At 39.8% G+C, this 144,179-nt stretch overlaps 3 protein-coding genes and 2 long non-coding RNA genes across 9 annotated transcripts; 3 read left to right on the forward strand and 2 right to left on the reverse strand.

The window, feature by feature from the left end:
- The first annotated feature begins 32,367 nt into the window (after window positions 1-32,367).
- Window positions 32,368-76,423, forward strand: PPP2R5A (protein phosphatase 2 regulatory subunit B'alpha). Its single transcript, XM_027890747.1, has 13 exons — window positions 32,368-33,147; window positions 50,964-51,160; window positions 55,705-55,806; window positions 60,797-60,889; window positions 62,840-62,970; window positions 63,161-63,220; window positions 64,443-64,551; window positions 66,939-66,992; window positions 70,969-71,019; window positions 71,937-72,056; window positions 72,148-72,275; window positions 74,370-74,471; window positions 75,213-76,423. Exons 1-13 carry the CDS (start codon window positions 32,997-32,999, stop codon window positions 75,337-75,339), a joined length of 1,425 nt encoding a protein of 474 aa, XP_027746548.1. The 5' UTR covers window positions 32,368-32,996; the 3' UTR covers window positions 75,340-76,423.
- A 2,347-nt stretch (window positions 76,424-78,770) lies between these two features.
- On the reverse strand, window positions 78,771-99,363 carry TMEM206 (transmembrane protein 206). 4 transcript variants are annotated; one of them, XM_027890750.1, is made up of 8 exons: window positions 99,259-99,363; window positions 95,387-95,483; window positions 93,621-93,722; window positions 91,442-91,596; window positions 89,976-90,118; window positions 83,997-84,141; window positions 81,139-81,243; window positions 78,771-79,465 (listed from the first exon to the last, which is right to left on the reverse strand). In XM_027890750.1, exons 1-8 carry the CDS (start codon window positions 99,292-99,294, stop codon window positions 79,304-79,306), a joined length of 945 nt encoding a protein of 314 aa, XP_027746551.1. In that variant the 5' UTR covers window positions 99,295-99,363; the 3' UTR covers window positions 78,771-79,303. The 4 variants fall into 4 exon arrangements, with proteins under 4 accessions (XP_027746551.1, XP_027746549.1, XP_027746552.1 ...); XM_027890748.1 differs by having other exon boundaries at window positions 93,621-93,830; XM_027890751.1 differs by having other exon boundaries at window positions 95,387-95,546; window positions 99,259-99,354.
- A 2,753-nt stretch (window positions 99,364-102,116) lies between these two features.
- On the forward strand, window positions 102,117-107,171 carry NENF (neudesin neurotrophic factor). Its single transcript, XM_027890754.1, has 4 exons — window positions 102,117-102,269; window positions 103,574-103,634; window positions 104,728-104,831; window positions 105,471-107,171. The coding sequence occupies exons 1-4, from the start codon at window positions 102,117-102,119 to the stop codon at window positions 105,645-105,647; spliced, it is 495 nt and encodes a 164-aa protein (XP_027746555.1). The 3' UTR covers window positions 105,648-107,171.
- A 1,959-nt stretch (window positions 107,172-109,130) lies between these two features.
- LOC114060888 lies at window positions 109,131-119,703 on the reverse strand. Its single transcript, XR_003571997.1, has 2 exons — window positions 119,623-119,703; window positions 109,131-109,255 (listed from the first exon to the last, which is right to left on the reverse strand). It is a non-coding gene; the product is annotated as an uncharacterized LOC114060888 (long non-coding RNA).
- An 11,192-nt stretch (window positions 119,704-130,895) lies between these two features.
- LOC114060889 lies at window positions 130,896-132,705 on the forward strand. Of its 2 annotated transcripts, none has more exons than XR_003571998.1 (3): window positions 130,896-130,945; window positions 132,401-132,485; window positions 132,591-132,705. It is a non-coding gene; the product is annotated as an uncharacterized LOC114060889 (long non-coding RNA). The 2 variants fall into 2 exon arrangements; XR_003571999.1 differs by lacking the exon at window positions 130,896-130,945 and adding an exon at window positions 131,855-132,008.
- Window positions 132,706-144,179: the final 11,474 nt, after the last annotated feature.

Below are 144,179 nucleotides of genomic sequence, written 5' to 3' on the forward strand. Positions count from 1 at the left end.
TGATGCACTGGCACGTTGCTCATTTTCCACCACTGAAGTCATGCTGTGCTGTATCAAACATTCATATGTAAGCCTGGTGCAGCATCCTTTCATGGCAAAATAATGATACCTTAGAAGCATATTTTTCTGGCTCAGTTCTAAGTACCGATGTGTTTTTTATACATCTACAATCAATATTCATCTTTAAATATGAGAGACCTGCAGCGCTTCTTATGAAAGCATTTTGAAGGGCCAGAACACAGCATAAGTGGAGGGGCCGTAATTATGCAGAAGGGAATTGATACCAAGAGGAGTGATGAACTCAATGTTATGTGAAGCCAATGGACAGGCAGAAAAGCAGTAGATAAATAATCACATACTATTCTTCTTCAATTTAAGCCTCAAATCATCGTTAGCAAAAAAACGCTGCTGGTAGAATTACGAACACCTTCTCTGGTATTTTACATGACCGTATTTATGTGTGTTTCTAAATTAGATCTCCTCTGCAGCAGACAGCAACAGTCAGCTTCACACTTTTTCAAGGCAAAAAGCTTCACCTTTGCTCTTTCTTGCCAGTATGCCTCACTTAAATTGAGCCTGGGTTTTTGATGACTGCCTGAGGTGGTTTCTCTGTGTGCTAGAAGAATCATTTCAAAAGGCTTACTTGTTCTAAAATGCACCAGAGGAATTCAGGGAAGTGCACTGGCAAGGGAAAAGATAAACAGTACAAACAAAAAGAGCAGTTTAATCTTGCTCAGCTGTATCTCAGCTGCAATTCGACTTTCTCTGGGCAGCTTTGACACAACCACGATGCAAGCGGATGGCTAGGAAGTGCAATCTGCAGTAGCACCCAGCCCCACCTTGAAACAAGACTGAAACACCCACAGAAAAAGGAAAGGCTTGCTCACCAAGCTGTAGTACACAACAAAATTTTCCTCTATCATGGCTGCAATTTTTTGGTAGTCCCTTACATTTCTCTGTCTATCATGTGTAGCAGGAAGCCATCATCTGCATTCAGCCTTATCACAGATAATGATTTTTGCTCAGCAAGCCTGTGGATGAGTCACTAGATCCACCAGCACAACACTATGTACTGCTTCATGCCAGGCGCACCCTGAGGAGCCAAGGTAGCAGGGTGGCCATGCACCTGTGGATGCCCACAGGAAAAGATGCTGGAGTTGAAGCCTGTTCTGGCCATCAGCAAGTTGTTTGACATTTTTGTCTTTGTTTCTCCTCCTTTATAAAGTCATTCCTCTCTATTTCATCTATTGCTAATGGCATCTCCCACTTGCAAAATGCTTAAAAGCATTGCATAAAAAGACATCTACGGAGAGGCACTTCACCTCTCCAGGGTAACTGGTGGAATGAGAAGAAAGCATAGTGCCCCCCAAATCTGAAAAGTTAATGTAATTAGAGGCTTTCTGGCTCAGAGCTGGGGAAGCCAAAAAAAATGCTTCATGGGGAACTCTCCTTTATTCTGGCATCTCACTGTGGGTAAGGGGATGGCAAACCCAGGGAAGGGTCACTACAGTTTGCTTCACAGGATGACTTCTTTATGGTGGATGTTTTATTATACTGGCTCAGGTTTGCTGAAGCTCTCTAAAAGAAGTCATATTGACTGAATGAACAAGTACCTAATCACCAAAAAAACCCTCTCACTCTTTGCATATTGTTGCAGTACTGCCACAAGCCACACAGAAAAGCAGGCTTGGACCAGGGAATCCCTCTCCACAGTCCTCATCCACAGCAAGTTGTGTCCTGGTGTTCCCAGAAGGTCACCTAACTCCAGCAGGGCTCTCGAGAGCTGCCAAGCAGCAGTGTCAGCTCTGCTGTGCCTGCATGTTGGGCTTTGCTTTTAGTCTCACTGCTATTACCAGAACCTATACTTGGACCAAAACAGGTTTCCTTCCTCCATTGCAAGGGCTTGGAAAAACATAGACTTATTTTAGATAAAGCCCAAAGAGGTGAATGATTTGAGGTGCATCACATCTGATTAACAAAAATTCTTCAGAAAGAATAAGCCTTCCCTCTGAGCTACTTAAAAATAACCTTTAGCACAGATGTCTCTCCAGGCTCAGGACAGGCGAATGCAAAGCAGACAGGGCCCGAGAGTGCTTTCCCCTGCTCTCTTATACTTCCTCTGTATCTTTTTGCCATGATGTATTTGCATTTAAAAGTAACAAGTAGAGAAAAATTACACCTTGTGGGAAGTTCAGCTCTGCTCACGTGATCTGCTTTCTTTTTTTAGCACGATGCTTCCTGTATGCTCAGGGAGGTCAGTCACTGTTTCTGGTAAAGTAAATTCCCAGAAGAGAGGGGCACGAGAGGAGAGAAGGGAGTGAAGGGTAGGCAGTTTCTATGTGAGTAGCTAAGCAGTCCCTGACAGCACAGGTAACTCAGAGGGAAAATTTTTTTTCTTGCAGAAATGTCCCTTCCTTCAGGCCTCCTGAGAAGCTGGCACAGCATCTCTCATTGCAAACCAGTGCCTCAGAGATGCAGCTGCTGATTTCAAGTGTGAGGGTGACAGGAAGGTTGCAATCACCTCGTCCTGCTGCTTTCAAGGGCAATAGCACCTCTATGGAGGGAGACGCTTTGGGCCCATTCTCCTCTCCCTTTTCTGGAGACAAAGCTCCTGGTAGTGCCCTCCTGCACCCAGAGGCATCCAGGGGAGGGGTAAGAGAGCTCCTTGAGGAGCAGCAAAGCCCAGCGCATCTCTGTGTCCCATGTGCCATTTGGGCTCAGCAGCCTTTTGTGACAACATCCCCAGATTCAGGCAGGGGAGCAGAGGACATCCCTCCTCCCTCCCTCCACCAGCACCACTGTGTCATTTGGCTCCTCTGTGTCCAGAACCTGGCTGAGGAGACCTCTTGCCCACAGTGCCGGCAGAGGCCATGGTCATTCTTTCCATGTGATAAAAATGGCAACAGAGTTTGCACAAGGTCAGAGCTGGGAATAAATTCCATCGCTCAAATAGGAGAGAGCTAAGTTTCATTCGCTTGCCACCGTTCCAGCTCTGTGTCAACACTGTTTGTTAAGGGTGACCTATTACAGGTGACCTAGAGGCTGGAAACCAAATTCATTTATTACCACTCCTCCAAGCTTGCGAAAGCACCTCGGCACAGCCGGTGACCGAGCATGCGTTTGCTCCCAGCCGGGCTGGTGGTGCTTGCACAGGCTTCGTGCGTTTGGGCAGGCACAGCGCGCTTGGGAGCTACAGGATCACTGTGCTGTGGACCCAACCCAGATGGCAGGGCACTGGACTTGGCTGCCTTTACTGCATGCAGAGGTCAACCGCTTGCTGATGGCGCTGCTTTCCCAGGCCAAGAGAGGCCGCAAGCCCAGCATCTTCACACGGCAGTTGTGCAGGCCAGCGGTACATGCCCTGTTCCCAGGAGGCTCATCTTTGACTCAAGAGGGAAAATCCCTTTTGTGCATCTGGATGTTGCAAATAGGTCCACACTTACCACACTGGCATTTGTGCTAATAGATGCACAGAGACAGAATTATGCTTTACAGTCAGTTTAAAAAAAAATTAAAAATCTGTCATTTCGACAGCCCCGAGCACTTGCTCTTGCAACTTACAAAATGGAGAAAAAAGATATTAAACATTCAATATCTGGTGTATACTAAATATTCCAATTGCATATTGAAGACCATTAATCTCTCTCTGCCACCCATTTTTCCCAGATCCCACCGAAAAGACTTATTTTGGAATACCTGAAATATGCAAGTGTTTTCCAGGTTATTAAATAATGGGCAAATCAACTGTCCTTGTGCATAAAAACTGCTTGGTAAACATGAGAGAGGAAAAGTTCTCATCTGAACATAGCTGATAGCCTTAACACTGTTCTGAGTAGGAAGTGACCTAACAAATGCACATTTTATTTGAATGATGAATCTGTCTCACATCTGTGCACCAGTGTTTGAGATCTGCTCAGATTCACCCTGCAGTTGAAGTTAAATTAATATTTATACACTGGTTCTCTGGTTGAACAGCCAAAGTGTCATTTCAAGTAATGATGTTTTGACTAGGGGGAATACACCCTGGAATAATAAAACAGCATTCTGAGCTATCAGACAATAGATCATATTGGACAATGTGAATTCAAAATCTTAGAGCTGTATCAAGTGAAGGTGCTTCTTCCTCATGCTGGCTCGAATACTCAAGAAAACCATCTCTGGTTTTGCTATCAAGAAGGTGGACTGAATGAATCTGCTCCTTCCTAAACCATTCCCGTTTGTTACTTTAATTTTGAAAATTCAGAGAATAGTGTCTTTTTTATGCTTTGATATGGGGATGGAGAGGGAAAATGTGTTTTCAGAGTGGAAAGTTGTGTAATTTACATGAGGAAACTCTAACACTGAAAACCTGCCTCTGAAATCTGAGAGCTCACTACCATACAAACATGGAGCTGCTGTGGTCTCAGTGTGCAGAAGCAAGTTTTAAGACTCTTCAGAAAAACAAAGCAAATTATAATAATTTCCAGGTTTCCTCATATACATTACTAACTTTTTAATTGTCAGCCATGTGTGCTCCATAACCAAGGATAATTCCTGCCTTAGGGAATTATCAAATCTATTTAAAGACTGATGAAAGTACAATATATTGCAGGTAAGCCACTTCCGTATTTTAAAAGTATCCAATTATACTTGAAAACATACCTGTGGAATCAGCTGGTACCCTGTATTTAAACAGATAGGACTTCTCTAATTAAGTTAGGTGAGAATATGTACACCCAGTACACATCAGCTATGCCTGCTGATAGGTTTGCATTATGTTCCTTCAATATTTCTCTAGGGACCCTCAGGCCAATCTGAAATCTGTACACTATTTACTTTCATTTTAGGCTCCCTCAAAGACCACAACATTTGTTCACTGACAACACACTTGAAAGCCTCTATGGCTCTACTTGTTTCTATGTACAGGTTGTTCAAGATCTTTTCCCATGCCAAGGCGATAAGCATCACAGCAGGTCTGTAAAGCAGGCTAGCAGGGCTCACCTCTGATGAAGGCGATAAGAGGGGAGATGCTAAGGCTAGCTTGGGAGAGCATAAACAAAGTTTTCTTCATGAGGAGTAAACAGATCCATCACTTGGCATGGAAGAAGGGTGGGAATTACAGCTGAATTAGAATTAACTTTCTCTGTTTGCATTGCAACAGGTTTAATGTGTTTGTTGAATTCATTTAAAGGGACATTCAGATGTTTACAAAGATCTTCCTTCTGTTTTCTATTCTAAATATTCCTTTGAAATATTGAGCCTTGAGCCAAATGTTTAAATCTTTAATAAGAACTTTGCCTAAGTAATAAAATTAATAGTGACTTCAGGTTTTGGCCATGCATAAAAACAAACCCTTGAAAAAGGGGTAAGGTTATGACCTATGGCATAAGGGCTGTCTTCTGGGCAGCTGTGCTGAAAATGCAAAGGGCACTTCTGACACATCTGTCCAGAGGCAGCAGCAGTTTAGCTCTCCTCTCTGGTTAATAGCACCAAAATATTACATCAATAAATCATCCTCTCCCTCATGACGTAATAGCTGATATTACTGTGTTTATGTAAAGCTAAATCAATGCCACTGACTCAAACAACTCCCAGTTTGGTGTAGCAGAAGGGTACCCTTACATTTACCAGGACCTGGCCCATGCATGTTATTGAAAGTTAAACACCAGTAAACCAGAGAACATTGCAAATTCTGACAGTGACTGCCCGGAGTGATTTCTCTTGTCTGATGTTATATTTCAGAAATCTCATCAGTGGAGAGTTTTTTCTTCTCCTGGGTGTTGTATACCCACACAAATATAAGTGACTCAACAGAGGAGATTCCAGTAGAAAAAAAATCCCAGACAATCTGCTGAATTTGTTTACTTTATTGCAGGTGATACTCCTTTCTCAAGTTGCCTTAGCATTTCTGCACTGTTCCAGCATTGCTTACTCCTGGGTGGGTGAGATGGAACAAGCACTTACAGGTTTCCTAAAGGACATGGACTGAGATACATCCTCAAAATGCATGGTAAGAGATGAGTCCATGAATCTCCTGGAAAGCTTTGTGTTTGTCATCTGGCCAAGAGTGTGTGTTTTTTCAGGAACATCTGTGAACTGATGTGAGATGCATACAGGACAACACATTGGGACTGGCTAAGTTAAGGAATATACTTCCCTCACTCAGATACTCAGACAGGTGTTATCAAGGAAAAAAATAAAACATTTCAAGTCTAAAAATCTACTAATTTTTTCACATAATTGAAAGAAAAGACAGATTAGAGTACATTTCCCTAAGACAGGCTTGGGTCAGTAAACTTGATATATTCTTAAGGATGAGTTTTTAAAGATCACTACCTTCTTCCTGTAAATTAGCCCGTTATCTCAGTGCAAGGTCTAAAATTTTAGTAACGAGGCACTTTTCTGTTCAGGACAACAAACCTGATTTTTAAACAAAACTGAAAGAATTTATTTCTCAAATGCACTGGAGGAAAAAAAGGTGGATAGCCGCATTTGTGTAAAATCGTGCCCTCCCTCCCACTATTTTGTAGAGGAACAAAGCACTTATCTTGGATGTTTAAATTCCACAAACCCAACAACAATGGAGTGCTCAGCCCTGTGACGTCTAGATTTCCTGTGTGGCTCAACCCCCTCATTAGTGAGATACCCTTTATCATGGGCCAGCCACTTTTGAAGCTGCAAGGAATCCCTCTAAGATGATGGGACACTTTTTTACATCACTGCTGAAATCTGCTGTTCTCACCTGCAACCCAAGGCAAGCTGTGAGAGGTACGTATGGGATGGCTATACCTTCCCTTGTGAGGTGCAGTACTTTGCACCACCTTCTGCAATGTCCATGCAACCATGAGGGTCCCTCCAGCAAACTTGAGGCTAATCCTATCACATCAGGCAAAAAGCCTCATAAAGCCTTGAAAGAGGGACCAAAAAAAGCGTGCATTATTTTTTCTCCTCTGCTGGTGACCACAAGCTTACACAAAAGTGTAAGGAAGGAAGTGAAGAAAGTGGGCTGTTGTGCCAGCAACTTTCTGCAGCTCCTCAGGCCACAGGGAAGGGGACCTCAAATGTGCTACAATAGGTAAACACAGCTCTGGGTGTATCAAGGATATTGTGGGCTGTATTAATCATATCCCAGGGTATCACTTTGCCTTTCTAGTTCAGACTCTATATGCAAACACCAGACACACCAACAGATAAATATGTTACATATCAGTGCCACAACTATGCTTCCAAATGGGATGAAGCAGGATAGGACTTTGCTGAGTGACTACCCAAAGTTATGTTTGTTTTCTGAGCCAGACTTAGCTGTGCACAACTCTCACTGGTATAAGAATTACCTACTGTACGCCAGAGCTAAATTAATTGCTTGTCCTTATCAGCTACCTAGTTCTCAGCTCTGTTTCTCCTGACCTAAGATACATTTATTGTCAGAGCAGGGCTGATGCACAGATGGTATTGTCTTCAGCAGTGTATCTGTTCTTTGAAGGGAAAGTAGTTTGTTGAATTTTCACAAAAACAATTCTAGTGATAGCTGTTTTTCCACAGTAATGGAGTATGTCTCTCTTCAGCCTTTCCACACAGTTTTATGGCTCTGAGACAGGTATCGCTTCATCACACCCTGCACAGCTAAACACCTCTTGTGGGCAAGTGCCTCCCTTTCCACAAAGAGATATAATTTCATCCTAAAAACTAACCAGGCACTGGCATACGATTAAATATCCAAGACTCCATCTTCAAAAGTTTTCACCTTGGGTTGCAAACCCCGTTTTTCTCACTGTCAGCAGTGCTAATCCCAGGATAATGACTGCCAACTTCCTGGTGGTCCTGATGGGGAATAAAGAAATGAAGTGAAGTTTGTGAGGGTCCCCCCAGCACTGGGTGCATTTTGGTTTTTCCCATTTTAAGTTCAAAGCCTTCTACATGGCAGCTGAATGGGAGACTTTCCAAAATCTACAGGAGGCTGGGAAGGAATCCAGCATCACAAAGACTATCCTAATGGAAACAGAAGAACTGGCAAATAACCATATGTGAAACGTACCCCTTTTTGTCACAACCAGAGGCACTGTTTTCCCAACAAACACCCTATCCATCTGGAAAAGAACAGTTGCTACCTGTCTCTGAGGTTATGATCCTTGTTGCCCAGCCAAAGAGAGCTTTAAGTACTCAATCCCTCCTCCCTATACATTGCCCTCTTCTCACCTCTTGTTTCGTTTCAGTGTTGCCATCCTTTCATAACAGATGATATTTTTCTGAAACTCTAGACCTATAAAATTATAGTAGTGTCATGCAGTTGGGTGCATTTGCAGATTAAAGATTCATCACAAGCACGGTTTTATAGGACTGGGCCTTATATTTCTCATTGAAGTTCCTGCAGCAATTTCTCTCCTGCCAAATCCCTTTCTGTCTAGATTCTACTCTTACATTCAGACTCCATTTCCTGTGGCTTTGGTTTGGCTGCAATTTGTGCTCTCTTTTCCTTCTAAATCCCCCAACTTTCTTTCGCTGTGTTTTTGGTTTTTGGTTTGGTGTTTTGTTTCTTTTTTGCTTCTCGAGTTCGTAATTAGACTTCTTCTGCACAGCACTGAAAAGGCAACACTGCAGGTCTGTCTCAGAGCATTAGTTTGCAAGCATGGGAAGAGGCAAAGAAAAACTCTCTGTGTCTAAATCCTGCCATTTAAACTATTATAATGGATGGTGTTTGCAGAAAGTCCTTTCCTTTCAATATTTTTTCTTTAAGAATATCTCAAATGTCAGTCACACTGCAGGCACAGACTTTGTAAGTCGGCATCTCCTTATTCTCTTCATAAGCAGTGAGCACAACTCTTTCCTGCTATGTCCTTGCCTTTCTCCAGTGGCTGTAATAATACCAGTAGCAATTCAGAGGAGAGAGAGAGAGGCTCCTGTTTGGTGTATATCGGTGAAAAGCCCAAGGACAGACCCAGCCAGTGCTTCTGGCAGCGCAGCACATGATAATTAGACAGCCCTGGTTACATATCCGTCAGTGCAGGAATGGCATACTTTCCTGGTGAGTTGGCAGGAGCAGGTAATAAAGCTTGCATGCTTACACGTCCATTATGAACAGACTTATTAAGAGCCTCTCCTCCCAGAGGAATGCTGTAGTATACATGGAAATGAGTCTGTGGTCACCCAGCATTTCACAGGTATCCAGCTGTGCACTCAGCAGACACGGAGCATGCAAAGCCGTGCCATGCCTCCCAGGCAGAATCCAAATATTCTCACTTAGAGAAGCAGGATCCTTTTAGTTGGAGCAAAGACAAGGTCCATTTGCTTAAGCACTGTTTGGACCATAGAAAAAAACCCATTTCTCATTCCCTTCAGAGAAAAATGGCTGCACGCACACATGCAGACCCCCAAGGATATTTTTTTCTCCTTCTAAAATCCTCTAGATTACTCACAAGTTTTTTAGCCTATATCTCATCAATTACTGTTGCTATAACTCCTCCTAAACAGACAAAATATGTCAAACGTTTCAGAGAAATGTCCCTTCTCTGCACTGACGTGCGTAGAAATGCCTCTCATACTTTCTGAATCTAGCTTATCTTTCCCAAGGGCTGAGGCATGACAATCCTTTGCTATTCTTTTCCCTGGTATTTAGAATGGTGCTTCTGCCCTTCTCAAAGGATGAGGGAGATCAGAATCCTCCCCCACACATTTTGTTGAAGACAAAATGTGTATTCGAGACATGTTATTACTGTTGATGTTATTAATTGGTTTAGAATATATTTTTACTTATAATATTTACAGACTTTATTGTGAATACTACTACTTACTTTTAACTACTAACTACTCCCTTCAGGCATATTTCATTTGAAGCAGCAGGTACAGTGTAAATGCTTCAAAACTCAGGAGCTGCTAGGTTTAGGATGCATGTGATGATGATTAGTATTTCCTTCAGGAACTTCATGTTTCTGAGATATTCTTAACATTGAACTCTTGCATCTCTCAGACACTCAAAACTCCCAGGGGATCTAGGGAAGTTACAGTCCAGCCAAGTCCACTTATTCCCACAGTTTGCTTTCCACACTTCATTAAAAAAGTGATTCAGGATTTCTCTTCAAAGCTTCAGCAGCCCTGCACATTAAAAAAGAAACCTTTCAGAAACAAACCCGCACATGCTCTTAAGTACATACAGTACTCTCGGTGGGATTATACGGCAGTAAGGAAATATTTCTGGGTAAAAAACCAAAACAGAAAAATATTTTTAAAAAGCAATTTAATACAAATGAGGCCAGCAGCTCCACCTGACTCCAAACAATATTCCAAGGTCTTCAAGGATTCATCTCTGCTTACCAGTTCTGCTACTATAATTATGCTAACAAAGAGCAGCATAATGCCTTTCTGGCACAGTAGCGATTACACTGGTACAGTTTAGTTCAGTTACATACGGTGAAACAGGGTATATTGGCATAATTTTTTTTTTTTTTATAGCTCTCTATGCAGAGTGCAGTTTTTACTGGCTATATATAGATACATATATATCAACAGAAAAATCATATGATTGTTAATAAAATCTTTATGTCAACTAGGTATAAGTTCCAACTAAATTCACCTCTACTTGGACTTGCTTATTTCTCTATTACTTCTTCCAAGATTTTTCTTTGAGGATCTCTTTATCATGATCCCCCTTTGCCTTCCCTGCTGCACTTCTGTGTGTGCTGCTGCAGCTGCCAAACCTCTATCCAGGTTTGATTTCAGGATGGACTCCTCCCAGACCTCTTGCAACATTTTTAGATCAAACCTACAGGTATGATCATCTAAATTCCTTTTTTCCTGACAACATTCACTTCCTCTTCTTTCCTGTCAGATGGGTTAACAAACCAGCTGGAGCAGAAGGCCAACATGAGCCCAGTTATTCCAGCAGGACAGGTGGATGTTAAGTAACACTGTTACCTGTTTATTCCTGCATTTTCATATAGAAAGGTAGGGAATGAATACAGTTTGAGACAAGTAGTTTTCTTCCTACCATCAGACAGCCTCACCGGCCTGTTTTCCATTGCAAAGAGGTTTTTCTAAGTACAGACCTTGTTTTTCCCCACATAAGTTCCCTCTGAGGCTTTTGCACATTCAGATTCATCAGACATTTGAATCAGAAATTAACAGCCACCCCACAAAACTGGATAAGGTACCTACATATGTACATTTATCTTCCCTTCTGCTTCTCTAGTTGCAGCAACATAATTTCCCCTGACCACAGGAGCTCACTACTGGAATAACTCCTCCACACCTCCTGAAGGGAGTCAGCATCACCTCGGCCTCTGTGGACACACTAACACATCCTTCTCTGAGGCAGTCACAAGCTGGAGGCAGAAGTGTGGAGAATCTTCCATCTGAAGAGAAGACAGCCACCACATGTGCCTTCATGCCACAGTTAGCAATGTTAGTTTCTTCTTAGTTTGAAGAGGGGTCTGAGAGCCCAGGATCATCTTTTACAAATTAGTATGGAGAACTGTCTATGTTAATTACAGCCTCACTGTCCTGCAACACTTTGGCCTTGTAAACTTCAGGATGATGCCTCTGCTGGTCATGTTAGCTGCAGGAACATTTATATTTTCAGAAGGGAAGCATAAGGAGGAGATTGGAAAGCTGTCTGCACTTCGTGATGTCCTCCTTGCAGATGGGGTAGGTACCATTCTTCTGTAAAACATCTCTCAGGGGACTAACCTGCAACTCCAGACAAGAAAACTTACTTTCACCTGAAACACTTTCAAGCTTTTATCTGTAGAAGCTGAGAAAGAAAAGGGCTTCACAGTGCTGAGTATGGTGGGATTCTGATTCCTGATAACTTCGTGCCAGTCATTTAAACAACCTAGTGACTAAACAAGGAAAAAACTTAACTGATGTTACTATTAAAGAAAAAACCAGCCAGGCTTCAAAATCTGATTTTCTTCATATTTACTTGACTTGAGTGAGAACAAACAGACTGCAAAACACACAGTGGTAGCAGCAGGAAACAGAAGCCCTGTATTGGCTCAGACATCAGCCTGAATCCTGGGATGACCCAGATCACAAAGATTAAAAGCAACACAATCCCTGAACTAATGAAGTAGGTAAGTGGATAGGACTTAATGACGGTGTGATACTTGGATTACAGTTTGTGTACATTTTGCAATAAAGAGCAACCCTTTGGCTACCTAATGAATGTATTTTTTCCCCTTTTTCTCAGCTTCTCTGGAACCAGCACTCACACTCTCATAGCTTCTTGATCTTGCCAACAGTTCTGAGAGGGATGTTAAATGCTAGTAGCATCAGAAATGTAGCAATACAGAAATGGCTTAACTTTCTCTGATAGTTATTTATTTACACTTTAAGCTGTTTAAGTAGGGCAGGGACAACTAAATTTTATGGATTTGCATGCTGGATTCAAACTGCAGCTCTTAGATTTCACTGGGACAATTAGGTGCTGCTATAAAAAAAAGTAGAATGAAAAATTATACGGGGATGTGGAGTGAGAAAGTCTAATGGTTACTGAAAAACCCCACATATAGAAAGGGCAGTAGTCCAATGATAGGTGACATCCAGTACAGTTAAGTGACGGTGACAGAGATAGCAAGCAATGCACTAACAGCACTTGTTACCAAAGGAACAATTACAGCACCAGCAGTTGTGGGTGAATGTGAAACCTCTGTAGAAAAGCATGTACTTCTACCACACTGCTTTGACAGTGAAAGCAAACAAGACACTGAGCTACTAAATTGCTGCATCAAGAAGGAAGATGACACAAGCAAGTCAGAGATTGTTGTGGGTCACTTCAAACTGCAGATAGCCCCAAAATATACCACACTTCTTAAACCTATGTCTAGGCAAGCACCTGCAGTTAGGGCTTGTGGCAAGGTTTTGTGAGGTGTTTAGATACCACAGCGATGGCTGCTACTTACTCAGGCTTACTCAGGCTTACTCACGTTTAGAAAGTGTTTCATAGATAGTTGCCACTATGAAACTTCTTCCATTTTCATGTGAGTCGATCTAGACCGCAAGGGATGTCATGCACAGAGAGACTCTGCTTGTCAAAATCAGAGACTAGTAAAGGACCAGAAAAGTGGATTTTTTTTTTTTTTTTTTTTTTTTTTTTTTTTTTTTTTTTTTTTTTTTTTTTTTTTTTTTTTTTTTTTTTTTTTTTTTTTTTTTTTTTTTTTAATGTATCACAGCAGGGCTGTCTAAGCCTTGGGAGACAGAATGGCAGTTTCGGAGCACTTCTGTGTACCAGGTCTGACACAACTGACCCCATGAGCTTTGCAGGTGTCAAGTCTTGAGGTCCATCCAGGCACAGGGGCACTAGAAGGCCTTGGGTTATGGCTTTGTAGCTGGATAACCCCGTATTACTGACTGCATCTCTTCTAAATCTCCTTACAGGGCAATTACTTGGGGGATCTCTCTAAACGTTGCAGGAAAGCATTTCATCCTAGACATTAATATGGTTGCCAGCCCTGTACATACTGCTGTTTTACAGTCAAAGGAGTGAAGACAGTAATTAGTTGCTCATCTTTCAAGGCTTTATTTTGAAGAAGGTAACACTCCAAGCCACAACCAAAATGATTAAGACACCAGAAACTGAAGAGCTGATGAGTAAATAATAACCATATGACTCATTTCCTAACTCAGAGGTGTCTAAAAACTGAAATTAGCAAGTCACAGAGCAAAAGACTTCATATTTCAGCAATTTCATCCTTTCTTTTTATTGTACATACAGAGAGAAAACTGTGCAGTGCTTGGGCCTTGCCATGACTGTTTACAGAGGAACCTGCACTTTGTCACATTTAAAGGCCATGCCTTAAAGCACAGTGCATGGCTGGGGGTCTGCAATGCACCTTCCTGCGCTGCTGGCACCACGGGGCTCGCTACTTCTGAGCTCTTCTTACTTTCCCAGCTGCAGGTCACCTGTGGTTTGGGCTGCTATTTACGATAACGGTCAGATGGATCAGGACTGACCTTAAACCAAAATTTCCTTGCTGAAAGGAAAACTGAGCTTTAAAAGGTAACTAGAGTCTGAATTAGAGGAAACCACAAATGAAGAGATGTTCATGAGTGAACTTACTGGCTGGTCTTTGCCAGCTACTGCTGACACCAGCCTGCTTTTCCTTGCAAATATGTCAATTCCCAAATGGGCCTCAAGGATTTAGGAACTAAATCCACCATGCTTTGTGAATCTTTTGTATCATTAAGCTGCAAAAACCCACAAATTCTTAGAGTGTGAGTAGCGTGTAAGTGCTATGCATGGTTTGTGTTCATCCCTGAGCAGGGGAAATTATATTAGAATATTTAACCTAACCTGGCATTCCAGAGGTGCCTTGGTTGTACCCTTAGAAATTCATTACGAGAGTAGATACATGATACAGGAATGGTTCATCTCACCTTAGCAACTTGCAGTCTGTATTGAGGAGGTTAAGAGGTAAAATATTAAAACAGATAAGAAATCTATTTTCATTTGAACGTAATTTGAATGTCCAACAGAATGTCATCGTAGTCCCAAGTCACCCAAATAAAAAACTGATCAGAAATGAGACACAGGGAACATTATTCAGAGTTTCAAATTAAGGAATATAAAAAATGGAGATAGCCTACATTATTGATAAAGGCTGGTGCAGTGAAAGACACAAAGAGCCTGATCTTTCAGAAAAGTTCAGCCAGTGATGATCCTCTGTGCAGAGCCATTGGACCCCATAAATCACTCAGCTGCAGTGGACTTCAACACACACAGCAGAGAAGCCCCGCAAAAAACAGTAAATATTTAAGAATACAAAAAATCAATAACAGACCTGAGCAGCAGAAGATTACTTCCAAACCTATGAATCATTTCCTTCATTCTTATGTTCACATAGTGCTCATTTGTTCTCAAGAGTTTATTAAAAATAGCATCCTTTTAAATTTGACCAGAACAAACCATAACAAAACTATAACCAAAAAATAGGGTTTAACTAAAATTTTGGCAATTATCAAATGTGCTATTTTTTGTTAATACAATTAGCAATGGCTTTGCAAACATTTTGAATACTCTGGTAGTTCAAAACAGGCATGATATGTATTTCCCTGTATTTGCAGCAGAAACAAACACCTGCCAAGTTCCTTTTGGTCTCTCTGATAGTGCTCTAAAGCTGCTCACCTGTCCCAAGAACCTCACAGGTGGGCTGAGGTGCACTGCCTGTACAACAAGTTTCAGACTCCCCAGCTGCCCTGGTTGTGCCAGCACAAGCAGAAATGGGAGGCTTCCCATCCTCATGTCCTCACCCCGCCTTCAGAACTGAGACCTGCTTTTTATCTTTCTACATTGTCCCAGACTGTCTATCCCCCATTGGTCCTTCCACAGACTGTCTTCCCCTCCTCATTACTCAGTCGGCCTCCAACCATTTTCCAGTTCTCACCTCTCAAACCCAGTAGACAGCAGCAACAAACCCTCTCTTTTTACCTCAAGCATGATGTTGGCTGAACAATCCAGACCACATCTTTCTCTGACACTTTTTCTTTGCCTTCATCTGACCATGACTCTAGGAGGCCTGTTATACAATCGTTGCCCATTTGTCCCTCCTGTATTGCTTCTCTCCTAGTTTTCCAGTGAAATTCCCAGTTTACACTAGCATGACTGTGCATACACAGCCTGCACCATGCAAGCAAATTAGCCTGTCATCCAAGGCGACACAGTTACCTTTATCCCTCTCTTTTTACTGCATATTTCAGAGGAGGAAACTTTAGCTCAATTTGACTCCAAACTTTTAGTTGAGCCTCTTAAGCATCAGCACTTAATCATCCCCACACTGAGAGGCTGCAAGAATGCAACTTCAGCACATCTATCAATTGCCTCTCCACTGACTGTAGAGGGAGCATAGACCCATACTTCAGGCACCTTTTGTGCCCAGGATTAGTTTGTATGAATCCATGCAGATGTGTACTAATTGATACAAGCATTGAGGTCTGACATATATATCTTATTTAATAATTGCTGTATTTTTGTGGGTTTATCCAGCACCCAGGGGAATAGGCCTGCACCTGTTCTGGAATATAGATGAAAACAACCACATGAAGAAATTGCATGACTAGTGTACAAGTGCTGAGTCTACATCCTGTGTAGAAACCCCCTGGGCAAGGGGTTCTTGGCATGCTGAGATGAGTTCTGCATCTCAGAACCCCACCATCAGACTCAGGCTGCATGGAAAACAAAGCTACCAGGTCTTTAAAAGGGGATCCTGAATTCTCCTACCTGAGCAAACATGTAAGTGAGCACTTGATAAGGACTGTTCCCTATACACCATTATCAATAGTGAGAAGATTACAATATTCATTCAATATGATGGAGCCTTTTCACCACTGTGGGTAGGTGCACTACCTTCATCTACATTTCTGGTCCCTGGAGTCACATCTGCTCTTTTTTTCCTGTACAGTTATTGTACACTAAGACAGCCAGCACAGCACAAGGGTTTTCTTTTGTCTGTTTAAAACCTGCTTTGCAGCCATGAGGTGTTGAAATTCACACTTCTTTTCAACTGCTGAAGCAACATTCTGGAATGATATATCACAAAAGTGAGGTCAACTGATTATCAGAAGGAGATATATCATAAAATAAAAAAAAAAAAAGAAGAAGAAAAACAGGCCACTGTAAAAGCAAAATAAAAATAGTGCAGGGTGGTAACACAAGTAAACAAACAAAAAAGCAAAAAAAAATTACAAGAACTCATATCACTCTTCCAAACCCAAAAATACTCTAATAAGGGCAGCAGTATTCAGTGGAAACTACAGAACAGCACTACTGTCCAGCTGCTTTATTCTTCTCTAATAAAAAAGGATCCAATATTAAACATTGCAGCTCCTTGTTAGAACATGAGGAACTAATGCTGGCCGCACACCATGAATCATAGTGAGTTTCTATCTGCATTTGAATTTTCTGGAGTTTGAACAAACTGACCTAAGAGCAAAAAATATGATCTAGCTCCCATTTCTAAAATCCTGTTTCTGCCCATCCTTGCAGTTCACAGATGGTGATGGTTTGCTGTGAAGGTACCAGTACCTTCTCTTTTCAAAAGAGATGTGATGCAACCTCTTACTGATTGATGTGGACATATATTTGAGCAGACAGTTTCTCTGAGCTATCAGTTCTTAACTTCTGCCTTGCCCAGACATGATGACAGGAATCTAAAAGTTAATTACCTTGCAATTTTCTTTCCTTGAATATATTTTGTAAGACTGACTTCTGGCTCCTGCTACAAGACTGTGGGAAGACTACTACTGCCTGTGTTTGGTCCTGAATGACAGTGGCAGTAGCAAGCACTTAAAGATGTTATCTTCCTGCTGCCTGTAGAGATAAAGGAAAATAAAGAAAAAAAGGGTGGATTTTAACATGAAAATTGCCACATATATTATGGCTTCTCTAAAAGATATAAACTTCCACTCTCAAGTCCACACTGATTTAACAGAAATATCACTCAAATATGAACTGAAAATTATGAATATGTGACTGCATCTAATTTAGTGTAGGCAACTGTATAATACTATGCAGATGAGGCTATTAAGATTGAAGAATTTTCTATGGGACACGTAGACCAACTCCTTAGTACATGGAATTGTGGGTTTCTGTCATGCATAAAAGCAAAGTCAAGCCTCCAGATTCAATAAGTCAAGCATAGAAATCTCCAGTGATTCTTACCTAGTCATTATAGCTGTGTTATTTAGAAACTTCACCAAATACTGCTAAACTTAGAACACATTTCATGATGCATGTGGAAAATAAAGCAACTCCATAAACTAGGAATATCTCCGGTATCCAGAGTATGTATCTTCCTAAATGAGCTGCATTTGTTTAAAATAACTAGCAGGTCTGACTTAAGAGCATGCATTCCTTGAAAGTGAAACAAGTCTTTTCAGAGCAGTGGTGGTGCCTCTTAACTTGTGTGAAAGATACAATTCCATCTGGCTGGCAGTTTCATCTTGATAAGAAACATGTACAATTATATTTTTAAAATTCTTTGTCCATGAGAAGAAGTAGCTCATTAAAAGTAAATCATGTTAGAGAAGACTTCTGGAAAACTCGTGGTGGCAATAAAATGATGTTCACTACAAAGTGAACACTTTACCTGATAAAGAGCCACAGGAATTTGTAACAAGCAGAAGTGCTGTAGCAGCAAATATGAAAAACCTATTTGTTAACTTCATAAACTAGATTACCTATTTAAGCAGAGCAGTGAGTTTTGTAAGCTTATTTTCCAAAAAACCACTATGTTTCTCCCCATACATCATGCATTGTTTGTATCTCATGCTCATTTTCTTCTGTTCTCAGATCAGAAGCAACGCTACAGTAAAGCAGATGAATTGTGACCATCACTGGTAATACCTTTTCATTTCGCAAACCATGTCCCTACCCTGTCTTGGAGCAGAGGGAAATTGTGCTCCACAGAGGGGGTGACACAATCTGGGACAAATCTGAGAGTCAGGGTATTATCAGTGTTGAAAAGTCAGTATTTCTTGGGTAGGCAGCAAGGATTAACCACAGACTAATGACCTTTCCTGGCTCCCACAGAGGAGTCTGGGGGGTAGACAAGATGGGTTACTGAAGCCAGCAGAGCTGGGATCTGCCTTGTATGTGACTCTGGAATTGCAAGGGAACCATGGGGCAGACCCTGCACAAGCTGAGGGATGGGCCCCGTGGTGTTCCTTGGCTCCAGGTCAGTCATGGTGTCAAGGGTGGGCAGAGTGAGGCAGAGCTCACGCCAGGGCTGAGCGTACAGGACGGTCAGGCTGGAGGTCTAGGGCTTTGTGGGCTTCAACGGGGCAGTGATGTTCAGCTGTGCCCCAGCACGGCATTTCCCAAGGTCTCTGTGGCTTCCACCCCCAGTGCCACAGGGACTGATGCATTACTATGGAAAATGCAGGTCACATTGTTACTCACAGCAAAACCTGATGACAGTTAATCTTCTCCTGCTTTCTCAAGGAAGTGAGACTTATGCAATCACACCATTTGTTGTCCTGTCTGTTAGATGTGCCCCTACAACAAATCCTGAGTCTGTTGGCCGATTTTAACCACAGGGTCCTAAAGATAAAAGCTCTACTGAATGTCGTGTAAATCTGCACGAGGGTTGTTGTGGGGACACCATAGTGTGAGAAGAAATAACTATGAGAGCTCAACAGCCATGGGGGGTTTGGCTGGTCAACATGCAGCACATCTCAGACCCAGCCACGGCACCGTCTGTGTGCTGCCCACAGAGCACTGAGGCACGGGGGAGGTCATAAGGACGCACAGGGGACATCTGTGGTTAGTGAGGTACTGCAGGACGTCGGACACCTACCACAGTAAATCAGGCCCCATTCGTTTTGCTGCACAGCTTGTAGTTCCCTTCCTAAAATTAATCTCCAGAAGAAAAATCCCTGTTAAGGGTCACAGCAACAGAGATAAGTTTGCAAGAAAGTGTTGTCAAGAAGCCAATAATTTAACATCTGAAAGTTTCAAGTGCATCACGCTGACATTATAGCATGGAAACATTATACTACTCTTACACAACTTCTGATGCTCATATAATCTGGAGATTACCATTCTGAAACACATTTTTAAAAAGAATCTTACTGCCTTATAATTATTTGGAATTTTATGTTGAACTAGACCTTTACAAGCCTCTAACTCACACACAGCAGTAAATGAAAACATAAAAGCATAAGCAGTTTTCCAGTGTTTTCTCTTGTGGAGATGAACATGCATCTTGGGAAGCCATTAATCCTTAGCACTGAAGGGAGCAGTAAGAGAAATCTGGTAAGCATATCAGCACCAGCTTGCAGTCAGTTGACAATAACGTTTTCTGACTTAAAAAGCATCATAAAAATGTGTATTTCCTTGCCTTCCTCCTACCCACCAGTATTTTCTGCAGACAGCTAATCACCAGGAAAGTCTCACACCTTATGGTACCGACTGCAAGAGGATGTGGTTTGTGCCCTTGGCAAAGACCAGAATCACCAATTCCTGTTAGACTGGTTGAGGAAGAAGGGAAGAAGGGAAATGGAAAGATTCTGATTTTGGACAGCAACCATGAGAATAGCATGCTGCTTCTTTTAATAATTTCCTATCTAGAACTGGTAATGTACAATTTACTTTCCATAGAAGAAGAAATTGGAACCAATATTACTTTGTTCCGTTCTGTTTATTTATAAAGAAGGAAAAACATCCTGTGTCCTTGAACACAAAAGGAATCAAGCAGCAGAAGAGAATGGGTTTGCTCTCAAATGCAGTCCCCTTTGTAGCTAGTGATCTGGCCAAAAGTCCTCTTTTTTAATTATTTCTAACACTGACGGACTATGGGTACTTCTGTGGCTGCAGTGATCTCTTTCTTACTGCCCTGTCTCAGTTCCTGTTTTTTTTTTTTTTTCTGTCCCCCCTCAAAGAACCACAAACTTTTACCAAACTGCACTCAACGAAATCTCTACCTGTGTATGCTTGTATATTGGAAAGAAGTTCATTGTTTCCATTAACTGGTCCATAGAAGATCCCTTTTCTTACCAGGTTGTTAAAATGTACCAAAACTTATTAAAACTCTTTACTTCTCAAAATACCTAATTAATGTTCAGATGCAGCAAAACAATGGCAGCATGCAATATGATTAAAGACACCCAGCATGACATGGCCTATGAAAGTATTACAAAGAATTTCAACTCTGGTCTGCAGAGCTAAAAGCCACACTAAATCACTAAATCAATAGTGCTACAGTTCCTACAGTGACAAAGTGTTTGCAGTTAAAAGAGTTCAGTGATCAGTGAAAACAGCAAATGTAAAACACTAAATATATCTTGAGGGGCAAAAGAGACTGAAGAAATCATCAGATCTTCAATTAATGTCAATCAGTATATCTTTGGTGAAGGTGATGAAATTCTGTAATGTAATGGAGCTAAAAAAGTGTCCCAAAGCAATTACTAGAAATTAGGATGGTCACAAATGGGGGCGTGCATATTAATTTGTGAAATACATAAATTATTAAAACACTTTGCATTATTTAGCAAAAGAAACATACTGTAAATAATGTGCTTATTATTAATCAGATGAACAGGACATCATAATATTCTACTTATAAACCAGACAATCCCACTCCTCTAAGTGCTGGTGACAGTCTCTTCTCATCAGCTGTACAGCTTCAGACCCATTATACTACTTCTGAAAAGCATAAGGTGGCTAGGTTGTTGCAAACACTTAATAAAGTGTGAGAAACAAAGAGCCAGTGTCTGGGAAGCATTCCTTCCTAAAGGGAGAGCAGTCAGACACAGAGAAGCAAAGCATACACAGGTTTTGAAGTCCAGGATAAGAATTTTTCTTTAATCCTTTGGTGTAGCTCCAGCTTTGTAGGTTTTTTGGCCTTTAGAAGCCTCTTAGCAAGTCACACTCCAGTGTGACCTCAGCACCTCAGATGCTGGTCATGGCAAGCTGCATCTCCAGCAGTGTAGAGGGACAGTCTCCAGAGAGCAATTCAGCTCACCTGAGATGTGACTTTCCACTACAGCGAGAGAGCCTTGGTTATCAGGTTTAACATTTATGTGCTTCAGGAAGTGCCTGGGTAGGATCGGGCTCTGTGTAAGTCTGGGTGTCTGTGCAGAGCAGGGTTCACAGCCATGCAGATCGTGTGGAACTCTAAACCAAGAGATTCTGCACTCAGCTCATAAAAGAAGTATACAATTGTGCACAGAATAATAAACTTCAGCCATATTTTCCCAGCCTTGATTTCCACGGTATTGTTTGGCAATAGGTCAGACATCCTGTAGAGTATTTACAAGCTGCTTTCATCTCACCTCGTCTCCTCAAAATCAGAGTGACTTTCTTTGTCAGAGTAGTGCCTCATAATTACATCCTCTTTTCTCCTGCTTCAAAAAATTGTCTTTCTTTCAAATTCAAAACCTCTGAAGAACTCATAAATCTTCTCCTTTGTTCCCTCTGTGAGACCCTCTGGAAGTGTCACTCTTTTAATTTCTGTTCCTTCTTCCTGTTCGAGGACTTTCCACTTTATCTGGTACAGCCATTAAAGTTAATGGCCCTTCATCACTCTGACAAGTATGTGGTATAGACCCAGTCAGCAAGCAGCCTGTCCCACATTAAAAATATGACATTTATAATAACATTGTCCAAAATTCATCAGATGTGTAGAACTTGCAGGTTACCCCATATATCTGGGATCAAATAGAGTTTAAATGGTGTTTCAAAGAATGGTTCTAGGTTTTTTTCTAAGACAGAGTGCAGGACTGAGCCTTCTTTAACCTCACAAACAGCAGCTGACCAGGCAAGTCAATTAACATGGATATTTAAGTAAGACTTTGGTAACAATGACTCCTAAATTTCATCCTTTTTTTCCCCCTACAAAAAGTAATAAAGCTGCAGAAACAAAAGTGTTTGAAATCCCCACTGCTCTGTTGGGCAGACAAAACAAATACTAAAGACATTTAAATCACCATAGTTTTGTAGTGTTTAGTAATTATATGTGTAGACAGCAGTACGTTCAACAGTGGACTACAGCAAAGACACTTCTATCTTAAAAAGTCGAGAACTTATACACTCTGAAACCTCTAGAGTAAAAACTGGGGAAGACAGAAAACAATTTTTGATCTAGGACATATTCAGAGGTATGAATGGGTCATTTCCAACCACAGAAATCAAATATATATGGTTAGTATATCAATTTGTCCTCAGTATTTTGGAAATGCGGTGAATATTAATAAAAGATATAAGAAGAGATCCCTTCTTCTATCCATTAGAGTGACCTAGAAAAAATAGTTGACTATGTCTGTATTGAATAAAACTGGAAGACATCTTTTAACTACACCTCCCTCTTTTTCTGAACACTTTAATTTGCATGGTGGAAAAGCAGACATGGGTTTCACAGGGCACTGCCTGACACAGGGCCCACTACAGAACGAAAACATAATACACAAGAAATTCAAGGCACAGAAACAGTTCTTACAGTTCTGTCTGAAAAAAGTGTTCCTCTCACTTGGCTAACTTAGTAGTGACGCTTCTCAACAGCCATAAAAATCAAAAAATAAAAAAATCTTGGGCTAGGAACAAGCAACAGGGTTGTCTGTGCAACAGCATCTACTTTTTTTAGTCATACTGTTGAAATTGTTACAGGACAGAGTATTTTGGGATCGGTGAAGATTCTGCCTTACCAAGTCTTATGTTGAAAGAACACCTGATATCTTTCTGCCTTTTTTTTTACACACTGTATCAGGTATCAGCTTAGGTGCATTGATACTATTTGTGAGAAATAAATGGGAAATGTCTTTAGTCTACAAAGTAATTAATGCAAACCAGTCCAAACCCAATCTTGTTTTCCTTTGATCTTGCATTCATTTATCAGCTATGAAATGCTCTCCTATTTCATAAGTTTCTAAGCATTTGAGGGTTTTAATTTGATTTTTGTTAGGGTTTTTTGTTTGGTTGGTTTTGTTTATTTCTCTCTTTCTTTTTACAGAGCCAGATAACGACAGAACAAAGGGGAATTTCTTTACTGTGAGGGTGGTGAGGTTCTGGAACAGGTTACACAGAGAAGCTGAGGATGTCCCACCCTTGGAAGTGTTCAAGGCCAGGCTGGACAAGATTTTGAGCAACCTGGTCTAGTGGAAGGGGTCCCTGCCAAATTGCAGGGGGTTTGGAACTAGATGCTCTTTAAGATCCCTCCCAATCCAAACCACGCTATGATGATTCTATGATGATGCTGCAATCAGTGAGATATCTAACCCAGGTCAATAGAAAAGTCAATTTTATATTATGATTATTCTGCTTCACCTCAGAGAGTGCTGAGGTCTATTAAGACAGGAAATAGTCTGATTTTTTTCTTTTCTTATACGTTTTCACCTTTTTAACAAAGAGATAGACCGGAGTAGGACATGCAGTCACTGCAATCTGTTCTGATCGGTGTTGGCTAATTAAGGCTTTAGCTAATTTAATTTTGAAAAATGATTTCAGTTAGAATCTTAAAACTCTTGTTTAGTAACACAAGTAAGAACTGAAAACATGTTACAACTGAGAATGAAACAGCACTTGCATGCCTCATCTTAATGGAGGCTGTAGGTGTCACTGACAAAAGTTCATTTCACAGTAACAATTCTGACTCAAGGACGACAAAATCTTTTTAAAGTGTGAAATAACCTACTGGTAAACTCCTATGTTTGAACAGGGGCACTAAAAATTAGAAGACTGAAGAAATAAGTGGTGGGCTTGAGTGGAAAACTTTCAAAAAAGGCTTTATTCTCCATAAAACATCTTTTCCGAGGAATCAGTTTTGTTTCATTTGAAGAAACATCAATACAAATTTCTATTAGCTTGACTAGCTATGCGGAATATTTTTCCCAACACTTTAAAATAATTGTCTTTCCTAAGACGTCAACGGGACAAGAAGATTTGCCATTGTTCCTGGTATTTTCCCAAAGGGTTAAGCAGGACTGGTAGGACTTGTATATATGTGTATATATATATAAATATATATATGTATATATATATAAATAAATATATAATGGCCAGTCTCTTCGCGAACGAAGAACCGGGGAAGGTCTTTCCACCTTCCAGCCTGCGCATTGGATTTTTTAGGTGAGACACAGTGTGCGCGGAACTGAGCCCACCCTTTAATCCTGAGGTTCATCTGCCGGGGCCAAGCACGCTTGGACGGTGGCAGTGAGGTCCTCAGGACGTAGATGGATTGCCTTACAGGGCTAACGAGCTCCATCTGCCCGGGGAGGGGCCCCGACCGGGAATCGAACCCGGGTCTCTGCAGTGACAGTGCAGTGTGTTTATGGCAGCTCGTATAGCATAGCTACTTCATGGAGTAGTGTGGTTCAAAACAGAATAACACTAAAGTTATGCTCATCATCCACATCATCAGAGCACTGAATCATCTAAGTGTTGTCAAGAATGCTTCTTCTCCAGTAAAGATGAAATTTTGAATTACTGCAATCAGGTGTAATGACAGCTTTGGTAGTAAGTCCAGCCTGAGGGAATCCCGTCCCTGTCTACCTGCTCCACCTCTCCAGGGGAGAACTGGGAGAACTTCTGAAGCCAGCTTCGCACTGAAGCCAGCCTTTCAATGACGTGGTAAATACAACAAACTCTAGAACATATATTGGACGGCATTCAGTTAAAAAATTGTACTTTTCATGCTTTTATATGACTGGATAAAGACAAATATGCCTACAGCAAAATTCCAGGTTGACTGATGCCCATTACACTTACTGCTATCAGCTCACTGTATACTGTTAAAAAATTTTATATATTAAAAAATATGGTTGCCTCATCTTCAAAGAATACTCAAACTTATTTAATATTCCTGACATTTGGTTCTCTGTTTTCATTCACAAAGCCATTCTTTGAAAGTGAAAATACAGCGCTACTATCCTGTCAACGTTGAACTTTCTCTTTCTGAAATAGCAAAGGAGTACTGTTATTTAGTTTGCAGGAAGAGCAAGAAGAACAGAAGAATATTTGCCTGTTTAAATATTTCTGAAAATGTTTTGTTCATTTATTGATTCCTAATTTGTGAAAACACAGCTGATAATTGGTTTTGTAAAAATAATAATAAAAGGAACAAACCAGAGTTATGAACTCAAATTACCACAGTAGTATGAAAAGGTTAATATTCAGAGGTTAAAAACATGATGTGTTCTTAGCTGGTAAATCAGGGTGGAAAAATCTCTTCCAAAAATGGCAAAGTCACATACTGTCTGATCACATTCATACTACATGAAGTTTTATTTCACTCAAAATCTTTGTCTTTTTTGTTGGCGTTGATCTAAGATGTTAGAAATGATTGCAGTCTACAGCAACACAGGGAAAAAAAAAATCAGTTGTTAAACATGTCTGACTCTTGGAGATAATTCAAATGGAAAAAAATCCAGGTCATTGGCCTTTTTAAATAGACCCCCGGCAATATTTACTCCTCCATAAATAGCACAGTCACATGAAATAAAACTGTGTTCAGTAAAGCCTGCAAAACAAAAGAACAATTTACAGACTGAAACGCAAACTGTGGCTCATGTGTTCGCTGGGTAGGATTAAGTGAGCTTGCTGCACAGTCTGTGCTTAGTGATTGTGGTGTCAGATCCACTGGAAGGAGAGCAAGTTAGGTCACTAAAGGTGCTCCATCCTTCAGCAGGGAAATGCTGGGATCCTGCTCTAGACTGTGACTTGTGAGAGAAAGCTTTTGCTGTAATGTCACGTTTCACTGGGGCAGAAACAAGCTCCACTGCCTTTACCATCGTGACTAAGAGCACATCTACATAAGGAAAAATCATGGGCATTACTGTGCTGCTTTAATTCAACCACTATGGCTGTGGTGCTGTAGGAAGGGCAGTACATTTCCACAAGGTAGACAAGTCCTAACATGGAGGCACATGCTTCTGAAATCCCAGAAAGACCATTTAGTGCATCTGTTAGCAAAAAGAGTTATATTTGGATGTTACAGACAAAAGGACAAACAATTAAATTAATATAAATATTATTTACATTTCTCTAAAGCTCATGTCAGTCTCTTCCATGTGCTTACTCACACAAATGACTCCATTTCAAGCCTTACTTTTTAATCTTTTTCCCAAAGATCTAGCTCAGTAAATCATGTTATTACATAAAAACCACAGCTGTCTTTTCGAAGTCTCTTTTGCAGCTCTGAAAACAGTTACAAAGGTGAAACAACTGCACACAAAACTTTCTAATCCGTACAACAAGTTAGTAGTAATCAGAAGGGCATGTGACTTCATTTCATTCATTAACCAGGGAGTGGAAGGATTGATTTTAATTAATCAATATTTAGGACGCTTTCTTACTAGCAGCACTCATTCTGGTTTTGCAAAATAAGGTTAAACAATGCTCCTGAAAAGCTACATCTGGAAACTGAGCCTGGTTAGAGAGCGCAGATTTGCAGATGAAGGGAGCCAGCCCACTTGCTAGCAGGCCGTGGAGAACTGGCTGTTCGGCCGACTTGGCTCTTTGTTTCCAGTTGCTAAATCACAGCAGAGACAGTAGATGAAAATGTAAAAATACTTTTCTCCAAGGAGAATAGAATTACAAGTGAACAGAATTACAATGCTAGATTAAGACTCAATTCCTTACACTGTGTATCCTGCACTGTCAAAGGGCTTGGAAATCCTTGTACAGCAACACCTTTCCACATTAGTTTTAGGGATAGATTTTGCCAGTCCTCTTCATTTCTGTTCACTGCAGCCTATATATCTGTTTTGCATCTCTTGGCCACGTTTTGTACTTTTCTGGCCGCCACATTCATTAAGTTTCCAAGAGCAGCTGATTCTTAGCATGCAGTAATTCTTGTTAGCCTGCTGAGAAGCTGACAGAATAAACCTTGCTGTTTGTTTGTTTAATTCCCTTCACTGAGCATTAGGAATTTTTTTCTAAAAGAGCTCAGGCTTCAAGGTGTTCTCTTTTACATGCAAACATTTCATAACAGAAGTAGTTCCTTTTCATTCTCTACATGCTGTGTTCAACAATCTTCATAGAAGACTGTAAAGCTGAAGATAGTTTTTGTTGGCATTTACAAAGGCCTGATTTGTCACAGACAAAAGCATTGAGAAAGTGGAAACGCTACAGTGTTCTTGTTCTTGGCAGTGGTGGTTGGTTGGTGGGGTTTGGTGTCTTTTTTGCGTTTCAGTGAATACAGGTATCATTTGTTACACTTAAAAATATTATGAATCCACTCCTCTTGCTGTAGATTTATATATACGGATTTATCCCCATTTTATATATAAAGTGCAAACAAATCTTCAGCACTGAGAATAGATTAATAAATACATATATGCTCATATTCTGTAGATTCTTGCTAAGGAAATGTCATTATGGCAAAGACGCTAACTGATCCTGAAAGCTTAGTTGTAAACCCATAAGCCTAAGGGATGCTTTGCATCTTACTGAGTCAGAAAGGCTGTTGAGTTCTCAGACAGCACTGTTTCCACCCAAAACGACAGTACAAGACACAGGCAGAATTAAGGAGTTAAACTGGGATACATTTTCATTGGACCGTTGGTTACAATAATCAGTGTACATGTGCCTGTGTGTACAAAATTCGTAAAATACATTTTGTATTTGTAAAAAAATCATGTTGGATTGTCTGACAAAAGATTCAGTTAAAAGGCTTTTAAAATGACAACATAAATCAGAGCTAGTTTTAACAATCCATTGCCTGCACACACCCAAACATATAGTTTTGCCTGGAAATACTCTTAATGACATGTTCATAGGTATGCTGAAGGAAATCAGACTCAGGACCCTTACAAAAAAGGTCTTGCCAACTAACCTCTGAGTTCCAAACCCAGAATTTCAAATTCTGCTCTGGGAGGAAGGTGACAGATGGCTGTGAGATAACTAATGCTGTATTTATTTAAGGATTTATCAAGCAGAAGACTTGGGAACACTTATTATAGATAATAACTAGCCAGTGCAGACCACCAAACACATAAACATACCCTTTAAGCTGAAATAGGTGAATAGCTCACTTGGTTTTACTGGGAGAGTCCAAGTGCTTAAAACTTCATTCCATGCATGCTTGAAAGAGCACAGCCTTAGCCCAGAAAGTATTTTAAGCTAGGACTAGGGCATCTCTCCTTTGCAGACAGGCTGAGTGAGTTGGGGTTGGTCAACCTGGAGAAGAGAGGGGAGACCTCCCTCTCTCTCTCTGAGGAGACCTTATAGCATTTCCAGTATCTCAAGAGGGTCTACAAGAGAGCTGGAGAGGGACTTGCTAGAAGGGCATGTAGTGATAGGACCAGGAGCAATGGCTCTAAACTGAAAAAGGGTAGATTTAGATCATATATTAGGAAGAAGTTCATCACTATGAGGGTAGTGAGGCACTGGAACAGATTGCCCAAAGAAGTTGTGGATGCCCCATTCCTGGAAGAGGGTTGGATGGGGCTTTGAGCAACCTGGTATAGTGAAAGGTATCCCTGCCCATGGCAGGGGATTTGGAACTAGATGCTCTTTAAGGTCCCTTCCAACAAAAAACATTCTATTACTCTATGATTCTATGGAATACCCTGAAGAACTGCTGCAGTGGTGCAGTAGTAAATAAAAGCATGGTTGTAGCCCCAGCAGGGCTTTTCCTTACAAATTTTCATTTTGTGAGGGAAATAAATTATTTTTTCTCCACAAAGCTTCTTGGCTGAGAGTTCATCCACTTAGGGCATTTTCTTTACTAAAATATTCTTCCCACTGTCTCTGAGAAGAGCTAGATCATAGCTTGGCCTCCAAGCATCTGTACAGAAGAATGGAAAAGCAGAGCTGTAGTTAACTCCTCATCTGCTGGCAGCCAGGCAACTCCCTGAAGGAAAAAACAAGTTGCAACATGTTCCTTGAAGCACTGCATTTGCAAGCCAAGTTGGTCAGGATTCTGCAAGATAATGATAAGTCATATTCTTCACCTTTCCAAAGGTTTCTCTCCTGGATAAAAAAAAAAAAGCTAGTTATTTCCTACTCCTCGAAATAATTCTCTGTGATTGCATAAAAAGAACTGCAAATCTTTTAGTAAAATCTGCTCCAGAATGTTGCCTCTCCATTTTGAATAATGATCATGAATGATAATGAGCCTTCTTCCAAGTCAAGTTAGAGACATGCGAGAGGTTTTGTAGAATCAATGCTTCGGTGCATATTGAGGGCTCTGATTTAGGAGTGGGAATAACTTGGCAGAAAATTACTATTCACAAGATTCTTTGTGGACACCTTGGACTTCTATGGATTGGGTTTGGAGCCAGCAGCTTATAACCTGGCATCATCACTGTATGCCTTTAAATACACTCTGAAAACCAGGGGGTTCAGAAGCTGACTCAGAGCAGCTCCGACAGCTGTGTAGGAAGCAGCATGTGCAGAAAGCAGGGAAGGGAAGTCTTCAGCCTTCTCAAACATAGTTGTTTCAGATTGCCAGTCAGAGCTCTCACTTTCTTTTTTTTTTTCTCCAAATACCCCAGTCCTGCAGGCCTGTATGTTCCAATGGTTTCATACATCCATGTAATTCAACTGACTTCCAAGAGTACTTTATTTCAAACATCAGTATTTCCATTTGGGAAACTGTAGCTGGTCTCTAGAGACATTGCCCATTCTTTTCTGAAACAGAACAGTTACATTAAAAATACAAAACAAAATTCAATGGCTAAAAATTCTTTTTGTTTATTTGAGAGAATGAACTAGTTTCTTTTTGTTGGCTGACTCAGATTTCACCAGGGTTTTTAAAATTATTTTTATTAACAATATACATGACAATATGGTCTGAAAATATCTTCCAGTGCAGTTGACATGAAAATCCCATCATTGTAAGTATTTTTTATGGAGGTCTTTGTGTCATGAATTACAACTGCCAACAGGTTTTTACAGCATAGTTTTAAACACCATGGAAGCCGTTCCAAAGTCTATATGCAACCTTGAAGAAAATATTTTAAACCTCAGAAAAATATTTTTACATTACTTAGAATTTAACTTAGAATTTAACTTAAGGCTTTCTTAACAAACTGCAATATTTAATTGATGAAACTTTAAGGTAGACTCTTTTATACTGGGGACTGGCAGCGAGGCTTGAGTTGCCAATAAACAGTAGACGGGACACACTGGGCAGTGTCAGTTTCTAAAAATGGGTGCAGAAGAAAATGACAGCTGCTGGAGGGCAGGCAGGAACAGAGGGACATGCTGATACAGGGGCTGGGCCCTAGTGATCTCTCAACAGGAACTGTGGGCCTTGGAAGTGAAATGCGAATTAACCAGGTAAGGAATGCAAGGATTTTTACTGCAATGAATACAGGAGTTAGCAATTTAAAGGACAAGTGCCTAAAGACTGCCATATTGTGTTTAAAATTGACTTTTCAATATATTTTTTTAAAAAAAGAAATAAAAAGTTACACACCTACATGAAAGATAAGAGTGTATTACGCTGGTACCTATAATTTCTAGATATGTTGTATCCAGAGTTGAATCTAAAGTATTCAAAAAAGAATTCTCTTAAGAGTATTCTCCATCTCTCTATTTCCAAACAGTAAAGATTATGTCACCAAAAGCAAAAAAGACCAGAGGTGTGCAAGTTAAAGTAGAGACTGTGTTGACAGAGGAAGGGAAAAAGAATGACGGAAGGAAACTGAGAAAACAGTTTCTATTGAACGGGCTTACACAGTCTTAGTCTTCTTTTATGTTCACATAAAGCTATAATCTACATTTGGCTTTTGATTTATGGTTTATACATGCAATGATTAAAGTCCAAGTCATGAAGGCATTTGGCAAACATTTATGGTTACCAGACAGTATTTATGTCCTACCACAGCTACTGAAACTTGAGTGTGTATCTAAAACACTACAAACAATTATTTGCTGAATTGGTATCTAAAACTATGTAGTAAGAAGAAATGTGCTGATGTGCACAAAACTTATCTCTAGGTGAATGACTGCAAGCTAAGGCATCCCACATTTGCAGTGCAAAACGGGGCGGGGGGAGCTGTTTGTACGTGGAAATGGGACGGCGCAAGTCAGACTTTAGGGCAACCACGTACTGCACACACAGTCACGATTTTTATACACCACGGCAACCACAACTCTAACTTCTCACGGCCCACCTCCAGCCTGGACCATAAGAACCGTACAAACCAGAAGAATTAGTTACTCCCATACATATTCACCCCTTGGGAGTTCAGCACGTGCTCGTTCCAGGCACCTCTGTGCCTCCAGCCTGCAAAACCAGACGGCGGCTCGGCGAGAGAGAGCCAGCACCGCGCCAGCACCCATCTTCGGAGAGCCAAATTCACGAGGAGGTAAAAGAGAGACCTAAAGCGATGAGGTGTCGGCAGGGTGGGGGAAAAAAACCCCAAACAGCTAAGTCGGAAGCACTTGGAAGATGGCACGAAACGCATCCGCGCCCCGCCGCGACTCCCGGTGCGCGCGACTCCCGCTCCAACACCCCTTTAACGGTGTCGCTGCGCGAAGCATCCCCGGGGTCGGGCTCCACAGGGAGATGATGCCTTCCTCGGGCGCGAGCGCCGAGGAGTAAGGAGCTTCGCTTCCCCGTCCCGCCTGCGGGATTGGCTCAAGCGCGCCCCGCCCGCCATCCCGCCCCTTCCCCTTCCCCTTCCCTGCTCCGGGAGAGCCCCGCCCACTCCGCCCCTCTGCATTTCGGTTGGCCGAGCCGCCTGTCAATCACGTCGCCCCCGCCGCGCGTCCCGGCTCCCGCGTCCTCCTCGAGCCCCCGCGGGGGGGCGGGGGGCGTTCCGTGGGTCTCTCCTCTCATTGGCTGTCCTGCACCGTCAATCACCCAGCTCCGCCAGCCCCGGCAGCTCCTCTCGCCCTGGCCCCGTCCCCTCCCCCCTCCCTCCGCTCAACTCCGCTCGCTCCGCCAAGTTGCGCGGCCGCTGCCCGGCGGCTCCGGGGCTCAGGCGGCGGCACTCACGGCGGCCCGGGACGGGGCGGGATGACGGCGGAGGCGCGGGGGGCGCCCGGCGGCGACTGAAGGGGGAGAAGAAGGGGCGTGTGGGCGCGAGCGGCTGAAGCCCGGGGAAGAGTCCGGCCGATGACAGCGGGCTTGGCTGCAGGGGACGCGGAGCGAACGAGGCGGGAGCGGAGCAGCGGCGCAGCCGAGCCCGTCCCGCGGCGGGTGGCGCCGCGCCTGCCCTGAGGAGAAGCGGAACCCCGGGAGGGAAAGTTTGGCGCCCGCCCCCGCCCCGCCAGCAAAGTTGTCTTTGGATTTGTTTGTTTGTTTTCCCTTTCCTCCTCCTCCTCTTCCCCCCCTTCCGCTCCCCCGCCGGCTCCGCGCGGGGAGGAAACGGCGAGGGAAGCAGGAACTGAGGAGCCACCCGGGAGCCTCCCCAGCGCCCGGCAGAGCCCGCTCCGCGCCTCTCCTCTCCCCGTCGGCGCGGCGTGCGAGGGCAGCCAAGACTTCGGTGTTTTGTTTTTGGTGGTTTTTTTTTTTTTTTTGTGGTGATTTTTTTTTTGTTCGTTTGTTTGTTTTGGTTTTGATTTAAGCCCCTTTCTTTTTTTGCCCGCCCGCTTCTCCTCCGGTCTAATATATGCTCGTGGAGAGCCGCCCCGCCGCCCAGCCATGTCGGCGGCCATCTCTGCGGCGGAGAAGGTGGATGGCTTCACACGGAAATCGGTGCGCAAGGCGCAGAGGCAGAAGCGCTCGCAGGGCTCCTCGCAGTTCCGCAGCCAGGGCAGCCCCGTGGAGCTCTCGCCGCTGCCCCAGCTCAAAGGTACGAGCCCGCCCTCCTTCCTTGCCCTCCGGCTGCAGGTGCCGCTGCCGGCACCGCCTGCCCTGGCTTGGCCCCTTCCCCGCGCCCTCTGCCCTTTAGCCGTGTCCTCCCCTGCCCCCGGTGCTTTTCAGGTAGGGACCCCGCGGCAGGAATTCTGCTTCCTCTGCTCACATAAACCAGCGTCGCACAGGTCGGCTATCGATAGGGCACTTCCCGGGCACTGAGGCCACAAACTCGTTCCCCCTCACCCCCCAACTTTTTTGGCTAATTCTTGTGCTTTTTGAGGTCTTGCCGAAGAAAATAGAGACGGTAAGTTGAGTTCAGGAGGGCAAGGAATTGAGCGCTAAAACCTGGGAGCGATTGGTGGCTCCTCCCACGAGGGATTTTGCCAAGAGGAACTCTTGTGCCCCGTGCCATGGTATCCCGAGTTGCCGGAGAGAGTTTGCGTTTGGCTGCTTGGTTCTTTTGCACCGCTTTTGGGACAGTGTTTGAATGACGTTTTGCTGGTCTTCAGGAGTTGCCTCGGAGACCTTCTCCTGCTCAGTGCTGTATGGAAGCGCTCACAAGTGAATGAAAACTCTGAATGCTGAACTTTAAAATAGCCAGCAAAGTTTTTATCCTCTGTACTGCAGCTAAACTCTGAGAAGGCTCGGTTCATTAGGTTGCAAAAGTGCAACGAAGTTCATTACAACCTTCTGCACCTTTAAAAATCAGAACAGATTTCTGTACGTTTTAAAAATTAGGAAAAGTACTTGTTAGGGAGAGAATACAAACTTGTTATTAAAGTATTTGTCAAGGACCTCAAAAATAAGGGAGAGCGATTACCTTAACGTGACCCAGCATGTAAATTTTGCTCCCACTAGTTTTAAGGCTTTTGAAGCTGCATCATATGATGGTGGGAAAAAAAAATATCTCTGAATTGCAGCAAATATCCAAAATCTGAGATATGCCAAACTTAAAAATATTCCAAGGTATTAAGTAATTTTTCTTTTTCAGTTTGATTTTTATGGCTTTTACAGTCATGTCTGTAGTATTTCAACGCAATCCATTTTTCCTATTCTTTGAGTGGCAGATGTAAATGAATCGTAAATATGGGTCTTAGCAGAAATGTTATTAAATACAGATAAGCTTGGGCAGGGGAGTAATAAGGAGAGGGTTGTTTGTTTGTGTTTTTCACATGTTTGTTGCAGCAGCTTTGAGTGTTAGTTTTAACAACAGCAAGGGGTGTTCTTGCTGCTTGTTTTGGGCTTTCATTTCTGTGTGAAGTTGTCTTGTCATGGTGCACTAGTTTGATTTGAGCGATTTATAACCAAGATAATTTGTTTGAAATCAAGATTCCGTTTCTGCTGTTCACATGCTGTTTAGACAATGTATTTTCCTCAGAGATCACTGTTAGAAAACCACGCTTGAGACCTTGCAAAGGTACTTGGTAAGTATTGCACATAGGTGGCAGACTTCAGAAAGTTTGAGTCCTGACCCGCAAACAGTTAAACATCCATGCTTTATTCAGGGAGTAATTCCAGCTTAAATCAGCAAAATGTCCAAGTTTACATTCTTTGCTGAGCTGGGACTTTAATATTAAATTTTTACCTCTGTGTTATTAAGTCTTGTAGTTTTGTGAGTGTGGTTTTACAGCTTTTTACTTATAACACAGAGAAATTTTGTGTGGCATCAGCAGCTCAGATGTTTGGAAATTTGAGGCCGTAAACCAGCAGAGGAATTTCTTCAGTTATGCGGGATTTTATAGTAGTTTGAATTGCCTTATTGCCTTAAGTTCTTAAAGGAAAATCCCATCTGTGATTCAAATGTAAAGACTTACCCTGTAGATCTGCTTCAGAACAAAAGTTGTGGGCAAAATATACTTTTATGAGCTGTAGTGTCCCCGTTAGGCAGTTTACAGAAAGTCCTCCGCTTAGCAGCACTCCTCTGCATGTTTTTCCTCTTTGCGTAAGTGATGTTAGATTTGTCCTGAACATAGCACATAGCTATGGACATAGGATAATTTCTTTCCATCTGCTTGATTCTCTCTCTCTCTCTCTCTCTCTTAAATCTCCCTGGACCCTGAAACCAAAAAAGCTTCTGGAAGGAGTTTGCTCTCTCTGTAAACGTGTCATTTTATGTAACGTTTTGTTCTAATTACTTACATCTTGGGAAGATGAAGCTTTGCTTTATTCTTTAAAGTTCATATGGGAATCAGTTTCAGTAGTGATGCTGCCAGTGTAGTATCATCTACAGAATCGTCAGCCAGAGTTCCCAGGGAGGGGCTGAAAAAGGAAAGCACAGTCATTATACTGATGCCTACAGGTGCTCAGCATACACTTAAGTATTTACAGTAAGACGTTTTTTTCTTTTACAGATCTCTTCAAATAAATGGCTAAATCCGAGGTGTTTCAAACCTCTACTGGAAGAAAAGTAGTGTTTTTTAGATGAAAAAGTAGTTTGGTATTATACTACTGTAAATATATCAGCTTGTTTATAGCTACTGTTTTGATTCATCAAAAATATTCTAAAATAAGTATAAACAGTGCTCTGAAATTCCCCAGTAGGTTTGTCAAACTGGCCTAAAACACTTGCATCTATTTTACTGGTGGAGGAGAGATGTTTCAGAAGAAAAATAAAAGCTACCCATTCACTTCAGGAAGTACCTTCTTGGGTAGAGAGTGTTGTGGGATTTTTTTTCCTTTTCTTTAGGGACTGTTGTTTTTTTTGCCACTGAAACGGTTAGATCAGATTGTGGAACACACTTTTGGAGTTGTGTTGTTTCAAAGGCTTTAGACAGATAATCTTAAAAGTACCTATTTCTGGAGTTAATTGTACTGCTGCTGTGCATTACCAGAATTCTGTGATTTGGCTGTGTACTCCTTCTAGCAGGGATACAGTAGATTTGTTACTAGTGGGTAACAGTCCCACGTAGTACCCAAATAGTAGGTGGATGTGTTGTTGGGGGAGTGAGATGGAGAGGAGGGGCGGTAACCTTGTGTGTTGTTGTCAACCTTCAGCTTATTTTCGTGTGTGATGATACCTTTCCTTTTTAGATAAAAACTCAGCAAAACCCGACTGATGGCAGGATATTCAAAATAAATTAGTAATGTGTTCTTCAGTTAATTTAGCAGGTTTTTCTCAAGTGTTTGTTGTTCAGGAGAATAACATTTTACTGTATTATTTAAAAACTGAAAAGGAAATACTGGAGACACAGTGACTGTATTTAAAAGGAAAAAAAGGTTGTTAAATCTGTTAGAAGTTGAAGTTGTTTTTTTTCCCCCCATCTCCCTTTTCATTTTGTTACCTTAAAGTTTACATAATATAAATATTTTGAAGAATCTGCAGCTGAAATAACGTGCTGGTTAACAGCAGGATTTTATCACTTCGTGGACAATTCTGAGAATATTGAGTTTAAAGAAGTCTGGCCAAGGAGGTGTTATTTTAAATGTCTTAAGAAGTGGTGATTGTCTCAATAGGAAGCTGTTTTAACAGACTGCAATAGACTATGCAGTTACCTTTGTTTTTGAAAAAGAGATGTAACTTGGCCTTGGAACCTGATCTGACTCTTTACAGTAGATGCAGTGCTTGTCTCTGTCATTTTTGGTTGAAGAAGCTTGTGAAAATACATGTGGAAAGTGGTTTATTTAGTATAGTTAATATGGTCTGTCAGGTTGTAAAGCAAATAGATCTTTTTCTTCCTCCCCCTCCCCGTGTACCAAACATGTCAACTGCAGCTGGGAAGAATAAACATTTTCTGATGCTTTTCTGTGATTTTTCTCTATACTGAATATCCATTTGGGAAGATGCGTATCACTGCAGGTGTTTTTCCTATATCATATTCAGACAATGAAAATAAATTCTTAGTATTCACTTCCAAATTAAGTTGTCTCCCCACAGAGAAAACTCTGGCCCTTACAGCAGAACTGGAAAGTAGTCCAGAAATCTTTCAGCCTTAGGCTAACAGTAGTTAAAATGATCTCTGTGGGGCTGAGAATTGTGGAGGTGAAGTATCCTGGAATAAGGCATTTTTAAGAAGACCTTCCAGTGTGTAGTTTCAGCATTCAAATACAGGGTGTAAAATAGGTGTTAACTGTAGTATTTTCTTTACTTAAACCCTTGAGAGAGAAAAGCTCAAATTTGACTGAAAAGCACTTGCAGTGTTCAAACTAAACTTTTGTGGAAAAGTTACAGGGAGGCCTAATAAGCTTATGGGTAAAACTTTTATGTTAATAAATCTGTCAGGATCAGTTCAGACCTTTAACTCTGAATGTTTTGAGTCCCACAGCCTGTGCTTCAGTGACAAAAGTAAGTGGAATTAAAAACAGCTGAGAGGAATTTTCTTCTTCTATTAAGTTGCCTTTGCTCCATAAAGGAAAATGTGTTTTAAAACTTTAGAACAGTGTACTTCTACTACAGCCGTAATAAATATTTGTAAGTGAAATGAGTTTTCTGTCTCAGACTTGCACTTTTTTTTGTATCACTCATGATTCATTGTTATTTCCTCTTCTGTCCTCCCCCATCCTCTACCTTTTGTGTTCAACATCCCTTGCAACTGCAATCAACTTGGGTGAGGTTTTTTTTCCTTGAGAGTGAATCTGTATTTCAAATGAAGAATGAGGATGCTCTGTGAGGTACTTAGGTTTAACTCTTTTGTATAATCTCAGCGGAGTGTACTATAAAGGAGTCGAAACTTTCTTTATAGTGAAGGTACAATCTTGAGAAATAGCGAACCTATAATAGATGAAAAAGCTCTAGTGGTTCCATGAAAAACGAGCTGTTTAAATTTTTTTCTATATTAAGGAACTGTTCCTAGTTTATGGAGTGGAACATTTTAGTCTTTAATTCTTAACAAATTGACCTTTTTTTATCCATAGACTTGAATTTTTGGTCTTGGAATATACTTCCATCAAGAGCAACTCCTAAATATAGAGCCTATTGACAGTCTTCACATGAACTTTTCTATTTAAATCTTTCACATCTTCTGTGTGCCAGCTTAGTATCAGATTTCTTTTTCCATAATCATTGCTTTCTAGTTTAGTCAGATAGTAGTTTTGCAGGTGCTGAGTTTAATGTTAGCTACTGCAGGAAATACAAATGGAATTAGTTATTGGTCCAGGCTATCTGATCAAAAGACGATTACTTGAATCTACAGATTGTTTTTTTTCTTTTTTTAAAATATCTATCTTAAAATCATTCAGTGCTTTTGAAAAGGTGTCATATCAGCAGTTCTGGACAGATTAATATTCTATTTAAGCATCAAGGGGATATGTATTGTGTTCTGATGAAAAAAGACACCTCCATTGAGAAGGCCATAAAATTCAGGATAACTGTTGTCATCCTGACTCCTGCTTTAATCTAACAGGCTAAAATTACTGTTCCATAGCAGCACGTGGATTTTGAAGGTTGGAACTGCCGATAAATTAGACTAATAAATAGTAAATATCATCTGTTTTATAAGACTCCCTTGGCAAAATGCTCAAAACTGAACAGGGACAGCTGCTTTTTAATGCCTGAACCATTGATTTCATCAGTCACTGAACTAGTTTCTATCATTAGCAGTGAAGTATCTCTACAAGATGCCTATTTCATAGTACACATCTGACTTAAAAGCAGAACTCATCATAGTTAAGGTTGCCTAGTTTTCTTTCACAAGACCTTTTTCTCAGCTGCTGACAACATTGCTGAACTGTTTGTACTGAAGTTTTCCATGCCAAGTATGGACAGTTTTATTTGGAACCATTCCTCAGGCTAATTTTCTTAGTTTCAGCAAAAACAGTTCAAACTGCTTCTAAGGCTAGAGGAAAAATAAATTGCATATTGTCGGTATTAAAAAAGAAAAAGTCTAATTTGGTCCACATTCTTTTTTGGTCCAGTTCTAGCTGTTGCAGCTCAGTAGCAAGACTAATGAGTGTGTATTTACTCTGCTGTTATGTATAGATCCTTCAGGATGTGCTGTGCTGCTCCCATCTGCCGTGCTCTCTGAGGCTGCTGTGTGTGGCTTTCTTTGGGTTTCTTGTCTGCAGCACTGCTTGCTAGACACAGCAGCTCAGCACATGGAAAACCTGTAGTTTTCTGCAAGCACGAGCCTGGGAGTTCATTATAGGTGGGGGGATAGTATGGAACTGGGGGCTGATTAGAGAAGCTTGAGCAGGAAGAGAGGGAAGAAGCCAGCTCCTCTCCAGTGGGTGCAGTGAGCTCAGTGTTTGGAGTCTCAACAATCCTGTTGGCTGTGAAACTTACTGGAAATGTTTCTTGTCATATTCCCTTCTAATTTCTTCATAGCTTTTCGTTGCAACCTTTGGATTTTTTGAACTTCCCATGATCTTCCTGAAAGTTCACAGACTTAGGGGTTTTGTTCTTTACATCAGGAATTGATTGCAGATGAATTGAGTCTTCATCAAATGAGTCTTTTCTTGAGATTTAAAATTGAGGAGAGCATAACTGTAGTGGCTGTGATTAGAGCATGAAATTCACTTTCAATTTTGTGTTTAGTAGTACTGCTTCTGGCTGCTACACTTTCAGGGATGAGGTCGGGAAGTGAAGCTGGGAAAGACTGATGAAATGTGCATGCAGGATACCAGGGCTCAGTGTTTAAGGGTAAGAGGGCTATGGGAAGAAACAGCAGCCTGATGAGAATTGCGCAGACCTGTAGCCTGCTAAAATAGTGGCTTGTATTGCTGCAATGGATATGGTGAAAAAAGGCTATGGGTTAAAAAAATAAAAATTGTGCTGTTATGTTGCCTGGGTACTACGGGGAAAAGGTTGCTATCTCATTCATCTCTTTGCCATTGTTTTTCCTGACCTTACCGAGCAAAGCTGTGGTGAAATTGGTGGGTTTTGTAATCTTTGTTGATGTAACAGGGTTCAGAAGAGAAATACAAATTTTGCTGTGGAGTTGGGAGGCCAAGGTGTGAGTAACAACAAAAACCTGTATTTGCATATGTATATTCAAAACAGTGCTGTGAAAGGAAGATGTTGTAATTTTAGTAAGTGATTTTCAAAACACTGAGAATTTAACAGACATTAAAGTTGCTCCCTATATAACAGGAAAACTTTCTGTATGTTATAGGAGTTTCAAATTACTGATTAAAAGTTTATATCCGAGCCCATCACACACTTGGAGACTTGACAAGCTGTGGGTAGCAGGCATGAAAGCAGCATGGTAGGTTTTCTCAGAACTGAAAGAACAGGTGGGGTGAGCAAGTTTAGAGAGGGACAGTATAGCACAGGCCAGGAAGGCTGACCTGGAGAAGAGCAGGAATAAAAAGTTACAGCAATATGTCTGAGTATGAAGGGGTAAACAGCTTTATTTCTGCTGTAGCTGTATTTGAGAATTATCAGAGTGCATCACTGCATAAATAAATGAACTTTTAGAAGTGATTTAAAGCGTTACTTTATTTCTGTAGATGGTTGGTCCTTTTAAAAATAACAACACAATTTTAATTATATTAATTTCTTCCCAAGTAAAATTTTATAGGAAAGTGTAGGAAAATGGTTTTTCTTAAAAAAAAAAAGTTCTAATTTAGTGTAGTTGTGTAAAACTTTGCAAAAGTGTATTATGTTTTCCATTAAAAATTCTACGCTTACTTAAAATATGACCTATATAAAAGACTGAAGTCTTGCTAGCAGCATAAATTTTGGTTCCACGTCTATGGAACAGCAATAAATGATGAGAATTCAACTTCAGTTTTGAATTATATATGTGAAGTAAACTTGTGTATTTCAGCATCACTGGATTCTGTAGAAAAGCAGGGATTTTATTTTGAGAAGACAAATTAAGGTGTGAATGTCAGAACCCTCTTGAGAGACATAAGCTTGGTCCCACTGTAAAGTCAGGAGGGACAAGATTTGGTAATTCACCTCTCTATGTATAGTTCCTTAAGAGAAGGAAGCAGGATCAAAATAAACCCAGTACATCAAAATGGTGTAGATTGAGTTTAAAAATAGCCAGGAGATTTTGCCGAAAGGGAATATGCGTAAGTGTAGGATCCCTCATTACTAAATACTCAATGTTTACAACTTTTGATAAAACATAGCTGCTAGAGCACGGTTAAAATTGATGAAAAAGTGGCTCAGCCTCTTACTTATGAGGCTAAGTGTTTAATTAAAGTGAAGTAGACAAAGGGATCCTGCCAGTGCTTGAATATTTGCCTGCTCAGGATGATCTGATCTCAGTCAGGTCGGTGGGAGTTTGGTCACTGAATGCAGCAAACCCAGGATTTCACCTGTCTAATTTAATCATAGTTCTTCCTATTATAACATCATTATAAAGTATCTCATATTATTTGTCTGAGAAGACTGAAAAGTAAGAAACATTGGTTCAGCCAATTCATAAACTTTCTATTTATCCAAGGAATTTATCCAATACTTGTAACTTCCACATGGATTTACAAAGGGATTCAAGAAGCAATTTTTCCTTGTCTTTTGAAAAACTAGATTGAATGTTTCCTCTCGCATACATTTCCTATTAAATTACTCCCCTTTACACCTCCACACTTAAAATAGCTAAGTGCTAAATTAAAGGCAAAATGAGTTTCTGTACTTCTGCAAAAGAATGTTTAAGAGCAACCTCTTGATTTCAAATAAAAGCTGTTTTTATATTGCACTGAGCACTAATAGTGCCATGTGAAAACTAGATAGATGTTCCTTCAGTTTCTGGCAAAACATAAACAAACTTGATTTGTAATGTTGACTTGCATGTTCTAGTGTGATGCAAAACTGGAGCAACTTCATCTTACTCAAAATTAATTTTATACTTGCATAAAGTGAGGAAATGATTGGGGAGGAATGCAATTTAATAGATTTTTAATCTTGATAATATCCACTTACGGCCTACTTCATTATTAACACAATAATTATAAACTACTGTAATTTCAGTCATGTGAGTTTTGCAGTTGACTTAATATAAAGGGAATTTACTAAAATTGTAAATACAGTTATTGTGCTTTGAAACTGAAAACGTGCAAATAGATTTGGTTTCATAGCAGAGTGCTCAGGTTCCTATGAATCAAAAATGTTTTTAATGCAGCCCTGTATAATGGGTTTTAAGCTGAGCCTGTGTGGTACACAGCTTTTGTCACCTGCTTTTCATCTCTCTTTATCCCCTGGTAACACAGGTGCAGAGCACTACAGCTAATGGGAGGTAAAACAGACAGCAGAGCTGCTCAGGTTATTCTTTTAATTCTTAGCAGGTTAGTTGTGAAGTGCTACCTTGAGTCCTCCTTGTCACAACCTGAAAGGTGATATTACATCTTCAAAATTACATGCAGCAATCCGAAATTTTGTTGAATGCCTTAGATAGTATTCCTTAAGAGTAAGTGCTTCTATTTGGGGAAAAGTATAATTAACAGTTTGTATGTCAGGAACATGGAGCATCACACTGATTGTCCTTGCTGATCTTTTTTGATTCGGCAGTCTCAGAAGCTTGGTCTGTAGTCTCTTTCCATTTCTGTAGGGTCTCTTGGGTCTTGCTAGTGGTGAATTTTCCTGGCACGGGAGTGAGGTGGCAGGAGGAATAAGTTGCTGTGTGCCAGCTTCTCTCGGTGCTTTCAGCTTGTGGCTAATGCAATGGAACCTGAGTTAGACTTTAAAGAGAGGACCTGTTTACATACTCAGGGCTTTGACCTTTATATGCCCTCCTGTTAGGAGGATTTCTTGAAAGCATCTCTGTTTTACCATAACAAAAACCTTTGTTGCATTTCAGTGTAACAAAAGCTGTTCAGGAGTTGTCTCTTCTGTTTTGGGAAATACTTTTAATAAATACTTTTAATAAATAAAATACTTTTAATAAATACTTTTAATACTTTCTGTCAACTTCTGTAATTTTAAGTTAAAGGTTACCATCCATCTGATATTCACATCTTTTGAGAAACAATTTCCCATTCAAGACATCAATACTCTCCCCTTTTCCCAGTTTAATGACTTGGCTATGTATCTTAGTTCTATGCCAGGATTTATCAACCTTAAATTTAGCAGTATCTTCCTTAAAGAGTCAATATTCCTAATTTAAATTAATTTCAAGATCATTGTTACGTAATAATCATGAGCTATTCCACCTGAAAGGAGGCTATAGCCAGGTGGGAGTCGGTCTCTTGTCCCAGGCAATCAGCAGTAGCATGGGCTTGGGCTTAAGCTCTGCTAGGGGAGGTTTAGGTTGGATATTAGAAAGAAGTTCTTTACAGAGAGAGTGATTAGGCATTGGAATGGCCTGCCCAGAGAAGTGATGGATTCTCTGTCCCTGGAGGTGTTTAAGACGAGGCTGGATGTGGCACTGAGTGCCATGATGATCTGGTAATCACAGTGGGGTTGGATCAAGGGTTGGACTTGATGATCTCGGAGGTCTCTTCCAACTCAGTTAATTCTATGATTCTATGATTTGTCAGGCCAGTGAAATGATTATTTGGGCTAATGTCTTTCATGCAGGACAGAATGCTGAGCTCTTAGAGGCTCTGGATATATTCAAAATAGGCCTACCATGGCATGTGATCAGTCACTGAAACTGCTTGATGGGTTTTAAATGAAGATAGCAAATAAAGTTGCAGTGTATGCCAAAAACATAAGTGAATGCATTGGGGAACATAATAGTGGACTTACTGATGGGAGAAGGCTTGTTTCATATACAAGAGGAGTAGGGGGGTAATTGTTTTGGTAGTAAGGTAATTGTTTTTTGAAAACATACGCTTCAGCTGTGTAAGAAGTGAAACATATTTGCCTGTTCACGTAAATATAGTATCACTCTGAACAAAACTTCATATGGTTAACCATATGCAAATTGCTTAACTTCTCAGTACTTTCAAAAGTGAAAAGTATTGATTCAACTGTGTCAAGTCATTAGACAAATTTTTTTTCTGTTTTTCTTTATAATTGTTGTTGCATGGAGCTGAATTTCAGTCAGATTCTGAACTGGTGGTGTGCTCTTGAGGAAACCTTTGTATTGTGCAAGTTGTACACTTCGTTAAGTGTGACTTCAGGTGGTTTTTGTCCCTGTTTCAATGGTGGGTATGTTTGGTTAGTCTTTTTTTTTGTTTTTTTAAAGAATCAGTGGTGCTTTAATTCTGCTTTTTGAGGAAGTATGGTAGAAATGAGCTGAATTGTGCTAGACCTGATTTCCAGAGTCTTGCTATCTACCATTTTAAGGACCAAGAGGATAATTTCTATTGCTTTTTGCATCTGTCTGCATGTTGTCCTCTGTAATTAGACACTAGGATATAGGGCTATTAATATGAAAGCATTTCAGTGGGATACTTTCTTACTGTCTGAAGTGTCTTGGCTGACTCAAAACTTAATTAAAATCAAGGGATTTAACATGGTAGTAGCTGGAGACTCTTAGCTATATGAGATTGTTTCTACTGTCTTCCAAGCTTTCCTTTAAGTCTAGATAAGACACTTGCAGTTTATTATCATTGCAAGAAGTCCTGTCACAGAATTTGTGACAGATGTTGTTAGATCAGCATGGGCTTTTCAGATTTTCTGGAATGATTTGTTGAGGTCAACTCCTGGCCATGTGGAGCAGCAGATGAGAGACAGAACAAACAGTATCTGCTATTGGGTATGGGAAGTACTTTTATTAAGTGACTTCAAAATTATCTGTAGCCTAGACTTGTAACTAACTCTGTAAACCATAATGCAGTGTGTGAATAAAATTTACTGTTGATTATTATTCTCATCTAATCATATCTAATATGGGATTTTTTTCCTTCCCTGACATGTATCACAAAATTATTCTTAAATCTAGAATATTATAGTAAGCAAAATTTATGATTTTTTTTAAAGCTATTTCAAAAGAAAACAGATATTTACTTGGATGGTGATATGATTTTTAACTGGGTGTTCTTGCCACTTTGAATATGATTTTTCATAATTGGTTGGAGAAGGGTGTACATTAGCTTGGGTGAAACGTGTGCTGTAGAGACAGTTGAGCAAGTAGGGTACCTCTGTGTTTTGAAGTGTTGTTCGTGTGGATGTTTTGCTTGATGACCATCTGCAGAATAGTTCACCTAAACATGGAAGTACAGGAGAAGCTCAGCTTGTTATCTTGATTGCACCTTTACAGACTTTCTGATTTCTGAAATGAAGAGGGTAAGTGTATGAGCCCATGAGTTCTAGACAGGATTTACCAATGTGCCTTCTGTACCTTTAATTCTGTACCAAGTGGGTTTTTTTTAAATCTCCTATAGATAGCATAAATTTCCTTTCAATAGTGATTGAAAATACCATTTTACTTCATTGTCTTCCAAACCTCCTTCTCTAGTGAAAAGACCTACTATTGTATAAGGACTGGTTAGTTCTTAAGATGCATAATGTTGCTCTGACTCCCTTATCTGTCCTGGAAAGTCAGAGCTCTGTTTACTGACAACATGCCGAAGAACTTACTCAACCCCTTCCAGAGTCCCAGCAACAACTGTAGATTTTGGTGTAACAGGTAATTTGAAAATGTGTGCTGTTGAACCCAGAACGGAGGGGGAAGAGGAAAAACCTACAGTCCTGGTCTACTAAAAAATGGTACTTATTCCTTAGAGTGACAGTGTTTTTTTTTTTTTTCTATGTGGAAAATCTGCTGAAAACGTTCCTTGGATGCCTAAGGTGCTGCACGAGTACTCATCTGAGTAGCCCCATCAGTTTCAGTTGGATTGTTGAGCCATCAAAAGCTGGAATTGTGGGAAAATCTGTTACGAGTTTATGAAGTTACTGGGGAATGTTGTACACTGACAGTGTAGCCAACCACACCATGAGATTTTATACAGGGACCAAATTTTTCTTTAAGAAGAAGCTTTAAAGTGATATAAAACAAACCGAAATCCAGAATAAAATAAAACCCACTAAGTGTATTATTCCCCAAAAGTATCTAACTTCACTGAAAAACACTACCTACACGTTATCTCATACTTTATAGTTGACGTGGTTCCACAGGAGATGGTAAACTTAAGCTAGCAGCTCACTACAGAGCTTCTGCTCCCAACTCTCATCCTGTGTGAGAGCTGATGCATATCAGACCCCTCCAGAAGCCATTTAATCTCACTAATATGACCATGTTGTTGAGTTAAAGCAGCTTACGGAAGAGCCTGACAAGTTCCAGAGCCAGGGTTGATGGATGGATGTGACTGGGAACAGAGAAGAGGAAGGGAGGAATAAATGGCAAGGGAGTTGCAGGGAGACACCCCTCTCCTTGATGCCAGCCAACTGCTTTGCTGCTTGTCAGGCTGCAGATGGAGATTTCTGAGAACCTGGAAACATACTCAGTCCCCTGTTGTAACATCAATTACATAAACACTGCATCTCTCTAAGATGCTTTACTGTGCCTGTTAAATCCACATTGGCACTGAGATGCTGAGAGAGATCACAACAATAATGTACACAGGAACTCTTCAGGACAGAAATAAAGTTCAGGTTAAATTGGAGTCCCTGTGCTTGGTTTATGTAGGTTAGGGCAGAGTTTATCGGACCAACTCCTTTCCAGACTAGTGGTGTCTCTGAAGCGATCAGGCTGTGTGACGGTGCTGATAACTTACTGATGTGAAGAAAACCCCAAACCCAAAGATTTGGTGTCTCAAAGTACACGTGCTCCTCTCTCCATGTCAGTGTTAAGGCTTCATTCTGCTCTAGCAGATCCCTCCACCATGGAGTAGGGCTGCACACAGCACAGGAAATGTAAACAGACAACAGGCACTAAATGCTAAACTTTGACAGTGGAATGCCATGTAATTTTGCCATGATCCTTGTCATGTATTCAGTTTGTCAGGGAATTATGTAGAAGTGTAGGATTGTCACCAAGTTCAGTTTACTCTAAGGAGTACAGCATGTGTGGTACTTGATTCCATAGTGTCACTGTCCTCTAAGTGCTTGAAAGGACTGTGTATGAACTGCTTTAGAGGCTGTCAGAAGAAAAACTTACTGGCTGTTTCTCTGGCTTCTGCATCTTCCTGGGTTAGCTTCTTCAAGAAAAAGTAGAAATATTTAATTAGAGATACTTCAAAAAAAAAAAAAATAAAAGGAAAATTGTTGGAAATGATTGAGGTTACTTTGTATTGGCAGGGAAAGTATGATTTTTGAGCTTGCCATTTGTGTAACTGAGAGAGTTTTTGTGGCTTTGGAGTCTGGTTTCTGCTGCTGAAGCAAGGATTATGTTAGGTTCTCTGGCTTTGTACTGAAGGTCTTGGGTAAACAATTGATGAGAAAGGAGAAGTATCTGTCTTTTCCTTCTGGCCTGTAAACACAGGAGATGAATATCCTGTAGGAAGACATAACTGTAGTCCCTGGGCTGGTGATCCAGTGCTGTTTGTAGCTCCAGTTTGTAGCTATCAGTGAGGCGGCTCTGTGACTGTGAGCTCTTTCCCTATCTATATTTTGTTTGGGCCTTTCCTGGAAAGATTAATCTCTTAAATCAGTATTTCATGCTTAGGTTTGCATTGATGACCTTATAAATTTGAAAGCATTCAGTTTAGAGACAAATCTGTGCGATCATGCAGTTTTGATGTTTAATAACTTCTGCTCAGGATGCACTGCCAAGTCAACTTCCTTGGAAATTTTATTCCTTGATACTGTGGCTGATATGTGTGTCTGTGATGGTGGATTTTTGTGAACAGTAGAAATAGTCTGTTGAGAATTTCAGTATTATGAAGTGCAGCAATCAAATTAACATTTTTAATCAGGTACAAACACTTTACTATCCATCATGGAAATGACTAGAGGCAAGAAAGAGTCATGGTTAAAGTGGATCGTAATTTGCAATAATTCTTCTGGTGCTGGATGTTAAATTTTTTGTCTTTAGGATTTCCCACCATCATACTTGATTTGGGGTTGTTTCATTGAGGCATCCACTGTCTACTTTGAACTTAATTTATCTTCTATGGTCCTTATGGTATTTAGGGCATTTGAAGAATAGCAATTATCTTGAATTTCACATATATGATGTAAATCTTGATAGATGTTAGATGGAAACTGGCTTAAAAATCATGTCACGGATTGTTAAACTACTAAAGATAAAGGGTGCAATGTTGATGCGATTGTGGTGGCACAGTTTATTTTATTCAAAGAACTGTAATAAACTCTTATGATATGACTTTTATTATGGGTTAGAGTTGTCTAGCTTCCACCGTGCTGGGATACCTAAAGACAAGGCTTTGAGAAGTTAAGAGCACTATCTGACAAACAAATTTTCCCCACTCACTTGGTGGTTCCCATGGTTCCTCTCATAACATTCCTGGGACAAATGTGCAATGTGTCAAGCAGAGATTGAGGACACAGAGCCAGGTTGTGCTGATATAACAGAACTGGCTCTCTTGTTACCTTATTTAATACCATGGTTGCACATAATGTTCATCTCTTTCAGATGACTAAAATAATAAGATGATAAAATAATTATGATTCCCCTTATAAGTAGGAGAAAAGAATGTGTGTGTAGAAGGAAATGCTTCCTTTGGTTTTGCTTTAAATGTTTTAGGAACAAAAAACAGATTAATGGGCTGCTTTTTCATTTGGGTAAATGTGTCTAATTGAGATAGATCAAGTTGCTAATGAAATGGACTGGTGATGCATGGCAGGAGAGAGATTCCCTGATGCTCTGGTGTCTCACTAAAAGTGGCTAATGCAGGAATTTCCTTGCTATTCTAGGGAAGGTAGTGATTTAGTTATTTTACCTGAATTCCTGTTACTGGCTTTTAACCTTAGATCTTTAGTCTATTTTAACCACTGTTAGAAGTATTCAGATGCTGCCTGCTGGTTTTTGAAACCTCTTGGTAAATTTTGCTTAGTGATACTTTTTTTTTTTTTTTTTTTGAACATCACCAAACTACTCTGTATTAGCTGTGTCTCACTGCGAGACCTCTGTAACTTGGAGTACAGTTAAAGTTTGTAGTGAGGAAAAACAAGTAGGCTCGACTCCTGTGTTAGTCTGGGTATCAGCTTGGTGCTAGCGGCAAAAAAAGCTGTCCTCCCTGTGTCGGTTCCTTAAATTAGGCTTTTTTGGATTTTATCCTCAGCATGTCACTGTTATTGCTTTGTTGCTATGATACAATACTTACTCATGCAATCCGCTCTAGAATATTAGAAGATCTGAGCTGAAATGTTATGTAACTTACAAATGTTTTTACAGCTGATGTTCATTATTTTGCAGAGTGTAACAATTCGTGTCTTTGTAGTTATCTGAGCAAAATAAGCATCTTGCAAGGTTTTTTTTTATTCAAAAGAAAAGCGGTTAAAATTGCAGAATTGACATTCAAAAGTGAATTGTTCTTCGTGAGGGAGTAGTAATTGCTGGCTTTTTCAAAAGCTCACTGAAGTTGTTATGCTCAGCTAATAGGATCCTAACTGTCAGGTGGGGAAGGGGAATACAATACAGTGCTCTGGAGTCAGAATTTTCAGGGCAGAGGGAGCAGTTTGAATTACAGTGGAGGTGTGTCAGTCCATTGTAGCAATTACTTCTTGCTTATGGAAATGAAAGAATTCTATCAGATAATTACTCAATACTAAACCCAAGTTTTGACTGTTGTTGTTCCAGCCACTAAATGAAAGGTGTTCTGGTAAGAAACTTGAGAAACTGACATTACCAAAGAGTGTCTGAATTATTAAAGGCACAATCTTAAAATGAAGTTTGTTCAATTAGAATCCTTCTAAAACAAAGAGCTTTTTGTGTTTTGTTCAGGTTTTAAAGTGAGACTTTAAATTTTCAGTACTCAGTGTTCCAATGCAGTTGCCTTCTTCTTGTCTTGATAATTTCTTTGTGATAGAACATCAGTGCTATTAGCATTGTTCACTCACTGCAGTATTGCTAAGGGATGTAGTCTGGCTATAGACCTATCTTGAAAACTCTTCAGTGGGGGAGAGCATTCTTTATTTGGAGATAAAATTGGAAATACAATTTTTTCACAGAAAGAGTGAAGTCCTGACTAACTGATAGATGAGGTGATGCTACATTGCCGAAGCCCCAACAAATAATTAAAACAAGCAAAAGGCACATTAAACCAAATTTTCAATTAAAACCATGGCTGCTTTTGTTATTCTCATGCAACTTTGGAACAGTTACAACATATTAAGGATGTATTAAATTTTTAAGGCGTATAGTGCTTAATAATCCATCCTTTTTAGAGTTAATGTGAAATGCTAATGGAGAAATTTTGCTTATCAGATTATAGAGGTACTGTGCTCTAAAATGAAAATGCCAAGTCATAGCCAAACACGTTGTCTTAATAGGCCAAAAAATCTGGAAAACCCTTACAAGACTAAGATTGTAATAAAATATTTAGACTGAAGCATTAACATTCAGGGTTAATCCTTTAGAAATATTGGAGTTGATTCTTAAGAGAAACATCCCTCACATGATGTCAAAAGTATGTGAAACATTTTGCATTGGGGTAAAAAGACAAGGTTCCTTCAAAGCAGATTTTACAGCTTTTAAGCAGGTTACATAATAGAGGATTAGGGAACAGAATGAGACAAATCGGATGAATGAAAGGTTAGTATGATGCACTGCTTCTGTGTATGACTTTTGGTGGGGAAGAGTTGGGACTTATCAATGTCAGTGCATTTCAAAGGAAGGTAATTCAGGCACTGATTTTCTGTAAACATATTTACTGCCCTGTGTTTGTCCATTATTTCTTGCGTGTACCAAAAGTTATGAATGGTGGGTCTTTCTTTCTAACATACCCAAACACATTTTCAGTTTTGACAATATTGCTTATTGACTTGCTGGCTATAGAGCATCCTATTCCCCATACTAAAAAAACCCCAAACCACTGTACATTATCTATGCAAATCTTTGTCAGCAACATAGATTTGGAAATCCTGTGTTTGCTTCTGCAGACTCAACAGTTGTTTGTTTTTGCGTTTTTTTCTTATAGATGCCACCTTCAATGAGCAGCAAGATCTTTTTTGTCAGAAGCTGCAACAGTGTTGTGTCCTCTTTGACTTCATGGACTCTGTTTCAGACCTGAAAAGCAAAGAAATTAAGAGAGCAACACTGAATGAACTGGTTGAATATGTTTCAACAAATCGTGGAGTGATTGTTGAATCAGCTTATGCTGACATAGTGAAAATGGTAAGTAGAATGCTCATGTTATAGTTTGAATTTTAATAAGATATTTTAATTTAATCAGTTTGATTCTTGTGGCATTTAACTCAGAATTGCTGCTGGTTATTCTGCTTATACAATATAATGTAATTTGTTAATGACAATTTGGCTTAGAAAGGCTTGTAAAAACAAACAACTTAAAAGTTTTAATTATTAGCTGAAACATGATTCATTCAGGTTAATTAAAATGAGAAAAACTGCTACACTGCAGATGCTTGGAGTCTGGGTGAGCTTTCATGTTGTCCTCAATCACAAAATGGCAACCTATTGACGCTTGCCTGTCTCTGTTTATTTACAAGCGACAGGGGAGTGTCAGGCTAAAGTTTTCTGGTAAAGATTCATGCAGGTACTAGTGACAGCAGAAAGGCTTATCCCTGTAAGAAAGCAACTCTGCTTTGTAAATACTTTATATGGCTGTTTGTTACTATTTTGGCCTTGGAGAGCTGTGCTGGAGTAGCCTAAGTGGCTTGCTGAAGTTGTGAGTCATAGGATGATGTGTACCATGCAATGTCTGCGTTTGGTTTGTTGAATGAGCCACAAAATATCTATGGTTGTTATCTGATGGCTTTTCCAGGTGTTTATATGCATTTTCAAATGCTACTTAAGTGAAGTTTTAGGTAGGCCTGTGCTCCATGTACAGGGAACACGGCTGAAGGACACTGGAGAATAATCTGGAATATTTTTAATTTGTTTTTTTTTTCCTAGAAATTTGATATGTAGAAAGAATGGCTTTAGTGCCCGTGCATTTAGGTAAATGGTTTTCTAAACTTTGGTTAAGTTTATGTAGATAAAATGCTGACTTTGAAAGAGCTCTCAGGAACATAAGCAAGACCAGTTCAAATATACAACCTGCAACTTTTGTAGTTCTTCATACAGTACAAGCTATTTTTTTCTTAAGGTTTGTTTTGTTTGTTGTTTGTTTTGGTTTGGGGGTTTTTTGGCAGGCAACTGATAGGGAAGATCAGATCTTTAATATAAATAAGCACAGAAGTTTTGCCATTACACTGAAAGGCTAGGATTATTGAAGGCCTTTCAATCATTTTGGCTGTTTCAGCAGTTGCTTATTAAGTTTTACAAAAGATCTAGGACACTGGGGAGGGTTGTATAGTTTAATTTTTTTAAATGACCTGGGTTTCTGTCCTAAATGTTTTTTTCATAAGAAAATAACAGGACAAAATATGTTCACCTCTTCTTAGTTTGTTTTTTTTTTCTTGATGCTGGTGGCAGCAAGCCTGAATCCTTGCAGTATTTTTATTCTGTGTGCCCTCTATAGCCTCTTGTTAGAAGAAAGAATATACTAACTACCCCATCTGACTTGTTGAAGGGACATTTTCTTTTATATCGGAGTTGTTTTCTTTTCTTGGTGGAAAGGTAGTGTTGAGCTGTTCTTTTGAGGTTATTGTTGTTGTGCAAATGACTGGGCTCTGTGGATGCTTGTTTTTTCTTCCATAACAAATTTTCATCCCCTTTTCTCCCCTAAAATGACAGAAAGTGAAGAAGGCCTTAAATGCTCAGTGAGAGCTTTTTGAGAGCTTGAGACAAAAGATCCCTCCAAGCCTGAATAGTATTTCTAATCTCCCTGGCAACTGGCAGCAGAAAAGGTCTTTGCTGTGAATTAGGACGAAGTACCAGCTTTCAGAAAAAACTCTGGATGGATCTCCCTCCAAATAACATGTGTGTCAGACTTGAGGCCTTTCTTTGTAGCAAAACTTCTATGAGATTTAAAAGTTACTGTTTTGGTTTTTTGTTGATTTTTTTTTTTTTTTAAAGTTTTTAAAGTTTTCAGACTGTTCAGTGTTACTGCATTAAAAGGAAAAAAACATTTGATCTTTTTTGGCAGAATTTGAAGGATAATGTTTTTTTGGATGAAAAAGTAGAAATTTGCCTTAGTGAAATTCAGCTATCATCTGACTGGTAGGAAAGGACTGACAGACGACAGAAACTCCCTGAAAAAAGCCGGAGTGGCATCAGTGGCAGAAGCAGAGCCAGTTTCTTTCTAAAGCCCCTTGGCTTCCCCTAGGCCTGGGACACATTTCCTCCAACTTGAAAAGGAAACAGCCTGCTTTCCTTGGAGTCACCTGAGTCTTGGGAAGGCTAAGTCAACAATCTCTTAAAGATAGCTAAATAAAACGTTGTTCCTGACCATTGCATAGGCAAGGTCTGTGCAGCCTAGGAGGTCTCCCTGCATGCCTTCCCTTCACATGGTGTCTCCATTACTCCTCTATCTCCTTGTGTCTATCGACTTCCCCTCATTCCCCAACAGAATATAAAAATCCAGTGTAGATGAGACTGTCCTAACAGGTTAAATGAGTTGTGAATTCAGAATTTAAAAGAAATCAGGTATACTTAATCTGCACGCTCAGAGATGTGAACTGAACCTAGTATCTCAATGTTTAGATCCTTGTTAAGTGTACAGACAATTAAGGACTCTTCTGAAATTTTGTTTTAATAAAGTGTAATTGCTGTATCTCAATATATTAACTGGTTTGTTTTCCGATATAATTTTTAGAAAACTTAAACCCAATGTCAGCTTTCTAATTATCTGGAAACCTATCCAGGTCTAAAAACCTTTTATGACTTGTATTTCTCATATCACAGTTTTGGGATAAGATGCCACTTAAGAAAGAGAAGGTTTTAAATAATGTAAGAGGATATAGAGAAGAATTTGCCAATAGAAGAACAATGGGGCTTTTAACCCAAACCATATTTTTGATCAATACTATTAGCAAGGCCTTAGAAATAGGTGAATGAGACAGGAAGCAAAAGTATTGCAAACATAAAGGAAACAACCCTTTTTTTTTTTTTTAAGGGAACAGGCTGTTAAATAGAAGGGTGTAAGGTTTATTCTTAATGTTTGTTATATTGTCAGGAGATCAGTAATAGTGGAGGTACTGAATACTCTGCAAAATCATACAGTTATCTCTAGAAAGAGATGCCTTTTCATAAGATGTAACCAGAAGACTTGTAAGCAGAGGTAAAGCATCCTCTGTAGGGGACTGATTCATGTGTTTCAGGGTTTTTTGTTGTCTACCTGGTAGACAAAGCAAATAACAGGACCAGGACTGTAATCTTGGTTTTTGGGCTTTATTAAAATTAACATTTTCTGACTCCTATTTCTCCCTCCTCTCCCCCTCCCTCCAGGCACTTGCTCTTGTGCTCTGGAATCTCAAGTCCTTTATGTTTACAAAATTAAAGGACAACTGTTTGTTTGGTGGTTTTTTTTTTTTTTTTTTTTTTGTCGATTTTAGTTGGGTGTTTGTTTGTTTATTTTTCCTGTGCAGTAAGTTTGGAGACAGCTGTAGTGCCCATCCATACGGAACATCATTGCTCTTCTGCTGTAGAGCAGCTTTGCTGTGTCCCAACAGGAGACAGCAACAGGATGTGGAATGAAGGGCACGGGAGGAAAGGAAAAGTCAGTTTATGCAATAGCTTTGTATCTTGTTTAATGAGGGAGCTGATTCTTCTGTGCAGAGCCAGCTGGGTGACTTCAGGATCTTTTTCTAAAGTCCTTTCTGCAAGATTCTTTGAACACCTTGGAGACTCCATGGAAGATGCGCAGGAGCATTTGCTGCAAACTCAGACGTTTTCTTTTGTGCGTAGTAGGCTTAGGTGATGAGCAGCTATTTGAAACAGATTTGGTCACAAAGACTAAAAGAGTTTTTGAAAGGTGATTGGAAAAGTTGTGCTAAACGTGTTCCTGAAAGAACGGTAGAAAGCGCAGAAACAAAATTATCTTCATGTTCTCTTTTGTTCATGTTAAAGGGTTTTAAATCCACTATGTTATATCTGGTGGAAGAGATGACATTTTTCTTTTGACATCTGAATGGTCTTCTATCCAAACGTTTATATACTTCAAGAATCCCTGAAGAAACATTTTTAAACTTGCCCCTTTGAAATTGATTTGATGTGATTATATCCTACTAAAAGTAATGTGGTAGCTCTTTTTTCTCTTTGTGAAATCAAGAAGTTACAACTGTTACATATTTCTAACTCTGAAAAAATTTCAAGATGTTTCAAGGTTTTGTAAAGGTGAAAGAGTGAAAAATGTAAACAGAAATATCTTGAAGTGAAGAACCCTAAAATAAGGTATATTTTTGGGATTGTCTGTCTTACATATGGAGAGAGCTCTGTTTAAATCATAACTGATTAGTCATACTGTATTTCTTGTCTTGTATAAGACTCCAGCTCTTGATGTTTTTTATATAGGGAAACCAGATTTTAATTTCCGTAGTTTCAGGGAAAACTTTTAAATATGACCATGTCTAGCTAAAAACTTGTAAAGCACTTTTGACAAAAGTTACTTATCATTTTCATTGTCATGTTTTCTGACTTTTGGCTATTTGTATTTTCAAGTTTAGGGGAAAAAAAAGAATGACAAATGTGGTTATTATGTTACTTTTTTTTTAGGCAGTTTTGTTTCATGTGAATTTAGGATAAAAGCAGTACCTTACTGAGTGTGACCTGTGGAAAAATCAACAGTGATACAATTTATTTTTTTTTTTTACTTGCAGATAAGTTCTAATATTTTCAGAACACTTCCACCTAGTGATAACCCGGATTTTGATCCAGAAGAAGATGAACCAACTCTCGAAGCCTCATGGCCCCACATACAGGTGTGTGATTCCTTTATTTTCAAGCCTTCTTGTAAGGCAAGAAATGTGAATACTTGAGTAACTTTATGCCCTGGGTAGGAACATCAAAATTGCTTTTATAACACAATTGAACTTTTATACTTTGGGGGGTGGGGGGGAAGTGGTGCTTTTTTTAGCATGTGTAAATATAGCGGAGTGTAACTCTCTTAAATTGCTTAAATATTCTTTTTTTTAAGACTGCACTGTAAAGTGTTCTGTGTGTATTAAAAATATGGTATTTTAGGTAATTATGTTCTTAAGAGGTTTTTCTGTGACTGAGCCACTTTTTAGTGTGGTTTCAATAAAATATAAGTTAAATGTGAACAGTTCAGTTTCTTGTGACAATGACAAAAAAATGGAGTAATACCCTGATTTGTCTTTTGAACGAGAAATAAATATCCCCTCATTCTTCCCATCCTCTTCCCTCCCTCCATGCAAAAACTTTACAATATCAGCGTTGTTTGGTAACAGTTGGTCAGTCATTCTGTTGTTGCACTTCTGTGCCAATCTCGTGATTTTTATAGCATTGCTGTATCAGTTGTGTGACTGACTTGCAATGCTGCCGAGTTTTATTTTATTTTCAATTAACTGTTAAAAGTTATAGCCATGTAAGTACGTACCTTGGGTAGTTCCTTGCTGATTTTATATAAGTAGTATCGGGTAAAAGTGAAGTAGCAACTCCTAGTAGTGGGTAGAAGATTAATAGCTGCTGCACATCTGCATACCATTTTCTCTTCCCTCTTGAGAGTTAAAATGCTGCTCTGCCCCTCTAATATTACAGTTCTACTGTGCCAACAAATGCTCTTATTTAAAAAGTGGACTTCTAATACTGGCTATAAGAAGTGTGTCTTCAGCATAGTATTTGAGACTTAAACCACATGAGAGTTAAATTATCGTAGAAAAAGAACTTATAGAAAAGGACTTTTGATTTTTGTGGTCAGTTCACTTGTGCTTTAGGCTTTTCTAAGAGAAAGAGGTTCATAGCTTGTGGTATTATTTGAAATTTTATTTTCAGCTTTTCCCATGCCTTTTTTAAAAGAGTATTGGCCAGGCTGTCTGGTCATTATTTGTGGTTTTTCCTCTCCTGCATCAGTTGTTCACGCTGCCCTTGGAATAGATTGCTCACTACAGCACAGTGGAAACAGTTTGTGTTTTCCTCTCCTTCCTTTTACAGTTCATGTGCTACTGGATGGTAGAAGACTGAGTTTGATAACTTAATATTTGCCCTCCAGGAGCACAAAGCTGCTGGAAGTGTCAGATTTTGTGTGTGGAAGAAAAGGGTGTGCACAACCATTCCCCCCCGCCTCCGCCATCAAAAAGCATTATTATTTTTGGCATAGTCTAAAGGACTGTGGGGAACGGGGGTGGATGTTTTTGCTTGCTTCTATTTGTGACTGCTTAGTTACAAACAAATTCAGAATTCTATCCTGATCTCACAGTCAGGGGTCCAGTTTTTTGGGAGGGGAAAGAAAAAGATCTGAATCTCTGCTCTTCTCATATCTTCTGCGCTTGAATCTGTTGTCATTTCTCTTTACAATATCATGAGATAATGGCTTAGTAAGTTACCAGAGTGTGTAGTCACAACAGAAGACTCTGAACCTTGAGTAGAATGAGTACCACTTGGAAGATGTTGCTCTGAGGCAATGCTTAAGATGGTTTGTAACAGCCAAACTAGGTTGAACAGGTTGGCAATAAAGCCCCTGTGTCTTTTGAAGCTCACAGTTGGTGGAATTGGTAGCTTAAAGCAGTAATATTCCAGTGGTCCCTGCAAGAAAGACAATCAAATCACAGAAGTATTAGGATTTGTATTTCATTGCTCTTTGGCCCAAGGAGACCACGTTTAACAACGAAAACTACTAAATCCAACAGCTTTCCCCGGATTTAATGTTTCCCATGGTAATGCTTCAGTTGAAGTTGAGCATACCTGTCTCTTTAGGTAGGATCTCTTGTGGCCAGAATCCCTTCTGGTGTCCCTAGTTTATAGATGTTGTTATACTTTTAAGTTTGCAAGCATTAGGATACAGGAGAAGTGAGAGGCTGGCTTATCCAGCGATGGACTCTGCCACTTGCTTCCTGAAATAACTTGGATAAAGAAAGTTTCATATATTTCCCAAGGCTCCCAAGGATTTCTGAAGTTATTTGATGCACAGTTGATATCTTGAAGGTAATCTTGGACAGCTTGTAAAAAGATGTCACAGCATTATGTTCTAACTTAGTCCTTCTGCTTGATGTTTATTGCAGTCACTGTATCCGTTCATGGAAAGAAGCCACAGTTGTCCTTTCTCCCTCTGTCCTTTAGGGAGAACAAAATATGCCAGTTTAGTGTTCACTTATGAAAGGTGCTCTATCCCATGGCAATTCTTGTGGCCACTTCTCTGTATCCTTTCAGGTTTTAATAACTTTCCTCAATCACTTGAAGGACTGTGCATCTCTGTCTGTATTGTCAGTATCTTCCTGGAACATTCTAGGGTTTCATCTATCACTTCCATGGCTTCACTGTGTAGTTGAATCTTAATCATCCTATTGTTAACCCTTTCTTGGCTTAAGGGCTTGCAAATGCTTATCAGAGCTTTTTCATGGAACCCTGTGACTTTGCAGTCCTTGAGTTTCATCCTGTATTTATTTTTCCAGGCCTTCAGGGTCAACTTGTCCTTTCTCATTGGTAACATGACATACTTTTTTTTTTCCTATCTTTCCTCCTTGTGGTAGCTTCCAGCGTTGTCTAAGTGGTTATCACACAGTGACCACAACAAAGAGCAGTCTTGACAGAGATATTTAATATAGCAATTTATTACAGAAGTCTTTAATTAAATTTAATTCCAAAATTAATCCCCATTAAGCTGTGCTAATAACCTCCCTCTGGCCATATGTTTCCCATTTCTGTATAAAATAACTAATGAATTTATCTAGTTGCTAATTTGAAAAAGGTCAGTAGAATCATAGAATGCTTTGGGTTGGAAGGGACTGTTAAAGATCACCTTAGTCCAAGTCCCTTCCAATGAGAAGAAATGTTTTGCACTAGATCAGGTTGCTCAAAGCACCCCCTCAGCTTGGTGTTGTCTGCAGACTTGCTGGGGGTGCAGTCATTTCCACTATCTGCTTTGATGAAGATATTAAACAGCCTTGGTTGAGCTCTTTTTCTAAGACAGAAGATGGAGTATGGTAATATTTAAAATTATATTATTGGATTGTCTTTTACCAAGCTTTTAAAAATTCTGTCTTATGTTGTCTATTTGGCAACTTTGTGTTATTAAATTAAGGCTGTACAGGGAAGCTTGGGTTTTAATACAGTTCTGTTACATGAAATTCGTAAACGTGAGTCTGTTTATTCTAGAAAAGAGAAGACTGAGAGAGAGGGATCAAAGGCAGGTGTCAAGAGGGTGGTGCTGGATTCTTTTCAATGGGACCCAGTGACAGAACAGGGGGCAGTGGCCATAAACTAAAACACATAAACTTCCACCTCAACATGAGGAAGAACTTCTGTACACTGAGGGTGGGGGAGCACTGGAACAGGCTGCCCAGAGAGGTCATGGAGTCTCCTTCTCTGGAGATGTTCAAAACCCACCTGGATGCGTTCCTGTGTCACCTGCTCAAGATGACCCTTCCTCGACAGGGGGGTTGGACTGGATGATCTCCAGAGGTCCCTTCCAACCAAAACAATTCTGTGATTTTATGTAAACTGTTGATATGAAAAGCTCTTGTTACAGTCTGTCAGAGGAGGAGAAAGTGAAGGGTAACTTGTGTTTCTGAGCTTCTGCTTTGCAGATGCAGCACGCCTTCCTTGAGGCTATGTGTAAGTAACTGTCAGCTCAAATGTTCCAGATAAAAAGTACTCGCTGTCACGCATTTCTCTCAAGTGAACTTGATAATTATAATTATGAATTACTCAGGTGCTGGCTCTTAGTTTAATTAGAGCTCTCGGAGGGATAATAGCTGAAATACATGCCTGTGAGTATGAGCACAGCTCTGTGTGGGTTTTATTTAGAAGTCCAGTCAGTGATGGCATTATGTACTTAAATTGCATTTTGGTATTACTACTAATCAATTGTTTGGCTAACATGGAGTTATGAAATAGGCATTGAGAACATAAACAACTCTGAATGGAATCTAAATGTACAGTATCTTCCCTCTCAATTCCATCTTAGTTAAGAAATGCCTTATATGTATTTTATTAATCTTAACATCATTACAGAAGGACAGTATTTTGTGTCTTGGCCTCTTGATGAACCCCAAAATATGAGACATGTGGTGTGGCCTCTTCATGTCTTCCTCTGCTACCCCAGGCTCTTGCTAACCCTACCTCCTGTCAGATATTTTATCTGAGGGTGTTGTGGGATTGTAGCAAACTGGAACTTGAACTCACAGAAATAATATGCTACAAAATATAACAGATATTGAAGATAAATCTGCAGAGGGTCTTGTTGTTAGAACTGCGTGTCCAGGATATAGAAACCTAATGTTAAGCCCAACTCTTTCAATTTCTCTGTATTCATTCAGCTTTTTCATGTGGCTCTTCATTTTTGGAGTTTGCAGCTGAAATTTAATTTCAGGAATACTTAGCAGCTTTTTCTTCATCTGTTTAAGGAATTATGTGATGTTAGAGCACTTAATTTTAGCCTCATTGCTGCCGAGTGTTTGGTAAGTTATTTCTACATAAAGAATTCTTAACACGGCAGGAAATGTGAACATGTGTAACATTAAGAACTTGTTTTTTGCCCAGTAGTGATATTTTCAGTAGATTATTTATTAAGCTTTGACACTTCAGGGAATTAAAGTGTTTTTGATACTTACTGTAATTCTTTCAGTAAAATTCCGGTAGAGGCTGTGATTAAGCAGTTGTGTTAGGCTTTGATTTCCTTTGGTAGTTTTTAAACATGTGAGTAGTCCCCCTGGCTTTGGTGGTGGTGACAGGTCTGAGATCAGTGTTATGGTGTACTTACTAACTTGAAAATTTTCATTTCAATGTTTGTAGTTGGTGTATGAATTTTTCCTGAGGTTTTTGGAGAGCCCGGATTTTCAGCCTAGCATTGCAAAGCGATATATTGACCAGAAATTTGTACAGCAGGTAAGTGGGGAGTTTTCCCACCCCTAGATTTAAAAATTACCTCTCGAGTGTAATTTTTCAGATGGGCTATTTAAAGTTTTCATGTTGACACAGGGTAAATTTCAGTTGTTTCAGCAGTGGTTTCTGCCAAACAGTAAATAAACAGCACACCATACCACGGGGGGTATATGTAATTAGTAACTTCAGCAACAGTTCATTTTGAGGTATCAACCTCAGCGCTTTGCAGTGCAAGATATTTGTAACTTGTGAATGCAAATTGTGTTTTTAATAATTTTTAACTTAATTTCAGTCAAATCAACAGCGTGCTAATTACATTTTTGTAGTGCTTTTGTTTGTTTCTTTTAATAGATTTATCACAGGAAAACTTGCAGCAAACTGTTTTCCTGTAAAAAGTTTGTGTACTCACTGTACATGAAATGTGTTCCAACATCTGCTAACTTGTGTATAAATAGTGTCAGTCTCTTTACTATCAATGTACTAATCACAGGAGAAAAATCAAATAAGAAAGTACATAGGAAAATCTTCTATGCTTTCATGCTTCACTATGCAAAGTAACAATTTATGAGCAAAAAAATGAAGTGAGATTTCGTATTAAATATAGCTGCTCAAGGAATTATATTGTGGAATACCATAGCAATTTTTGTTCAAGGTGAACGCAGAGGGGATTTTTTTTTCTCACCATGTCAAAATATTTGTTTGCTCACTATCTGAAGAGTGAGTGCTGGCAGGCCATCACAATACAGCAGTGGAAAGTGAAAACATAGATGGACTCTTTCCCTCCCCACCTTCAGTGACTGCATTTAATTTCTACTTATTTGGTTCTACTATTCTTATTTATAGATGTTTCCTTCTTCTCGGTTTTATTCAACTTTCCCATAAAATTTAGGCCTGAAACTGCTGCTAAACTACTGGCTGTGGGTATCCAGTTTACTAATTGACCTGTGGTCTTAAGAGCCCTGTTGTAGAGTTTCAGTTTCTGACATTTCACTTGATTTTTCTCTAGAGTACAAGAAAGACAGACAGTGCAATGAACAGCTAGCTATATATGGGGAAAAAAGGTGGAGTAGTGACCTTGAGAAATTCCTTCTAAATATAAAATTGAAATGAGCCTGAACAAAGCTCCTGAACAGCTGTTTCCAGTCCCTTGTGCTGCTTGGCACAGATATACCCAACCAGAGACACTGGCTGAGCAGGAGATGGTAGTGTCTGCTTGAGTGAAGTTACTAATTTGTTCAAGACATCTAGCGTTTCTGAATATGCTGTTACTTGAACATGCAAGGAAAAAAAATCCGAAATTAATGGTCTGTAATGTGATTGGAGTATTTCTTGATGTTTTCGATTGAGTGTGGTCTTTTCTGTGTCCTTGAAAAAAAATTCTACAAAAAGAATGCATGCAAAGTCTTGTTAGCTTCTTGCAGCATTTAGTCAGTATTAGCAGAGAATCAGGTAATAATTACCTATCTTGTGCTTATTTTGTGAACTCTTCGTTAATTGTAAAATCTTATATATAGGAATGCTTTTGCTTAGCCATCAAGACATAAGTATCTTTTGGAGATAACTAGTAAAGGTTTTTAATTAAGAAATAGTAAATATGACACAGATTTGATTCATTGTGATTTCTTAACAAGTATACCACTTGCCTATGATTTGGTCATTCATTCTTGCAATTTTATTTTTATTTTGATAGTATAATAGTTATTGGAATGGCTTTGGTGTCTTTGTATACAGGCTTTGGAAGGGAATGAAGCTGATGGGTTTATTAAAAAAAACACCTTGATTAAAAATGTAACTTTGAAAATATGCTATTGACATGTAAACAAAATTTACGGTTAAGGTGGTTATATTTTTCCTAATGTAAGCTTGTAAATTAAAGATAACACCTAAATCAGGTAGTAACAAAACAAAGTTCAAGTCTTTCAAAAGTAATACATTTAAATTTAATTTTTAAAGCTGTTGGAGCTCTTTGATAGTGAAGACCCACGAGAACGTGATTTCCTAAAGACAGTTCTTCATAGAATTTATGGAAAATTCCTTGGTTTAAGAGCATTCATCAGGAAACAGATAAACAACATTTTCCTCAGGTACGCTGTGTGTGCGTGTGTGACTGTGCTGAGGAATATTTTATCGTGCCTTTATGGTCTGGGTCTGCAGTGACTTGTTCTTGAAATAAAAGACCTGGTTTTATTTTGTGATCTGGCTTTCAAATATTTGAGGCTTATTAAGGGTTATTTCTTTGGATTCTTTTTTGATGGTTGTCTCTTTTGGCAACAGGTTTATATATGAAACAGAGCACTTCAATGGTGTTGCTGAACTTCTTGAGATATTAGGAAGGTAAGTTTGATCTGACACAGAAGAAATATAACATGTTATTGTGGATGTTTGCTTCAGCTTTTCTGCTTTGGGAATGAAGGGTGGGGAGAGAGTTATTCCAGCAACAAGTGATGAAGTGCAGTCACTGATAATCTAATACTGTCTTGGTTACCACATGAGTATTAAATTAGGATACAGAGTATAAATTACTCACTTTTCAGTGCAAGTTTTAAAGGTGACTGGCAAAATGTTTCTCAAGGGTCCTTGTTTGTCAGACCTATCTACCCTTGCTTATCTTACATCTGATAGATGACTTGTTCTTTGATTCAGAAACCGAATGTTAACTTTTGCCCTCATGCTGAATGAAATGCTTTAGTCCTCAGCAGGCTCGTTTTCTTTAGATTCTATTCAGGAAAACCTTGTAAGTGCTAAGGTTTTTTTAGTTACCTTTTTTTACATTATTTCACTAATTTAATTTTTAACTTTGAAGTTTCTCTGTGGTGGTTTTCCAAAATTGTTTATTGTTTTTCCAAAGTTGTCACAAATTCCACAGTAGAAAATTGTTAAAATATTTCTGGTCTAACTGAAAATACAAACGTTATGAAGCTACTGTGGAAAAAATTTTCATGAAAATCAAGTGAAAGGGATACCATTATTTTCTCAGATTTGCTTAAAATGTAAGGGGGGAAAAAGAAGCCAACCTTTTCCTGAAGGACTTTTATCTGTTCTATATAAGATGACTGGATCAATGATAAACTTTTTTTAGCTTTGTTTTTGAAGGGAAAGGTTATTTGACAATCTCAAAATGACTGTTCAAATTACAGTGTTAAAATAGTTGAAAATCGTATGCCATCTATTCTTCTTTCTCTTCAAGTTGCTATTGATGGTGGGTGAAAAATGGATCAGCTTTCTGATGCATCTATCTAAGCTTAACAATTGAACAGCAAGACTTACCGTAGATGATTTTACTTAATGGAGGTCATGATAAAAATATTTCAGCTCATCAAATGAGTATTATTTGTCTTCTACTGTGGTTTTCTGATATTGCTACCAAGAACCTAAACTCTCATGATACCAAAACTTTAAAGGTTGTGCATATGTAGAGCTGTTTAATGGCTTCAAAATAATCAGGTTTAGAAACTGAACTGGAAATGGAGTGTCTCTTGAACTTAAAGAAATTCTTGACTTGCTAGGAAAAAATATATTTTAATTAAAAATAAATCCTGCTTATTCATGTTTTCAGTATTATCAATGGTTTTGCACTGCCACTGAAAGCAGAACACAAACAGTTCCTTATGAAAGTTCTGATTCCCATGCATACTGCAAAGGGATTAGCTTTGTTTCATGCACAGGTAAGCTTTTGCCTATTTCTAAGCGTGGTGGGGTTTTTTGTATTTACACTTGAAAATAATGAAACTTGAAAACAGTATGTGTTAGAATATCAATATTCCAAAATATTTGCAAATTCAGTCACACAGTCACACTTAAAAAAAACCTCATAGATCTTATATTTAAGTGGTAATTTTGATTTAATATTTAGCATATATTGCAAGTGAAAGAATGTAACAATAAGTCAAAGTCATGTCAACTGAAGTGGGAGGCCTTTTTGCTTGTAGTCTTGTCACACTTTAGGTTTCATTTAATCCCAGGACCTTGTGCTGTTGTCATTTCTTTTATGTAACCTAAATGCTGTTTCTAAAAGAACCTTGAGTATGGTCAGGTACTTATTTCAAAAGTGCTTTTTTATTTCTAAAGCCAAACCAGTGATGGGGTGGGGAGGAGAATGTTTGTTGCCATTTATAAATGGCAGAAATGCATAGTAGCTCTCTGGATCAGCGGGAAATTATGTAGATCCATGACACACTGTCAGAATGCTGCAGCTCTTCATCTGACTTTGATTCTTATACTTGCCACAGACATTCAACATTTTATTTGAGGGATAATCTGTATCCTTTCCAGACGAATGACACTTGAGTATTGAATATATTTGATGCAAACTTGCAAGTAATTCTGCTGTGGCTAATTAAAACTTGTCTTGTAACTTAGCTCACTAATAGAGCTCTTTATAGACTAATGGGTTTTTAATTAAAGTGAAATCATTATGCCTGTGTAGTCTACAAACAGGATCAAGTGAAGAGCTCAGTTAATTCCTAATTCTCATATGAAGTTTTAAATCAATTAAATCACTTGTCTTTGTGGTTTATTGCTATGCAATAGGCTGCTCCCTGGAATGAGTCAAGTGATACAAAAGGGACCAGTCACCTCCCAAAGGTGTTCTCAGTTGACTGATCAGTACAGCAAACTGTCCTTTTTTTATTTTTTTCTGGAATATGTCAAATCCAGTTCATGGGTACCTGAAAGGGGCCCTATTAATTCAGCTGTACTGTGTACCCAAAAGCAGTGTTTGGTCTGTTGACCAGGCCACTCCACTGTCCCTCCATAGAACACTTTGCACACACACCCAGCACCGTGTGTTCCTGGTTTCCCATTATCCCAAGGGTGTAAGCCAGTGTTAAATCTGCTTGTCAATCAGAAGTGGCCTGGTTGCTTTGTTGCTACAGTGCAAACATAGCCAACCCTTGAAAGTGAAAGCCTCAAAGCTGAATTAAGCTTGAGTCTGTGCATCTCTGAACAATAAAGTAATATTGTACTATATATATATCTAATGGGATTTTATGAGATTAATGTGTGACATTACTATTTTTTGAAACTACACAAATACATCCATAGCCTAAGGGTAAAAGAAATAAATTAGACCTGTTGCCATTATAGCACTGTAATTATATGCTTTGGCATAACAGATTAAAAAAAAAAAAAAAAAAAAGGAAGGAAATGTAATGCTTGAATGCAAGCATCCTGAGTAGTGAAATGTAACACATGTATACAATTTTGTCTTTGCTTTATATAGCTAAATGAAAATTACTGTGACTTCTTAAAATCAGTCTTAATGGAATCTAGGATTGTAACTGCTTCAGTAATAGGATTATTGTATGGTTTCTGCATGGGATGGTCATTTAGTTACTCAACTCTGTGCTAATTAACTAAACTCTAAGCAATTATATAACATGAAATATGACACCTTGGCCTGAGAAGATCCTGCACAGAAACCCCTAGAGGCCGGGAGAGCAGTGCTGGTGACTTGATGACATTGTGCTTCCCCACTTCCTACAGCCTTCCACAGGCACTTGTTGGCCATTGCTGCACAGGACATTCATCTGGTCAGCAGCTACCTGATCTCTTGTGGCTGTGGAATGTGTTAAAATTCTTTCACCTGTAATCTTACTGCTGACTGTTGTGTGCTGTAGGTATCGAGTATTTGAGCAGTGTGCAGTGTGGGCTCAGTCAAACCTGTGTTAAAACTTGTTTCTTACTGAAAATATAGCCTTTTCTACTCCAATATAGATGTTTGAAAATGATAGCTTTGTAATGTTAATACTGGTTACTGGATTTGAGTTGAGGAAATACCTGTCAAGCTTAAAAGTAATTTTCTTCTAAGATGGCAAAAAAAATATGATTTTTGGTATGTGGGAAGTTTTTGTCAGATAGAGCAGGCCTGTATATATTGCTGCTTTAATTGCTGTTTTGTTTAGTTTGGACTAATATGAAATGGCTGTGTAGGGATGTTTTGGATTGGGTTTGCCCATGATCCAAAGTGCTTCTATTAGAAGTTGTGATAGTTATGCTGCAATGTCTAAACAGTGTCTGTTTAAACTAAATAATCATATGACTTACGTTCTAGCTCGCCTATTGTGTTGTACAGTTCCTGGAAAAAGATACAACTTTAACAGAGCCTGTAAGTGTTTTTCAGTTGAATGTTTTTCTATTTTTAATTTCAATTACATATTTCAGTGTCACTTGTTAGAATTGTATAGCAGTGCTGTCTGTGCTATCCTGATTAAAGATCCACAGGTGGGGTTTTCCTAGGGGATAAAAATTAAATCCAGAACAGTTGTTAAGAAAATGCTGGGTCTGGAAGGGCAGTTCTCTTAACCTGTGACCAAGATATTAGTGGCTCAAACTTTTATTTAAGTCTATGCTCTATCATGCTTGTCACAACTGTATTCTCTCCTCATAAGAAATAAAATTTCAGTGTTTTTTCTATTGATTCCTTGTGCTTAGCCACTGCATGGCTAAGTTGTAATGTTTTAGGGAATAAACAATCCCAAAACAAGTTGAAAAGAATAACGACACTTTATTTAGACAGAACTCTGAAATTCCAAAGGCGCTGTTCCTGTTCTGTCTCTTCAGTTCCTGGGGTGCCTCTTGGCAGTCAGAATACAGGTGCTTCAGGCATCAGTGGCTTTTGCCAGACAATATCCCATGATACATATTGACAGCTCAGCTAAAAAGGGGTTTTGCAGTGCTTCATGCAAGGGCTTTGGCAGGGCCCATAAAAAAGAAGAGAGGCCCAGGGCAGTGCAGCAGCTCGTGGGAACACAGAATGAATGTCAGACCAGCTACAGCAGAAACTGGTTTTAGTTGGACAATCAGAAATATTTCCAAAACAAGTAAGGTAGTTTTAAGTACTTTATTTTTTTTTTTGTGACAGAAAAATGAAGAGCTTATGCAAATTCTGTTTCTTTTTCTATAGAGAAAAAAAGATAAACAGCTTGGGGAAAGCAACACTGATCTTCACTGGTCTTTCAGTGGAAGCTTGTTTTCTGCACAGGCACTTCAGTACTGATGTTCCCCATCAGCTGACAAGTTATTTTGTAGGTGGTGGAAGGTGTCCAGCAATTTGCTTTGTGTGCTTGAAAACATCTTCTTTCCCCCTGTGCTGCAGTGTTCTCAGCTACACTGGTCAATTAGCTTATTTTGTAGGATAGGGTGAGGAGAAAGGAATTGCATAACCCACATTCCTTAAGCCAAGTGATAAAACAACCCAGGCATTTTGACAGTTAAAGTTGATATGTGAGCAGAAAGTGTGTAGTATTACATAAAAACCTGCAAGAGTGAATGAAGTGACAACGTGACAAAGTCAGAACTTCCTGACATGAATTTACAGAAGTGTGGTGCAAGATCCAAACCCAGACTTGGAAGTGAAGAAGGCAGGGCTTTGAACTAGGACTGCCATTGTGCAATTCTGAGTTTTGTCTGGACTGTAGTATATACAATTCTGGTTGTTTCTTAATCAGTAAAGGAGAATTTAGAATGGAGGAGACAGGAGAATTCACTGCAGAGTCACTGCCTGTGTTTGCTTTGGTCGTTACTCTGAGCGCACAGTAAAACGTGCTTTGTAGAGAAGTTGAAGTTAATAAGATGATCAGCTTTAAGAAACTTTCTGAAATGCTTGAAAAATAAATGTTAAAATTTGGGGCAACTGATGAGATAGCATTGGAAATTTTTCTTGGCTTTAGGTCAAGTAATATTTTAAGAACTCCATCAGAAGGCTGTCTTCACGCATACCTTCCTGTTATTTTTCTGGCAGGAATTGTCACTCAGGGTCAATTTAGAGGACATTCAATCTGAGCTCTTGTAGCTATGGTAGTCTGCCTCAGGTCAGTGCTGATGTTTGCAGAGCTGACAAGAAGAGTTTGTTACCTAACCCTGCTGAGTGCAATGGCCTTTACATTGAAGAAATCAGGCTAAACGTGCAGTCCTTGTATGTGGGACAAGTTTTCTAGCAGGTGCCTACTGTTGTAAGTCACTTTATGGAAATTTTGTAGCTCAAGGAAGAATATTAATCCTAAGCCTTTTGTGTAGTAAGAGCAACAGGATTTCAGATCTCCATTTATATTGACTACTTCTTTGAATAAAATCTATAAACATAGATGTGAATGTATCAGCTTTTTGATATGAAAGCACAGTCAAGCTGGAAACTGATATTCCAGCAAGGAGGAGCAAGAAGTCTTCTTGACGTGTATGCTGTTAAGCTCAAACTTGTTATTTCTTTATCAAGTTGAGAATACAAGTCTCTGTAGCAAAGTATACTCAGACATTCTTGCAGTAACATCTGCTGGAAAGTGGACTCTTCTAGAAAACTCAGTTTTGTGCTCTTGCTCGAGACCAGTAAATTCATGTTCCAGTTAGGTGTGTGTGGTAGGTTCTCGCACTTTTTGTTGGCAAATGTGCTTGTCTGAAGTTGTTTGGCTTACGTGCATTGCTCAGAGGGAAGGGAGGATGTCAGCAGAATGAGCTGTTATACCTGGAAATGTTTGGGTTTGTTCTGTAGAATTATGAAATCTCAACAGAGTCATTCAGTTTTAAGGTAACTAACAGAAAATGGATTTGAAGTATTTTTACATACACAAATTTAAATTACTAATCTAGCGAAACAAATGTAATTAATTCATGCAAGTCTGACTCCTTGGAGGAGAAGCAAGCGAGTGAAGGACTGACTGATCCAGTAACTGCAGTGAAGTGGGGGAACTCAAAACTTCTCCTCCCTCACTGTGCCACCTGCCCCAGCTCTTCTGCTCCAGCAGCAAGGAGGCCAGGTCAGTGCCTGCCTCCAGGCGGGGAGCTCTGCCTCTGGGCCAGAGGGCAAAGGTGTCACCCGTGTGGGCTGACCCCGACCTCCTGCTCCTTCATCGGTGTCAGATGCTGCTGTTAATATTCCAGTAGTCTGCGTCTTCCAGCCAGCTGGGTGGAACTGTATGGTCAAGGCTTTGTGGGGAAACTCTTCTTTCCTTGTAACTTGCTGTGTTTTTGTGGATTTGAGCATAGAACTTTACCAGCTGCCTGAGGCTTCTGTATTTGCTCAGTGTCATTTGAAGCGACAGTCAGTTGTGTAGTAGGGGGATGTGTGAGTATCCTAGGATAAAGACTTGTGGGCACTTAAAGTCATACTGACTCCTTCTTCTGGAAAACCACTTTTGGTAGTACATGTAGTGGTGAGTAAAACAGCCAGCTGGAAAGCCAAAAGAATTCCACATGACAAAAAGCAAATATGGAAGGTATTCAAATAGGCGAATAAGTTTTCCCTTTGGATTTGATCAATTAGGTGCTGTTGTATCATAAAAATAGAGGTCCCTCTCTCGGAATGAAAGCTTATAAGGCTCTGAGAATGTTTTTGCGTCTGAGACATAGCTACAACTTTTTTTTTTTTTTCAAGTCAGCATTAATTTTATAATTTAGATGCCACATGAGATGTTTTCTTTCTAGGAAAAATGCCTCCAGCCTTTCTTTGTTCTCCCCATTCTCTTAGGTGCTGAACTTTCCACCTAATTTTCCTGCCTTTTTTTTTTTTTTTTCTCCAGTCTCGTGTAAAGTAGCATAGATACTGGAATATATTTTCTCTGCAATTTCATGTCTTTCCTACTTTAGTTTCCAGTCTAACATTTCATATTCTAGCAGAGAAAAGGAAGAGTTGGAGGCTGTGGCTCCTCTTAGAACCTTGTTTCTGCAGGCAGCATATAGTGCTTCCTCTCAGGCTCCAAACCTTTGATGCCAAGGTGCCCCCCGAAGTATGGATGAGTAGAAGACAAAAAAATGTTCTGTGAAATTTAGCCACGGGGAGGTCAACTTCATATTGTGATGCTCTGATGTGATCAGTTTCCTATCAGTTAATGTATGCACTGGGATGGGAGCAGAGTGTGAACAGATATATCACAGACATGCAAAGTGATCGGGGTCTGTTATTCTAATAACCCAAACAAGATAAATATTTAAATGAGTGGTTATTTTCAACGGGACTGCATTTAGCTGTATTCAGTTTTCACTGAAACACTCTGGATAAGGAAAAGCAAACTAGTCCTTTTTTTTTTAAATCTTATCAAGTATGTAATAGAAACTTGTTCTGCTTTAACTTGTTTGTATTCTTCATATAGGTAATCAGAGGACTGCTCAAATTTTGGCCCAAAACATGCAGTCAGAAAGAGGTTGGTTTTGTCTCTCATTTCTGGTGTCTGCTGTGAAGTAAAATGTCATGGGGCACGTTCACAAACCTTCCCTCTGCTGTGCTCAAGAGATTTTGCAGAAAACTTGGAGTTCTTGAAGCTTCTTGAGGCACTCCCCTTTGTCATGCGACTCAGTGCAATTGTTTTGTATGTCTCTGTTCTCACTATGTTAAAACCATATTCGAAGTTGCATTCTAATTAAGATATTGTATAAAGAAACAATTTTCTGAGGTGAGAAATATTTTTAGTAGGTATAGACCAGGCTGAAGGTAGTCATCTGCAACGTGACGCTTTTGAGATGCTGAGCAAGTGTCTTGTAAAGCAAACATACTTTTTTTTTGTTTTGTAGTATGCAAATAATTTTAAACAGTCTTGGGAAATTTTTGTTTCGTGGTTTCTCCTGTGTAGTTAAAGGAGTTTAAAAACCAGAAGTTTGATTTATGCGACCAGATCCCATCCATGACAGCTCTTTAAAAGTTAGGATCCCTTAACGTTGTTGTCCTTGTTTCTCCAAGTGGTGTTAAATTTTTCTGTGCCACCCACCCAGTGTTCTGCTGGTTGCAGTTTTATAGGGGAAATAACTATTTATCCCTTCAAAACTTATTTTGGATATCTTGCATAATTGTAATCTCTGCAGCCGTTCTTGAAATAAAATGCAGAAGCAGTTTGAAGTATTCAGAGTGTTTACACAAAAGAAGTCCAAGAGGGGAGCTGTATCCTGGTAGCTGAAATGGACGATTGACTTCTTTTAGGCTGCAAAAGCCCTGTGAATGTCTAATGTATTGTAATTATACACACTGTTCTTTGCAGGATTCATGACTAATGTATAAGCTGTATTTTGTTTCTGTTTACAATGGCGTTTTTAGAACATTCTCATTCCTTTTTTTTTAAACAAACAGGTAATGTTTTTAGGTGAAATTGAAGAAATCTTAGATGTAATAGAACCGACACAATTCAAAAAAATAGAAGAGCCTTTATTTAAGCAAATATCCAAGAGTGTGTCAAGTTCACATTTTCAGGTAAATAAAAAAAAAAAAAAAGGATTAAAAAACCCCCCAACCTTGCAATAGCTTATTTTATAGTTGTTGACCCCTAAACTTTGCGTTTCAGGTTGCAGAAAGAGCTTTGTACTTCTGGAATAATGAATATATTCTTAGCCTGATTGAAGAGAACATTGACAAAATTTTACCAATTATGTTTGGCAGTTTGTACAAGATCTCCAAAGAACACTGGAATCCGTATGTAATGTTTTAACTTTATCTATATTAAATAAATTGTCCACTGTTTCAGGTTTGGATTGTGAGCTTATAAATTGATTTCATTTTTACTTAAATAGACGAATGCCACTGTTAGCTATATTGTGCTTTCACTGTTCTGCATTGTTATGATGGAGACCTGGAATTTATTGGGAAAGTATGAGGAAATCGGATGATGGTCTTTATATTGTAATGACACTTGATCTTATGTGTTAGTTCAAAATGGAGATTAATGCTACTTAGACCAAAACCATTTCCAAGAATTGCTTCTGCTACATTTATGCTTTACTGCTTTAAGATGAATCAGATTCTGTGTCTTAATAAATAGTTATTGCTGCCCAGTGAGATAAGAAAGGAAAAAGATACTCTAAGAGTAATGCCTACCACTATATAGGATTGTAGGACTGAGAAATGAGTGATTACTTCAGATTGTATTTAATGCCACAAGTTAAATATTAGTGTTTTTATATCATGTTTGAAAGATATTGAAATACTAAAAAGCAAAGTGTGCTGGTGCCAGCACCCTCAATTTAGTTACAGGTCAGTGTGCAGAATGTGAAGTTTGTGCAGGCAAAAGCCAGAGTGAGCAGGAGCCTCCCACAGCCCTGGAGTAAATCAGATGCCCTGTTTTTAAGCCCTTGGAGGCTTTGAAATTATTCTGAATTTATCTAGGTGGTGTGTCTAGTTGTAAATCTAGCAGCTGAGACTGAATATGAATTCTGGGGAACTAGTTCTTGGAGCATCAAGATACTTGGGACCTCAGCAATTTGGGAAAGAGAGACATCCTCCAATCTGTAGACAGAAGTTGCTCTTTATGAAGGAAGTAAAAGACACAGAATAATTGCATACCTTGAGGACAAGGAGGTTTGGGGAAGAAAGTCTAAGCCTTTTGTATTAGTCTGTTTTGGAGGGCAGCAAAACATTCATCTTGGCTGTCTGATATGGACTTAATCACATACTCAAAATCAAGCTTTTCCTCTCAGAAAACCAAAACTCTGAATAAGCTTTTGACTTCAAACCACATGAATGCTAGGATGCAAAAAAAAAAAAAAAAAAAAAAGAAAAAGGAAAAAAAGGGTGTAAACAGGCAAAGCATACTGTGTGTTCTGAACGAGTGCAAGGCACTGACAGACAACTGGGAGATTTCCTAGGACAGAGTGTACTGAAAAGGCAAACCTGGTCCTTTGGTTACTTCTTTTAGGTTTTTTTTTTTTACTTATTTTTCAAGGTCACAAGGCTGCAGCCTTGCAGTCAGTGGGGAACTGCTAGTGAGGGAAAAGATGGGGAAGACAGTTTACCTACTTTTTGATTAGTGATAACCTTAATGCCAGGCACCTTTTTGTTTTGTTTTGTTGCTATTTTTGTATTTTTCTGTGTAACTAAGAGAGGGTTTAAAGGAGATAAACAACACAGTGTTTAAAACAGTTCATTGAAATACAAATGTTACCACAAAAAGAAGGATACTTAATGTGGAAATAAGGGCAGCCACATAACACACAGCCTGTGCTGCACAAGCTGTTGAGTTTCTTGAAGAAACTAAGGTACCCAAAACCATTATCTGATGTTCTCGATTCAGTTCTCTAATGGGGCATGTGCAGCAACACTGCCTGCTGCCCAGAAACGCTGCTGGGAGAGCTTTGTGTGGTTGTGCTAAACTATGCTCCTGTGGCTCCACCGTTGCCTTCTTGAAGCTATTTAGCCAGCAGTTTTATTTTTCTAGACTCTCATATTTCATTACTCAAATATTACAAAGTTGTTGTTAAAACTCGGTTTATTAAAGGTTAACATAATTGAATGCCTTTTAAAGTACAGCCACAGCATGAATAATTGTATCCTGTGCATATTACAGAAGTCAGGAATTTAAGGTTAAATAGCTGTTTCAAAAAAATGTTTAACTATACTATAATTTCCTCTGTAAATTAATAAAATGAAAAGGGTTTTGTTTCAGAAACTCACTGACCTTACAGTAGTATCTTGAATAAGAAACTCAGAGTCCAAAATAGAAATCAAATGCTTGTTTAGTGAAGTTAATTTTGTCACTGAGTAACTCTAATGGCTGTGCTGCTTCTGTTTTAGAACCATTGTGGCACTGGTATACAATGTGCTGAAAACCCTGATGGAAATGAATGGCAAGCTTTTTGATGAACTCACAAGCTCATACAAAGCAGAAAGGCAAAGGTACAGGTTCTTTTTTCAAATGCCCGTTGCAGATTGTGCCTCGAAGGTGTAATTTCAGATGTTACTTTGCTGTTGTGCCTGTGGGGTTCTGTAGTGGAACTGCTCACCAGATGTCCCTTGTGTGACGCTCCCATGTGCAGTGATGTGGTGGGAGCTGAAGGCCCAGGAAGTCCCCAGCTCCTCATCCTGCCTGTGCAGGGAGCACGTGCTCTCCTGTGTGGTGAAACTGGGCTCAGCTGCTGCTGGCTCTGCTGCCTCAGGGGTGTCTGAAGAGAGCTTAGCTGGAGAATGCCTTCTAGCTCAGCAAAAACATCTTACCCTACTAACCTACTGAGCAGCACTGCTGGAGTAAGGGAGGCAGGGTGTGTAGGTTATCCTTGGCCAGCTGAGACCACATGCCAAGTATCCTTTCAGTAGCTGTGTTCTTCTCCCCTCCTAATGCTTAGTCCCTTAATTTGTTTGCATGTGATAAAGAGGCTTCTTAGAACTGCAGCTGTCTGTGCAAGGCCACACTACAGCAATTGTCTGCGTTTGGTGGAGCAAAGCTACAGTTTCACCACTAACTATTACTGATTTGTATGCTCACTTTTTAATTGAGGAAACTGTGTGATGATTTCCTCTAAAAATAAGCTTTGGAGAAAAACTTGTAAGAGGAATTAGATGTAAACAACAGTTAAGTTACTGCATTTCCAGATTGTGCTTAAAACACATCTGAAATTGATCCTTCACTCTTTTCTACAGAGAGAAAAAAAAGGAATTGGAACGTGAAGAGTTGTGGAGAAGGCTAGAGGAGTTAAAGCTTAAGAAGGCGATGGCAGAAAAGCAGACTCACAACGTGCTCAATGCACATAATACAAGTGCCAAATAAAAGAAATGACCACCTCTACTCGGCAGACATTCTTTTTTTGTACCCTTTTGAAATATATAAGGATTTGCAAAAGAAACCTCATCAGTATAATAGAAACAGCCAATTTTGTTCTCTGGCAATTGTAAGGATTTGAATTTAAATACAGCAGTTAAGTGATGTCATTACCACAGCATATTGTAAATTTGTCTAATTATTGATAGACTGTCACTTCCAACGTTTCATAGAACTGAATTATCATCCTTAATGAGTGAAATAATTATGGGAGTGGTGAGAATTATGACTTGAATTTTTGATTGTGTTGCACATAGGTGGTATAGTTTGCTATGTACACATTTTTCTTTGTTTTGTATGTGCTTTTCACATTGCTGCATACTTTGGTTAAGATGATAGAAAAGGCTTCTAATTGTGCTGTATTTTCTCAAATAAAACCAAGGTACGTTACCAGTAACTTGAGATACTCAGTATGTGCCCCTTACAGCATTGAAAGGAACTCGGATACAGTGCTGTCCTTGAATTCCTGATTGGAGTCAGATTTAGATTGATGTAACGCTCACATTAGAAGGAGGCAAGGTAGGGAGAGAGTCAGTGGCAACAGATTGGGGTGGCCAGTGCCTCTACCCCATTGTTGCTGTGTCTTGGTCCTGGGCTAGTTAGGGATTTCCTCCTGCTACAGCTGAGGATGGAGCTTCCTCTAGAGAGCCCATCAATGATGCTCCTCATCAGCCCAAGGACCCTGCAGCTTACTGCAGGTCTCTCTCACAGACTATCTTGGATGTTTCTGTGTTAGTTTTAGCATCTCATGGACTGAAGAAGAGACCAAAATTGGCATTATTTTTTTTTTAATAGTAAAGAAGAAAGTGAATGTCAAGAAATAGTTCCTTGTTTTCTTTAAAGAAAATGCAGTCTGTTTCTTAAAGGTGGAAAGCTGACAATAGAAGTCTTGTCTGTTTACTTGATCAAGTATTTTTCACATCTTTTATCAGAGTACCATTCCAATCTCTTAAATTGCAGTTGTGTGGAAAAATTTTGTAATGAAAGATCTTTGGGGAATTGAGCAGCGTTCAATAAAGTCTTTATGTTTGTATTTAGTGCTGTACCTCACATCTTTGTGTTTCTGAAGACCAGGAGAATTAGAATGGCTGTTATGAACAACCTTCTTAAGTGCTCAAGTCTCTGACTAACCTGAGGCTTTTCACCGAGTGGCAGAAGTGTTGGAGGCACAGGCTCCTGGGGATTTGGTTTTGGTGAGTAGGGTGGAAGGCTTGGCTCTGCTCCCTGGTGGTGAGAACAGCTGAGGCAGGTGTCCTGTGTGGCTGGTTTACTGACACTAATCGAGGAGTTTCCGGGGCTGCCAGAGTCTTTGCTACACTGTTTGAGTCGACTTCATGACACTTTTATTGTTGCTTCGTTTTTGCTTCTTAAGTAATTGTTTCACAGAGGGATATGGGACTGGCACTACCTGAAGGGGTTTACACTTCCAGCAGCTGTCAGATCAAAACCAATTAATTGCTACTTTCTGACTGTCAGTTTTATATAGAAGGGTAGACCCTGCCATGGGAGCTGGTTGCCCGAAATTTGAGGGGAAGGGAGAGGAGGAATCCTTTACCTTTCATAGTGCTTTCTTCTTGAAGGGAGAGGACCATCACACAGGCACAGCTCACCTCAGTTTAGTGCTTCAGTGCCTTTTTGTACTTAGAAGAACAAACCCCTAAATTTGTGACACAAAGTATTTTCAGCTGTCCTATGGCCTAAAGGAAAGAACTTACATGAATGTTGGGGAACTGAACACCTTGCAGTGATAGGAGGAAATCACTGACATTTGTAATTGTTACAAGTTGCTCAAAGAGTTACAAATATGGACATCAAGCTTAAGTAATACAAAAACAACACAGTAGCTGTAAGAGGCCTTTCCAAATTGTGCAACCTTTGCAGTTATAATCAGTCCTATAAATAGGTATGTAAAAGAAAGGTTTCTTGGCTGGGACTGTCGGGCCTGCTCTTGTAACAACATTTCCTTATAAAACAAAACATCTTGACAGCTGAGATGTAGTGACTGAAGTGGACTGCTGTGGGAATTTACGGGGGGGCGGGGGGGAGAAGTAGATACTGCAGAAAGGAGTGTATCCTTTATTTAATGACACCTCCTACTCACCCCCCAGATGTGGTTAAGTGTCTTCCACCTTATCTTCTCTGTGCACAGGGGCAAGGAAAGAAGAAAAAACACAGTAGGATCCAGCAGGAGGAGCAGCATCCATCAGTACCTGATCTAATTGTTGTTTCTAAATGCTTTTCTAAAATCCAAGAAAGAGCTGCTATAATATTACTTGTTAAAGAAACACTTGGGTGTTTCTTTCACACTGAGGAATCAAGCTCAGTTGTGTCTCTCTTACAGTGCTGAGGGCCTGGTCCCTGGATATTTGGGAAAGTACAGGGCTATAAGCTGACTGGGGAAGTAAGTGGACTGCTCTCCTACCGGCACAGGCCGGTATGTGGCAAAAGCAATGGGGTATTTCTTGATGTGGATGGTCTAAGGGTGTGTGGGGGGGTTATCCACAGCCCTCGCCTGGTTTCTGTCCTATTCCCCACCATTCAGCAGCGAAGGAGTAGCTCAGTTGGCTTCAACGGTGCAGTTAAATCTCATTCCTTGCTGTGCACTTCGCTGACCTGTCTCAGCTGAAGTCCTGAACAGGAGCTGAGCACCACCTTTCTCACACACAAACATTTTTCTCCCAAGCAGCCAGTGCTGCTGTTTTGTTTATCTCGCTACAATGAGTTGTTGTTCCCTTGTTTAAGGCTGTGTTTGGTCAATGCAGTGCCTTGATTTGCTCGGGGAATCATCTGAAAGTAGTAAACTTTGTTCCAAAAGAATAAAGAAGCCGAAAAAGAAAGGAAAAAAGCTGAGGGGATACTTTTGATACACTAGCTTATTCCTCTGTTAATACTGTTAGAAGAGGAAGGAAGAAGCAAAATATGACTTGCCATCCTTGCAGCAAAGCCTTCAGAGCAAGCACACTGGTGCACTGCTGCCCTGTAGACTCCACAAGTCCAAGTCTGGCATCTCAGCTAACACAGGACTTATAAGGAAGAAAAAGACACCACCACCCCAGCACAGTTAGTTAGCAGTCATTCCCCTTAAAATAGAGAATCACGTTTCAATACCCTGCTGATGAAAGACTGTTTTTCACAACCTTAGCAAAGACTGGAGGGGAAAGAGGGATAAGGAACAGCCTGAGACAGACTTTGAAATCGACCATCCACTCAGCCCCCCAATTTCTTATGTTGCTTGACTTTCCTTTGAGTTGGACTGATCAGGAATAGCTCTTCTTCTTTTTTTACCTTATTGTGCAGTAACACTCCTGCCTGGACTGCCTCCTGTAAAGCTCCAGCTGAATGTGAGAACAGGTAATTTCAAAGAAGGTACACAGTATCTCATTTGAAATTTTTTTTTTAATATTAAAGTCACTATACTTTAAATCAAAAATGACATGTAATAGAATTCCAGTGTGTTTTGTTTTAAAACATACTTTGGAGAAGGGAGGCCAGGCTGTTTTTAGAGTACTTTACCTTCTTCTAAGCACAGTCAGGGCAGTGACTGTGCTGTGGTAGCAGGTGCAGCTCTCAGCTCATGCAGAAGTTAAGTGGTCTGTGTGAGAAGTGCTCAAACTCTGTCCACTTTATCACCATTTACTACAGCACTGAATTTCTGAACGTGGGTGAGTTCTCTCCTTTTCCCCATACCTTGAGGTAAAGTTGTTAAATTGGGAATAGAAAAGCACGAGTTTGTTAGACCTGTCCTAGAGTTAGCTCCTTGCTGAAGTTCAAAGGCCGGTTCACTAGGCTGTTCCTCCAGCCGTTGTCTTTCTGGCAGAAAACATACCCAGTTTGCAGCTTTCATTGCTGATTGAAGTTTATTCCAGTTACTTTCTACTCCTCCTGCTATGAATATTAAAAGGCAGCCTTAGTCTCAGCTTATGTGGTTCATTACTTGACGACTCCTCTTCAGATGTCTTTTTCGGATTTTGATCATCCACTTAACGCTTAACTTAGCAAAGTCTGCTGCCTTAAACAGAGCCAGAAAGATGCCACAAAGAAGAGCAATCATGTTCCAGGGGTTCGCTGTGATAATCTGAAAGAGATGAAAAATACTAGTCCCCTCATCTGATTCATCACATATTACACCTATGAAACAACCAACAGTTCCATTTTCCTAAATAAAGTTAGGTGCTCCACTTTGCAGCATATTCCTTGATGCTGCAAAGGTTGCCTGTAGTGCCCTCTCTCCACATTATGGTTTTCTGATTCCTTCCAGGAGGAAGAAAACACACTATACTAGCTGCTAAATTCCTTTTAGTCTATTTCAAAATATTATTTTTAAACTTAAGGGGTACAGTTAAATTGCTAATTTTAAAATTATAGATTAAACTTACTGTATTATTTAAATATTTACAAAAAGAAGCAGTCACATGGAAGAAGAACTTCCAGAAGACAAAGGTAGGAAAAGCAGCTACTGGAAAGCTTTACCAAGATACCATTATAGTGCTAAACCAGCTTTTGATCTACAGCAACTATTTTGTATTTTTTACTACGTTTGTTCAAGAATAGTTAAATTTATTTATAGTTTGGAATTCTCCTTGCTCCTCTAGACACAAGAAGGGTGTCTAGGGACTTCTAGGGACCCTGATGAAGCAGGCAGAGCTCGGCTGAACCAGCAATGAACAGGCAGGATCCACTTTGGGACCAGCCAGCACAGTGTCAGTAGGTCATGCCCCTCAACCAGGTCTTATGCAGGCTTTCCATATTTGTTAATCTTCCTGAAAGCTGCCAGTGCTTGTGACCTGTGGCCTCCAGCACCAGGAAATGAGTACCCCCCCAAGCCACTAGATCAAGGGCAGCTTTCAGCTGGAAGGTGGCAGAGGTGTGAGGGATGAGAGGTCTGGGAATAAGATTGGGCTCTCAAGGCCAAGGAGGTGTCTGGGTCCAGCACAGACAGGACAGCACAGTCTGCATTCACATGGTTTTTGGGCAGGAAAACAGGAACACTGTGGATTTTGCTGCTGGACCTTGGTTGTCAGGCAGGATAATTTCAAATGCAAAGTGGATTCACTGCACACTTTTGCCACTCCACGTTTTTCTGGGGAGGGCACATGTATCTGATCTTCTCCCCTAGAACACTTGGAAAACAAGCTCTGGATGAAATGCTTACAGCACATGTACCTGCAGAGTTCATCTTTCAAGCGCTCCAGGGATGGATCGTGGTGTAGGCACATCATGTCTGGCATATCCTACACCTCTGGCTGCAGCATATTTAGCTAATTTTTGTACATTTAAATACAGTTTTGTACATTTAAATACAGTTTTGCACATTTAAATACAGTGCCAAATTTTATTCTAATAATGGATAAAAAATATATTAGGCTATTTTTAGTATAGGTTTCTTGTTTGTCAATAATTTAAAAAAGTCATAAATTCATTATTCAAGCACACTTATTTAAGCAAAAAGTTCTGTGTTGAGCTGAAACTACACTTTGCTAGAACACGGGGTACATGGGCTTTTCTGAGCTATGTGTACCTCTACCTGCAAGCAGAATGCTGAGAGTCACCAACCCAAGGGAAGGCATCAGATGGTCCCGACCTCCACAGAGTATGCATTACTGGATATAAGGAAGAGCATAGCCTGAAATTTCAGAAGTAACCTCACTCTTCCTCTGCATTTCTGCTTGGAGTGAGGTAACAGAGGCAAGTGTGTGCACATACAAACCATGAGACAGCAATTCACATGAGGATTAGGGTGTTACTCACGTCCTGAACCGTCTGTATAAAAGGATCTTTCCACTCAAATACCACAAAAAACAGCTGGTCACTTCTTGGTTTAGTTCTCTGGTCAATATAGTTAACCACGCTAGTCTGGGGAGAGGGAAATAAAAGGCGCAGATTACTTTCTTTGTGGTGCAACCAGTCTCCTGTGCAACAGAAAAGGCCTGCAAGAAGGTGAAAATAGCAGACTATTTAGGGACTTCCAATTCAGCCTTTCTCTACCTAGAACAATGGGCTCCTAAAATAGGGAAAGGATAGTTTCCTCTGTCTGTTTCATGTTCACATAATTTTCCTATTTCTCACTCAGTATCACTCCACATACCATTTTTTAATTGCCTTTCAAGGGGGGAGGGGAAATAATTTACAAAATTCATTTACTTAGGAGTAATACAACGTTTGCAAAGTTCTCATGGATGAATGAATGCTAATTTAGTTTTATTTACCAGACAACCACCCAGTGGTGGCAGGAAGATTCCTTTTTGACAAATCGGTTGTAGAATAAACCATCCTAGGGGACAGTACAACTGCTCAAGAGCCAGACAGCGACCTCAAAGAAAGCACAGTGACGGAGAGACTTCTCCCTTCTCCAGCCTTCAAAGGAGTGTTTACATCCTGGTGTGTGCACAAGGCAGTACTGCTGCTCGTCCTACAGTTGTTTAATTCTGAACTGGAAGTAAAGAATTCAGCAGTACTGTAACTTCATTTCAGGGTTGTAAATGGGAAGATGCGATAGATCATGGAAGAACCTACCTTTCCCATATTTTATGAACCCGTTTTCTACAGGCAGAGGAAGGCTGAGCTGGAAGTTCCCTAAACAGACTGCTTATCTTAACCTGCTTACAAGCTTTTCCACTGTATGAGGGATGACCTGCTACAAAAGCCTCCCATTTACCATGGCACAGTTTCTTCACAAACACCTCAAGGTTTTTATTAGTCTTCTCCATAGACCCTGCCCTGTCCGGAGTTTAGGCTGCAAACAAGATGAAGCAGGAGCTAGAACACCATGTGTGTCCATTCAGAGCACATGGGAGCTTCACCACCTCCTGTTTTCTGGTCAAACACCTTTGCTGCAGACTTACCCCATACTTCTACAGCTCATTTCATTCCTGCAGGGTACCAGCACCCCAACTACACTCATCCAAGAAAACTGCACACCGGGAAACAAACAGTACAAACAAAGCTAATGAAGGCAATGGGAAGGAAGAAAATTCAGATTAATGACTACTGGGCTAGTTAGCAGGGTGACTGACTGTGCTATTTGACCTAGTATTTGTATCCATCTTTCTGGTATGCCAGCTCCCAGTTTTAGATTTGAAAGGCTAATGGACTTCCTCATGCAATTTGAGCAGATGTTGTATTGTCAAACAAAGCAAGTGCAATTTATGTCTGAGCTGTTTCAACTTCTGCGGTTTTATTAATGGGGATCTGATTCCTAGTTCCTAGGTTTTATTAAAAACAAACAAACAAATCCACAGAACAAAGAAAAAATCCCCAACACACCTACCCTGATGATCAGAGTCTGTAACTGCTGAACTAAATAGATTTTATGGTCACAAAAAGCTCCTTTTTTAAGCTGAGTTTGAGTCAGCCTTTTGTTTTCACTTTGAGGTACGTTAGACTTGGGCATCCAAAGGAGGACTTTCAAAAATCCTATACCTGGTAGGCACCAAATGTCAAGTGATACAGAGCTGCAGGAGATGGACAGACAGACAACTGCTGCCAGTGCTTACATGGCAGCAGCTGACTGATGGATTCTTTCCTGTCCTCCAAACTAAGGCATCAGTTTGGGACTTGCATGACTCTGGGATTTGCCTCCTGTCCTCTTCCAGTGGAGTAGGAGGGTACCCACCTCACAGTCACAGCTCTGCTCTTCCCTTAAGGCTCTGCCATGTAACTCTGAGAATTAAAGGTGGGAGAACTGAAGACGCTGCTTGATTTTGCTCTCCACAGAATACTCTTTCCAAGCACACCATGGACTAAGAGAAAGTGCAGTCCCTGGAAGAGACACTTCTGGGAAGGACTGCTTTTAAAATCCTCATTTCTCAGCACTGATGAGATATTTCCTTTTCAACCAACACTGGGAGCAAAACAAACTCAAAACACAATTATTTTCCTGTCCATTAGCGTCAACAGATCAGGAATGAAAGTCAAACTCATTTCCTCTCTAGATAAGTTTGCATCTTCCACCTGCATATTTTCTAGTTTTAAATGATGTAAAGTTAAGTCACTCCGTGTTTCTAAGGACACTCAACAGCTAAAAATTCCAAACCCAAACAAAAAGCAGGCATGACAATGCTACAAAGGATACAAGGCTAATGTTTACCTCTTCATCCCAACATCAGCCCCTATGGTAACCTAAACAATACCTCTTTCCAATACTAGCTATTATTTGGACAATTCTTTTGGCAATTGTTCTCCACCTTGAACTACAGGTAGCTGTGTTAATATTTCTATGTCAGTCTCTTTGGACCCTTACCTCAGACTACAGGATTCATCTGAGGCCTGAATTTCTGGTTTGCCTATTAGATGTTTTCCTGAGATGTGTCACTAGGCCAAACCAACAGCTGAGCACATCAAGACATTTACACTTTTACAGAACATTCCACATTAAGAAAGAACATGAGTAACTGCACAGCCAAAACTGTGCAGTAGCAAGTGGCATGGTGGATGCAATTAAAGAGAAACCAACCCCCACCCCCACCCCGCTTCCAACTCAAATTGCTACTTGCCCTAGGAATTAGTTCTGTTGGCCAGTTATTATTTAAGACTATGGCAGTAATTAATTCTTAATAAACTAAGAGATCCCAAAACACTATTTCTTTCCCCCCCCCTTTTTTTTTTACCTCTTGTTTGAATTCAACAGTCTCACTGCCATCTTCTTCTTTTGTTTTGACCAAGGACATCTTGACCCAAGTTCGAAAGCCTCCAGAAAACTTCCAGCTGGAGTATGAACTTTCACAGTCCTTCATGAATTTCTCTTTTTCTGGACTAAAGGGAAAAAGACCATTATTTTACTGACCACCCTCTGAGCACTGTAGGCAGGAGAATGTCAGACCTACAGGCACTTAAAAAAATGGTCACAATTCCTTTTATCTCTCACCTGCTAAATTCAACATATCTAAAACATTGTGAGTAGTGGTGTTCTCATTAATGGTAGCACATCCTTAACCGCAGGAGACTTACCTGGTGCCCTGTGGCCCTGGAGCTCTGCCTGCCCAGGGGAATTGTTCTGCCTCATAGGGGAGTTTAGTTCTGCTCATCTGCCATCTCTGGGACAGAAAGCAGCAGAGCCAGGACCTCAGGAAACAACTCGTCACCATGCTAAGAAGCAAGAGACAGAAGGAAGAGCCTAGAGGCAGGGCAGGCTGCTTCACCTCATTTCTGGGATGCAAATAAACTGGTTGCCAAATAAACCAGTTGCAATGCAGACATACTTAAAATGCTTTGAAATTGACATTCAGTATATTCCTATTATTTTGGAAACAACATACCATTGCTGTAAAGGCTCCCACCTGCAACAACATGGCTGTTTCCCCAGTATGCAATCACAGATATTTGTAACCTCCAGAACAGCAGGATTGCTTTGTATGTTTTTTTTTGGTTTGATTGTTTGGGGATTTTTTTTAATAATTGACTTGTAAGCCATTTTAAGGCTTCTAATACCCCTCATGCTGCAAGTAAAGAGACATATCTGGTCTCCATCTCTTCTCTACCAGCTGCACAGGACACAGTGCATTAACCATGCTATTTACATGGAGCTCCCTCCAAGATATTATTTATCTACTGCTATTTACCTACTGTGATATTAGCCACTTTCATGTCATCCCTGTGAAATAAGCCCAGCCTTGCAGCTGCTTTTCCAACAAGGTTTCATTTGAGAAGGAGGGGTAAACCACTGTGATGAGTCATGAATCATTAAAGCCCATGCTGCCTGTTTTTACTAAAGATAGATTCAGTTTGCAGAGACATGTTCAGGGTATGTCGATCCTTAAAACAAAAGAGAGGATTTTGACCCAAACTTCCTTCTTCCTAGTGAAGAGAAAGTGTACTTTTCTCTGTATGGCAGAGGGTGTACGTGACCGGTTCTGCTGAGAGACTGGGGTGTTTTGGTCTTTCAGGAGAAAGACGCAAAGAAGCAGAGAAGCAGAGCTAAAAAAGCAAGCTCTTGTCCCAGACAACAGTCCAATCATGAAGACTTGGGAAAATCCAGTCAGTATTGGTTCAGGACTTTTCTTGTCTTTTTTTCCTAGTTCAAAATCAGGGCTCCTTTTCTTCCTGGAAACCAAGGTGGCCTTGCCTACAAGGCAGGAAACACACTGATAAAGAGAATATCACACTACTGGCTCCTCTTACTATGCCTCCTGCTCAGGCTTAGTATGTGAATACACACATGCTCATAGGAAGGCAAAACCCAGCAAAGCCATTGCTCTCATCAGGGCTTCAGGTGATGGCTCAGACATGGAATTCCATTGCACACACACAGAAAGGAGAACCTGGAAAGGAAAACTAACACTCTTTGCTACCCATCAAGATACGTGCTATTCCAAGGGTCTTTTAGCAGGTTAGGAATATCTTTACTTGTGACATTAGGTGCTTGTTTAGTGAACCCAACAGGATGCCAGTGCACCTCTCTAACTCCCACAAGAAAAATGTGGGCAGAGCATAAGGACAAAGCCTGACTGCTCCTCACCCTACAAGCCAGGGATACAGGGACACCTAATCCGACACCCTTCAGGATGCGGGTAGAGCAGCAGCTGATGGGACAGAAGAGCACTGGAGTGCTTTGCCACTCAAGAGAAATGTACATAATTAGCACTCTGACAGCCAGTCATATGCCTAATGTCAGACTAAATAGAACATCCTAGGAAAGCTTTCCAAACCAACGTGGAAAATTGAGGCAGGAAGTTATGACACAGAGCTGAACGTTACAGCCACAACTTACAGGGTAGGCAGACAGCAGTAGAATACTTTGCCCTCAACAGTAATTGTAGGTTTGAAGAAGAAGGATTAATAATATCCCAGGAGAAGCTGAGGAGAAGGGATCTGAGAAGGCATCTCCTTGCATCTGCCCATAATTCAGACCACTGCCACAGAGTGAGGGAGGAAAAAAAAAGAAGGGGGAGGATGGCAGGAGTAGGGCAGAGAGGCACAAGCTTTGAGTAAATTAAGGCAGAGGGCAAATAATGCAGCTTTAAAACCACATACAACTAAATGAGCACAAGGCAGGCAAGCGATTTTAAGCGATTTTAATTCTCTCTTCACCCCAAAGACAGACAATGTACAAAAGATGCACCTTTTTTTGTTGTTGGTTGGAGGGTTTTTCCTTTTTTTTGCTGTTGTTTTTCAGTAAGTTCTTTTTTCCTATTACACTGTCCTTTAGAAGTATGGCAAGGTTCCTAGAATAATCTGCACTAGGCTCTCCCAGGACATTAATGGTGCCTGAAGACCATGCAAAAATTGCTACATCACAGCAAAGAAAGAGAACTGCAAGAGGTCTCACTCAGGTGAACTACAAAGCCCTGGTCTCCTCTCAGCCAGTGCTCTCTGGCTGTTCAACCTACTAACAGCCTGTTGTCCAGAGCAGTCAATGTCAGACCATGAGAGATTGTGTTTGTCCCAACTGTGGGAGTCACTGACCTAATTCTGTAAGTGCTGCAGTGGATCCTTCTAACACCAGTCTCTATGGACCAACCTACGTGAGCCAGAGGCAGCTCTTAGGACATCCCACCATCAGATTCCAATGCAACAGCAAGAGCCAAAGCCACACATGGTTCAAACCCAATTTGTGTTTACTGCTTTTTCATTTATCCAGACCAGGAAGCTCTCAGACAGCTATGGGATCTAATAAAGGGTCAGCTGGTGTGGTTCCCAATGTCCTGACACTTCTATGTAATAATCTGTTTCTCTGCTTGCAGCAATCCAGATCAGAGGCATGAACATGGAGCTCTGTTTAGACCCTTTAATAATCTCTGATCTGTTCCGACTGGTACCCATAATTTCACAGGACCATGAGTTATTTTACATGCTACACTAACAATACTTCTGTCAGTAGTATGTTCAGAGGACTTTCTTCTAAAACCCATATATTATACTAATGACAGTTCAGGAAAGGAATTTGTATTTTTAGCCACACTTTTTGCGTAATTTGCAAGGGTTTCATTATTTCCTTCCCTCCAGTTAATATGGTAGAGACAGCAGCTGCCACTGCCTTAAAAAAAACCAAGAAAAGAAGCCAGCAGCAGTATCCCTCCAACTCAGAGGCTAACAACAGCACACAGTGCAGCAGTGTTCTGTGGAGACCAGAACAAAACTTGAGAGCAGTGCCAGTTTCATGTAGTCTGTGATCCAATTTTAACACAAGAGCTGCACAGAATAAAACCCTCGACAGAAACAACTGGACCTTGCTCGAGTCCTCACTACTTGCTATGCCACAAAAAAACCCCTTAAAGATACAAGTCTCTAGATGCCATTTTTATTCCTGCTTGTGGCTGACGCTTTCAGCAGCCCTCCCTTATATAATTATTGCTATTTAAGGCAAAAATGAGCTGCACATAATACGGTCTACACAGAAACTGGGGTGTAGATACAGCAGGCCTCTTCTCACCGGTTTCAAGGGGGTTTGGATCATGATCTGAAATGATGGAATATCCTATTCATTTCACAGTCTCCCTGCCCAGCCCAACACAAGCTATTTTGCAGCCATGGCAAAAAACTGTGAAGGTAATGGTGATATCTCATGAGTTTTAGCATATCTGATAACACTGTACATGAACTGCTGGACGCAGTGCTAATACTGTGCTCTCATAACCTGTAAGTGAGACACTTTGTCAGGACAAGTAGTTGACAGAGGCCACTAACTGAAGTTTTAGAGGCTCTATGGAAGGACACACAACAGTTTCTAGAGATATCTTAGTCCAGACTTCCCATCACCTAAATTTAGCATCTCCTGATGAAGCAGAAATCATTTCTATTTTCTCACCAACTGAAAGTTGGACAGAATGAGTGCACTCCACATATGCAGTGCAGTTTCACATGCACTTCACAGTCAGGAGAAAACAAACTTCCAACCTGCCCTGAGCCCAGTTCATGCCCCGAGACAGAAGGAACAACAAACACAATACTGAGCAAGACAAGCCATACAATTTGTACTAAGGTTTGGAGGATGCTGTACAAGAGACACTACTGGCCTCCTGCCCACAACTGGTTCTCTTCCTGTATTTCATCTAGACGTGCAGATCATTTACTACTAAGGCTTGCCTACATGCCTTTGCCAATTTTATCATTAACCTGGGCTAGTTCAAACCCAGTTTTAACTCCCATTCCTACTACTGGGCCAGCAGCACGCACACCCGCAGCCTCCTTGCAGAAGTACCGCCAATGCAAGTGGGGCACATGTGTTTTAACTTGGGAAGAAACAGCTCTTTAAAAAAATCGCTCATCTGCAAGTCAATACAACGAGCACAGAAATGTGGCTTCCCAGGCCCGGGTATGCACAGACACAGCTCATTCTGGAAAGAGCTGGGCAGCCAGAGGCAACACAAGAGGGGGTCTCAGGCAGTGCCTGGTGTCTGGCAGCGTAGAAGCAGTTGAGCACCTTGCTGGAATCAGGCCCACTGAACGTGTTTCCAACCGCACCACAAGCCACAAAAACTGAGCAAAACCAGCATGTAAGGAACAAGTAGGACCTTCTACATCACTACTGCTAACTGGTATTTTCTCACCCTAAAAATATCAATGCCTAAAAAAAATGGAACATTAGCATTTTATGAGGTGTTTCAGTGTAGTTACAGAAAGTACTTGGTGACTTAAAAATCTCTCCTTCACTGAAGTAGAAAAGCTTTGTAAAAAGGAAATTCGGGTAACTGGCCTTTGGCCACTCAGAGATACTGCAACTGAACACTTCCAGTCTTTGCTGTATCTGAGAGCACCATTATGAGAAGTTCAAACCTCTGAGAATATGTTGCTACAATAAAATCTGTTATTTCCCTTCCCTCACCCAATCTCATTCTGCATATGGCCTTTATCCCCTGTCCCTTTTTCACTGAGCATGTAATACCAAATAAGGCTTTCTATCAGATGTCAATATGAGTAATATCTCTTGTCTAGCTTTTAGTCTGGATCACAGAGAGAACAGAACTTGAACTTAAAGCAAAACTTTAACAGCTTAGTATGAAATTTATTCTCACAAGGTGGGTAAAAGGGTGGGACTTTGAAGAAAGTTCAAGGTTAATTCCACTCTTATTAAAACTAGAAGAAGGTGATCAGTCACTCCAGTGGCACTAATGTTGAACAAATATGAAGCAATTTTGAAAACCCCATATATGAATCATTCTGCAGAATCCTACATAAAGCCAGTAAGACAACAAAATATAGTTAATCTTTCAATGAAATCACAAAAAATCAATCTACAGATGTGATCTTTAGAGTAACTCCTTTAAATAAACCCAAATGGTACAGAAATATTGGTGTTCCCTGTGCACTTCCTGACACACTACCCAGGAGAGCACACTTCCTGATCACCCACAGCAGCAGACAGCAGTAAGCAAGCACAAACTTCAGACTTCCAGAAATTGCAGCAACAAATGGTTTAAGCACAGCTGAGAACAGTTTTTGTCACTGAAAAAGTTCTCAATGCATTTTCTAAAAAGTATGATCAGCAAAGATATGAAAGAGCATCAGCATAATCCAAACATTAAAAAAAACCAAACCAAAACAAAACAAACAAAACATAAAAGCCTGTCTGATTTCTACTAAAAAGCCTTGCTTTCCCAAGTATTGTGGTAGCAAGTTCAATGCAGTTACAGGCTCATCCCTTTACATACCTGTTGACGAACTCTTGGAAAGAAGAAAACAGAAGGTAGTCAATGGCACTAAAATCTTGGTCTGTTTCATTTAAATGAAACTGCAAAAACACCAGTTCCTTCTTCTTCACATCACGAGGGCCTTGAACAACCAAAGCATACTTCTGTAAGCAAACAGAGATGGTGAGAGTGGCAAAGGAATCCTCGTTTCCTGTTCATGAATCTGTCAACTGGCACTAATATTGTATAGAAATCTAATACACACTGAGAGTTTCTTGGCTGCTACTAAGCACACATCTATTAAAATATTTGACAAGAATGCCAACTGAATCCATCTTTTTAGTTTAAAAATGAAGTCTTTACATCAAGATGTACATCAAGTCTTTACATCAAATGTTTTTCTAAGAAACCAGCTTTAATTCTGTCATCATCCTTTGGGATCTCATGGAATTACCAGTCAAGGCCCTGCGTTCTGCAGGAGGACAATCAAAACTGTTTACAGTATTAAAGTCTTGGAACTTTGCTCTTGACATGAAACAAGTTAATGTGGAGTCTGATGTGGAGAGGTCTCTGCCTCAGCGCCTCTCTATTCTACCGCAGGACTAAAGCCTATTGGATCAGCCAGCTTCTAAATGAATCTACAACACAGCATAAAATATAGGTTCTTAGTTTGTTAAAACATGCAAAAAGAGCATATAGGAGCAGAAATTAAATTAGACTTGCACCCAGACTTTTACTTTCAAATGTACTAAGGAGATGCTTCCCAAAAACTAATGGTGACTCGATGAGAAGCAAAATACGGAGAGGAACAAAGCTGACCAAATGGGTACCTAGATAGTTTATTTGTTCATGTTTAGTTTCCTTAAAAACAATCTGAGCAATCACTTTATCTAAAGTATTAAATATGGTCATTTGTGGGGTTTGAGCATTTCTTTATATAGAAGCCAGATTCTCTGCATATTTAAGGGCAGTTTAAGACAATCACTCAATGCACCCATTTTGCTGGCTCACAGCACTTCAGTGTAATGAAATGCTTGGTGGCCATTTAAGATTCTTCCAAGTGTGACAATTACAGCACGTAAATCCCAGCAAACAGACAAAAAGAGATCGGCTATCTTGCTTTAATGGAATAACTGCTACGGCTTTCAATCAAAGCCAGGTTTACAATATCAAGGAGAAAGCGTCTGAGTTCATTTAGGACAAGAATGAAGCAAGAGTTTTGTTGAGAAAAATTACTCATTTTATCCCATTCAAGTTTTTATGCTGCACACACCCACAAGACAGCTGATCTTCCATAACACATACACACACTGACTGAGGTCTTTTACATTTCTGAAAACAAAAGGACAGATGGCTTGGAAAAAAAACCTGGAAGAAAGGATTTTTTTTTTTTTTAATGGCATGTAGTAAATATTTTTTACTTTCAAATACAATTACGAGCAGAAAACCCATACTGAGTAAGCTTTGCTCTATTATATTATTATTACCATAGTTTGATTAGTAAAAGGATCTGTGTAGTTGATTCTCTGAGTGGTGCACTCAATGTGTCCTGGCTGACCTGGATTTATCAGAGGAGGAATGTGATTGTAGTAATCATGCTCGCAGCTAAGCAGCCGAGCCTTCCCTGGGTAAAAGGCAATACCTGTTTCGGGAGAAAAACATTGGAGAGCACTGATTTCCTTCCCAAGTACATAGATTTTCATTCTGGAATTTAATCTGACAGGATACTGAACTATCCTCAAGATCCAGCAAAACAATCAAATTAAACCATGCACTTCTGCATTTTTCTGGAGCAGGTCAAAAGCACCAGGTGCTTCAGGACAGAACCCCCACCACACATTGAAAAAATCAGCATTCATATTCCGTTACAATAACTCATGGTTCACAGAAGCTACTAAGTTTCCCTAGTCCTTCCATAAACCAGCAGCTAATACATCAGTCCCTTTCACCCCAAATGAATCTGTAAAATAAGTTAGGAGACTACTGAAGGCAAATGGACCTGTAGTGCTTCAGTTTGTTCATGTTTTCAGATATTAGCATTTGAGAGAATCAAATTTTAATTGGAAATAATGTATGAACTATATGTGACAGATTGCTGGCTGATCTAATAAAACTGAAAAGATGCTCTTCAGAACATCTAATGTCTTCTCTTCACTGGATATGATGTCATGATAAAAACCAAAGACATCAAATAAGCACTAACTGTTGCTTAGTAATAATCTTCTATTATTTATACCACTGGGTAGGTGGTATAAATAAATAGGCTACTACTTCACCTGGATGGAAACTCCTATCTATTATAAACCTCCCATTTCAGTCCAACAGCATTCATTGGAACTTCAGCCACCTCAGCTTTAGAAGGCTAGCAAAATACAAGATCCAAACCTCAAAATCCTGTTACACCACATATGCCACATTTATTATTATAAACAAGCTTGCTGGGAGATAATCTAGATCAACTAAAAAAACCCCACTATTATTTATTAGATATAATTAACTCACACAACTGAAATGATGTGCCCATCACAACGTGAGATGTCAAACAGCATGCATCAGTCTACAAACGCTTTATCCCTTTCTTCAGATCTCCATGTTTGCAACTTGCCACCTCATCACTTTATAGAGCAATAAACTAAAGGACTACATTAATTTAGGTTCTCTGATCTAGCACGGATCCCCAACTTTTGGATTTACGTGTATGTTGCTCTGCTTCTTTAAATGAAATTTTCTTCCTGTTGCTGTATAAAAAGCTCAAGTGGAAAAAATAAAAAGGGGGAAAACTTGAGCTTGCTTTCACTTGAGTCAAATCCATATGGTCCAAACACAAAGACCTACTTACAGAGCTAAGCCTAACTGACTGCACAGAAAAACAACTTTGAAACACTCTCCTTCCAGCCACAATTACTGGAGTGGCTATTTGTAAAACGTGGTAACACTTCAAACAAAAGTGTTAAATTGGAAACTGACCAATGACTGACTGAGCTGCATATGATACCCCAGCTCTATTTATGAATGGCTGCTCGATAATTTTAAAAAATAATAAGGATACAACTCACTATTCAAAGATGCTCCCGTGGAGTAATTCCTCTTGCAAACTGCGATGCAGTTTCTGCTGCCATGCTGCATTTTTATGCCAACATTGTTCCCTGCAGTCACATCACATTTTCATTGCCTACTGATGTAATATGAACTTGTAAACAACGCAGGATGGAAGCAGAAAGTGGCATTGTGGTTGGTTTGAGAAATTCACCTTCTTTAATGTGAATGGCATCTCACTGTCCAGTGCACAACTGAGCTCCTGACACACATCCTATGCGCTACCCTGTTTAAACAATACAGTTTTGGGAATATTTCCAAAAGGAATTATCTTCTTTCTCTAAAAGAGGACTCATTCTGGATCTAAAAACACTTCTTATCTATCAAATGTTGCATAATGCGTCACAGTTTCTGTCGTTCGTGTTACCAGCACGAAAGCTCCCAAAATCTCCCATACAATATCAACATTTCTGTGCAAAGTCAACACAACATAGATTAAAAAAAGAGGAACTGAAAGACCTGGGTCAAAGTATTATGTGCAATCTGGGTCCCGGAGAATCAACACCAAAGACCTTTAACAATCCAAGAAAAATGTGCACAACAACCCATTTTTTCTGTTACCGCTCTTACCGGGCGCATCATACAAGGACACTTCCTTGTAAGTGACAGACATCACTGGGTGCTTGAGCTTCTCCCTGAAGTCACTGATGGTTTGGTAGACAAGGAACACAGCTACAGCCATGAGCAGCAGATACATAAAGAGGAGAATTACCGAAAAAACATTTTTTAAGCAGGTCTTGCTGAAACGCAAAGAAGGGGTAGTGGTACCCAGTTCACCATCTAGAACCAAACAGAATATGGATTAGGACTTTAAAACACAGATATTTGGGCTGAAATTACTCGGTTTTCATTTAAAGATCGACCACTTGAGAGGAAAGTAAGCCTTAAACTCAGCTTGACATAAAAAGCCAGGGCTATTGCTGGTTTTGACGATCAGTCAAACAGATACTTCCTTCTCAAGTATGAGATATAATCATCCCAAGATCGTACCTCTTTCTCACAGATCAGAATGTGGCACTCAGCTTAAGGAAGTCAGGAAACAAGGTCTATTTTCAAGAACAACTCAGAAACAAAGTTCAAAGTTGATAAGAAAAAGCCTGTTGATGGCCAATCTTTGCTCCTGGAAATAATAACTCCCTTCCCCACCTCTCAGTCTGAGGTGATTCTTACACACTCAGCATATGCATTGGTAGAATGATTTAATACTCCAGTGCTCTTGCCCAGCTCTCTGCATTGCATCTCCACTATGGTAGAAGACACTAGATATTTGTTACTCTCCAGTTCATAAATCCTTGTGCATTCTACATAAAATTTCAAAAAAGGGTTCTTCCAATTACAATTAGAAAAACTCTGAGTCAATTCTCTTACAGTCTCCTTGCCTTCAAACTTTATTCTCTGAAGATCTTCAGACTAGTCTCACTCGCACACAGACACTGCTTTCCCCATACTCTGCGCATTTGCCATTTCTTTTGGAAATACTGCTAAGGAAAAACCTCATGTACTCGAGTTACATATCACACTTTGATTGTGAGTGATATATAGCTGAACACAAAAAAGGAGCATTAAAACCCAACACAGAAAAGGAGATAAGAAGCCGACTCTTCTGCGTGGCATAATTTAATGAGTCAGGCCCTCTGAGGCCGTGCCACACACTGCTCTTCAACTCTAATGGCACGATGCCTTTTAGTAAATCCTACTGCACACATAACCTCTTACAGAGGTGTGTGGTCACACACATGTTGCCAAGTTACAAGGAGAAGGCAGCCAAGGCTAATTAATTAGGACATTGATATGCGTAAAATTGCACTATTGAAACAAGTATGTCTTGAACAGCTGCAAGACATTCAGGCCATACTCCTTTCAGGTTGGCTTACCTGAATGCCTACACCTGAGCTGCAATAAGCCCTTTTAACACCCTCCAAAAGCAGGCCCAAACAGTCTTACTAAAAATTCGTTTAAAAGCACATCTGTTCAATATTGCATCTTGCTCATGTAAAGCTGGCACAGACTCTGCTTGCAACCCACTGCCACCATAGATACTGCAACTCAAGTCAGACACAACACAAAGGAAGATGACATACTAAGCTATCTCAGAGCCAGATGTACTGGATCTTCTTTTGCGGAGCACAGTTCATGACAAAGAAATATTTTCACATCAGTCCTTGGAAAACCTTCTTGGCTTTACATCACTACTGATTCACAAAAAATTAATAATTCAGTGTTTTGTTTGTTTTCAGAAGTGCAATAAAATAACAAAACCAAAACAACCGAAGCCACACACAGCAGTAGCTTATCAGGCACCAAAAATCAATAATTTCTGGGTCAACAGTTCTCACCTGGTAAAATAACAGAGCTGGCATCTTCATGAACTTCCATCTCTCCTTCTCTCTCATCTGTTGGGTTTTCAGATACTCGCTCCACATCTTCACTCAGCTGTGTAGTTAAAAGAGTGGTTCAATTTCCAAACATGCTCTCAACTTGCAATTGCTGGAATTTCTATGGTACAAATAAAAGAGGCTCCAACTAACCAAACACAGAAAACATGCCCCCAGCCCAAGAGCACCCAATATCTCTTCCACTAGTTCACCACACAAGAGTGACATTTATGTAAACCTACAGCTAAAAATGAAGTGATTTGCACACTGCAAAAAGAGAAAGACACCACAATAAATTTAACCTACTTCTACCCCGCTGCTTCAACAATAACACCACCTTTTCTTTCAAGATCCAAGCCATTATTTCCCTGGCAGCTCCAACCCACTTTAAACCCCCAATTAGGACAATGTCCTCTGATGTAAGCAGGAACTTTGCTCTGTCACTGAAGAACACAGCATTAGCACTTCTTAATAAAGAGGTGCAAAAAGCACGAGACACATTTTGACAGGTGTTAAGGCAAGTCACTCAAATGCAGTCTCGGCCACATAGGTAGGTCATTATGAGACAACAGTCAAACATCCCTATATTTCTGGTACTTATTTTATTTCACTGTACAGATAATTATATATTAGTGGTTATGCAACTAATTAGTCTTACGGTGTTTCTGAAACAGCAACAGAGACCAGATGTTTTCTTGTTTAGCTATTCAGAGCTCTGGGCCCAAACTGCCAAGACACTTCCCTCAGAGTCAGAAGCTTGTCACGTCAGATATGCATCACATGAGATCGTGAAGAAAACAGTTTTTATACATTAGATAGATAGATAGATAGATAGATAGATAGATAGATAGATAGATAGATAGATAGATAGATAATCTCCTATGTGTTTTCCAAATTTCTTTTCTGGCAGGGACTGACATACAGATTATAGCAAGGCAAACTGGTACACAAGCTTGCAGCACATCATGTGTTGCACAGTAACTGTCCAACTGTCCAACTCAGCATCACCTATCTAATTGGGTAAGGGAGAATAACTTTGTTCCTATTTCAAAGCAAATAGGGGCACAGTTAATGCAGCAGCCATACTGAATGCTATAAACTTTACATCCATAACTTACTCAACATGCATGCATCCATAAGGAAGTGCTTTTACTTCACCCAACTTTAATTCAGTATTGAAATCATCATTATATCATTACCAGATCATCACTAGCACCTATTAGGAAACACTCATTTTTCATCTTCAAAGTCTGACATAAACTCTCCTTCACCTCCTGTTGTGCTTCTGTATTCATTTCCACTGTGCAAAGCAAGATGAAAGCAGTTACCCAGTTTTTAAATGCTTAGCACATAAATAAAGCATGATTTCCTGTGGCATGGTGTGAACAGGTATCCAACAGCCTAAACTCAGCTCATTTGTAGGAGACTTACCAGGGTCCAACTGAAGATATATTTTCAATTATCTTCATAAAATAAAGGGAAATTAACACATTGCTCCTTTTTGTAGAAACATGCCAGTTCTATCTGTTTACCTGACCCAAAATAGGCCATTCTGACACAAGAAGAGTACTCACTGAACCTCTTGTACTGATTAGGGTAAATTAGATAAGAAGCCAGTTTCAATTATATTCATGCTGATTCCTTATACCAGAGCTGATCCAAAAACTTATTTTAAGTTACCAAGTCACCACAGTTTCTCAGCTGACTCCTATACCTCTCTGATTCCCCAGGCACAAGCACCTCATTGACTGAAGTTATTTAGAGGACAAGTGAATTCTATTCCTGAGAGCAAAGAGATCCCAACACAAGTTTAAACAACACCACAGTATGCAATATTTCCTTTCCTCACAAGAGAACCTACAGCAATCTTTTCAACAATTAGAAGAAGGGTGATCTTAGAGGTCTTTCCAACCTAAATGATTCTGTGATAAGCTCAGAAAACGTAGACTTTCAGCATCCCTTAGAAACAAAACCAAAAACCCAAACAATATGCAACTATGTTTTCTTATCTTGGTTGACAAAGCAGACACAGTTTCATAACCTTTTCACACACAAAACCAGAGAAGGACAGCCAGTAAGCACAGTCAGTCAAAAGCAGGAGTACTAACATTGCCTCAGGTGCAGTGAGTAGGCTGATGTGTAAGACTCCTTCCCTGAAACCAACTATATTTTACCACAGATCCTGAACACCTGAACTGACAAGAGGTGAAGCTGCATAAAGCCACTGAGGTGACCAAGAGCCTCGCACTGTCCATGGCTCAGCCCCTGCGTTCAGAGAGTAGGGCACACAGCACACTGTCTCTGCAAGGCACGGCAGCACACACCGTAAAAACCCAACAACTCACAGACACACTCTCCTAATGACTGGGGAGCCAGCACAGCATCACTGTGTGACAGCTGATTCTGGTTTGTTCACAGTTGTCACTTGTCTTGGATTTGGGGATTCCGTCAGCAGTGAACCTGGAGCACATCAGCTGTGTTCAGCCTCACAGGCCAGCTCTTCCTACATTGTATTTTTGACAAAGAGGTGAAGCATAGTGCTAATGCAGAAGCAACATAAATTGCAGGGCAATTAAGCTTGCAATAGGATACAGAGATAGAATGGGATGTCAAGGGCAGGAAGGGCATGAAACAGACTTTGTTCAGCATTCCTCTGGGCTCAGCACATACAGCTAAATGAGAAACGACTGAGGAAGCTTGTCTATGTCCCAGCAGTTCCTTTTCAGATCTGCACACAGAAAAGTACTGGATAAATAGAAGCTCAGAAAAGGCAATTCTAGATATTCTAGCATCCCTGCTTGGGGCAGAAGCACCAAAGACTGCTGCAGGCACCAGAGAAGGGATGGAAACACAGGTGCTGTACTTAGACACATGCCACCTAGACAATGCCAAATGTACGGACCAGTGTCAGTGGTGGCTGACACACACAGCATGCATAATCCAGTCCAAACTTCAGGCATTTATGCAACTTCATTAACTCTCTAACTCTCCCAAGTGCCTCATATACGTACAAGCACACAAGTCAAGTTCATCCTGATAAATCTTCCTACTGTATAAAAACCTCTTAAATAAAAGCAGAACTTGGTCTCACAGGCCTTTTGCTGGTCCGCTGATTCATCACCTTCCAATGCCTTCTAGCCTGGCACGAAAACCAGAAGCTGAAACTAAACAGACAGCACTAAACTAAATTAGAACGTATTAAAACTGAGCTCCAAAATACTCGTCACGTGCAGAGGAAGGAAAATATCCACACTTGTTTGTATCTTGCAGGCAAAAGAAAAGTGCCCTGCTGCAACTCTCTACCGTTGCTGAACTTGGCACAAATAGCTTGTATCTCTAACAGGAGAGATAGGAAGGAGCAAGGAATTCCGGTTGCTGAGACTGTACATTGATATGCAAACCAGGCTCTGCCTCGGGGTCTTGGCAGGGTGATAAAGAGGCCTTCAGTTTCGGACGCGGGAGCTCTGGTACCAAAGGCGCTTCTCACACCCGACAGACCATCCCCTTGTTACCAAACCCCAGCTACAGAGTCCCATCGGCCAGCTGTACCGACCTCCTGCCCTGAACACAACCGCTGCCCATTATTCCAACCGCGTTCAGAGATGAAACACACGACACTACGCGCATCCAAAACCCCCGTTCCTTTCCCGGAGAGCGCAGGTGACCCCCACGCCGCAGGTACCCGGCGGAGCCGCAGCCGGAGCCGAGCGAGCTCACGGCCACAGCCACGGGTGTCACCGCGGGGCAAGCGGCGAGCCCTGGCCAGGGCGAATCCGGCACCAGTGGCCAGCCGGGAAGAGCCACCCCCCAGCCCTGCCCTGGCCCCCCTGTACCTCCTGGTAGGATGCGGACACCTCCGGCTTTAGCATGGCATCAGCGGGGGCGGCCGCCGCGGGCACCGGGCGGCACCCGGCGGCACCGCACGGGGCGGGGCAGCGACACCGCGCCAGCGACGGGACGGGACGGGACGGCACGGCACGGGACGGGACGAGCCAAGCCGAGCCCAGCCGAGCCGCCCTGGCCGGGCAGGGCCACGCAGGCGCCGGGACCCCCCGCCCATCCCCCGGCTGCTTCCCGCCTCCCGGCTGCTTCCCGCCCCGCACCGGGGCTGCTGGGAAGCGTAGTCCGGGCAGAGCCGCCGTGAGGGGCCGGGCAGGGGGCGAACGGGGCGGCACACGCGTGAGAGGGGGTTTGTAGGGTTTGCTGGAACATTAACCTCTAGCAGGAGGTGTGTAGTACTGCGCAGTGACGGGGAGATGAGTCTTTTCTACACCATGCACTAGCACAAGAAGGAGCGAGGTCGGAAAAGCAGTTTATGATAATTTGCCAGCTCTCCCCACGCTGCACAAAATATTGCTTTTTAAGACTTTTTTTTTTTTTTAATTCTTATTTTTATTTTCTTCTGCTCGAGGCGGTTGGCAGAATACCAAAACAACAGACTCGCTGGGCAACCAGACAGAACTTCTGCAGGGCTTCTAGGATGACCCACCACCAATGCTGCGCCCGCAGCAGTGGAGCACTTCAGGAAGATAAAAGCCTAAGAACTGACTCATGTCCCATCTGTCCACAAATACTTACACGGCTATTTTTTTTCTTGCCCAGCATGGAAGTAATTGTTGATGTTTCATCATCCAGAAAACACATGCACGTTTCTTGCGTTGAGACGTGGCACGGCAGGGGATTCCCTGCTCAGCAGATCATTTCCCTATGCCCAAGACCCACACCTAGTAAGTTAATAACCAAGGTTTGAAGTCCTTTGACAATAACAATCCTAATACACAGCTTCTCCTTTCAGAAAGAAAACATTTTAGGTCTTGTTAGTTATTTTTCAGAAGTTTGCGGTTCAAAGGCAGGCCCAAAATCACATTTCAGACAGATGCTGGCTAGTGTTCAGCACTTGCAGCCCTCCCCTGGATTGACACTAATAATTATTTTAGAATAAAAGGTAAACCTATACTGTGATTGAACCAAACTGACAAATCAGACTTTTGCATTTTTCCCAGTAGCATGGGTCTCTATGGGAAGGCATGTGGGAGATTTGCAGACAGAGCAACCAGGCAAATACCAGAACTCTTTCTCGCACATAACAGGAGTGTTCACAAGCTGTTTGACCAAAGCTTTACCAGAGGTCTCTTTTCTGCTTGACGTTTCATACCTGTCTTGTGGCATGTGAAGTCATCAAATGGGTGTGATGGGCAGCCAGAATGGGAAGCCCATTCTGAAGCCAAGCTATTCTTCAGGCAGTAAAGGCAAATTCCACTGCTTAAGGAGAAACACAGGAACAACCTTGTAAACCTTAACCCTAACAAGACCAATACTCAGCTTGCCACACCAGACGGCCCCGTGTAGCAGTCAGCCACAGCAACTTGCCTTCCCCATGCCCTGGCTCAGCAGGCTTGGCCTGCCTCTTCATATGGGGATGTGGCCCATATGAAGAGGCAGCCCCCTATACTGTGGAGACATGCCCTCAGTCCCCTGTGCCTCTCATCTTGTGCTGCTGTTGTCACCCAGAAGAGAACTATGGGAAATTGCTTTGGATTATCTACTTCAGCTCTGCTTACACCAATGTACAGATTTTCCTTTGGTCAAGAGTGTTACGTGGAACAGGTGTCCTCCAAGGCAAACATAGGGATTTTACACAAGAAGAGTTTATAAACAATCCTTAAAATAAACATCAAGCCCAATCCTACCTCCTATTTACTGTCCAGATCCTTCTCCAAACTTTTGTTCAGCTTTCACAAAACTTGTGGAGATTGACTAAGCATGGGTTTGAAGTACAGCACAGTAGTCAGGAAGCCTGGGTGCTGCAGTATCCAGGCTTTAAATCCTTCAGGTCCTAATTTGCCAGCACTGCAGGGAGGGATGTATCCGAATTGTAAAATGTTTTTCATTTTCTTAATTCTATATGGAATTATAAGCATCAAACTACTTATTTTTCTGCCGGCCAATAATGTATTCCTGATATGTACTTATGAGCATGGGGAACACACATAATCTGAAAATTTCCTATTTATTCTCTCGGTTCTTATGCTAAAAATGTCTGTTTTTTCTAAGTCATAAAGGTGAAGCCTATCCTATGTGTGGTGAGTTTGTGAATAAACATTCAAAACAGCAAGCAAAGAAACTTCAGAAGGAATAAAGGATGAAAATTGAGAAATATTTTTTACTACCGAATGAGTTAAAAGTGCCAACTGTGCATCCCGCATGGAAGAGAATCATAAAATCGTGTAGGTTGGAAACGACCTCTAAAATCATGGGAGCCCAACCACTAACCCAGCAGTACCAAGTCCATCACTAAACCATGTCCCCAAGTGCTACATCTATACGTCTTTTAAACACCTCCAGGGGTGGTGACTCCACCATTGCCCTGGGCATCCGGTTTCAGCGCTTGACAATCCTTTCCGAACATCCAATCCAAACCTCCCCTGATGCAACTTGAGTCTGTTTCTTCTTGTCCTACTTATTGCTCGTTACCAGGGAGAAGAGACCGACTCGCCCCTGGCCGCAGCCTCCTCCCAGGCAGCTCCGGAGAGCGATAACATCCCTCCTGAGCCCCCATCTCTCCAGGCTCAGCACTCGGAGCCCACGCTGAGCCCTCCGCGCGTGGCTCTTTAACGCCGATGCATTTGGGTATCCCACATCGCTTCCCGCAGCCGGAGCCAGCGGCGGGAGGCGGGGCGGGGAGCGCGGCATGGCGGGCTGTGCTGTGCGGCTTCTCCTGGCCGCGCTGCTGGCAGCGCTGCCGGCCGCCCCCGCCGAGCAGCGGCTGCGCTTCAGGCCGCCGGCCGAGGCCCCCGTGAGGCTCTTCACCGAGCCCGAGCTGGCCAGATACGACGGGCAGCAGGTAGGGCCGCCCGCCCGGTGTGCCGGGCTCCGGCGCCGGGGCCGGGCCGGGCCGGGCCGCGGCCAGAGGGGCGGCCGGCAGCCCCAGCGCTCCCTCCGTGCCCGCCGCTCCGTGCGCGGAAACCGCCCCAAAGCCTGTTCTTTCTTTCTTTCTTGCCGTGCTTTGCTTCTGCTGCGCGGTCCCACTCGATCCCTCCGGCCCAGGAATTTTGGGGATCGCCCGCCGTTTAGGCACCGTGAGAAGTTTGCGGGCGTCCCCTCTGTTGGTCTGCCCGGCTGGCAGCTGCCCGTTTTGAAGCTGCACGCACACAATTAAATGGCTTGTGCCTGTTTTATTGGTTGCCTGCTTGGCAAGGGACTCATGCCAGGGAATTTCAGATTACCGTGAGTTGGAGCCAAAATAATTTCCCCTCTTTAATTCATCAAACCACATTTTTTAGGCACAGCTTACCCCCCTCACCCCCTTTTTTTACAGGATTATGGAAATAACAACGCAATTTCAACTTAAAAGTTTTTAACTTTCTGTGATGCAGAAACCTCAGCAGAACTTCACATTCAAAACGATGAAGTCCTGTCTTCAAACACATCAGCTTCTCTTCTGAAAAAACTGGCTGGCTGACCTTCTCAGGGTCTTCTCCAGATACTTTCAAGAAACTTATCAATATCTGACTAAAAATACGTCTTATGTGTAAAAGAACAAAGCAGAAGCACTGGCTTATTAAGTAAAACAGATGTCAGCAGATCAGATTTGTGTGTGTTTGTGCATTCATCTGTTGTTTCTTAATCAAATAATGTTGTTGGCCATACACCCTTTTTTTTTGGTGCAATATCCATCTGCATTAGGAATAGAAAGATGTAGTGGATGGGCTTCAAGCAGACAATTGTGCAGACGAGAAGTGACCTGCAAGAGGAATGTCTTCTGTGATTGTGTTGTTTAGATTAAAAAGATTCTCCCATTGCATGTTGTTAAAATGTAAAAAAAAAAAAAAAAAAAAAAAAAAAAAAAAAAAAAAAAAAAAAAAAAAAAAAAAAAAAAAAAAAAAAAAAAAAAAAAAAAAAAAAAAAAAAAAAAAAAAAAAAAAAAAAAAAAAAAAAAAAAAAAAAATCAGGGACAGCTTAAAGCATAAGCAAGAAAAGTCAAGAGATGGAATGTATACACTGGTGTACACACAGTAAGAGAAAACATACAACGGATAATTTAATTCTCTCCTTTGTGTCCTGAGTGCTTATGGATTTCATAGCTAAAACTAACTGCCTTTTGCCTATGCTTAAGTGCTGAGGATATATTGATGGCTTTCTTTCCAGGAAGGACAGCCCATCTACCTGGCAGTGAAGGGAGTAGTATTTGATGTTACCTCTGGAAAAGGTTAGTTTGTGTCTCATCTGCTGTCTGCTTTGCTTTCATGTTATTATTCAGTCCTTTGTTTTTAAACATTCCCAGTGTATTAGAAGACTGCAACAAGAAGAACACGTTTTTCCTCTTTTAAAAAACTTGGGTTTCCTCCTCTGACATCTCCCCTACAAAGGTTTAAGGTCCCCTACACTGGTTTGAGATTACAGCACACATAGACAAGCCAGCACTGTCCAGTTAGCTTGGGCACTGCTGACAGAAATGCTGAAGACACCTGCCCAGACCTCTGAATCACCAGATGTGGGGTCGGGCCACATGGAAGCTGCTGCTGCAGCACTTTGGTGTCCTGACCAGATCAAAACTAACTGGGTTGTACCTGTATGGCATTACACAATATGAACACAGCTGCAGCTCATCTTTTGTGCTGGTATTCATCCATCTGTGCTGTCCAAATGGCCTGGTCAAAACTCTTGCAGGAGTTCACTGTGGTTCTGAAAGTAGAGCACGGAGCCAAGTAATTTTTTTTCTCCTTGAAAATTTTCTTATTTCATAAAGCATCTTGTCATTTACACCTAAACCATCTGTGGCTGAATTTGCTGTTCTGCCTTCTCTAAGAACTAGAGATATTTTAATTTGAACTCCTGCAACTTAATCCAGATTTTCTATACAATGTTTGAAGGGGCCATGAGGGTCTTAGACACTTGTCCTAATGTCATCATAAGAAAACTAATGGCTGGTTGCTTTTTTAATACTAACCTGGTTAGCGCAACTTGTCTGGCCATACCTGCTGGCTGATCTTTAAATCCCAAGTTAGACAAGGCTTGCCATGCAAATTCTGGAGTCTACAAACATCTCATGAGAATGTAAAGCACAGCTCCCTAAATAATTGGTAAATTTTAAGACTGTAGTATAGGAAGTTCAACAGCTATATAACCCCACCCTCCGTTGTTTTGGTTGGTTAGTTGGTTGGTTTTGTTGTGTTGTTTTTTTGTTTTTTTTTTTTTTTTAAGGACTAGGATATATTATCAAAAAGTAGAAAATCCAAAATCGGTTTTGGAAAAAAGGGTTTTAGACTTAAACTGGATTTTATTTTTTTTAAATCTGACAGAATTTTATGGAAAAGGAGCCCCATACAATGCTTTGGTTGGAAAAGACTCAACAAGAGGAGTTGCAAAGATGTCTCTGGATCCAGCAGATCTTACACATGACACAGTAAGAAAATGGACCATTGGTTTAATTCCATTTTTCAAAATTAAATTATTCTGAAAGATGAATAAATACTTTTAAATTACTTGTATTTATTTATGGTGATTCACATATTGAAAACCAAAATGCATTAATATTCTTTAAATACATAAAATAGATAGGTATTTACTGCCCATGAAAGATGCTAACAGCCTTCAAGAGGAAAGCTTTTTATCTGTGGAATCAATACAACTTAAGTAAGTGTGTAAAGGGGAAATCACCTGCTGTTTAAAAATGTTCACAAAGAGAGTGAATCCCTTTCTTTGTCAGCTGGTTTAGTGTACCGTGTGTCACTAACATGGCAGTGGATGCTAACTCTGGCAGTGGGTTTTTACTTAGCTGAGATGTGATTTACTATGGGAAAATGAAGGGAGGTTAGTGGTTTAATATACTCGGTAGACCTGAGTCAGTTCTGTCAAGGCTGAATTTGAATGAAAACAATAAAATTACAGATAATACTATTAAATTTGTTAATTATGCTCTGCAGAGTAAACCCAAAAGCTGACCCTAAGTTTTATAGTAATCAGTAAAAAAAGAAAAAATGCATGTAAATATCTGTATTTTTATTTCTTTGAGACAGGACTTTCATTTCCCTATTTCATTTAGACAGGACTCACAGAAGAGGAACTGAAGTCCCTGGATGATATCTTCAATAATGTTTATAAGGCCAAATATCCAATTGTTGGCTATACTTCTCGAAGAATTCTGAATGAGGATGGCAGCCCCAATCTGGACTTTAAACCTGAAGATCAGCCACATTTCAACATTAAAGATGAGTTTTGAGGAACATTTTTTGCACCTAGAGAATGCCTGGGGAGAGGCACAGTAGAATATTAGTTTGATTCTATGTTCTGGAGTTCATTACAACAATTAGCTATCACAAGCCAGTTTTGTGTTCAGAAAATATGTTTGTGTGTACAGGAATAGTTTAGAGGAAACAAACAGATCTGTAGCAGTGTCATACACTTGGGCTGTTTGCTGTGAAATATGAGAATTATCTAACAGGCAAATTTCTTCTGCTTGGATTTCTCTGTCCACAAGTGTGTAATGTAAAATTTTATTCCTTAGAAGAGAGAAGGAACGTTTTAATAATTGAAACATGATCAATCTTTTTGTAAATCCCAAATTGTTTCCTACTCCTTGGAAAAGTGTGAATGTATTATGTAGACAAAAATCAATTCTCTGTGCTTCGTGTCAGGGTAGGTATCACAAGTACAAAGAGGTGCAATAGAGGCTTACATTTTAAAAAGCATTGTGGGGTTTAATATTTGATAGGTTTGAGAATACTGGATAAAGAGCAACTCAGTCTCTTAAAATGCAGTTACTGTAGAGTATTTCTGCAAAGCCTACAGCTGTAAACTAAGAAAAATAAATCTTATTTCCCCCATGAGAACTACTGTGACATTTTAAATAAGACTATTATGTTATTTTTGGATAAATGACACTTTAATTTTTAAAAATAATTATCAAAGATGTCATCTATATTAGATTATGATTATTTCCTTCTAGTTCCCTCCACTCTTTCTCTGACAAAAAAAGGAAATGATAGCCCACTGTTTACCTCATACTCTTACAGCACACAAGTTTATTATAGCAGTTTAGTGTCCTGTGGATATTGTTAGGATCTTTATATTGACAATTTCAGCTCTCATTTTTTATGTCTCTTAGTTTTTCTTTGTTCTTACTCAGGCTTCATCATTGCTGTTCTAATGAAGCGTGCAGTCCCGTGTTCCTCTTCCATTTAACCTAATATGCAACTGCAGATCCTGTAGGGTGAAAGCAGACCCCATTTATTGTGTTTCCCTGGCAGTCTTGCAGCAACAAGAGGACCATGAAAGCCTGTGCTATATAAATTGCTGCTAACCACTGACTTTCACTAACTTAAGAAGAATGTGAATTGTCTTGAATATGGGGTTATCTACCACTGTGACAGTTTGAATTGATACGGGAGAAACTAAGCAGCTGCTCCCAATTCTATATTATTAATACAGAAATAATAAAAATACGATTCTGTATTTTTGTTTTATTTCTTCAGCATTTTGGCCATTTTCTTTGAAGGGAAGATTTTATTAGGTGATTCTCCACTTTCTAGTTTCCAGGGGACAGCTGCCTGTCAGTTGAGTAAGTAGAGGAGTAATTTCCATGTATTTGTCCATCCTTTTACAATGTTACCGATTTTATTCTGAACTTGTTTTGTATTTTAGACCACTTCATTTGCAGGAGGGACTCCCATGGGTCCCCCTGCTCTTGGATGGTGCTCTGGGTAGAATAAATAAATAAATTGGCATCTCAGAGACTATTGATTCAGATTATTGCTTTTGTGTTATTATTTATTATTATTATTATTACTATTACTGCTGACCTTTTGATTAGATACCAACAGCAGCTGGGAGTTTGCTCCTTGGTAATACCTGCCATCTTTATAGGAATTAGTGGGGGTTTGGGGGGAATGGTGGGTGGTTGGTTGCCAGCATTTCACAAATAATTTTCTCCTTCCCTTCCTTGCATGGTTTTTTTATGGGGCAGCTTCAGTATTTCTGCTACTGTGAATACTGTAAGAGTCTTTGCTTCATCTGGAACTGTCATATCCAGCTGCATTTCAAAAATGTTGTAGTTTGATTGCAGCTCATCACCACTGAGTGGCTGAGTGTTACTGTTCTCTCCCTGCTTTCCCTGTTCTTGCTATGAAGGTCACCTTTGCTGATCTCAAAGCAGATAACTCAGCTTCTGTTTGTATTAAATTCCAGGTTCTTTTCAGTGAAGAAATGCTCCTGTTGCAACAGGAAATGGTGATAATAAACCCCCTCTTGTAATGCAAGATCCTTGTGAACCCAACCTGCCCCCACTCAGGTTTGTGAGGGAGATGCTTTAGTCTTTCCATTCTGTTCCTAAAGACAAGATTATCACAACTGAGTGCACTTTTTGCTTGTTTTTCAATTTGAGAACTGGAGGATTCACGTTCAATCACTTCCTAGGCTATTTCACTTGGGGTTCCCACTCAATAGAAGTGTGATGGTAATAAGGCTTTAAGTGGATGTACATCCTTAGCATGTTTTTACTGACTGCTTTTTAAAAATGCATTCAGAGTACTACAGTATTTCTTTCAGTGGTAAACTAACAACACTGATTTATGTCTAAGGTTCTTTTACTTGCCAACAGCCTGAAATTTATTTTGCTGCCTGCTTTGGCTGTTTTGTTCAGTCAGCTGCATTTCCCTGACCTCTGTATTATTCCAGTAAAACAGGTGCCCTCACAATCTATAAATTGCGCTCAAAACAAACAAGCTGTGTGAAGCACTGTTGTAGCCTTCCCACTACTCCAGACCTCCTTTGGAAAGTGTAAAATTTCTTTTCAATTTACTTGCTGCTTCAGATAACATTGCAAATGTCGTAATTTTTGCTGTTTTGCTTCCAACACGCATCTTTAATGAATTCCTGCATCAAGAATTACCTGACTTTAGTATTTAATAATAGTTGAGTCTACAGAATGTTAAGAAGTATCAGATGGGTTCATTCACTTAGAGGATGCATAACCTGAGTTGCTGTTTCCTCCCCGGCGCTCTTTTCAGTAGTCCCTCAGTTTGATCCTAAAATATTTGACTAATTTTTCGGACAGGATAGATTCTATCATCCCTGCTTTAAGACCTCTCTGTTTAACAACTGGAGCATCAGGACTACAAATACAAGCAACCATAATTCAATAAAGGGGTTATGAAATGCAAATGAAAGTATTATCTTTATTTTTGCAGTTGTAGAGACTGCAGCTGAGAGAAATCCTACCAAGAATGTGTGTGTTAGCAGCTGTTAGTCACAGCCATTAGTTATTGCATCCTAATCTAAACAAGACCACCTGCCAGAACACAGGGGCTCTGAATCCTGCAGATTGAGTGACTGAGATTTTTCCAAGGATTTGGGATTACTCATAAAACAAAGTTATTTCTTTCCTAACTCTAATGTGTATATGAACAAAAATATTTTTGTAGTCCTTTGCCAAAATATGAGTGTTTCATTGGTTTTAAAAATTCAGATTTTGTATTAGTTTTCTTATGCAGAAAAGGCCTTGTGCTTCTTTGAAAATTGCAGCCTCATCTACTGTCTCTCTGGTCTGATGATACTGCTGGCTGTGAATTCATAACAACAGGAGTCAATGTAGGATCAGGTTTCAGACTGCTCTTGTCAGACCTGCCAGACTTTCATGTTTCAGTAAAAACTAAAAGAAGATGCTTATCTGTTTAAATACAGCGCTTTGGAATGGGAGAAGCCTGAACACTGTTTGTAAATCATCTCCTTTTACTTTTGTTTCAAAACTACCATCAGGCAATATATGCAACAAATGATAATTTGGAAAGGCATTAAATTGCTGCAGTTTTCTCTTGCAAGACTCCCAAGAACCTGTTGAACAAGAAAAAAAAAAAAGGTTTAGCTGACTTTCTCATATGTATTCCGTCTCTTTTATTGATCAATATATTTATCTGAAAGGAGCTCAGTGTAATTTGCATCTGCTCAGGAGAAAACAGAAGAGATGTGAAAAATTTCACAGAGGAAGTCCAATGCAAATTCTTCAGCTGATCTTGTTGAACTGAAAAGAAAAAAAGTCAAAAAACATCTGACTACATTTGTTAGTGAAGAAACTGCCATTCAGAAGGGTTCAGCTGCACATCAGTAAGATGTGCTAAGTAGCTCTGATTAGTATTTGCATATTTTCAGGTGAACACTGGATATTCTCAGGGATATCTTGAAATCCCAGAACTGATGTAAGTGACGACAATTGTACACTTCTATCATCCATCATCCGTTTATGCTTTTGCCTAAGGAAACAATATCCAAACCAAGCAACTTATATGAAAAATACACATACCATAAGTAATATTCTGATAAAGTAAAATGCACATGAACCTATAACCTGAAAGCTATTTACATGGTATACAGAGTGACTGTATGCAATCAGTCCTTGTCTCTGAATGCTTTAAAACAAACAGAAAGAATCCCTAGACTCTTAAATTTGTAGTAACCATTTCACTCAGAACTCCATCTGCAAATGCTAGTTCAGACAGTTATAATATACAATGTGTCTGCTTTGACAGAACAATCAGTGCCATATCAAAAGGTGTTTTTTTTTTTTGAGGCTATTCAATCAGAGTCTCAAAGAACTAAGTCTGTGATGGGTGGGCATCACTGCTAGAAGTACACTAATAGCATAGGCATGATTCTGATCTTGGCATGACCAAAAAAAGCCCCTAACCCAGAAAACAATATGTGGGAAATGAAAATGTATCTTAGTGAGCTACTGGGAAAATTTATACTGGCAAGGTAGATTTGGCAGAGCAGGTCTGATAACAGACAGTGCTTCCTATTTTTGCTTCTGTCAAATGTGGTCAATGATAACAATGTAAACTACTACCCATCTGTTGGTCTTTACGTAACACCTTCTGCTTTAGCTTTTTTTCTTCCTGTTTAGTAGAAGGTGCAAGTCCTAATTTACTTGTTTACAAAATGTATGCTTAGACCTCAGTCATCTGTTGAGAAATCCAAAGTAAGAGAAACAGAGATTAACTTTCTGTGAAAAATAGACCTTTGTGCACCTGGATGAACTGCAGAGCTACAGGAAGTACTCTGGAATAAACAATTCCTATTACTGTTTCCTGTAAGTTATTTGTAGCTGTTGCCATCAGAAATTCTGTACTGTTAATGAATGTTCAGATCACCATGGTTTGAAGTACTTCTTGACATGATCCTTTATCATTCTGACATGAGTTATATCCTTCTGAGAAGTCCAAAGTTTAAAAGAAACTGGGTGCAAGCCACCTTGGAGATAAGCCAGCCAAGGAAAATCAAAATATGACCTAATTTTCCCTCTACTTCAAGAAACTTCTCTGAAAAAGGAAATCAATGTCCCAGTGTCTATATTTTACCTTCCAGATTTTGCTGCAAGTTTTCTCATAGTGTGCAAAGGCAGCATATAAAGCAGAGGCTTGGATCTAACCCTTTCACCATGAAAATTTTAATCCATTTCTTGGGATATCTCCTGGGGCTTTAAAGATTATGACGACCCCGATAGTGTACTACAACGAGTCAAACACATGAACTGAATCAAAACAGGCCTAAACTAACAGGAATGTCTGAATCTAAAGCCGAAACTTACAGCTTTGCACCCTTCTTTTGTAGACAACAAAATCTTGGAATGAAAAAAATCCCTTAAAGGTAGCATTTGTTTCTGCCAGTTTGGGCAGAACAGAATAAGAAGACGACTGAAGTGAAAAACTTCCTTGTGCCTAGTTCTGTTCTGCTTTGCAGAGATTCTAAAGTCATTTGTGTTGGATATGCAGAGCTTAGTTACCAAGCAATTTACTGCTTGGGGGACAACTTTACAGATTAAACTGATAACTAGTTCAAAATAGCTGCGGCAGATCAGGAGTATCCTAGGAGGTTACAGGTCTTGTTGGAGGCTGTGTTGACGTAGCCTTTAATTTTGCATTGCAGTGCTGGTTTGGTAATGATCACAGATAAAGTCCAAGTACATGCAAACTTATTAATTACAATTAACCCTGTAATAATTAAAAGGAATTACATGTTTAAATTGAGATTACATTAGGTAACACGTCTCCTACATTATGCTTGGAAGTGCCTCAAGCATTTCACTGATTTTTTCCTTATTTATTGTTTAATCACGGTCTGTTCTTTCAAATAGTTCTGCAGTACTTTTTAAGAACAGGACAGTAGGCCTTTCAAGGCATTTGTGAGGTATTTTTTTGTTACAGAGAGATATACATATGCACTTGAGATACACAACAGATGGATCTAACAATTTAGACAAAGGCAACAGTCCCATAGTCTTTTAAAACATGTATTCCATGTATTTCTTAAAGTGAACAGGTCACAAATAGCTCCCCGACAGAATAAAAATGGTAGACAGAAATGAGTCTGTAGGGATATCTGAAAAGTTCTCAGCATTAATGTGCAAAAGACTAACCTACCAATTTTAGTGAACTTGAAAGCATTTTAAGAACACATGCTTATGAGGGATGTTTGATAATGTGCTGAGCCTCTATGATTCTACACATTAAATACTACACGTTTCCCAAAATTCCTTCCCATTCCCCTGACTGGTCTCCTTTGAGTTTACCGTGTCTTGCAGCTGGAAGAAAACAGGCTGCTGAAAGGTTTGTATGTGAAGCAGAAGCATATCAGTGGAATATAACAATCTGAGGCAGAGGGAAGGAAGGTGAGTGAAACTCTACTTACAAGAAGCAGCAGGAGATTATAAATAACTCAAGGAGAGTACAGTTTCAGAAGAGGTGATGCACTCAGAGATAAGGTTGAACTTGAGAACAGGAAAGTGTGACATCCTTCCTGGATACAGTTCTGGGGAAATCAGCACGAATTAAACAGTTTGTGATTGCTGGCTCCTTGCTTGGCATTCTCAGTCTCATTTTCCAAAAACACTGATGCCTTTGGCTTTGATACCTTGCAGGTGCCTGGATTAATGAAAAATCATGCTGCTTCTATTCAGTCCACAATTTACCAATTTTTCTCATTTTGTCTTTAAATGATCCCCATTCCAATTTGAGAAAAAAAGTTGGAGTTTTGCCAATGAAGTGACCAGGGACACAGAAATGAAGGTGCAATTCTCAGCTTCACTACAACTTTGCAATCCTTAATGACAGGTTTCCTGGCTGTTAAATAAGCTGGTGTTTACCTTGAATTCCCTTTGCCTTTTATCACTATTGGGACTGTTGGCCCAACATTTGAAGAAGGTAATGTTGATTGGACATTTGGGCTGGTGGGACCCCAAGACAGCTACAGTATCAAGAGTGCTACTTCATGAAGTTCTAACTTCACTTTCCTCACTTCATAGGGGTATCACTTTGTGGAGCTTCATCTTTCAGCTGAAGTGAGTAGGTTTAACCCATGTTGATCTGTGTTTATCATTGCTTGGAATTTGTCTACGTGTCCACTGTTTGTTTGTTCAAATGCTGGCAGAAACCATGATGACCCCAACAGCATTTCAGGCTTGGCCACTTAAAGACATTGTGTAGAGGAGTTTTAATGACACATTCAAAATGTGTAAAATGAAAGTGCAATGGAAGCTGGAAATAAACTTTTCATCCACAAGACTAAGCTAGTTTATGATAAAATAGACTAGATATTTCAAGTAAGTAAGCAATGAGACTCTGATCCCAAATCACTCGTTTGTAGCCTTTGCAGACCAAGAGGCATTAACCTGAACTTCCCAAGCACCTAAAGGAGCTTTTCAGGTTGAAAAAAAGTAAGATATTATCTGAATAATTACATTAGCTGTATCTGCTTCACAAAGTAACATGTATTTATGGAAAACTTTAAAACATAGAATAGTTACCAACTATTATTCTAAAATACTGAAGCTCATTTTATTGTAAGACCTGTCAGAGGGTGCGTGTGTAAATTCCTCATGGTACTGTAAAAAACACAAATATAAGTAAATATAAGTTAGTCTAAGTCTTTTAAATGTATCTGGTGTACATTACCCAAAAAAACCCTCTCTCATTCCACTAGGGTGTTTGATTTAACAACAACAGAAATGAATCAGGGGTTACCCTGATAGTAGCTGAAAAATTATCTTACTGAACGTGTCTTCTTCACAGCTAGGAACCTGCTGGCGACTTGTATTTCTAACTGCCCATGCTGTTCGTAGTCATGTGGTATCACTGGACTATCTGCATCAATTATTTACAGAAATACTTTAAAAATTCTGTTTTAAATATATAAATTCTGTTTTCAATGGAATTGAACTGAAAGCAAAGGCAGCTAGCACCATATGCCTAGAGAAGCCTCCATGAGCTACTGGAAAGCACTTCTTGATTTACAGGCAGATTTTGGAAAGCCAAATGAATTGTTTATATAAAAGAATGTTTATATAAAGGCATTACTCTCCATAACTTCCTCTAACTGGACTATCCTTTCATTTATATCGTTTTCCATCAACTCATTTAGACTGATTAATCACATCTAAAAATAGTTTAGATTTACTTTATCTTTTTATACTCAAAATAACACCACAAAATGGATCATGCCTATGTGTAGTTGTCTGAGGAAACCTACTCTGTTATTTCAGCTCATTCCTTTTGGAGTCTGAAAATCACTGAGCCCCATATTAAGTTGCTATAAATTTACATTACTGTGAAAGTCAAGGAAGGTAAGGGCAAGAACCTGACCCCCAACCTACAGTGTAACAAAGATTACTCTTTAGGCTGTACAGAATGTCTCACCTTTGGATATCCTTTTAGAAACAGAGCATGACTGCAGTGCTGCTAATGGAATCATCCCAGATCTCTGTTGGTGCTACTTCAAATAAATCCAAGCTTCCTGTATTTTAACTTTTTTGCGTGTACTGGAGCAATTTTTCCATGTAGCAGGAGATAGATTTACACTACTGGAGCCAAAGGAATAACCAGTTCTTACCCTGTCTGGGACAAATCACAAAACAGAAACAAACCCAAATGCAGTTCATTATTCTGTGCTCTGCAATGTGGTCTTTTCAGAGAAAAAACAAAACAAACAAAAAAGCCCAAAGCAAAACAAAAAAGGGGATTAGAGTAATGTCAGAGGAAAAAGTGGGATTACACCTGCACACCAGACAGTTGGTATGAACTTTAAGAGTAAGGCTTGTACACATTTGTTCACACATTTTCAGCCTGCACAAAACTCAAAAATACTCTGAAACAGTACAAAGGGGAACAGCATGGATATAATTTACCTGTTATTTATCTACTTCAGAGAACAGATTTCTGCCTCAAGCTATAAATCATTAAGGCCTCTAACTTTCAAACAGTGCATCACAAATTGGCTTTCCGGTTTATAAAAATCATCCCAATGTGCCTCAGCACTGTTTTCTTTCAAGAAAGCCTACAGAGAGCCAGCTGTCTGAGCTGGTTGTGTTGCTATGTAAGATTTGTGCATAAGTGTCTCTCTGGGAGTTTTGTTTTGCTTCTATCATTTAATATTCATGACAATCACCATTAACCTGCCAGCTGAGCTATCTTAGCATCCTGCCTCCAGACAAAGTCAAAAGTTTATTCCTAGCCCACACAGCTCCACATTACTATTTTGGCTTGCGATCCTTATGTTTAAACTAACAGGATGAATAAAAAAAAACCCAGAAAAACTTGTAGGGAAAAGATAGAGCAAGAACGTGAGGGTGTTCAGTACTCCTAGTTAGTGACAGCATGGTTAAGCAATTAATCTGATCATTCCAGCCCATACACCCAGGCTTTGGGAAAGCTGACAATTCAGATGCGTCCATTAATGATAAAATGTGATGGGGAAAAAGGGGAGGGGGAAAATCCTTGCTTTTAAGCTGTATGGAGTAAACTGCCACCTTAAAATTGCTCACACCCCACCGCATATCTGTCAAAATAATATACAAATATTGCAGTAGTAAATAAGTTAAATGCCACTAAGAAGAAATATATTCATGCTAAAAGCGGATTCTGTGATTACATTATTATTTTAATATTCTTTTTCATCAAGAATGTCAGAATAATCAAAAGATGATTAACACTCGAAACAATTCAACTACACAAAATGTGGAGAAGTCCAAGGGATGCTAAGTTTCAGCTTTCCCAGTCAGACAGAAAAAAATATACAGTAGGCCTCCATCCTGCCAATGTGGAGCAAACTGAACAGACCCCCACCATCGAGAGAGAGGTAGTAGAAATCTTCATGTTGACAGCCACAGCACACTAAGAGAAGACCAGAGCCAGCCCAGCTGTGTGGTTGGTTTCTGCCTCATTATTTCAGACTAGTGAAGTGGGGAAAGAAGAAATACATGCTTTAGAGTGAACTGTTGGGAATTAAGTGTTGTTTTATGTTGTACATAGTGACTAGAAGAAATATATATTGAATTATATTTCTCCCTTTAAGCTCCTGTGATGTTTTTTATTCAGCTGCAGTTGAATGGGTGGAAAGAGGGAGAGGTTTACTTGTTGCTTTAAGGAATGTTTTCTCTTGTTGTACACTACACCCTGCAAAGGAGCATCAGGGATGGATTTGTCAAAACACAGCGACTGAAGGAATTAAGAGTTCACTCTTAACACTACAACATCTCATTATCTTTGCAAAGGAGTCCCACATTTTCCAGAGGGAAGCATTCCGGGGATGTTATTAGTAACAATGTACTTCTAGAATTACCTTTCAAAAGTAATGATTTTTATAAAAGTTGCCACGTAAAACTTCAGATAACAGATTTCTGAAACATGCCAGTGGATAAATAACTTTATGAATGTTTCTTCCCCACCGACAAAGAATTTAGGTGATTTAAGGAATGTGAAATACAAATATCTAACATGATCAACAGCTGTCTACACATAAAATGAAATTACCAAAACCTAGAACAGAAAGGAAGAGTAGAGCAAGGGCTTCTTAGTTTGTACCTAATGGGCATCCTAAATGGGGATGCAATACTGTGAACTAAACCACAGTTCCACAGTGGAACCAGCTCAGTCCTGATGGGAAGAGCCCCAGCAGCTTCCACCAGACTCTTCCTGTGCTATAAACCAGCATTGCTCAGTCTTGTTTCAGCCTCCTGCTACCTTCTGTAAAACCGACTCTACTGCATTTAGACTTAGGTTTAAGGCTCTGGAAGCAAAAAGTCCACCAGGACTCAAAGCCTGTTAAGAAACCCTAACAGAAAGACCCAGTGTTCTAGCATGTCTTTTCATACTGCCCATGCCCTTTCATAAGCACGATTCTGTGAGCTGGCTAATAAAGACAAGGTTTTTCTGCACTTCTGAGGGGGGGAAAGAGCTCTTATTCTAAGTATGACCATTATGAGGCATATAAATATTATCGTGTTTATGCAGAAAAATAATTATTTTATATTTTTAGTAAAAGCTGTTTATCAATATTGTTAGATGCCTTAACACTATTAAAACTAAAATCAAGGTGGGGAGGGAAGCAGCAAAAATGAAGGATAAGCATGTCCTACTGCACACCAAATAGCAACTCAATACAAGAAAAAAAAAATTTCTCAGACTTCTTTATGGAAGCCACTTTTTGAAAGATTTTATCTTCTTCAAATCCAGCCATAACTATGGCTTTATGACAATGTGGCATAACTGTTGCATTTTCAAAGTAACAGTGTGTTCCCATTAGACTGTTTCTGATCTCCCTATAGCCACAAGCTACACTTAATATTGTTTATTTTCTGTAATTTGTGAGATCATGTTTTACCCTCAAGTACATTTCATGTAAATATTGCTCTACCCACTGCTGATTTAAAACAGCTAAAGGAAGTAGGAACAGGACAGCAAAGTATGCAGTAATAGGCAACAGGCCTGCAGAGAAAGTTTAAAGAAAATTTCAGTTCAGAGAGCAGCTCTCTCTGAATAAGCAGAAATCACCTACAGGCAATTTTCCTTGTTTTTAGAAGCCTCTTAACTTTGATATTTATAAAACTCTTAAGCTGTTCCTTTGGAAACAACCATAGCAAATGCTCCTTCAGGTGGTTATGAAGCATGGGTATTTTTCTCTAGAAAGCTTCTTTAGAAGTAATGAAAAAAAAGAAATTAAGAAATTTAGTTCTTGCAAATATCTCATCAAGGCAGCTGAAAGAGCAATCAAAGTTTGCTTCACATTTCAGTCCACATTTTCCAGGAATTTCCCACTAGGAAACTTTATTAAATGTAATAGTAAATTTAATTTAGAAAGCATGCTGTTTTCACTGTATTTTTTTTCCTCAAATGTTTTCCTAGACTGATGCTTTCATAGCAGGTTTTTCTTTTTTTTGCTTTGTTTCTATGCAACTTGAAATCATAAACCAACTTTCAACCAGTGTACATCAGAGAAATACAGAGCTCCAACTGAGCCATGCTGATTTTCACTATTTTAAAATCCAGTCCTTCCTCCTTTCCCTGGACCACAATAACCTCCTACACTATCAAATTCAATGTTTTCTATGGTGCTCAAAAGCCTATATATTTTACATCATTTAGATTAAGCACCAAAAAAGGACCTCTCTAATTATTAACATCATTACGGATCCACTTCTCTTCCAGAATTCTAGGATTAAACGGGTGCTTGCTTTTGGCTAAAAACACACTAGAATTTCAAAGCTCTGTGCTGCACTGCACATGTATATTATTATCCCTTTCCCTTCATGTCTCCTTTTGAAGAATTTTAAGACATCCACACTACTGGGAGTTTTGGCAAATGTTGTTGCAAGATACACTATAGGATAACTAATGATGAACTCTGAAGCAATTGCTAAATCTAGCTAAAAGCTGTAGAAACAAACTATATGTTTTGATGATGTTTGTTCATGATTTTGCTGGAGTAAAAAACCAACATCATCCCCCCCCCCCAATTCAAATTAAACCTTCTTTTCTAATTGCATGCTAATTTACATAATCAAATAACTCTCCAGGGGTTTCACTGCCAGTCTAAGATAACAACCATGCAATCTGGCTCTTGCACTAAGTAACCACTTCTGATTATTGTTTTTATACATAATCAGGATTAGGCAAAGATCTTTCTCAATACTAACCCAGAAAACCGAAAACCCAGAAGGAGTAAAGGCCTTTAAATATTCAGTATAGCAAAATGCAGATTTATCTTCCCTAGACTTTAAGAACATGGCAATGAGCACCTCCCCTGTGTAAGGTTTAGTTTAGACTGTTAAACAACACTTCTGATATTCTTTAAATTTCACTGTCTGAGATAAGAGAGACCAAAAGTTCTTGAAAAACCAAATGCCATTTAGGTCTTTTAAAAGGAAGTGGAGCTCAAAAGAACTGACAACAGCACATTTAAAAATACGGTAATAGGTTGGTTCCTAAACCTGCCCTTTACAAAGAAGTGGGAGGCACACTTTCCCTGACTGCTTTCCTGGGCAGCCTCAGAGAAAACCGACAGGAAACAGAGTGGAATGAAATTGGTTTGTTGTCCTAGAGAAGAAAATGGTTTTGAAATATAGCTGTGGCAAACAGAGGATACAGATAAATAGGTATTTGCCTCCCAAGCACCAGCCACAGGACAGGTAAATTAAAAAAATAAAAAATCTAAGCTATGTGGGTGCAAACACAAAAGTATGTGCATATAGCTTTAGCAAAATGGTGTGGCCCAGTCAGAAATGTTACATATGCAGGAAAGAAAACACCTCAAACCAGTGAAGCACTTTGTAGAATGATCCTGAATTCCCACAAAGGGAGAAAAAAGGGAGCGAGAGTTTTCTGAGTGCAGCCCTGATTGAAAAGAGAGGCTTGGGCTACTGCCAAAGGAGCTGTTTCCTATTGTCTTTTTTCCTGCTACATTCAGGAAAACAGGACCTCAGTTTAATCCTACTTTGATTACAAAGAATGTACACAAAGATATATCACTTCATATAAACATTTTTGACATAAATAAACTAGAGGATCTCAAATATTGGCCAGCAACTAAAGTAAAAAGTTATGTAACTTCTTTCATATATACAGAAGAAAAATATACAGGAAAAAAAATACACCAGAATTCTGAAATATATCAGACTTTTAGGATTCAGAATTTGTTAAATAAGTTGTTTTTTAACTTAAAGAATTAAACATATAATATGAATATAAGGAAGCATACCATTTCACAATATACAGATGAAACTTTCTAAAAAGGTGTGGGGAATTGAAGAATAGAAAAAAATTATCTAGTCATCATGTTACCTTGAAACCTAAAGATCTCTATTATATTCCTCCCTCACCCCAAATTCCTGTATTAGCCAAGCTAAATCACTGAAACACAAAATTCTCAACACTCACCTTCACAGGTCCTTCTGAAATCACTGCCTGGGGCATGACTCTGTTCTCCTCTGTATTTCACAACACCAAAACCTGTGTGCTATGAAGAAGTACCACAGCTCTTTGATTCTACACAAGTCAGAGACCTTGAAGTTCTTAATCTCAAAAGGATTTTTTAAGCATTTTCCTGCATTCATTTATTTTTGATGCCTCAAACAAACATGAGCTGATAATGTGCATACAGAAAGGTTTCCACTGCTTAAGCAGCATAGCATTTGAGCAAAACAAAGGCCCGGACCTGTACCCTCAACTCACACTCCTAATGCCTACTTTTCCACAACAGGATTTCATGGGAAGTTTTAAACATATGTCTCTCTCTAATCTGCTTCAGAACAGAGAATTAAATAGCAGGTGCAGACTTTTCCAGAAAAGGGAAATCTAGTTTTTGTTTATCTGAAGTTACTCCTAACTTCAACTGACCTGAGCTGGAAACCCCTGTCAGGAACAAAGGAAGTGTTCATGGTGCATTTTCACTATCCAGCCTAACACAGTATTTGCTTACACATCATAACCATTAAGAAAGGCAGTACTGATTTTAACTTGTTTTCTCAAATAATACTCAGTTATTGGCAGTAGGATTAGTACAGTGATACAGAGCACAACTGAGAAGAATGGGCTGGTAAAAAGTGCCCTTGTAAAGGAACAAAAATGCATTTCCCATCTGTTAATCTTGCTTATATCTCATAGTCTCTCATGTTGAGAGTTGGACTGGTGTGTGATATCACTGCAGTCAGTTGGGCAGCAGTGAACAGCTGGCTTTCCACACTGACCCATTTATCTTTCCGTGATGTAGGCTGTTCACTCCGAAAGGCTGGTCCTTGTTCAGGAAAGCAGAACAAGAGAGACATCCAGCGGCTGCATCACTTAACTCTGCTTTTAAACATGACTAGAGACAAACTGAACCACCTTCTTTACTAGTCCATGAGCTTGCATGTATAAAAAATCCATTTATTACCCAACTCCCAGAACTAGAGAAAAAAATATTCCAATGGCTGAAGCACTACTGTCATCTCTGCTATGTATTCTTCCTGCAACCTACACACTTCCTCACTGCATACTCCAAGTCCCATCCATAGTTCTCCCTTTTTCTCTGAAGCTTAATTTTATTATTTTGTTTCTGAACTCCACTTGCAAATGGGTCTATTAACTTCCATGAAGCTGTACTGGTCTGGGTCAGCCCAGAATCTCATTCCAATCCTTTGCCACTCCAACATGTACTTTTCACATGTACTATCTTCTGTTCAAATATTTTCCTTAACCTTAAGTCTATTTGTATTACTTATTTTTATCTGCATAGTAAATAGAGTTCCCAGTCAATACTGATACAAAATTCCAGAAAATGAGTTGTAAATCCCAGTAGAAGTGGTTTGATCTTCATGTAAGAGCAGAGAGAAACAGTTTGTTAAATCTACTAAAATAAATTAGTAGTATCTACATTATTTGTTATAAGAAAATTCCATGTTTTTCATATAAACAAACTATTTCTTGTATATAAAAAGACAGCTTATTTGGGAACGTAAATCAGCACAAAAGGGCTTATAAACTTAAAAATCTGAAGACAGGATGGGGAAATATAAGGGAAACATGAGGATAATTTGTTTTACAAAGTATTAGCAATATTAATTTAGAAGTAATTTAATTGAAGAAATGGACTTTGTCACTTCTACATGATAAGTAATTAATTTTTAAAGGGCTTGACCCTTACAAACTTAGAAGATCTAAATGAAAAGTTCTGGTAATGGATTAGGGAATGGGTGAAATCTTCCATATTTAGTGAAGAGTTGAAGGCAGGCAATTGCTGACTTCACTTACAGCAGTGCAGGATGAGGTGTTAGGAATACACTTAAGGGATGAATTTCCCAGCTTCTGAAGAGAAAACTCTATCCAGTCAATAGGGTCAAATCAGGTAATGTAATGAACCAAAATTAGCAGGATATGCTACTTGGGAAAAAACTGACATACCCATACTCAGTATGAGAAGGAATTTGGTTCCCTTTTTAAAACAAATATGTATGGAAAAGCCATCACACGTAAGCCAAACAACCTATCAAGCTGTGATACAGTTATTCCTTATTAAAAAAAGCAAAAAAAAAGCCCTATAAGCAAAAAGACAACAGCAAAAAAACCAAACACACCCACCCAACCAACCAAAAAAACCAAAACACAATAACAAACCAGAAGGCTCAAGTCGTGGACTGTGCACTTTGCTGAAATATTGCACTCTACTGTGCACCGTCTTGCAAGGGTTTTTTAACTGTGATGCCATATAAACACCTGCCCTCCTCCCATTTCCCCAATAAGAAAAAAGTAATAAATAGATATACAGAATAACTGTTTTTCAATCTGAAATACTTTTAAAAGAGGATGTACCTTGGCCTTGCTGTAAGGCCGAGTTGTTCATGCTGTCTCACCTTAGGGATGCATCTGAGTATTCATGTGGCACATCCCAATCAGCAAATCCCCCTCCCTCAGGCACCTGGGAATAGCTAATGAGGAGCTTATGTTTTCCCTGCTGACCCTGTACAGGAGGGCTGTTTGGTTTCAATATTGTGCCCTGTGTTTGTCAGTGATCAAACAATAACAGCTGTTGGTGAACTTTATCCACAATTCACTCATGCAAGTGGAGGTCCATGGCTCCAACCTGGGATGAACAGCTTCATCTCAAGCCTCAGCAGCAAGTCAATTGTCAGCAAGCCTCACTCTTTGGCCAGTCTGGGGAGGGATAACTCCAGGGCCTCGGGTGGTGGTGTACCACTGCAGAATCCCAGATGTGCATGTCTCAAACTCTGCTAGCTGGATGGCTGTGGAGCCAATCAAGGACTGTTGGCAATAACAGACAAGAATTGTTGGTAATAACCAAGGCCTGCTGGTTTTAACATGCCATGAGAACGAACAAGATGGGGCTCGTGAAGGGGGACCATGCGGAGATTGGGCAGCAATTTCCTGGGACAAACATCCTGAAGGTAAGTACAACACAGTACAGCACAAGTGCAGCAATGAGGCCAAGAAGTAGATGAGGGTTGTAGTGGGAGATTAAGACCACTAAAGATCCCTGAAGCCCTCCAACCCATTTCCAGAAAGGCCCGAAAGAACGGACTGTGCATGATAACTAATTTGCATAGAAAATGAGAAACATGTCAATAAAAAGATACCCCCACCAAGCCTGGACTGCACTCCCCAGGACACCCCATCAGCTGGAACAATGCAGCTGGACCAATGCTGAAACCAGGACAGATCCAGCTGACATCCCATCAGCTGGGTCAATATTAGAACCAGGACTGGTGATCTGTTTTTCTTTCTCTTTTCCTCTTTAGCTCATCTCTTCCTTTCTCTCTTCCTCTCACTTTACCCCTTTATCCAAATCCCACTGCCATGTGCTTTTATACTAGGTCAGAGAAGACTGACATACCAATTTCCATGCCAAGTGTGCAATTTACTAATAAAACTTCCTGATTGCTTGTGAACCCTCTGACTTTCGCTGTTCCTTTTGACCACAAGCATTTATGAATCTCAGGTGCTTCCTTCCCCTTAAGGGTGGGTCATCACAACCACACAGGTGGTGAACCATACGTGTACTAAGGTCTAAGCAACACTTTGGTGTCTTAAAACCCTGCACGTCAGTGAGCTGTTACATACAAAGCAAGCCACCCCTGCAAACAGCTGTTTAGTACAGGGCACAGGCACAGAATAATGTGGTTTGTCTGACGAGTCACAGAACTTGCATTCCTGCTATTTCCTCCACAACAAATCCTTCACAAATGCCTTTAGAGCAATACTTTGTAACACAGTGAGCTACAGGCCACCCCACATACATCTGCCACCCCTCCAGTTAACTTTGATAAGTGTTAAATTCACTATCCAATTGTTGAACTCAAACGACCTATGCTGAGGATTTGCCCACCTGCCAAGTCCCGAAGAGTGGCCTCTGAAAACAGAGAGACAAAAACTGAGACACCTTTTCATCTGTCTATACTAATGAAAATCATTAAGTCTTATCTATTTGCTGTACTCCGGAGATCTAAAGTCCTTCAGATTACCGCTCCATTGTGGGAAAAAGTGACACTGGCTGGAGACTTGTTTCTTATGAACTTCTTTATTTCCACACTGATCCCTTTGAAGGAGTGCAGAAAAAAGCATGTGAATTTTCTTCTATCAGAAGAGTTAATTATCAACAGGGTAACTGGTGGAGTTTTCACCTGTACATCGTCACAGTTACATGGATACCAGACAATAACGAAATTATTATTACTTTCTAGTTATCTTGAAAGAATTATGTTTTTTTTAAATTTAAAGGTTAGATTAACAACTGATTAAGACTAATTAATCAATTATTTCATAATTTTGGTCTAAACATGTTAAAATACATACTCTAATATGCCTACACAAAAAGTATAGTAAATATTTTTCCTTAGTCTATATCTGCTTTGGAGTCTGTGGTAAGAATTCACTGGAAAAAAAAATTAACTTAAAAATAATCACTTAAAAATGGTGATCTACATATGGCATGACGTCTCCCTGATTTTGTGCAAGTGTTTAAAAATTCCAACTCCAGAGATGGGATTCCCTGAAAGAACCTGGGTCCTATTCTAATAGGTAATGTATGACTGGTTTTTACACCGCATATGCTTTGCACTGAGGATTTTGTATCAATCAACAACCCTAAGACACTGTGATAAAGTAGCTATTATTGTCACTCCATTCTCCACATAGAAAGTGGTAGGAAAAAACTACACCTAAAGTTTCATCAACACTTTACAGTTGAAGTGCAGCAGTAACTCAAATCCCTTAACTTGATGTTTTGTACTTTTCCAACAAATATTCCTCCATTTGAGTTCAAGGAAAAATACAAAAGAATGGCTGAGGCAGCCAACCAAAACTTAAAAGTAAACGTAAAACTGAATTATGTTATCAAAGTCCCACTATTACAAGTCTCATCAGCTTTGTTACGAAGTTCCTCTGTTAAGAACTTATCACAGAATCATACAATAGTTTGGAAAGGGATCTTACAGATCATTGAGTTCCAATCTCCCTGCCATGGGCAGGGATGACACCCACTAGACCAGGTTGCTCAAAGCCCCATTCAATCTGGCCTTGAACACTTCCAGGGATGGGGTATCCACAGTTCCTCTGGGCAACCTGTTTCAACGCCCCACCACCCTCTGGGTAAAGAATTTCTTCCCAGCATCTAATCTAAACCTCTCCTCTTTAGGTTTAGAACTGTTCCCTTTTGCCTTATTGCTGTGTGCCCCAGTAAAAAATTGCTCTCTCTCTTTTTCGTAAGCTCCCTTTAAGTACTGGAAGGTCACAATGAGGTCTCCCCAGAGCCTTCTCTTCTCCAGCTGAACAACCTCTCTGAGCCTGCTGCACAGGGGAGGTGCTCCAACACTCTGAGCATTGCTGTGGCCTGCTCTGGACTCGCTCTAACAGGTCAGCTTCTTCCTAAATGTTTTTCTTATTTTCAGGCAACCTTTGCAAAGCCAGAACAGTATTATTGCCCTTCAAGAACATTATTGAAGTGTGAGCAGCACAGAGAAGGCAGTGCCTGCCTTGCAGGGCTGAGAGCAGAATATTTTACCACTAGAGAGCAGTATAACGCAATCTCCAGAAAACGCTGCATCGGGCCGGGAAGACTCCTGGATTCAACCCAGTTTAGGAATCTGACAACATGAAGACAGAGGGCTTCGTGTAGTCAGGCGAGGAGGAGAAAAGAACGGCACATTAATGACTTACTGGGACATAGACAGGAGCATCCACATACAGCCACAGCTAAGAGAACGTGTGAGAGCACGCTTGTGAGTGCCAGGCAGAGCTGATGGGGTGTCTTTGCTTCTTTATCAGGCTGGAGGTTACAAAGAAGTCTTAAAGATTTAAAGCTGCTACATGGCACAAACTCTGAAATGCCCTCTCCTTTTTACTGGTCCCCTTCTCAGGCAAATCCGTATCAATTTTGATGGGAAAACTGCCTACCTGAGACCTGAGTAAAATCTGGAAAAAAGCTTCTAGCAGTTGACCAGTTATGCACAGATTATGCACAGAACTGAAGGGATCAATGAGTTCATATAACAAAATTAATAAAGAAAATATCAAGGGTAATTACTGTTCTTTATTCTTTAATACCATTATCTTCTTACTGTGTTGTACAAGACAGGGCCAAGGGCACAACTGAGAAAAGGACAATGAGATGACTGCACCAAAGATCAACAGTATCATACAGAAAATTTCGGGTTGCTTAGGGTTTTTTTTCTTCCTACCAGTGAATAAACTTATGTCCATTCCATTCTAGCACAGAATGCTCTTCCAGTGTTTAGAAGCAATGAGATTCCTGTTCAGCCTGCTACAGAAAAGAGGGATCTGAATGGGGATCCACCGGCACTCAGATATAGGCCTCTGTTCTGAGCAAAATAATGACATATAACCTAGAAATTCCCAAAAGAGTTAGTTTTGTCCTCTTTCCTGCTCCTCTGCACCAAAACAAGGCTTATTTTCACCAACATCTCAGCATCAGTACTTAGCACCTTAGTCCCTCCAGTTTACTCCCAGCTTCCACCACCACCTTACTTGTGCCAGGACAACTGCTGGTACAGGCACACGTTGAACTGTATTGAGGAAAATAACCCTCTCCTACTCCTTCCTCCCTCCCCCTGCAAAAAAACCCCACCAAACTTTAAAAAGCATTAATCAGTTTCCTAATCTCGTTCACTGTGCGGTCACACTGTTACAATGGCATACGTGAATATGTGGGTGAAGATGGGCAGTAACCAAGAATCACTGACAAACAGATGACACTGCTACGTTTGTGAAACCACAGTCTTGGTGTAGGCTGAGCCTGACCATTAATCACCATTGAAGTACATTTAACTTCGGCACCAGTCAGACTATTTGGCTCTTAACATTTTAACCTGAGCACCTGGCCAAAACTCAGGTAGGTTTTTCCAGTTAGGAGATCCTGATATAGAATTTAACTCTGAAACAGTGCTGGTTTAATTATTCCTAAGCTCACATATAATAATTCATTTTAACTGCTAGTTTTAATAACTAGCATTAATTTTTAATTTAAAGGCATTCCATCATCCTCTCATGCTGTTGCTCACTTCCACCTGGCTCACTGGGCTTTTCACCCCATCACTAACAGCACACTTGCAAAGGTTGCTGGATCAGACTTTGCCACAGCAGAGGAACAGGAGCCAGGAAAGAAGGCGAGCACAGAAAGTTTCATCAATGCCAGACTGTTTTTGGGAGACTTCTGACCTTGTTCCCACACCGCAGTTTCAGCCTCTCAGCTGTGCCAACTACAGGTACTCCAACTACTTGAGTACTTGCACTCTCGCTGAAGAGTTAGAAACCTCCCACAGAGAGAAGGCAGAAACAAGAACTGACTTTACTCTTTGTTTGTTTTTCTTCTTTCCCACCCAATTTATTTATCAGCTATACTTTCAAGATAAAACTAGCAAGTCCTTTTACAGGGTCAGAGCTCCAGCTGTGCAAGAATCAAACAAATGAGACAGCTGAAAGTGCCCCCAGCTGGTAAAGCATGATGCTGTCCTGAGAGCTCTTGCTCAGCTTTTCTTTACTACTACTTGAGACATGCTTCCTACTCACTCTGTGGTTTTTCTGGTTTAGTTCCTGAACTCAGCTTCTTCTTCTGCATACGTGCCTTCCCCTCTCAGGATTACTTAGTATTGCCATTAGTACAGTTTGTTCAAATATCCGAGTAGCCTGTGCTTATTTTTTTCCCAGATCTGCTGGCGTGCTTGAGCCTCTTCTAAAACAAGGTATCATTTCTTTAATACAAAATTAAAACAAATACAGGGCATCAGTAAAACCACCTGAGTTCAGGAAAACACCTGACTAGTTAAAAATGGAATATTTAGGCACACACAAACATATCTCTTCAGCCCAGCTGCATATTCCCGTTAGATCCAGTCACATATCTATCTACAAGCTTTAACTGGTCATAGGAAAGGAGATTTTATACAAATAATTTTAAAAAACTTAAGGGGAATCAGTAGTTCTAGTTTTTCCCCTTGAATATTGTACATTTTGATCTAAAAAAGAGATAAGCTCTGTGCCTATCAAGAGGGGATAAAGCCACTTTTATGATCCTATATTGCATAATGTCTGCAGATTTGAAGGTAAGTAGTTACAGACATTTTACAGAGACATTATCTCTCTTTCCAGTTTCGTCAGTTCATATTCCAAACCAGGTTTTAAAGCCTTCATTTAGCTGCAGAAAACACAGTGGCTGCTAGAACGGAGCAGGAGTCAATAAATATATTTTAAAGCAATTTCAAAGATGTGCACTGTGAAACTTAGAAGATTTGCTCAATACCACATACATTAACCCTATATCATCTGAAGAGGAAAGGCTGAAAAATAATTTTTTTAGACTTACTTCTGCTTAAAAAAAATAGAAAGATCTTCAGGTTGGCATTATACTAATGAAGTTATGGTGACTAAGCTTTACTGAACCCTTCTGTCCAACAGTGCTTCTACTTGCTCCGCTCAGTGTTTATTTTCATTTCTGAGCACATCAGACTGGCATTCCACTTGTAGGTGTAGTAAGAGAAAACCAAACTCGAACTCCCTTTGTACACTGTACAACTTGCAAGCCTGGATGCCTACATTAAGCCAAGTAAAGGTCAGAGCAGACAAGCTGTAATTATACTTGTCATTAGAAGAAACTCAAGGCCTCAGTACTGAAATGTGTCAATGAAATAGCTTAGCCTTCAGTTGCCAAGTACTACACAGACGTGCAGCAGTACTTTCCTAGATAGGATCCTAAATACCGACTGGGATTCCAAGCACTTTACAGTAGATTCACCAGCCTTTTCAACAGGGCTGTTTTTACCTCACTCCATAGAGCAGTGCCCAGTCATGCGACTGCTTAATGCTCATGCAGTCCTCTGTCCATATCACAGCTGCACCTGTGGCAGTATTAGCCAGTTTTAAAGCTTTGAACTACATGATTTATGAGAAGTACAGTCATGCCTCAAGTAGAAGATAGTACCTCTAGTAGATGGACTCTTGTCTGCTCTGGTTGAAATTATAGGAAATTCTCCAGTTTTAAAGTTTTGCTGGTCTTGGCAAGAAGGTGTAGTAACAACAGCTTAAATGCCTGAGCTGGCCTGACCTGCTTTTTCAGCCCTAAAGATTGCTTTTCCATGTGAGAATGAGGATGCTGTCATGTCAGCACAAGGAAAAGGTGCAATGTAACTGTACGTATGGTATCAACGTGCGTAACTGTATGTGTGGTATCTGTTCAGGGGAAAAGCATCACTTCCCAAAACTGCCAGCATGATACCTTCCCACAAGCATGACATTGTCTATTTTGGAGGGGAAAAACGAAGAAAGACAAGATTCCCTAATTATCATACTATGTTCCTCATACTGTCAAGTGACCCACCCCATCGTGGTGAAGCACGTGAGGCTGGCTAAATCCCACTACATTATATAATTTGATGTGTAACAGAGAACTGGGCATGTCAGCCAAGCGGCTGAGCAGATGTGGCACTTAAAAGTGTGTCAACTTAGCCCTGGACAATCTTAAAGAAAAAAAGCAAACAAAACTAATCCAGACTCTTCCATCATCCTGATTACGATCTTTGGTGATTATTTTACTCCAAATTTTTGTCTGTGTCATGTGATTTTCCCCCTCTCTGTCCTCCTCAAACCTCACCTGTGGGAGTTTTCCCAATCCAAAGTGCCACTGATGGGAAAGCAAGAGTAAAACTGCAGCTCTGGATCATGTGAGCTGTCACAGAGACCCTGTCTCAGACCCCAACATTGCTCTATGTATTTTATATCAATCTGGAGAGGTAACATGTTTTTAAGCTACAACATTTGCATATGATCACAAAAGTCTGAAGGGAGTGCATTCTCCATCTCATGACCGCACATGCTCCTGCTCATACTTTTGTCAAGCTGCTCATCCAAATTACATCTCAAAAGATTTGTGTGGAAGGCAGCCTAAATCTGTACTAAATGTGCAGTTTAAACAAACTATATAATTTCCAGTACGAGTCCATCAGGTTATATTGCAGTTTCTGCTTAACTGATTTGCGGCCCAACTTGTCTCTTGTAAGTTGGTTTCGACAGCAGAATGGATGGCAAACTGATACAGGAATGCACAGTCACAAATACACTGAGCATTCACTGCCTGTACACAGTGAATCAGTATATGATTCACCCACTTTCATAAAACAGTTGTGACCTTTCCTCTGACTACTTCCTCAAACACAATACAGAGAAATATATATAACATATAGAAACCAGGAACCAACAAACTGGGGGAATAATAATAGCACATCTCATGATGTTTTTTGCTATTGTGCTAATCAATCCTTACTACGTGCTCTATCAAACATTTCTGTCATCTCTTGCTGTCCTTAGACTAATTAACCAGATCCACTAAAGCACAGGTTGCTCTGTTACGAAATGACCAAAGGCAAAGAATACGCAGTGGCCTTGCAAAGGGATAATTTTTTGAAAAATATTATAAAAAAAGAAACAACCTCATATGAATAATATACCAATCTGTAGATAATCTTGTTCTGTATTAAAAAAGTGACACTTATTTGTACAACTTTCCTTTCTGCCCCTTGCAGTGTAAAGCTGCTAACAAGCAACCCTGAGCACAAACACTGAATTTTATCAACAGACACAACTAATACTGAGAATTCGACAAGGTAAAGTTAACATGCTAAACGGATCTTTTTGCCACAACAGGTGAATAATTGCGGGCATAAATTTAGACAGGACCAAAATCCTCTCAGGAACCTACTAGAAATATCTCACCATATTAGGCACTTTGAAATAATTCATTAAATATCACGGAAAAAAAACCCTACTTGGTCTCTAGAAACACAAGGTGATACACACCAAGAGGAAAATGTATTTTAAATGTTATGCAAAGCTTTGGCAGAAAGATTAAAGTGGTGCCATTATAATGCAAACCCCAAACTACAGAACTGAGACAGAAGAGAAAGATCAGAGCCCCACTGGATTCTACCTGGACATCAGACATGTAAAAGAAATATATGATAAATCTGAGAAGAAAAGGCAAAATATAGTTTCAAGGGGTCCCATCCTGCAAAGTCTTTGCAAACAGTGAAAAATGGTGCATTCTTCTCACAGTATATAAGACTTTGTAATGAGGTGGTTTCCTGGAATGTCATGAAGCTTGCTGCTTATGCTATGAGTGTCTGGGAGAGACAGTGGAGTCCACAGTGCGTAGGAAAATCTCCAGGGAGTGAAAGAACTGTGAAAAAGGCTGACCACTAATCAGGTGAAACCACCACAGGGATGCTTTGCAATTTTTCCTGCCAGGTAGCTAGAAGCTTGTGGCCGACACTTCCACACATTAGACAACACAGTGGGTCAAAATGAGTCAGCCAACAAAACATTAGTTGATATTAGATTTGTATTATAAAAAATCATGTAAACCCCATAAGGAATTGAGTTTCATTACCCTTGGCACTGTACCAATAAGTAACAAAGAGTTCTCATCCCAAATAACACACCACCTCAACTGCTGACAAGATGCCACAGGAGGATGAAACGCAGGAACAAGATGGGGATGGATAAGCATAAAAATAGCTTGAAGAAAAGCAGAAGTCCAGAAGTTCCCTTTTTCTTAACTGTTGATTTATATCATTTGGCAGCGTGGCAAAAATGCAGATGACTTAAAGCTACTGTATTCACCCTTGAAGAGAAATTTGCCTTTGCCTCATTTGGAACTCTGTTTCCACTGCTTTATCAACAAAAGATTAGCACAGTTCAAGCAGCTCAGATGTTCAAAAGATGATGCAAATTCTGAAAGTCCGGGAATGTTTGGCAGTTAATGGAATGCTGCAACAGGCAGACACCCACAGGTATAAGATGCAATGTGGTGAAATACTCAGGTCTGCAGTAAACCTTAACTACACCATCAAACACAGCTGTACCAGTCACATGCTGGGGATTTCCCAGCTGCAGACTCCCGAAGCACACGAATTTCAAACAATTCAGTCACTATGTAATCAGCAACCATGTGACAATTTTATTTTCTCTTTGAAAACATCCAAACAAGTCTGGATTCAAAAAGACTGTGTGGCTCAGCCACTGTGACTCTTTCTTAGTACTTTTTCTGCTTTTATTGTGTCAAACATAACACTGCTACTACAGCAGGGCTGTACTGGTTTATCACAGAAAGTACTTCTGTGCTCTTTGTTCAGGAAGGAAATCAGTGTTCTTATGTACTCACGAGACCCTCAAGATTTCCTCAGCAACGTGATCCGGAGAAATCATACCAAGACCACAGGTTAAATGCGTGACACTTGGGCATCATTAAATTCTTAATCTCTATCAAGGTAAGAATTAGGAAAATAAAAGCCTGCACTTAAAATTCTTTGTACGTCCTAATTCTGCTTGGTTATTGCTTCTCTCCTTTCTCAGTTATAAACCAGACTGAAAGCTCATAAAAGAAGAGATGCAATTGAATTTTATCAACTGTCCTTTCCTCTGGTCATTGCTATGAGTGGTCTATTCTCAGACAGGAAAATATATCAAAATAAATTATTATTTACTTCTGGTTTCCCCCTCTCTAGTTTGAGCTAATTGGCAGGTTTAAGCAGGAATATTACCAAAATAATTATTAATAAAATGATTTTTTAAAAGGTTTAATTGCATGTGTGTATTAAGGAAACAGTTTTTGCTAGGAGTGCAGGAGGCAGAAGAACCTACATTGACAATTATATTTCAGGAAGGAAAGAGGAAGTCAGGGGAGAGAACTCTGCTAAGAGCCCTGCCCTTGGAAGGCATTTGATTTAAAATGCTGAAGCAAGGAGGTATGTCCGAGTCACATTTTTAATCACCTCTGAACAGCTATTGTTTCAGAATGCTGGCCAAATTTGAATGCTCACTGCAAAATGTGCACTGTGCCCTACTCCTAGGAGCAGCCTTTAACACCACTTACAAATCAGCTGGATGCTATAGATCCCTCAACACCCTTTATATCATCCCATTTAATTTACTACAAGCTGTTCTAAAAGAAGAAAAACATCCACTGGTTTGAAACAAAAAGCTGACACATCCTCCAGATATGCAGGAGTCTGAGTCATAGAGGCAGAACGCACAAAACTAAGAAGAAGGTCTGCTGTATAAGATCATAAAAAAATTAAATTACTTTTGGCTTCTGCTGGTAGAATCACAGATTCTATACTCATGGCATACCACTGTGGAAGGCATGCTGCTGAAAATTTTCCATAGAGAACATACATAATGTGATGAAATACATTTGAAATCTCCCTTTTGCAGCATCACTTCTGGAACAGATGATATTATCCTCAGAGTAAGTATGTTTAGATGGATAACAGACACACAAGAGCATGACTCAGAAAGACTTCTTCTTTTTATGAAAATACATTTCCCATGATAATCTTACCTCCTAGAAAAACTTTTAAAAGTAAATAGCGCAAGTGTTAACCTCTTATTGATTTGGAGACAAGCTGGAGTAGGCAGGAGGATGTTAAAAGTGGCAACACCTGAGGAAATCGGTAAGAAAGCAAATCCAGTATGTACTCAGTACGTACTGACAAAATTGAATTACCATGGCAGACAAAGCATGAGATTTTTTTGGTCCTTTAGGTACTGAAATTGGAAGAGGAAATAAGCCAGAGAACATGAAAATATCCCCAATGCAAGAGAACAATGCCATTATTAGTGAATTCTGTGCAAGGATCTGGCTGATTAAAAAACCCAACAAACCACACTAAGAGGGCATAATGAGTAGCTAAGATGAGGGAGACACGTTGCATAAAGCCGTGAGCGTGATATTTGTGCTACAGTTGTCACTAACTTGCAAGTTCAAAATCCTGAGTAATTAAAATGATGATTGAAATTGACTTGGAAAGTCAGAAATGAGAAGTTTTCTTTAAGAAGGAATCTTAGGATGGTCACAAATTTGTAATTCCACAGTCAATGAAAGGATAATTTTGGCCAAAAATAATGTCTTCTTTCACTATTCAAGTGCAAACAGAAGTTAATAATAAAAAGGTACTATATAATAATAAATATAAACAATAATAATCCATACGATTTAAGAGATACAAAGGGAGAAACGCTGATAATATAAGCTAGCATCATCAGCGGAAAGTCCACAGCTGACAGCACCACTGCAACATGAAGAATTTAATAAAACCCCAAACTTATCAAGACTACAATATCCTCAGCAGTTACAGAAACCCTTTGCCACATGGAAATGATAAAACTTTTAATAGTTATGCAGAGCAGACAGACATTTTTAGAAATATTTTGATCCCATATTTGGACAGCTGTTTTTATGTCACATGATGATGTTGACTATTTTCCAGTCCCTTGGTAAGCAAGGAGGATGTTATACAACATGCACTAAAAATCAACATTTTAATATCAGCCAATGCATTTGCCTCACAACTAAGAACTAAGACTGAGAAGACCTGAGAGCCAATCATGTTTATTTTAATAAATTAGGGCATTCCAGGGAAATCCCATTTGACTGGAAAAGTGTTACTGTTGTGCCAATAATAACAAAGGCCAGAAGGATGACTAAGAGAGCTAATGGACAGTTAGTCTGACCTTGCTTCCAGGTAATAAAGTTGTTATAAATTTAATAAATAATTAAAGTGATGGAGTATAATTACTATAAAACCAGTGAACCCAGTTTTGTGGCAAACAGATTTGTAAATAATGTTATTGCACTGTTTGATGAGACAGACATTTGGATGATGAAATTAATTGTATATTTGCAATATATTTGTGGAGAGCAGTGCATGACATTCTCATTAAGAAAGCTAGCATAATAATATCGATAAAATTTTTTAAATGAACTGAAAACTGAAAGATCTAACAAAGTAATAATGAATGGAACAAACTTTAGGGCTTTCATGATATGAAAATAAACATATACATCCATGATAAGATTTGTGAGGTCAATAAAACTGAGGATGAAAACTAAAGATAGTAATAATAATTTGAATCACCTAATAAACTCAGCCAGTTCTAATTAAACATGTCCTAAAACAGCCAACTGCATGGGGATTAGAACTAAAAGCTCCATGACCAGCCAAGTCTCCTCCCTGGAAAACACATGGTCTGAAAGGTACCAAGAATTACAGGTGACAAACATCTGACATTGTAGCAAAAAAAACCCCAGACACCAAAACCACACACCAAAGAGCCACTCCTAATCTGTTCCTTTTATGTATGAAAAGCAAACCCAGCTTTTTCACTAGTGAAACATGCAGTGAATCACCACACCAAGTTTCACATTTCAGAAAGAATGATTTCAAAATAGAATTAAAAAAAAAAAAAAAAGGCAGACAAAATTATTTGACGAGGAAAATGTCTTACAGAGACATGTTTGAAGGAAAGACTCACTTGTTAACATTATTAACTACCTTGACCTAATATAGAGAAAATACTGGTTCCTAACGGTTCTTTAGTGTAAACACAAAGTTCATGTAGAAACATGGCATATTAAACAACAAGTTATTTATAGCTGAAATTACCATGGGAATTCTCAATGACATGTTTAGTTCTTAAGGTCTTCAAGTCTGGATACCTTTTTGAGTGTTGTAGCTCAGCATGTTTTTGCCTGCTTACTACTGCAGTTGGACATAAAGTACTCTACACAGAGGCAAGTGGGTAATAATGACCTTTGATAACAGACAGCAAAGTAACTGTCTGACTTCGTAGGTCCTTCTAGCTTTCCCCCCCTCAAACTGGATACTACAAATGTATTTTTCTCTCTCTTCTGAAGAAGGGAGCTGACACCACTACACTAATGCCTGATCCCATTGACATTAATATGTGATTTGTCATTGATTTGCAGAGGCAAGACCTGGAGCGAACAGTTCATAACCCTACGGAAATAGTTCTAATTTTCTAATTTGGGGATTCTTACTGCCATTCACAATTTCTTCATGAGCAACTGCTTGGCTCTGGATATGGTATAATAATAACAACAGTCAGACCTTCCGCTTTTCCACAAATAACCATGTCATAAGCTGCTGCTTCCTTGTTTTAGGTATTTACAGATATCAACAAGCCTATATAAAGCCTCTCCATGATTTCTTCATATACAGTAGTTAGTTTTCCTTTTGATATATTTTTCCTACTAGTTTTCCTTTTGATATATTTTTAGATCAGTTGCACTCAAACAATACTTCCTCAACCTACTGAACTTTGCTCTGGGACAGATGATCAAGGGAAATGCAAACACTGTGCTGTTTAAAGGATGGCAGCCAACATTTTCCACAGCACTTGTTGAAAGGCTAGAGTATTATGAAGGACAAAGAATTCAGCATGACTCCAAAGTGGTGCAGCACCCATTCATGCTTACAAACTCTGCATCTGTCCTTTGAGCAGCCTCCAAAACAAGGTGAGAATTTATCAATGTGCAGGAAGGAGAAGCTTACACAACTTTTCATGTAAGACGTACGTGTACAAGATAATACATGATCTTTCAGTTTTCTAACAAACTGTGCCACTTTGAAGAAAACAAGAGCTTTAAGCCTCTTTGAAAATAACTGTATCAAAGGGAGAATTGTAATAAATAAGATGACTCATCAAGGAAAAGCTGTGCCTGCGTGCTCCTCTCCTTCTTTACTACACAATACAATAAAGCTGTAAAACATTTGGAGAGGGAATTTTCCTGCAACTAGGTTGTTGTGTGCCTTCAAGCATATTACCTTAGAATACCAGGAATGCCAAACCTACTCTTTTCTGAATTTTCAAGTGCAGAGGATATAAGCAGCCCCAACTTCTGATTACTGACTCCAGTACAAGAAACCTTTCTATCAGATTCTGCCATTCCCCCCAGAGAAAGAGGTGTGGGTGGCAAAGTACAGCCCTACCTACAAGATTATTCATGGTCTAAAAATCTTGATTGCTAAAGAATCAGAGTGGACAAAAGTCATGAAAAAATGTGCAGACATGAGGACTTTTTTATATGGTTAAAGTACAAACTAAATGAGTCCCAATTACAGTATTGGGCACCGTTGCATGAAGATTTCCCTTCACCGGGTGTAAAGTACACCACAAAAAATTTATAGTGGTTTTGAAAAACAATTTTCAGCTGCCTTGTGTGCTGTGAAAACTCTCCTGTTCTGAATCTGTTTTGATCCATGCAGCTAATGAATGTCTTACTGTGCAGAGCACTGGTGTAGGGAGAGAATCTGTTAGCATGTCCTAATGAATAATTCTTTATGTGCAAATTTGGTTTTAAAATGGAGATTAGCTACACAACTAACAATCAGAACACTGAGGAGAAAAGCACTTGGGACAACTGCAGTTTGCAATGATGATACCTGAGACAAGAATCCACTGTGCAACAGCATTTACACACACACACACACACACTGCTATGTATTAGTGAGGAAAAAAACACAGCAATTTCATCAGACACATCCCAGCAGGTAAAAAAACCACTTTACAATGTTGAAAAAACATTACAATGTTAATTTTTGTGCTTTCTAAGTGGAAATTGCTGAGATATTTGACAAGATATTGAAATATTTGTTTTTCAACATAGTCTTAAATTACCAAAACATCTCGAGTGGTGAATTTTAAAAGATACTCACAAACTAAATACAGTTATAGAAGGATATACCCTAGATAGGAGAACTCTAAAGAACTAAGATGTTACTCCAAATTGTATTAATGGTTCTAACTAATTTTCCCTATTACTCAGTACCGAGTTAAATCCCCCCATATCATTTGGGAAGTACCACATCAGATAGGAAGTCACACATCTGATTGCATCTTCCAAGAGGGAAAAGAGCGACAGAGGTCACGATAAATATAACTTTGGGCAAGTATTCTACAGTTTCCATTTCCATCTCAAGATTGATCTAAAGGTGCTGTTCTCCACTCACAGTTACACCGTTTCTAAATGCTGATTACAGGTAGAGACATCTCGTGGCAGCTGAATGCCATCCCTTCTATATAACTACATGGGCAGATCCAGAATGCCTCTGTGGACAACAAAGAAAGCCACAGTGCACATATCAGTGCAAAACATAATCAGGTTATGTCTGCCTTGTAGGAACAAGACATCCTCATAGAACTGATTCCATTGCAACTGCTTCTCTGCAGGTAGGACTAGAGATATGTGGAGGTGGCACATTCTGCAGATGGAAATCCAAAGGAGACTACCAAAAATGCATCAGGCACTAAATAACAGTGAGAATGGAGACAAGACACAAATTGGCTTTGAGATGGAGACTGGTACACAACGTGGAATGAGATGGAAAATGATCAACACAGAGACAGGCAGGACAAGCACATAAACACTACAAGAAAAGGCGTAGAAGGCTGAGAAGGGTAGTAGCATATGGATATATGATGGGTAACTAAAGGCAGGAAGAGCTGGCCTAAACTGGCAAAAATGAAAATATATACATAGTGGTAAAAGAATGGTGATGCACAGCTTGTGTGCTGGTTCAGATTTTACAAGAATCTGAAGCTAAGTAAGTTGAGGCTTATAGTCTGAACTTGATGGAAGGTGAAAAGCTGGTACAGGCAACATTTTTTTTAAGCTCTTAAACCTGTATAAGGTGAAATTCACTCCTTATGAAATGCATACCTACTGTGAATGCCTCAAGCCACTACAAATTGTCTTTCAGGACCCTGCAGAGCCCTATCCTGCATGTGGTCTGGATCTTTAAAGGAATAAACTGAAGAGGGTTATGTCCTGTAAAGCTGAAGCAACTAACTCAGAAACAAATGTCTGGAAGTTTCTGCAGGAAAAAATGCCCATTTCCCCACTGTTACCAACTCTGACTGCCCCTTCAGAACCTTCACAAATGAATAAGGGCAGTTTTGCCACAGTTACTCACAAGGAATATGTCTTGTCCCATATCAGCCTGCTGAAACCCCATAACATGGCCTGCAGGAGGTAGGATGACAGAAATCAAGACTATAGACACAAACAGATAGGCTGTTCCTATCCAACAATCTAAAATTATTTGCTGTCCTCCAGACTCATTTTTCATGTTCTCCCCTGACTCAGGCTACCTTTCAGCCCCGGATCCTAATGAATCTCTATCCACCCCTCTGTGCTGTTCATCACTACTTAGTCTTTCCCTGTCTCTCTTGTTACAGTGCTGTGCTTTAAGAAAACTGAAGAATGCGGCTTTTGTGACAGCACTGAGTGAACACACTTTTAAGGAGAATATCCCAAATCTCATTAAAAAGAGATAAAGCCATTTGGATCCTAAGACAGTCAGTTTGAAAAAAAAACCCACAAAACTATTCTGAAACCAATTTACAAAGAAAAACAGATAGGATAACAAGTTTCCTGCCAACAAACATTGTAGCCCTTGCCATCTATTACCACATGAACAAAGCACTAAATGACTGACTCCAGTACCATTGCCAATTATTATGACAACATACAGTATAACCATATTATGTTTACAATATAATATATGTGAGTATTTGATAGAGCCTGGCAGGACTTCAGTCACTGCCTCTTTTATGCTTTAAAAATCCATTTTTCAAACTGAGTTTGCTGTATAACCTGTTCCCTAATTACATACTTTACTGTATAGAGAACGAGAAAGGATACTGAAAGTGATTTCAGGCAAATATCTTAACATTTAGTGAGATAAACCATTTTTATTCACATGCATTGCACCACTAAGAGCCAACATAATGTCTTTATTCTATAAACATGCCCCACCTTATTCCCATTGACATCAGTGGCAAGTTTTCCAAAAGTTTCAACTTCAATTGAAACTCAAGAACAAAACGTTCAGGGCCTAGTTTTAGAGAGATTCCTGCTTCACCTTTTATTTTACAATTTCAAATAACTATAAAGGCAAACAGGATCATTTAAATATTTGCTTAATTTGTGAATGACACTGGAAAACAAGTTTACTAAATGATTTAAAGCATATTTGCCAAGTCATGTGCCAAATAGAAGCAGGAAGTTGCCTTGGAAAATATGAACTAAAGATGTGTTCAGGCTCAGCTATCAAGTTACTAAGAGACTCCACTGTCAGTCCACATCCAACAACTCAGTCAAATTTTTGGGTGGACTACATGTTTTGCATATAAATGAGGACACAGGGCAGAGATACTTAAACCAGTGATGTGCTTGCTAGCTTAAGTGCATCATGCCTAAGCAACAGCACACAAATGATCTCGGGCAAGCCTGAGTTCAGAACTAACATAGTTCACATAGCTCTTCATCTGAGATAGGGAACCTCACTAGGTTCAAGTTATGATTACAAATTATTATAATGCACCAGTCTGGGGAACTCTACACTGAAGAGCCAGTTCAGAGACTTCTTAGCTCAGGATCAGCTAAGAATAAATGAAATCAATTTAGGATTAAAAGTTTAGCTTTAAAAGCAGAGTGTTACCCACAGCTTGCTTTGCTCTAGATTATCCTGGTCCCTCATCATCATGGCTGAAATGTATTTCTAAAATAACAGATTTATATATATCTTTAAAAAGTGCCATTGATGACTTGACGTAAGGGGTAAAAAAATGCTTTGATAGCTGGTTTCAGGAGTCAGTGGTTAATGGGTTGTTCTCAGCCTGGATGCTTGTAACAAGTAGAGTACTACACAGGTCTGTGCTGGGACCTGTTCTGTTTTACATCTCTCTGTGATCTCGAGAAGGCAATGAAGTGTGTTCTCACCCAGTTCCCAGATGACACCAAACTGGGCAGGCCAGTCAAACATGCCCAAGACCAAGGCCACCAGCCAAAGGGACCTAGATGGGCTACAGGATTGGGCTGATATGAAATGATAAAATTCGAGAAGAACAAATGAATGTCTGGAAGTTGTGAAGGAAAAATGCTAGGCAGGTTTTTTCATACAGGCATTGAGAATACTGCATTGAGAGTACTCCACCCAGTTTTGGGCCTCTCAGTATGGGAAAGATATTGATAAACCAGAGTGAGTTCACTGAAGGCCACCAAGATTGTCAGGATGCTGGAGCAGAGGCTGGGTGGATATATGCTGAGGGGAGAGGGCTTGTTCAGCTTGGCTTTGGGAAGAGCTGGTGGCAGCTCTTCAACACCTGGGAGGATGTGTTCGCACAAAGGAGGGGTTCAGCACCAAGAAGATGAAGCCAGGCTCTTCTCAGCACTGCATGGCCAAAGGATGAGACACAAAATGACAAATTGTAACAAGAAAGTCTGCAACTTGACATGAGAATAAAAGTTTTCACCAGCCAAACTTTGTACCAGGTCGTCCAAAGAGGTTACATATGCTTCAACCTTGGCAGTATTCATGGCTATTCATGGTTACACGGGGAGCAGAGTGGGAGCAATTGCAGTGATACTTTTTTTGAATGTGATGCTTGGCCTGGAAATCTTCGTGCTGGCACAGCAGACTGAGTGAAGCTGCTTTGCAAATACTGGAAGAATGTCTGAAACTTTCTAAGAGGCTTCTCTGACCACTGTTGGAGGATCCATTTTCATACTTCAAAATGATTTTTACAATAAGATCCGTGTATATACTTAAAGGGAACATTTTGGATATATGCCCTTGTATTTCTACAGCACTGCTTAAAAAGAAAACAATTCAAACAACTCTAATATCAGGATAGAGAGAAACTATTAGGGTAATTCCTCAAGTTATCTGTCTTGGGACATATTTCATCATTTCCCTTGTGACCTTGGCAGAGAAACAAGGTCTGTGACAAGCTGTTAGTACAAAGAAAGACTGTATTCCTTACCAAAGGACAGCACACAACTCTGCAATAAGAAACAGAATGAAATTACATAAAGTGCATGGTCATACACATAGGAGTAAGAATTCCTGTGACAAGCTGGAAATTACAAATGAGAAAGAAGAGGGTGTTCCAGTGTATCAGAGGATGACTATGAGCAATCACTATGACGTGGCACACATAACACTAAGATATTTTGTGTGAGATGTCAGAAAAGACAAGAGAAGTCTTAATGTCAGGATACAAAGTGCTAATCAGAATGAAATATATTACATGCAAGACCCTGTCACTCATACTCAAGAAAAATTAAATCACAATAGAGCAATTACAGAGAAGTTTGACACTAATAAAAATAAGATAAATGCTAAAGATGTAAAGAAAACAACTCATATGAAAGAAAATTCTGATCTATTAATAAACTGACAAAATTCACTACTTTGAATATTTCCTTTACAATACCCTTTATGTGTAAATAATTACAAATTAAAATGACCAGCATTATGCACTACTTTTTTTCTCTAGACATCAGTTTTGGCATATTTTTCTTCTACATGTCTCCCTTTTTTTTCTCCATCTTCTGTTCCAGGACTACGGATAGCAAAAAGTTTGAAATTCATTTCAAAATGGATCCTCACAAAGACATAAAAACTTATATTTTTCCCTAAGAGTTACAGGAAGTTTCAGCAGGAATATCAATTATCAAAAAGAAATAAATGACAGTGTTTTCTTCAAGTCTGTGCAACTGTGAATTTGTACTGCTGGAGTCAAGAGTCTTATTGTCATTATTCAGGCAAGATCACTAAAAATCCCATCATTTCCCCACTAACATCACAGGCTTTGCTTTCAAGTCTGGCAGTAAATTTACAGTATTCTTCACGTCAGACAATGTTAAGCATTACATGGCAGTTTGTCTGTTCAATTAATCCTTGTGGCTCTCCTTGCAAGTAGTTTAGAGACCTGCCCAAGGCCATGAAAGTAAATCAACTAGGATAAGAACACAGCAAAATCCATCTCTCAGGTTGTTGTCCATTAGACCATGCTCCTCTTCGAAGAAGGGATCCTGGCAAATTCCAGACTTTATGGGAAAGACGTTCTATTTAAACATTTAAAACTTTAAAGCACTTACTGGAATGAAAAAAAAAAAAAAAAGGAAATAGAAAAGATGAGAAATCCAAGTTAATCCAAGAAATGCGATAGCAATTGATCACAGTGCTGTCTGGAAGGAAAATGTAATCAATACAGAGGGGAAAAAATCAAATCAAACAGATACTGCTTCAGTGACTGAAGCAAAGATCCTCAAATTGCAGCTAGGGGTGACTTTATTTGTTCTCACCCCTACTGTATGATGAAAACTAGAAAGCTCAAATATTTAGAAATGCCATCTAATGACAATATATATCTTTCTTACTACTGGGTAAAAGTAGCAAAATAAAAGTCTGAAATTGCTCTTAGAATTTCTATTCAGTGCTTTAGAAGGGGCTTACTCACCAAACACTGCTTACTCACTGCAAGGGAGCATTTTGGTGCACCTGTGCTCCTGGAAAATGATGATAGCATGAAAATTTGCTCTGCTTTTAATATCTTTTTCTAGTATTGATATTTTGATGACAACTGCATATTTTTGGTGGCAACTTCAATTTGTTACAGGTAACAGGAATGTAACAATGGTAATGAAAATAATGCTAACATTTACAAGGTTTATGTTGTTACCGACCTAGAAAGAAAGTACCACACAGGCAAATATCCTAAACACTAAGCAAATACTGTTTTCATCTAGGAAATAAATGATCATGATTTTTTAGAATATTATTTTGTACCCAAGAAGTAACTGGAGCAAGGTCAGTATGGTCCTATATATACCTAGAGAACAAGAATACTGTTTTGCTATGAAAATGAGAATATTTCATTAGACAATTTGAACTTGAGTTTGGGGCTTTTTTTTAGGGTTGTTTTGTTTTTTTAAAAGAAAAGTTGGGAGTTCCCACTCTGCATTTTGGAACACTGAAGTCTCATAATCAAGAGCTCAAAAGTCAAGCTCCATTATCCGTATTTTACAGTATTTTATTCCATGTGTAGCTGCAGTAACTGCCAACACTTTCACACAGCACAGTATTACTTAGATAAAAGCAAGAATGCAAAATCTAGCTCAAATGTTTTAGGGACAAGTTCAGAAGAAAAGATTGCTTTTGAGTTTACTCATTCTGCTCTCTAATCCTAAAATTGTTCAATCCCTCATAGGATTATCTCTGGGGGAAATACTTGAACACATACTTTATTGCATCCTATACTTGCTTTCTGGAATTAATATAGCTGGTATAATTTTTTTAAAAAGACTCATTAGGTTACATCAGCAAATTATCTGGTCCTGAAGGAGAAATGATGGTCTAGTTTCTTTCCTTTTCTCCTCAGATGGGTCAATATGACATAGGTGGGTACATGACGCCCTGCTTTTCATGCACAAGTGAGTCATGCTATGGATTAAGAACACACACATATTAATGTACATCTGATCTTTAAACCCCAAGGTCAAATCAAACTCTCTTTTTTTCTTTCAGAAACTATTAATTCTGAGAATATGAGACTTTTTGCCTTCCAACTTATGTTTCATTGAGTTTTGATATTAATTTATTTTTAATATAAGGATTCCCTTATTTGAGTTTTCTTGAGTTTCATTTTTATAAAATAAGTTAACTTAAAATTTTCCCTCAGAATTTAAGCTCTTCTTTCTTCCCAAGGCTTAGATGACACCATAAAATGAATACTGTTCCTTTAAAGCTGACACAGTAAGAATGAGCAGGCTGTCTTAGATAGCAGGC

The sequence above is a fragment of the Empidonax traillii genome, unplaced genomic scaffold (genome assembly GCF_003031625.1).
Source record: "Empidonax traillii isolate 1590-97213 ecotype Southwest subspecies unplaced genomic scaffold, ASM303162v1 scaffold296:size1881848, whole genome shotgun sequence".
Taxonomy (NCBI): Eukaryota; Metazoa; Chordata; class Aves; order Passeriformes; family Tyrannidae; genus Empidonax; species Empidonax traillii.

Coding starts and splice junctions, on each gene's coding strand:
- PPP2R5A (XM_027890747.1), top strand. CDS start 32,997: ATGTCGGCGGCCATCTCTGCGGCGGAGAAGGTGGATGGCTTCACACGG. Junction 55,807..60,796: donor CCTCATGGCCCCACATACAG/GTGTGTGATTCC, acceptor CAATGTTTGTAG/TTGGTGTATGAATTTTTCCT. Junction 60,890..62,839: donor ACCAGAAATTTGTACAGCAG/GTAAGTGGGGAG, acceptor TAATTTTTAAAG/CTGTTGGAGCTCTTTGATAG.
- TMEM206 (XM_027890748.1), bottom strand. CDS start 99,294: ATGCTAAAGCCGGAGGTGTCCGCATCCTACCAGGAG. Junction 90,119..91,441: donor CTTTTACTAATCAAACTATG/GTAATAATAATA, acceptor GTTTGCTTACAG/AAGTATGCTTTGGTTGTTCA. Junction 81,244..83,996: donor CTGTTGAATTCAAACAAGAG/GTAAAAAAAAAA, acceptor CCCTCTCCCCAG/ACTAGCGTGGTTAACTATAT.
- NENF (XM_027890754.1), top strand. CDS start 102,117: ATGGCGGGCTGTGCTGTGCGGCTTCTCCTGGCCGCGCTGCTGGCAGCG. Junction 103,635..104,727: donor TGATGTTACCTCTGGAAAAG/GTTAGTTTGTGT, acceptor TAAATCTGACAG/AATTTTATGGAAAAGGAGCC. Junction 104,832..105,470: donor CAGATCTTACACATGACACA/GTAAGAAAATGG, acceptor TATTTCATTTAG/ACAGGACTCACAGAAGAGGA.